Genomic DNA, 141,124 nt, shown 5'->3' with positions numbered 1-141,124 from the left:
CAACACAACACATGATAGCCTTTTCTTTTCTTTTGCCGATTTCCCATTCCATTTTCCCCCTCCATTTTTCCCCCTCTTGCAGAAGCAGGGGGGGGGGGGTCCTGGAGGTCGGTGGGGTGCCAGGACGCCTGGGTCCCTCCTCGCTCCCGGACCCCCCATACCTGTTCTAGGGAGACGCGTGAGACGCGACTGGCGGGGCGGGGGCGGAGAGAACGCCCGCCCCGGACGCCTGGGTCCCTTCTCTCCCTCCCCTCCCTCCTTCCCGGGCGTCCGTCGGGGCGGAGACCGGCGCCTGCCCGCCCCCCCGGCCGGTCCCTCCCTTATAAAGCGCGGCCGGCGCCGAGATAAGCCCAGCTGCGCGCAGCGCTGCGCTCCACTTCCTGCGCCGGCACCGGGAGCTGCCCAGAAACTTCGCCTCTGCTCCAGGTACAGCGACCCCTCCGGCAGGATCGGCCCCCCCCGTCCTGTTTTCCTCCTGGGTGGTCCTTCCCCCCCCTTAGGACACCCCCCCTCCAAAGGATCCCGCCCCCCAGGCACTCCCAGGCCCTTTTGGGTTGGGTAGGTGGGGGCCTTTTCCTGGGCTGAAATATTTCTAGTCCACCAGCCATCCCTGAAGTCTTTTCCTGGTACAGCCAGTCTCTTTCTGGAAGATCAGGTTTTTAATTCTGTTTTAACAACTTATTGTGCTTTGATCTCATTCCCTTCGGGTTGTTGTTGTTGTTGTCGTTTTAGATACAATTTGTTCATTTTATATAACCAAACCAAAACAAACACACATTCAAAAATCCACATCATATATCTTAATTGGCTTCCCTCCTGGTTCCATTATTTTATACTTATTCACGTCCTTATATCTTAATCCAATTTCAAAACCTTGTTCCTGTCGTTACAAGCGACCTTTAGAAGTTCAACTCATGTAAAAGCTATACACAAAGCTTACAGAGTACGCCTTGAAAAAAGTTCCCTTTTTGAAAAGGTTGTTTTTGACCGTAAGTTTTTTTGGGGGTCTCTCTTGGCTTGGGGATTTATTTATTTTTTAAAAAAAGAAGGTTCACAGGTTTGTAATAATAATAATAATTTATTATTTGTACCCCGCCCATCTGGCTGGGTTTCCCCAGCCACTCTGGGCGGCTTCCACAGAGACCAAAAATACACTATAATGTCACACATTAAAAACTTCCCTGAACAGGGCTGCCTTAAGATGTCTTCTGAATGGCAGGTAGTTGTTTATTGCTTTGACATCTGATGGGAGGGTGTTCCACAGGGCGGGCGCCACCACCAAGAAGGCCCTCTGCCTGGTTCCCTGTAACCTCACTTCTCGCAATGAGGGAACCGCCAGGAGGCCCTCGGAGCTGGACCTCAGTGTCCGGGCAGAATGATGGGGGTGGAGACACTCCTTCAGATATACTGGGTAGAGTTAGGAAGGGGGACCTCATGGGTCATCTAGTCCAACCCCCTTTTAATGCCAAATATGGGGTTCAAACCCACAACCCCGAGATTAAACTGATCAAACCTCCTTCCCCCTCCTCAGCTGAGTGCATCTTTTGCCAACATGGCGCCCCTCCCCAGATGTTTTGGACTACAATACCCAATACCCTGACTCAGCTTGGCTCAATTGTTGTGGAACTGCCCCTCCAAAGTTACACCCTGAGCTCCTTGTCAAAACTCCCAATTTTATTGCAGGTTTCCTGCTCGGACCCCAAGCTAGTTGTATTGTATTGGAACCCATATTTTGCTCCGCCTCCTGTCCGAATTAAAAAATATTCCAAACAGAGGGACTGAAAATAGGATTCCTCCAGCCTTACAGAGCTTCAACCTTCGAATTGGTCGGTTGCTTAGATGAATTGTCTTCAAAACTTTGAAATCTTTGAGAAGGGAAAGTCAATTTATTTTGGGGGAAAGGTGATGAGTCAACCTTAAGGGCTCTCTGGGAAGGAAGTCTCACAAAGGAACCCCCCCTCTTGTTATTTTACGGTATTTATACATGCCACTTAATTGATGAAAATCTCTACATGAAATCTCGTAATATGTGCACAAGAAAATGCTGGTAAAATCAAAACTTTACAAATAAGGAGATGTACAATTTGTCCAAAAAAGGAGAAGCCAAAATTGACAGTGTTAAAATGATACAAAGTGTGTGTGTATACATATCTATCTATCTATCTATCTATCTATCTATCTATCTATCTATCTATCTATTGTTTGATGTATTACAGTATTTTAATATTTTGTTGGAAGCCGCCCCGAGTAGTTGGGGAAGCCCAGCCAGATGGGTGGGGTATAAATTATTATTGTTATTGTTATTGTTATTTATAATATAGAATTGTAGGGTCTTCTGGTTCAACCCAGAGCCAAAGAATCTGACAGATGGCTATCCAACCTCTGTTTAAAAACGTCCAATGAAGATTAAAAACCCTCCAGTGTGTAGCTCTATTGAATGCCCTATTCTTATCTTTTCCTTACACACTTGCTTCAATCTTCCCCCTTTCCCTTTGTCGAAATTAAATGGCAAGTTCTCTGGGGCACTGATCCCACCCCTGCATGGGCTCTGAGATTGCCTGTGCAACTTCCAGTCACATATTTGCAACCTTGAGGTCTAGAAACATTTCCCCCCTCTGAAAAAAGAGAGACAACAGCAAAAGAACCAAGCAAGCTTTTCCGGAAGCCTGATTCTGAGGCCCGGACATTGTCGGTGTTTGTGTGAGGAATGCGAAAAGTTCCCTATGAATTTTCAACGGCGTAATGTATTTAGGTTTTCAAATGTTTGCTGCTTGGAGGCCCGAGCCGCAAAAAGTAATTACCTGTCTTGAGATGAAACATGCATGTGTCATAGCGAGGCGTCAAAAAGGGCGGGGGAAATAAATGCATTCAGCTCTTAATCACTGCCTTGACCTCAGCTTCTTCTGGTCTATTCGTAAAAAAGAATCTGCGGAGCAGGGCTGGGAACTCAAGATGTTGTTGGACTCCAACTCCCATCAGCCCCAGACAGGCAGGAGCCAGGGATTATGGGAGTTGTAGTCCAGTAACATTGGGAGGGACCCACAGGCTCCCACACCTTCCTTTAACAACATGTTTAATGCGTCAGAATAGTTGCTTACTCATATGCAAAGGTTCAGAAGAAGGCAAGCAAAACTACTGACTGGACAGAAAGTTTGCAGCGTTTGAGATTTTAGTTTAGAGAAAAGGTCATAGGCAGCGGGATGGAAGTTGATAAAACGAATGATGGGGAGCAAGAGAATAGCGGGAAGTTTTTCCCCATAACAATAGAATATGCGGGCATCTGAGGAACGGGAACATCGACAAAGCCAGGACAGATACAACAAAGTCGTTCACACAGCGCATGGTTTAAACTGTGGAACTCCCTGCCACAGCAGGCAGAGACGGCCACCAAATTAAAGATAAAGGGACCCCTAACCATTAGGTCCAGTCGTGGCCGACTCTGGGGTTGCGGCACTCATCTCGCTTTATTGGCCGAGGGAGCCGGCATACAGCTTCCGGGTCATGTGGCCAGCAGGACTAAGCCGCTTCTGGAGAACCAGAGCAGCGCACAGAAACGCCGTTTACCTTCCCGCCAGAGCGGTACCTATTTATCTACTTGCACTTTGATGTGCTTTCGAACTGCTAGGTTGGCAGGAGCAGGGACCGAGCAACGGGAGCTCACCCCATCGCGGGGATTCGAGCCGCCGACCTTCTGATCGGCAAGTCCTAGGCTCTGTGGTTTAACCCACAGCGCCACCTTCCTCCCACCAAATTAGATGGCTTTAAAAGAGGATTGGAAATATTCAAGGAGGAGGAGAGGGTGATGGATGGCTGTCAACCCTGATGGCTGTTCTGTGCCTCCATGAATAGAAGCAGCAATGTTTCTGGATCCCAGTTGTTGGAAACCGCAGGAGGGGAGAGTCAAGGGCCGTTGGGAGTTTTAGTTCAGTGGCGCCTGGAGGGCAGCGCCTTGAAGATGGCTGCTCAGTGGTGCGTTCATGTGCTCAGACAAACTGGGAAAGCAAAGCCAGCGAGGGAACAAGGCTCCAGGCCCTGCTTCAGAAATCCTGTATGCATCCATGTGCCCAAACCTCTGCGTCTTTCTCCCTCTTCCTTTCTGCGATATGGTGTGTGCACATCTGTCGACATGTTGTTTAGCACTCTGTTCCAGCAACACCTGTAAGCACCTCTCTTTGATATAAAATCGTTTCCTTCTCCTCCCTCCGCCCCTCGACCCGTCCTCGGCCTCCCCCAGAGAGGTGGTCTCGGGCACCAGACTCCCTGTTTTGTTGTTGTTGTTGTTTAGCCATGTCCTCCTCTTTGTGACCCCCTGGACCAGAGCATGCCAGGCCCTCCTGTCTTCCACTGCCTCCCGCAGTTTGGTCAAACTCATGCTGGTCCCTTCGAGAACACTGTCCCACCATCTCGTCTTCTGTCGTCCCCTTCTCCTTGCGCCCTCCATCTTTCCCAACATCAGGGTCTTTTCCAGAGAGTCTTCTCTTCTCATGAGGAGGCCAAAGTCTTGGAGCCTCAGCTTCAGGATCTGTCCTTCCAGTGAGCACTCAGGGCTGATTTCCTTCAGAATGGAGAGGTCTGTTCTTCTTGCAGTCCATGGGACTCTCAAGAGTCTCCTCCAGCACCAGAATTCAAAAGCATCCATTCTTCGGCGATCAGCCTTCTTGATGGTCCAGCTCTCACTTCCATACATCACTACTGGGAAAACCAGAGCTTTAACTATATGGACTTTTGTTGGCAAGGTGATGTCTCTGCTTTTTAAGATGCTGTCTGGGTCTTGAATAACTCAGAGAAGCTATGAGCTATGCCGTGCAGGGCCACCTAAGATGGACAGGTCAGAGTGGAGAGTTTTGACCAAACGTGATCCACCTGGAGCAGGAACTGGCAGGCCACTCCAGTATCCCTGCCAAGAAAACTCCACGGACAAAGACAACTCCCTGTTTAGTAAACCCAAAGTCTCCTGCTGCCTCCACGTCCTTCGGCGTTTGTGGGCAAACAGTCTCTGCTCCTGTTGCCAGCCAGCCGTGGCTGTTTATGGCTACTTGACGTGATGGCTGTGGTCTGACTTCACAGTTGCAGGTAGAGTTGTAGAGTTCAAAGGGACCCCCAAAGGTCATCCATCCCAGCCCCCTTCAAAGCAGGGATCTCAGCTAAAACATCCACGACAGATGGCTGTCCAACCTCTGCGTCAAAACTTCCAAGGAATGAGAATCCGCCTCCTCACAAGGGTGTCTGTTCCACTGTCGAACGGCTCTTGCTGTCAAATTTCTTCCTGCTTCTAGATTCCAGTTGCTGCAGGAGGGAAGAGTTGGCCTCGTGTTCGAATCCTGATTGACGGTTTCCCTTCCGGGCGTGTGGTTGTCCCCTGTGAACAGGACGGTGGGCCACCGGCCTGGTCCCAGCAGGATGTTGTTGCGCTCCGATGCGTACAATTCATTCCTTAAATTCTTCATTCTTTCTTGTTTTAAATTATTTTTATTTGGTTTTTCCAAGTAATGTTTACATTCAAACTCACATACTGTCATACCTCGGGTTACAGCTGTTTCAGGTTGTGTTTCTTCGGCTTCTGGGCTGCCAAAACCTGGAAGTACCAGAACGGGTTACTTCCAGGTTTCGGCAGTTGCGCATGCACAGAAGTGCTAAATCGCGCTTTGCACATGTGCAGAAGCGCCAAATCGCAACCTGCACGTGCGCAGACACAGCGCTGCAGGTTGCGAACGTGCCTCCCGCACAGATCACGTTCGCAACCCGCGTGTCCACTGTATAGATAAAAACAAATGCAAGATTCTTTCAAATCTATAGACTTCCCTCTGCCCTTCCCTGGGTTCCACACTTACCCTTTTCTGCTGCATATTTTACATCATCCAGTTGATTAATTATCCATTACTGTACATCCAAAGTCTTTGTTCTACTGCAAGTGCTATTTGAGTCCTGTTAAAGAGTTCAGTTGTTTACAGTGTTCTTCCAAGTACGATATAATTTCCCCCTATTCTTTATTAAAGTGTTGCCCTTCCTGATTTCTGATATATTTATTTTTTGCGGCCTTTTTTGCTGTCTCTGAATAGTCCAGGCTTCCTCAACCTTGGCCCTCCAGATGTTTTTTGGGACTACAACTCCCATGATCCCTAGCTAGCAGGACCAGTGGTCAGGGATGATGGGAATAGTAGTCTCAAAACATCTGGAAGGTTGAGGTTGAGGAAGCCTGGAATAGCCCATCAGTTTGGTCTGCCATTCCTCTCTGGTAGGGACCTTGGCGTCTTTCAATCACTGGACTCCAAGCATTCTGGCAGCTGACATATTTACCTGGCAGGCAAGACACACAAATGCTTCTTTCGCCAGGTGAAGTCCCTCCTTCGCAACTTTCCTTACATATTTTATGACCACTGCTCTGTAGCAATTGTTGTTACACATTCACCGTATAGATGGGTTTATGAAGCATTTCTGTATCCTTCTGCTGTGCTGAAGAAGAATTCCATGAAACAGTGGTTATATCTGGAATCACTGTTCACCACGTCTGTTTGCGGACCACTTTGGCAGCGTTGGACACCATAAAACAAACCTTTGTGGCTTGTTTTCACCAGATACGATTCTGACCTATTGCTTCTTTCAGAGACTTGTACAGTGGTACCTCAGGTTACATACGCTTCAGGTTACAGACTCCGCTAATCCTGAAATAGTGCTTCAGATTAAGAACTTTGCTTCAGGATGAGAACAGAAATCGTGCTCCGGCGGCAGCAGGAGGCCCCATTAGCTAAAGTGGTGCTTCAGATTAAGAACAGTTTCAGGTTAAGAACAGACCTCCGGAATGAATTAAGTACTTAACCCGAGGTACCACTGTATAGTCTACAAAGATTTTCAGAGACTTAAAAGACTTATATTTATTTGGTTCTACGTTTTCAAGAGACACCTCCCAGAGTACACATTCTGTGACTTTCAGAGATTTATAAGATTTCTGTTCATTTGGTTTTCTAGAGAGTATATATTTTATATTGTTTAATGTTCTGAATAGATTATATAAAGAGATTATATTGACATCGTATTGGTGTACTTGGTCATCCTGTTGCCTTTGGATATGACTGATACTTACCTGGCAGGCGAGACACCTTGATCACAAATGCTTCTTTCGCCAGGTGAAACCCCTCCTTCGCAACGATGCCGGGCACCTGTGACGCCCCGGGGCGGACGCCTGGCCTGGTGACCTTGAACGTCGGCGGCAAGCTCTACAGCACCACCCTAGACACCCTCACCCGTTTCCCGGACTCCATGCTGGGCGCCATGTTCCGTGGCCCCCAGCCGGCCCTCACCGACAGCTGCGGCAACTACTTCATCGACCGCGACGGCAAAGCCTTCCGCCACATCCTCAACTTCCTCCGTTTCGGCCGACTGGACCTGCCCGAGGGCTACGCTGAGCTCTCCCTCCTGCGGGCCGAGGCGGACTTCTACCAGATCCAGCCGCTCCTGGAGGAGCTCCGGCGGGTGGAGGCGGAGCGCTGGCGGCAGAGGAGGAATGCGGTGCTACACGCCGATGTGGATGTGCGGAAGCGCCTGGTGCACTTCAACGTCCGCCGCGGGCCGCAGAACTACGAGCTGAGCTCCAGCTGCCTGCACATCTTCACGGCCAACGTCTTCTGCACCGATAAACACTTCTTGGCGCTTCTGCGGAGGCGGCTGGGCCAATCAGGCGGTGGCGTGGAAGAGGGGCATTCTGGGAAGGGTGTGGGACAATTCTCAAGGAATACAGGCGCTGGCACGGCGAGGGATTCCGTCGTCGGCAGCGGAGATTTCGGAGGGCAGAAGGGGCGGCTGAGCGGTTCGGTGACCGACGGCAAGCTGGGGATTTGGCCGGGCGACTCCACGGACGAAGACGAATCGGACGAGGAGGCGTGGGACTACTCCCCAGTGGGCACCAAGACTTGCCACCACCTTTGCCTGGAGTGGGCGCCGCGCCCAGCCGAACTTCCGGTAGCCGAGTACGCCAAGCAGAGGTTGCAGCCGCTGGCGGTTGGCGGGCGGGAGGTCCGTACGGGCCACGAGTTCCTGGAGGAGGTGCTGAAGGTGGCGCTGGCGCAAGGCTTCCGTGTGGATTCCGTCTTCCCCGACCCGGCGGATATCCTGAACGCCCGCTCTCTGCGGTTCGTCCGGCACTGAGCCTTATGTGACCAAATGCCGGGGGCGGGAAGGGGGAGAGGAGCAGCGGCGCACGAGGATCAGCGCCGTCTTAAAGGAAGATGGAGATGGTAAGAAACTGGAGGGGAATTAATGGAAGAGGAGGGAAGGTTGGTGCTTGTGGAGTTCAGCTTGCAGGGCGAGTTCCATATATATATGTGTGTGTGTGTGTGTGTGTGTGTGTGTGTGTGTGTATACACATTTTTATTGGGACGCGGGTGGCGCTGTGGTGCATTCTTTGATATGTTATTATCACTAATACAGTCAAACCTCGGTTCTCGAACGTCTTCATTTTTGAATGTTTCGGCTCCCAAAAACCCGGAAGAAAATGCTCTGGTTTTTGAACGTTTTTCGGAAGTCGCAAGTCCAACGCAGCTTCTGTTTGAGTGCAAGAAGCTCCTTCAACCAATCGGAAGCCACACCTCGGTTGTCATTCGTTTCAGATTATGTTTGAGTGTACACGCAACTATGACCATTGGGTTCCCTTCCAATTTTACCATTCTGTGATTTCAAGAGGGCCTCCTCTGCTGATCTTAACGCCCAGTAGGGTCTGCAAGGACGGAGGCGGCATTTTACCCCTCCCTACCACCAAACCCGGGACGCGGGTGGCGCTGTGGGTTAAACCACAGAGCCTAGGACTTGCCGATCAGAAGGTCGGTGGTTCGAATCCCTGCAACGGGGTGAGCTCCTGTTACTCAGTCCCTGCTCCTGCCAACCTAGCAGTTCAAAAGCACGTCAAAGTGCAAGTAGATAAATAGGTACCACTCCGGCAAGAAGGTAAACGGCGTTTCCGTGAGCTGCTCTGGTTTGCCAGAAGCGGCTTAGTCATGCTGGCCACATGACCCAGAAGCTGTACGCAGGCTCCCTCGGCCAATAAAGCGAGATGAGTTGGCCATGACTGGACCTAATGGTCAGGGGTCCCTTTACCTTTACCTGTACATTTTTATTAATTTTTAACATATTAACATTCATGCAACAGAACTTCTCATCTTATACAATATTTTTTTTTGGACTTCCGTCAACACCTCTGATGATTTTCCATACTTATCACTTATTATGCATTTCTTAATTCCATATTACCTTTAAATATCTTTAACTAATAATTCTCATTATCTTTTTTGTGTGTGCAATATTTTTAATAATTCTCCTTACAAAACTTCTTGCAATCCTACTAGCGTAATCTGCTCATCACAATCACTTTTCAAGTAGTCCGTAAATTTACTCCAGTCCTCTGAGAATCTCTGGTCCTGCAGGTTTCGAATCCTTCCTGTTAGTTTATCTAAGTCTGCATAGTCCGTCGGTTTCATCCGCTGGGCGAGTTCCATAGCGCTGAACTGTGGAACTCTCATCCGCAGTAAGCAGCGGTGCTTCTGAACGCCACACGAGGGGAGAGTCCTGTGTTCAAATCCTGCTAGCAGGTTTCCCAAGGAGGCATCTGTTGAGAAGAGGATTCTGGGCCAGGTTGGCCATTGCCTGATCCAGCAGGACTTTTCCGATGTTCAGACGCTTGTCAGTCTTCACCCAGCGAAACCAGCGGGTAAAATTCTGTTCTGAACTTTCAGTGGAAAGTCCTGACCTCAAAGTCCTGACAAGTTGCTAATAATAATAATAATATTCCTTATACCCCGCCCATTTGGCTGGGCCTCCCCAGCCACCCTGGGCAATGAGGTGGATTTAAAATCCTAAACCTTATGAAATTATAAACGTACAGTGGAACCTCGGTTTTTGAACTTAATTTGTTCCAGAAGACTGTTCAGCTTCCGAAAAGTTCGGAAACCAAGGATCAATAGGCTGGCTGCAAAGTCAATGGGGGAAAAAAATGAAAAAAACAGCTTTTGGCTTCCAAAAATTGTTCGAAAACGGAAGCATTCACTTCCGGGTTGTTGGCGTTTGGGTTCTGAATTGTTTGACTTCTGAAGCGTTCGACAACCGAGGTTCCACTGTATTTTGTATTTCATAAACTGCCTAGAAGTGTGTTTGTAAAAAGAAAACCACAACAACAACCAATCAGGTGGTGTATAGGTTTTATGAAATAAATTAAAATTCACGAAATAAAATGTACGCACCATTTATTTATTTTTTCCCTAAACAAACCTCAAAGCGGTTTATGAAATGCAAAATGAACTTTTTGCCATTCTCCCCAGTGAACCTGCCTGGATTCTTGAGATTCTTGGGGGATACCCTTTTTTAAGTCTCTCGACCCTCCCAGGGACGTGGGACAGGGCCTTCTCGGTGGTGGCTGCCCCCAAACAACTTTGGAACTCCCTTCCGAGAGAAGAAAGATTTGCTCCCTCCTTGGCCAACTTGAGTCGCGGTCTTGGCGGTGTGTGTGTGAGAAAGGCAAAATATATAAAGAATACTAATTGTTTTTTAAGAACTATCCGTGGTCCCTCTGTGGGTATACCGTATATAATATTTCCTTCCCCTAAATCACAGATGGCCTCTGCAAGGCAGGGTCCTCTCAAGTCTGGGGAAAATATTTCTGAATTTGGACGGCAACATCCCAGTTCCTCAACCTGTGGTGGATGTTTCAGAACAGTTAGACAGGAGAGAGACGGAGGCAGTTTTGGAGAGAAAACTTAAAGAGGCCGTGCTTCAAATCAGTAACTTTCAGCAGGACTTGGATCTGGGTTCAGAGTTCAAAATATCGGCAGTCAAAAGTCAGAGCAGGAAGCCAAGCGTTCTCCCTGCTGAACAATGTTTGCATAAGAATACTGTGGACACTCGGGTTGCGAACGTGATCCATGCAGGATCCACGTTCACAACCTGCAGCGCTGCGTCTACGCATGTGTGGGTTGCGATTTGGGGTTTCTGTGCATGCGCAAAGCATGACTTAGCGCATGTGCGACCGCCGAAACCCATAAGTAACCCGTTCCGGTACTTCCGGGTTTCGGCAGTCCGCAACCTGAAAAAACACAACCTGAAGCGTTTCTAATCCAAGGTATGACTGTAAATATATTTTTTTAAATTAAAAATTGTCCAGTAGCACCTTAAAAGTAAAGGGACCCCTGACCATTAGGTCCAGTCGTTGCCGAATCCGGGGTTGTGGCACTCATCTCGTTTTATTGGCCAAGGGAGCCGGCGTCCAGCTTCCGGGTCCTGTGGCCAGCAGGACTAAGCCGCTTCTGGCGAACCAGAGCAGCGCACGGAAATGCCATTTACCTTCCTGCCGGAGCGGTACCTATTTATCTACTTGCACTTTGATGTGCTTTTGAACTGCTAGGTTGGCAGGAGCAGGGACCGAGCAACGGGAGCTCACCCCGTCGCGGGGATTCGAACCGCCAACCTTTTGATCAGCAAGTCCTAGGCTCTGTGGTTTAGACCACAGCGCCACCCGCGTGCCACCTTAGAGACCAACTAAGTTTGTTCTTGGTACAGTGGTACCTCAGGTTACATACGCTTCAGGTTACAGATTCTGCTAACCCAGAAATAGTGCTTCAGGTTAAGAACTTTGCTTCAGGATGAGAACAGAAATTGTGCTCCAGAGGCACGGCGGCAGCAGGAGGCCCCATTAGCTAAAGTGGTGCTTCAGGTTAAGAACAGTTTCAGGTTAAGAACGGACCTCCAGAACGAATTAAGTACTTAACCCGAGGTACCACTGTATAAGCTTTCGTGTGCATGCACACTTTTTCAGATAGTATAAGGATAGTAAGGGAATGAAAGGAATTATTATTATTATTATTATTTATTTATTTATACATACATACATACATACATACATACATACATACATACATACATACCCTGCCCATTTGGCTGGGTTGGAATGCTCAAAGTGACCTTATACAGAGTCACACCAATTGAGCTCAGTGTTGTTGACACGGGCTGGCATCAATTCCTGTCCAGGGTTTCAGGCAGGGGGTCTCTACTTGGAGATACTGTCAGAGGTTGAATCCGCAGCCTTCTGCATCCCAGGCAGGTGCCCTCTCACTGATCTGCAGCCCGTGCTCTGAGCTGTGCGGAAGACCAGACCAATAATAATAATAATAATAATTTATTTACATCCCACCCTCCCCAGCCGAAGCCGGGCTCAGAGCGGCTAACAACAATAAAAGTAACACAATTTACATAAAATCACAATCAGGTAATTGAAATACATTCTAAAATCTTCTCCAGTAATTTACCCCCTTTTATCTTTCAACGTTGCTTGACACTTCTGACACCACTTGGCTGCAACGCTGTAATGTTTATGAGCATTCCATGCAACCAGGCAGCAAAAACCATCGGGATGTTTGCAGGCCAGCTTCTTTGAGGGAAGGGGAAATTGTCACTCAGGGGAAAAGTGGTTTCACACAGGCCCTAAAGGAAAGGAGGAGTTTTGTAGGGAAGGCCGGGGAGTGAGCAGAGTTCATAGATGGAGGGGAATAATAATAATAATAATAATAATAATAATAATAATAATAATGATGATGATGATGTAGTATTTATATCCTGCCCTCCCCAGCCGAAGCCGGGCTCAGAGTGGCTAACAACAGTAAAAGTAACACAATTCACATAAAATCACAATCATTCTAAAATACATTCTAGAAATGCATTTAGAAATACATTCTAAAATCATTCTCAGGGGAGGAGGTTGGCTGCCAAGGTCAGAGTGTTCTGGGGTTTAAATGAGAGGTGCTGGGGCTCAGCAATATACAGTATATAAAGCCTTCCCTCCCGGTCCCAGCACCTCCCTGAAGAGGGAAAGGAACTTTGGACGTGTGCAGTGGTACCCTTGTTGTTCCTGCTGCCCCGAAAGTGCTCGAGATAATTTTCTGGCTTGTCTCAGAGGCCGGATACCAGGGAGCGCTGACTCAACTGGGCGAGAGTGTTGCTAGGATCTGGGCGTCGCTTCCTCCAAAGTCGGCCAACCTGTCTTTACAAAAGGGAAGGAGGGGGCCGGTCACCTGGGCCCCTCCCAAGCCCAAGGAAGATGAGCTGGTTGTGTTTAGTGGGTTTAGCTGCAAGGATGGGCTGGGGCTTCTGGGAGATAGGGCAGGACTTCCACCTGAATTGTGGTTCCATTATTATTATTATTATTATTATTATTATTATTATTATTATTACAATGGCCCTTCTAGTCCAGCCTCCTGTTCTCAGAGTGGTCAACCAATGGAGGAACTCCCAAGCAGAATTTGAACCCAAGATCCCTCTCCCCTCTTGTGATTCCCCATGACTCATATTCAGAAGCATTTGCTGCCTCCCAAACGAGAGTCCTCTCCTCTGTGAATTTCTCTGATTGTTTTTGAAAGCTGACCATCGCCGCTTCCTGTGGCAGGGAGTTCCACAGGTTTTTCAAACTTGCCTCTTCTCCATAATAATAATAATAATAAATTTATACCCCGCCCACAGGGCCGGATTTAGGTATGATGAGGCCCTAAGTTACTGGAGGTAATGGGGCCCTTTATATGTCCAGATGTCCTTTGTCAACAACAAATTGTCACTATCTTTTTTTGTGTTGGACTATATGCTATATGGTAATTGATGGACCTCATAGGTATCTCAAGCCATTTGCCCCTGTTGCCCTGCAACCAGTCCATGCAGAATGTAGGCACCCTATATATAGAAAGGAGCAAAGCAGTGATATTTTAGGGAGCAGGCTAGCAAGCGGGGCCCATGACTGACATCATAGGAGCCTATACAACACAAAACCCTGTTGCTGTAGGCAGGTTTTATTTTATTTGCTTTTTATCTTATATTTGGGAAATGTACATCCAGGTTTTTTCCTTTTAAAGTTATTGGGGGCCCCCAAGAGAGTGAGGCCCTAAGCTATAGCTTGTTTGTTGTTGTTGTTTAGTCGTGTCCGCCTCTTCGTGACCCCCTGGACCAGAGCACTCCAGGCACTCCTGTCTTCCACTGCCTCCCGCAGTTTGGTCAAACTCATGCTGGCAGCTTCGAGAACACTATCCCACCATCTCGTCCTCTGTCGTCCCCTTCTCCTTGTGCCCTCCATCTTTCCCAACATCAGGGTCTTTTCCAGGGAGTCTTCTCTTCTCATGAGGTGGCCAAGGTCTTGGAGCCTCAGCTTCACGATCTGTCCTTCCAGTGAGCACTCAGGGCTGATTCCCTTCAGAATGGAGAGGTTGGATCTTCTTGCAGTCCATGGGACTCTCAAGAGTCTCCTCCAGCACCAGAATTCAAAAGCATCCATTCTTCAGCGATCAGCCTTCTTGATGGTCCAGCTCTCACTTCCATACATCACTACTGGGAAAACCAGAGCGTTAACTATATGGACCTTTGTCGGCAAGGTGGTGTCTCTGCTTTTTAAGATGCTGTCTAGCCCTGAGTGCTCACTGGAAGGACAGATCCTGAAGCTGAGGCTCCAAGACCTCGACCACCGAAGAGGACACTGAAGAGGACGAGATGGTGGGACAGTGTTCTCGAAGCGACCAGCATGAGTTTGACCAAACTGCGGGAGGCAGTGGAAGACAGGAGGGCCTGGCATGCTTTGGTCCAGGGGGCTGCAAAGAGTCGGACACGACTAAATGACTCAACAACAAACAGGGAAACTGCCTTTCTTCATCGGAGAGTTCCTCCCTCCTCTTGACCGTTTGGGTTGGACCTTTTCCAACCCTTAACAATCTCTGTTTTGAGGCGAGGCAACCAGAACTGTACATGTCTTGTTCCAAACAGGGGGAGAGATGGGTTGAGGTGTGTCAAGGCGAACACTGAGCCATTCTGGCTCTCCTATTGGCGTCTTTAGAACTCGGGTTCGTTGCAGAGTGGTACCTCGGGCAGGCCAGATGTCTGGTGGGGAGGTTGATCTTTGTCTTTCTGTGCTGACAAGCAGGCTATTGTATTATGGGTTGCCTGCTCCCAGAATGGCAGCCTTTGTTATGGGTCTGTGCTGTGGGGAGCTCAGTTCAATGGGGCTCTCAGCAGTCTCTCTCGCTTCTGTTCTGGTTGAGATTTATTTCATTTTGCAACAGCCACGACAACAGATGGAAATTGAAAGGTGAAATGCGTTCCAGCTATAAAATGGGCACACAGAATGAGTATTGTGGTGCGTGGGTTTGAAAAACAAAGCGAAGAATACCCGTGTTGTCCAATTATCAAATTCAGTTAGATGAAAATTGTCAGCCTCAGCTTTGGCTTCCCAGACAGACTACAAATCCTAACATTCCTAGTCAGAGATGATGGGCGTTGTAGTCCAAGGACACCTGGAGACCTGAGAGACAGGCTCCAGTCCTTGCTGAAATCTCAAATTATCTCTATTTTTTTCCTGTTATGATAGCCATATTCCAGAGGGAGTGTTACCAAGTCTCTGAGGCAGATTTGGGACTGTTTTCTGTTGAGTTGCAATTCCTATTTGTGCTGTCCAGGTTGTATATAAGACCATTAATTTTTTTTTTTACAACATATCTACATCGGTGTCATCAAAAAATAGTCAGTAATGTTAATTTTGGGCAGCAATCAATCTTTTTCTTTAGTACAGTGGTACCTCAGGTTAAGTACTTAATTCGTTCCGGAGGTCTGTTCTTAATCTGAAACTGTTCTTAACCTGAAGCAGCACTTTAGCTAATGGAGCCTCCTGCTGCCGCTGGAGCACGATTTCTGTTCTCATCCTGAAGCACAGTTCTTAACCTGAAGCACTATTTCTGGGTTAGCGGAGTCTGTAACCTGAAGCATATGTAACCTGAAGTGTATGTAACCCGAGGTACCACTGTAGTATTGATCATATCTGTCAAAATTAAAGTGATGATATGCGCCAAGTTTATTGTAACCCCTCCAGCAGCAATGGAAGAAAACATTTTTGACTTTTGCAAAGGAGTGCAATAAATACCATCTGTATGGTAATTTCAAGGAGCTTTTCCCTAAGGCAACTGGAAACGGATTTTAAAGCATCGTTATTCCATCCCGCTGTTTTTGGACTACAACTCCCATCATCCCGAGCTAACAGGACCAGTGGTCAGGGATGATGGGAATTGTAGTCCCAAAACAGCTGGAAGGCCAAGTTTGGCCATCACTGAGCTAAATCAACTCTACATCTCTATGATTTCCAAAGTTTAACAGACTCTTTTTTTTTATTCTTCTTCTAGGTTTTTATTAAAGTTTCCTGTGCCTTCGGCTTCCCGCAGCTGAGCTGAATTTCTGGGGTTCTCCGTCCTGCCTCACCTCACCCAAATCTTCCACCTTAGAACCACAGCAACCAAATACCCTGCAAAGGGGAGACTGGGCTGAAAACGGCTGGATGGGTTTCGAAACACACAAGTGCATTTTGGGGAGAGAATCATCGTCATGCAAACAAACATTAACGCTTTTCACTGAGGACACTTTGACGTTAGGGTGAAACGGGCTGTCTCCTGGCTTTAGCAATTGTGTGCCTTTTGGAAAACCCAAAAAGCATTTTTTTTAACACTCACAAAATGGAACCTTTGAGGATTTCTCGGGAAGTCTTAATGATGAAACCGGTTTCAATCTGGTTTGGTTATGCAAGGAGCACTGTGGCTTTTTGAATTTAGACCTGTTGTCTTGTTTCTGACTGCCTTGTAGCTTTTTTTTTTTTTTTAGGCACATAAACACTTCTCAGGTGGTGGGAATGTTGGCCACTGCCTAGGCGAGCTTTTGCCAAACTGGCGGCCTCCGGACTACAACTCCCATCATCCTCAGCGTCGCGTTGGCAGGGCATGATGGGAGTTGTAGTCCCATCGGCAGGCCGCCATGTTGGCAAAGGCTGGTCTAGCAGACTTCCTGGTCGCTAAGTGGGTATAAACTTCACATTTTCCTCTCGCATCATTCCCTCGACACGAAAACATCTGGATAGTTGCTTTTCGAAGCTGTGTTTTGGTGGTGGTAGAGATGCACACACCCTCCTTCAGAAACGGCAGGGGTCTGTTGGAAGAAAAATATTACATTTGCCACGGTGGTTCTCAGCGCACCTGGAGATTCCCCATTATTCTTAGTGCCCTTTGTGTGGTCTGTATTCTCATCAGTTAGAGAGCCAAACATCTGTTTCGGGAAAAGAGTCACTACCATGCTCCTTCCGCCGCTGACGGTGAGCAGGCGTGTCGGCCTCGGAGGTTGACCGCGGTGTTGCAGTACAATAAAGCTTGCTTTTTAATAAAAATATACAGACTTTGGTGAGGATATTTGGTGAGGATATTTGGGGGGTGGGAATGGAGGAAATTGGGAATTCCCAGAAAATGGACATCTTTGTCTGTGGATGTGCGGAGAAGCAAACATAAAAATAAATTCCTGCCGTATCAAGCCATGTATCTCAGCACCCTTGCAGTAGCTTTAGAGCAAAACAACAACAGACCTATGGTTACGTGAAACAAACACACAAGACGTAACAGGCTGTACTTTTGAATAAATAAGGTATACTATTCATAGTATCCAATTGTAGATTTCAATGGAAGTCTCATAAAGTTCAACAAAAAAGGCAGAAGACCCAGTGGATCATTTCATTCTCTAGTTAGTTCATGCCCAAGGTCCATACATGTATAAGTATTTATTCCACCTGTGTGTAACCACTACTATGCTATAAGATCCACTATCCTGTAACATTATATATGAGCCTGTTCTATTGATGAAGCCTAGGATGGTGAAACAAGGCTAATATTCCGGAAATCTTTGTCTTAGACTCTGTGGAACTGTAACAACCCTTCATGTGCATTATTGGACTCTTATGAACAGACAGGTGGAAAAGACACTTATACTTGTATGGACCTTATGCATGAACTCACTAGAAAATGAACTGATCCACTGGGTCTTCTGCTTTTTTCCGTTGAACTTTATGAGACTTCCGTTGAAATCTACAATTTGATACTATGAATAGTATGCCTTATTTATTCAAAAGTGTAGGGACGCGGGTGGTGCTGTGGGTTAAACCACAGAGCCTAGAACTTGCCGATCGGAAGGTTGGCGGTTCGAATCCCCACGACGGTGAGCTCCCATTGCTGGGTCCCTGCTCCTGCCCACCTAGCAGTTCAAAAGCACGTCAAAGTGCAAGTAGATAAATAGGTACCGCTCTGGCGGGAAGGTAAATGGTGTTTCCGTGCACTGCTCTGGTTCACCAGAAGCGGCTTAGTCATGCTGGCCACATGACCCAGAAGCTGGACGCCGGCTCCCTCGGCCAGTAAAGCGAGATGAGTGCTGCAACCCCAGAGTCGGCCATGACTGAACCTAATTGTCAGGGGTCCCTTTACCTTTACCTTACAGCTGGTTACGTCTTGTGTGTTTATTGAGTAGCTTTAGAGCAGGCATAGGCAAGCTCTGGCCTTCCAGGTGTTTTGGAACTACAATTCCCACCATCCCTAGCTAATAGGACCCAGTGGTCAAGGATGATGGGAATTGTAGTCCCAAAAACATCTCGAGGGCCAGAGTTTGCCTATGCCTGCTTTAGAGGTTCCCCCAATGGCCAAGGTTTGGCGCGGTTGACTTGAACGCAGAGCCCCACCCTCATGGATGAAAGGGGACTGGCGGACAAATGAGATGAGAAGACTCCTGTACAGGATCAGGCCAAGGGATTCAGCTAGGCCAACATCCTGGCCCAGTGGGAAGCCCTGCTTCCCCTTCTCTGCCTTCCCAGAAATGCATGTGTTGCTCAATATAGCAGTGTGCCCTCCCCATTTCGCAACCTGCACTTTTTAAAAACGTCTTCAAGTGAAAAGCTGAAACCTCATTGTGAAGGCTCTGCTTATTTATAATCCCACAGCTCTTCCCCGAGCTCATGTGTTTCCTTTTAAGTCCTCTTCACGGGCTCTCCCAGAGGAATGCGGCTGTCCCCTCTCGGGAGCAGTATACAGGGGTCCCTTGGTTCTCAAACGCCTTGGTACCCAAAACAACTTGGAACCCAAACACTGCAAACCCGGTGTTCCGGTTAGTGAACATTTTTCGGAAGCCGAACGTACTCCATTTTGAGTGTTACGCTTTCGATTTGGGTGCCACACTTCCGTTTTGAGTGTTACGCCGACGTCTGCCTGTTTCTGCTATTTATTTTGCATTTTTGTGGCTCTTTTTTTGTTTTTGCGACTATGTGGAACCCAGTTCAACTACTGATTGATTGCTTGTGTGACTGCAGGACATTGTTTATTGCTTTCATGTTATGGATCGATGGTCTCGTTAGAGAGTAAAATTCATGTTCATTTGCTGTTTCAGGGGATTGTTTTTAAAAGTCTGGAACGGATCAATCCATTTCACATTACAGTGGTACCTCATGTTTTACAGGTGCTTCAGGTTATAGACGCTTCAGGTTACAGACTCTGCTAACCCAGAAATAGTACCTCGGGTTAAGAGCTTTGCTTCAGGATGAGAACAGAAATCGCGTGGCGTCAGCGGGAGGCCCAATTAGCTAAAGTGGTACCTCAAGCTAAGAACAATTTCAGGTTAAGAACGGACCTCCAGAACAAATTAAGTTCTTTACCCGAGGTACCACTTTACTTTCTATGGGAAAGCACATCTTGGTTTTGGGATGGATTAAGTTTGAGAACCGAGGTACCACTGTACTGGGCTAGATCATGTCCAGCAAAAGGATATCTCCTCCTGGCCAGCTTTTTGAATTGATGTGTTCTTTATCAGCTGCTTGCAGCTCTGGGAACTGACCGGCAGAGGGAGAAAAATCTCTCTCTCTCTCTCTCTCTGCAGGTCGAAGCACGAAAGAAGCATTACATTAGACTTATTTACAGACCTGCGCCGTCATCGTGTACCTGCTAAACCTGTTCAGGCTCACAACGCCCACACATTCCCCCTCCTCCTCTGTGGATCTATGCGCAAGCTCTGATGTGGCCCATCTTAAACACTCGGCAACAGGCCCCAACACGCACTGCTTAAATATTGAATCTTCAAAGCAGGCTTGTAACGCCGGCACACTTTTAATGCGTAACGCACAGCAAAGCTTCCCTGAGCTGGCTCTGTTTCCTAAGTTGAAGGTGGTGGTGGGGAATGCCCTCCGCACATGCGCAGAGGTACTCTCTTCTTGGCTAGCTACATGGCCTAAGAACCGGTGCCTTGGGTGTTTTGAAGCACGAGATTTGGAGGCTTGAGATGGGGCAGGAGGCTCTGTCGCTCTCCGTGAAATGTTTGTCTTCTGAATCTGACGCAGCGCGGGAATGAAGAGGCTCTCACAATCACATGTTCTCACTCTCCGTCATGCAGTGTTAGAAACTGAGATATGAAAGCTAGGAGCTCAAGGGCGCAACAATGGAATGTCCAGGCGCACTTTAAATAAGGTTACAAAGCTGAAAATGAATGAACTGCAGCTGAAGTATTATAGTGGTACCTTGGTTCTCGAACTTTATCCGTTCCGCAAGTCCGTTCCAAAACCAAAGCGTTCCAAAACCAAGGCACGCTTTCCCATAGAAAGCAATGCAAAACAGGTTAATCTGTTCTAGACTTTTAAAAACAGCCCCTTAAAAAACCCAGCAATTGAACATGAATTTTACTCTCTAACGAGACCATCGATCCATAAAACACAATGTGCTGCAGTCACACAAACAAGCAATCAGGAACTGAACTGGGTTTCCACACAGTCACAAAACAAAAAAGAGCCCCAAAAACAAAAACGCAAAATAAATAGCAAAAACAGACAGACCTCGGTGTAATACTCAAAATGGAAGTGTGGCACTCAAAAGGAGGACATTCAGCTTCTTAAAAAAGGTCACAAACTGAAATACACACTTCTGGGTTTGCAGTTTTTGGGTTCCAAGTTGTTTGAGTACCAAGGCGTTTGAGAACCAAGGGACCACTGTATGTTCATTTTTCACATGTTCTAGTCCTTCCCCTGCTCACCCCCCTAATATTCTTAAGAGGGTCTCTTATCCATTCTTCAGAGAGTGGCTGGAAGTGGGGAGGCAGAAAAAGCTCCTCCTTTCCTTCCACTCTGCAGTTTTAATCTGAAATCTTAGACACAGAACCTTTGATGGAACTGCTGAAAGAGACATGCTGCTTTATAGGGTTGCACTTTAGCCAGAACTGGTTTTCAAGGAGCAAGAGAGTTATTTCAGAATAAGAATAAGAATATTTATTTATATGCCGCACATCTGACTGGAACCCAGCCACTCTTGGTGACTTCCAACAAATTATGAAAAGGTGACATGAGAGTAATTTATAAAATAATGCATGGTGTGCAAAACCGGACAGAGAATTATTTTCTCCTCTTGTGAACACTCCAACTTCTGGACGTCCCAGGAAGCTGAATGTTGTAAGATTCGGGACAGCTAAAAGAAAGTAATTTCCACAGGCTGGTTGGACGCAGAGGCATGGCGGGAGGAAGCAGCTGAGGAACACGCGAAGGAAGAAGGCACAGAACTGGGGGAATTGGTGTGGGATCAGGGCCAGATTTACGTATAAGCTAAACAAGCTATATAGCTTAGGGCCCCACTCTCTTGGGGGCCCCAAAATATTAAAGGAAAAAATAAACAAATGTACATTTCCAAAATATAAGATAAAAAACAAATTAAATAAAACCTACACACAGCAACAGTGTTTTGTGTTGTGTAGGCTCCTATGATGTCAGTCATGGGCCCCGCCTGCTAGCCTGCTCCCTAAAATGTCACTGGTTTGCTCCTTTCTATATAGAGGGTGCCTACATTCTGCATGGGGATGTGGGTGGCGCTGTGGGTTAAACCACAGAGCCTAGGGCTTGCCGATCAGAAGGTTGGCGGTTCAAATCCCCGCGATGGGGTGAGCTCCCGTTGCTCAGTCCCTGCTCCTGCCAACCTAGCAGTTCAAAAGCACGAAGTGCAAGTAGATAAATAGGTACCACTCCGGCGGGAAGGTAAACGGAGTTTCCATGTGCTGCTCTGGTTCGCCAGAAGCGGCTTAGTCATGCTGGCCACATGACCCGGAAAAACTGTATGTCGACAAACGCCGGCTCCCTCGGCCAGTAAAGCGAGATGAGCTTTGCAACCCCAGAATCGTTGGCGACTGGACTTAACTGTCAGGGGTCCTTTACCTTTCATTCTGCATAGACTGGTTGCATGGCAACATGTGCAAATGGCTTGAGATACCTCTGAGGTCCATAAATGACCATATAGCATATATTTGACACCAAAAACAGCGGCAATTTGTTGTTGACAAAGGACAGCTGGACGCAGGGAGGGAACCACCAGAAGGCTCTTGGAGCTGGACCTCAGTGTCCGGGCTGGACGATGGGGATGGAGACGCTCCTTCAGGTATACAGGACCGAGGCCAGAGTTGTCCCTTTATGAAAGGAACCCCCACCCCCGGGACTCTGGAACCGGTTGCCCGGGCGGCAGCTTAGAACCCCAACCCAAAGAACCAAAAGGGTTCTGGAATGTGTTCTGCCAGCCACGCCTACAGCTTTTCTGGTGGGCCCACCGATGGCCCTTTCCAAAGCGTTCTCCACTCCGAGGGCTCTGGGACCTGCCTCCCGGTCGCCCGCGACTCTGGCTCTCCTGCTCCTCATCCTCGCCAGCGAAAGCCCCGAGACGGAGGGGTGCATCCACTGCGGACTCCATTCCAAGAACCTGAAGACCCGCTTTGCCCACCTCTGCGCCCAATACCGAGAGCGTTACAGCCAGGCAAACTGTACCGGTTATCCCTGGGGCAGAGAGTCCTCCCTGGGCTTGGCCTTAGGTAGAGAAAACAGGGCTCTTTGGGGATGTCTGGCAAGGGACAGGATTTATTATTGTTGTTGTTTAGTCGTCATGTCCGCCTCTTCGTGACCCCCTGGACCAGAGCATGCCAGGCACTCCTGTCTTCCACTGCCTCCCGCAGCTTGGTCAAACTCATGCTGGTAGCTTCGAGAACACTGTCCCACCATCTCATCCTCCGTCGTCCCCTTCTCCTAGGGCCCTCCATCTTTCCCAACATCAGGGTCTTTTCCAGGGAGTCTTCTCTTCTCCTGAGGTGGCCAAAATCTTGGAGCCTCAGCTTCAGGATCTGTCCTCCCAGTGAGCATTCAGGGCTGATTTCCTTCAGAATGGAGAGGTTGGATCTTCTTGCAGTCCATGGGACTCTCCAGAGTCTCCTCCAGCACCAGAATTCAAAAGCATCCATTCTTCGGCGATCAGCCTTCTTGATGGTCCAGCTCTCACTTCTATACATCACTACTGGGAAAACCACAGCTTTTACTATACGGACCTTTGTTGGCAAGGGGCTTTTTAAGATGCTGTCTAGGTTTTATTATTAGCAAGTAGTTAACGGCAACGATTAGAACATCACTGTTATTATTTCTGTACACACTGATGGAACATCACTGTTAGTATTTCTGTCTGTATCGTGGAACATCACTATCATTAGTTTTGTATGCATGACCGGAATGCCACTGTTATTATTTCTGTATGCATCCCATTAGCATAGTCGCTTGGATCAATATTATTAGCGGTAATAATAACAATATATATATGGGTGGCAACAGGGGTGGGGCTCCCCCTATATTTCCCTGTGGGCTATTATCTCTTTGGGGGGCAGGTTTCCACATGCTGGTGGTGGGTGGAGCCAGAGGGGGGAAAGGGGGCAGAGCAAGAGATAATAATAATAATAATAATAATAATAATAATAATAATAATAATATGAATTTCTAGGTGGTCTGCATTCCAGTCAGGCAAAAGCCCAGAGGTTTCTACATGCACACAATCACTCGTATATAATGCTGGGTGGTTCGGGACAAACAAATGTGCTTCTCCCTCCATAGCTGACCTGTGGAACTCAATCCCACAAGAAGTAGAGATAGCTGTCAAAAATCAGACAAACTAAGGGGAGATACCACCACAGTTCTTTGGAGTGTTTGCGTTTTTCAGAATCCACTGAAGTGCTTTCGTAAGCTCGTTATTCCTCAGAGCTGGGCTGGACCTCAGTGTCTGGGCAGAACGATGGGGGTGGAGACGCTCCTCCAGGTCTACTGGGCCTTTGAGGCCGTTTAGGGCTTTCAAGGTCAGCCCCAACACTTTGAATTGTGCTCAGAAACATCCTGGGAGCCAATGTAGGTCTTTCAGAACCGGTGTTATGTGGTCTCCCAGTCCCCAGTCCGGCTGCCACATTCTGGATTAGTTGTAGTTTCTGGGTCACCTTCAAAGGTAGCCCCACGTAGAGCGCATTGCAGTAGTCCAAGCAGGAGATAACCAGAGCATGCGCCACTCTGGAGGGCACCAGGTTGGGGGTGGCAGGTGTTGCAGACCCCCGTGGCTCATGTGAGGCTCCCCTTTCTTCCCTCCCACCTGCAGATGACATGTCCCTGGATCTTTTGCTGGAAAAAACGCACCGAGTCTTCCGGGTTATAGGTAAGGAGCAGTTTGGATTGTGCAGATTTCAGAGGGTGGCGCCCTCTTGGGACAATGGGCTTAAAATGAAGGAAGGGGGGGTGAAAACTTTTGCATCAGTCTAGTGAAGCTGCTGTTGGTGGTAGCCGTGGCGCTGTGGGTTAAACCACAGAGCCTAGGGCTTGCCAATCAGAAGGTCGGCGGTTCGAATCCCCGCGAGGGGTGAGCTCCCGTTGCTCAGTCCCTGCTCCTGCCAACCTAGCAGTTCGAAAGCACACCAGTGCAAGTAGATAAATAGGTATCGCTCCGGCGGGAAGGAAAACAACGTTTCTGTGCGCTGCTCTGGTTCGCCAGAAGCGGCTTAGTCCTGCTGGCCACATGACCCGGAAGCTGTACGCTGGCTCCCTTGGCCAATAAAGCAAGATGAGCGCCGCAACCCCAGAGTCGGCCACGACTGGACCTAATGGTCAGGGGTCCCTTTACCTTTAACCTTAGGGAAGCTGCTGTTGGTGGTAGCAGTGGGATTATAATCCTCTCGTCCCTTCTCCCCACCAGAAATAAACCAGAGCCTCGCTGATTTCCCAAAGTTTTGGAACTGGCTTCATGAAGTCAAGATACCAGAGCAGAGCAGGGAAGGTATGTGAAAGGATCTTCAGTCTGAAACCCTGTCTGTATTGGGACCGGCTCTGAAATTTTAAAAATACATCTCAGTCACATAATGTGTCTTAAAAACAGAGTATGCTTCTGGGCATGCGCAAAGTGTGTTTTCCCTCAAACGTGAGGTTTCCCTTATGCTCACGTGCGTGACATCAGGACGTCAAAATATCACACGCATAAAGAATAAGTACATAAATGCTTATTTATACCCCTCCCTCGCTGGCAGGGGAGGACTCACAGCGGCTAACACCAAATACGAATTACAATAAAACGTAATAGAAAAACCACCACCACCACCAAACAGTTAATTAAAATATGGCTTAAAATTCAGCTTAAAATGCAGCCTCATTTTAGTAGTAGCCCATAAATCAAGACCATAAAGGGAGGAAACATCAGATATTCTGGTCCTACATGTCTCAGCAAAAAAGCCAAGGGAAAATTTATATACCAAATCCCATATAAGGGGTTGTCAGATCGAGTCCAAACAAAAGGCCAGGCAGAACAGCTCTGTCTTGCAGGCCCTGCGGAAAGATGTCAAGTCCCGCAGGGCCCTGGTCTCTTGGGACAGAGTGTTCCCCCAAGTCGGGGCCACTACTGAAAAGGCCCTGGCCCTAGTTGAGACCAGTCTAACCGCCTTGTGACCTGGGACCTCCAAGGTGTTGTCATTTGTGGACCTCTCTGCGGGGCGTACCAGGAGAGGCGGTCCCATAGGTACATGGGTCAACCGTCCCTTATTTGGCGGGAAAGGGCTTTAAAGGTCAAAACCAGCACCTTAAATGTGGGGTTTCGCTTATGCTCGCGTGCGCGACAACAGGACGTCACAATATCACACGCATGACATTGACCCCCCCAATGGCCCTTGCAATCTAGCGCCCCCTGCCCCTAACTGTTCCCCTATGAAAAACTTCACCGCACCCCACTGCTGCAGCCCAATTGCTGAAAGGAGAGAGGCTTTGTCGCCATATCGCACCTCTGCTCAGAGATTTGCCGATTTGCTACGGGGTGTTGCTCTCAGTATCTAAAGCCCTTAACAACCTGGGACCGGATTCACCTGTGAGATCGCCTCGCCCCATAAACGCCCCACTTGACCGCTTTGATTGGCAGAACTTTCGCTGTTTCCACACGCTACCTGTTCTGCATTATCTGGGAACTAAATCTTTTGTTGTGGCAGCGCCGACACCTTTGGAACTCCCTGCCACTTGACACCAGGCTGTCCTCCTCTTGGCGCCTGCTAAAACCACTGTCGCTTGGACAAGCCTGCTCAGACATGTAGAACGTGGGTGTATGTTTCAGTCTGCTCTTTAGTTTATTGCCGGTTTTTGGGTTGGTTTTTAAAAAACTGTTTTCACTGATCATTTCATTGTTTTGTTCTCTTTGCAACCTGCTTTGAGGGAATTTTTTTTTTTTAAAAAAAGTGGTGTGTAGATTTTATGAAATGAATGAATGAATGAATCATAATCTCACTCATCTGGGATGAGAGGGAAGAGGGTAATTTTTTCCTCTCAGAATCTGCCCCCTAGGGCATAGGAGAAACAATCTGAATTATGCGTGTGGGTGACTAGAAACAGCACTCCCCAGATTGAAAAGCATCATTCACTCCAGAAACCTCCAGGGTCCCTATCCTGACCTCACAACATAGCTGTCAACCGTCCCTTATTTGGCGGGACAGTTCCTTATCCCAGCGCCGTGTCCTGCTGCTGTCCCTTATTGTTGATGTCCCTTAAATTTCCCGGGTTTCAAAGGAAGCAGCTCCTCTCCCTCCCTCCCTCCCTGCCGGCCAGGGAGGAGGGAGGCTCCAGCTGTGTTGCTTGGCTGCGTTGCTCACCCAATAAGGAGTCTGAGAACGACTGGGGGGTGGAGCTTGCATGCCTTGGGCCAATCAAATCGGCCGCGTTGCCTGGGGACTCGCCTTTGCTCAGCGCTTCCCAGCGGAGAGGGGACGGTGGTTTTCCTTGCTGCATCCCCTTTGCCGGGTTGCTGCGCTGTGGGAACCACCGCTTGAAGCTTCGTTTGGCTGCTGGCTGGGCTTTCTGCCTTTGGGTCGGAGGGGCTCAGAAGTTGAACATACCTGTGCTCTGAAAATCCCTTATTTTGGCTGCTGATCCCTTATTTTTGAGGCTGCTGGTCCCTTATTTTCAAATCTGTAAGTTGACAGCTATGCCTCACATTTTCCAAGGCAGGGACCAGCCCCAGTCCCTGATAGCAGGCTGGAAAAACTAGCTTGCTAGATGACTGAGCGTCTTGCAAGAAATCTCTTTTCTCTTTTCTCTTCCAGCGCTGTGCCCTCCGGCTTGCCGTAAGTTCCGGGGACGGGACGGCAGAACAAGAAATACTGGGATCAAGAGCCCCACCTTTATAAAAGATGGGGAACCCCCCCTCCCTTATTATATCCCTTTTCAGTGATGGCTCCCACCTGGTGGAATGCTCTGTCCCATGAGACTAGGGTCCTTCAGGATTTAACCTCCTTCCGCAGGGCCTGTAAGACAGAGCTATTCCGCCTGGCCTTTAATTCGAATCCAGCCTGATCTTTTATTCCCCTTCCTTCCCTTTTTATGAAGATCACCCGCTCTGAGACCCCACAGCTAATTCTCCCCTGGCCTCCTCACTGGCCCAAGTAGGACCGACTCAGCCAGCTAGCCCCGGGGATTATCTAATTGATTTTTTTTATTGTTATTCATGTTTTTATAATGTATTTTATGCTGCTTTTATAATTAAGTGTTTTAAAGTGTTTTAAATTTGTTGTTAGCCGCCCTGAGCCTGGTTTTTGAACCGGGAAGGGTTGCACAGTGAATAGGAGGCCTGGGTTCGGTCCGTAGCTGTCAATTTACAGATTTGAAAATAAGGGACCAGCAGCCTCGAAAATAAGGGGTCAGCAGCAAAAATAAGGGATTTTCATGCCGCAGGTATGTTTGACTGCTGAGCCCCTCCGAGCCAAAGGCAGAAAGCCCAGCCAGCAGCCAAACGAAGCCTCAAGCGGTGGTTCCCAGAGCGCAGCAACCCGGCAAAGGGGATGCAGCAAGGAAAACCCCCGTCCCCTCTCCGCTGGGAAGCGCTGAGCAAAAGCGAGTCCCCAGGCAACGCGGCCGATTTGATTGGCCCAAGGCATGCAAGCTCCACCCCCCAGTCGTTCTCAGACTCCTTATTGGGTGAGCAACACAGCCAAGCAACACAGTTGGAGCCTCCCTCCTCCCTGGCCGGCAGGGAGGGAGGGAGAGGAGCTGCTTCCTTTGAAACCCGGGAAATTTAAGGGACATCATCAATAAGGGACAGCAGCGGGACACAGCACTGGGATAAGGGACTGTCCCGCAAATAAGGGACGCTTGACAGCTATGGTCCTTCCCCTCCATCAGAGGAGGTAGGGGGTTCTGAGGCCTCTGCCCCGGACCTGACCCCCTTTCCCATTTCCAGAGGGATCAGCCTTGGTGTGGAACTGTACCACTTGCCGGAGAGTAGAGCTGCGCTGCTGGGATATGAAGACCTGTTACCCAGGTGAGGAGCTTCTCTCTCCTTTGCTGCCATAATTAATAATGATAATAATAATATTTATACCCCGCCAGTCTGGCTGGGTTTCCCCAGCCGCTCTGGGTGGTTCCCAACAGAACACTAAAAACAGGGGGGGGAAATCAAACATTAGAAAGCCCCCTGTCTCTTATGCAAACCCTCTGGGTGTGCCATTCCCGCCCCTCCTTGGCCAGTCCTTGCCCCCTCCCTCCCTCCCTCCCCTTTTATCTTCCAGGGTCCACCCTACTTGCCAAGGACTTTGGCAACCTTCCAACTGTACCTATTTTCCAGGGACAGCCCCAGATTGACAGACACCATCCCGGTTTCTGGTTTGATCCCTGTATGTCCTGCTTTCCCTTCGAACCGGGCACAGGGCCTTCTTGGTGGTGGCGCCCTCCCTGTGGAATGCCCTCCCAGCAGATGTCAAGGAAATAAACAACTAGCTGACTTTTAGAAGACATCTGAAGGCAACCCTGTTTACGGAAGCTTTTAGTGTTTGATGTTTTATTCATTATTATTGTTGTTGTTGTTGTTATTTTGGGAGCCACCCAAGACCTTCCTGGTCTCTTCCAAGCACCCCTTCCTCTCCTACCCATTTCTCTCCCTCTTTTTCTCCCCACAGAGGGCGGAGGTCTGGAAAAAATCACCCGGTTAATCTGCTCCATCTCTGGGTCCTGCCTTTTCCTGGGCATCGTCTCTTGCGCTCTCGAGTAAGTGGGGCACCCCATGGAGGAGGTTGGGGGCAAAGGGGGAGGGGCATTGCTGATAAGAGAACCTCAATTAATGGCATAATTGACAGTACAGTGGTGCCTTTGTTCTCAAACTTAATCCGTTCCCGAAGTCCGTTACAAAACTGCCCTGTGGAACTCCCTCCCACCAGGAAATAAAGAACCACCTGACTTTTAGAAGACATCTGAACGCAGCCCTGTTCAGGGAAGCTTTTAATATCTGATGCAATAGTGTATTTTAATATTTTGTTGGAAGCCGTCCAGAGTGGCTGGGAAAGCCCAGCCAGATGGGGGGTATAAATAAATTTTCTTCTTCTTCTTCTTCTTCTTCTTCTTCTTCTTCTTCTTCTTCTTCTTCTTCTTCTTCTTCTTCTTCTTTCGAAAACCAAGATGCAGCTTCTGATTGGTGCAGGCGCCCCAGAAATAATAGCCGACAGCTGCATTGGGTGTTTGGCTTCCGAAAAACGTTTGAAAACCAGAACACTTAACTTCTGGGTTTTTGGTGTTTGGGAACCAACTTACCACTTTATTCGCTGCTGCAATTCTGTCCTGCCTTTCCTCCAAAGAACATGATCCACTTTTGACCCTCACAACGTCCTGGGAGTCAATGTAGGTCTTTCAAGACCGGTGTTATGTGGTCTTGGTGGCCGCTCCCAGTCCCCAGTCTAGCTGCCGCATTCTGGATTAGTTGTAGTTTCCGGGTCACCTTCAAAGGTAGCCCCACGTAGAGCGCATGGCAGTAGTCCAAGCGGGAGATAACCAGAGCATGCACCACTCTGGCCAGTCAGACAGCGGGCAGGGAGGGTGCCAAAATGGTATTGTCACAGCAAAGGAGAGAGGTCTGCCGGCAGTTATGGGTCACAATGGCTCTACAGAATCCACATGTTCTATAGAACCTCCATTCTCAATAGCAGTCTATCTTTGAAGACCAGCTTCCTGGGGAGCGGGAGCAGGGGAGGCCTGGGGCCTCCACAGGCCGGCAAGATATACTGTAAAGATAAAGGTAAAGGGACCCCTGACCATTAGGTCCAGTCGTGGCCGACTCTGGGGTTGCGGCGCTCATCTCGCTTTATTGGCCGAGGGAGCCGGCGTCCAGCTTCCGGGTCATGTGGCCAGCATGACTAAGCCGCTTCTGGCGAACCAGAGCAGCGCACGGAAACGGTGTTTACCTTCCCGCCGGAGCGGGACCTATTTATCTACTTGCCCTGGTGTGCTTTCGAACTGCTAGGTTGGCAGGAGCAGGGACTGAGCAACGGGAGCTCACCCCTTCGTGGGGATTTGAACCGCCGACCTTCTGATCGGCAAGCCCTAGGCTCTGTGGTTTAACCCACAGCGCCACCCGTGTCCCAAGATGTAGTTAGGTTTAAATTTCCGCATCAGAGCAGAAGAATAGAAGAACAGCCTGCTGAATCAGTCCAATGGCCTATCTAGTCCAACATCCTGTCCTCACAGCAGCTGACCAGATGGCCATTAGGGGAACCCCGCAAGCGGGTCCTGAGTTCAAGAGCAGCACTCTCCCCTCCTGTGGTTTCCAGTGTCTGGCATTCAGAAGCATCCCTGCCTCCACCTGCGGAGCGCAGTGAATTTGCCCTGTCCCCTTTTTATTTTATTTTTTTCATTTTTTTAATTAATTTTCCAGAAAATTTTTAAACAAACAAACATACATATATCTCAGCTGTATTTAAACTAAACTTCATAACATTGTGAAGTGACTTCCTCGTATCCCTCGGGTTGGATTTCAGTGTAAATCATTTTAACAGTTTTCCAGTACAGTGGTACCTCGGGTTAAGTACTTAATTCGTTCCAGAGGTCCGTACTTAACCTGAAACTGTTCTTAACCTGAAGCACCACTTTAGCTAATGGGGCCTCCCGCTGCCGCGACGCAATTTCTGTTCTCATCCTGAAGCAAAGTTCTTAAGCCGAGGTACTATTTCTGGGTTAGCGGGGTGTGTAACCTGAAGCGTATGTAACCTGAAACGTATGTAACCCGAGGTACCACTGTACCTAAATTCTTAAAACAATTAACTTATTCACTTAACATCTTTTCCCCCCTTTACATTTCAACTTTAAACATGTTAATTCATCACATTATGCAATTAAATCCTAAGCCTATCTGATACTTGCAGGCACTCCAATTAGTTTAGTTTAACATATGTAAGTAAATAGTCTTTAAATTTCATCCATTCTTCCTGGTAGTCCTCCTTCTGGTTAGGGACTCTTCCATTCAGATCGGCCAGTCCATCACCTTCATCTGCTATTCTTCCATTGTTGGTACTTCTTGTGTTTTCCAATTCTTAGCTAGTAAAATTTGAGCGGCAGTTGTGGCATACAAAAACAGTATAACATCTTTCTGTCCCCTTTTTAAAGCCATCCAGGCTGTTGGCCAATGCTGCCTGCTGTGGCAGGGAGTTCCGCAGTCTAACTGTGTGCCGTGTGAAGACATCCTTCCTTTTCTCTGCCTTGAATCTCCCAGCCAGTGTCTCTGGATGCAACCGTGTGTGTGTGTGTGTTTGTGTGTGTTCTCCACACCTGTTTCGCGACACCAGAAGCGTCACAACACCACACGCACCCGGCATAGTTTCTGAATGAATCACTCTGCAAAGAAACGAAAAGAGAAGGGTGGGGGGAAAGGGAGTCTGTGCAAACCGGTTTCCCCCGATGATGAATATTTTCCTTTCCTCTTTGGCAGGTTTTGGCTCCGCGCGAACACGAGAGAAGAGGAGGGGCCGGGATAGGAAAGGGGAGCAAAATGCTTGCAGGCCCCTCCATAATCTCCTCCTTTGCACATGAAGGGGGGGGGTGTTGTTAAAGAGTCAAAATACGTGAGGCACGAGCTGGAAGAACCGATGCTGGCGACACCCAACATCGTGCAAGCAATGTTCAGGACACAGAGGTCTTGGCTGTGACTGCGTCCCATAAGCACATGTGCAAAATAACTGCACTTTTTAAAAAAATGCTCAGATCTGCATGTAATTCCAAAAAAGCCATTTTTATTCAGTTATATATAGAAAAAAAACAGCACATATTCAGATGCAAACAGGAACACTAGAAAGCGCCGATATTTCCCCTCCTCTCCACTGCTATAACTCCCGAGGTGCAAAATTATCCCATGTTATGAAATGTAGATTTATTTATATTCCAGGTCAATCAGCCACAGGCTGATTAAAAAGGGCCTGGGGTAAGGAAATCAGAAAGTGGAGGTCTAAAAAAAAAAAAAAAGCAAACTCTGTTTGTGTTTAAAACGCCCAATCCATTAAATTATCGCCCGATTTAACGAGTTCCAGATTGAAGCAAATCGGGTTGGGCGGGGGGGAATTTATTTCATTGCCTTTGTTACAAATGTTGTGTCATAAAACCGAACCCTGCCTTGACGAATCTGCCTGGTTTTTGAAATACTTATTCGCGCGTTAACCTGTGGAACTCCCTGCCACAGGAGGACGGCTTTAAATTCATGGAGGAAGAGAAGTCGATTGGTGGCTACTAGCCAATATGCCAATGCTCTGAGAGGGCTTTTGAGGTCGGATCCTGCTCACTGGTTTCCCACGGGCATCTGGTTCCCCCCCCCCCCTGAGAACAGGATGCTGTCCAAGATGGGCCTGATCCAGCAACCTCTTCTATTCTGGAAGAACCAGGTGCACAAATATAGGCTCAAGGGCCTGTTGTCATTCAACGTCTTTATAAATGACATGGACGAAGGAGTTGAGGGGATGCTTGTCAAATTTGCAGATGACACTGTAATAAATGAAAATCTGCCCTTATTCCCTTATAGGGGACACAAGAGCCCTTATAGAGTCCTTTGTAGGTTCTCCATCGGTCAGAGAAAATAACAGAGGCCAACCAGAGAATATTGAGAAGCAAAGCAGCTAGTAAGTTATTGAACTGTTGCAACAAGGTGCCCCCCTCTCGGAGGAGGACCCAGAACCCAGGTGTGTCCGCCCTTATATAGACATTTTAAATTCCCCGCCCTGGAGTCCAAGACCACCCCCAGGCACATCATACCTACATCACAGAAGAGGCGGTCTACAGCAGAAATCTGAGTGCATTGTTTATCTCCTGTCTGGCAGGTTACCTGTTAATGGTCACTTGATTGGATGCCCTGGGGAGCCTGGCCAGTCTTTTGTAATGACAAAAATGCCCTGAGGATACCAGCCTGCCAACGGCTGCCCAGCCAATGCAAGTTCCGGAATGTGCAAAGGGTGTGTCTGAGCATGTGCAAAGGGCTGCTCGCCCGAGCTCGGCTTTTTCCGGGACTCGTGCTCATGCTCTCGGGCTCCTCTGCCGCCCGTTTTTGCAAACCGTTCAGAGCGCATCTGACGCACCGCTGCGCAACCCCAGCCGGCGTTTGGTGCGTGGGCTTTGGGAAACAGCCAGGCGCTTATGGACTGGCACCCGGCGGCTGGTGGAGAGAAAGAGACGCTGTGAGCCTTGCTAGCGCATGGCGGGTGGAAAGGGGGTGTGTGCTGAGATGCTTTGCTGTCAATGCGTTACATAACAGGCCCCAGTTAATTAGTGTTGCCTCCGCCAATTAAATGCTCAATTTACCAATTTGAAAACCCCTGGGGGGGGGGGGGGTTCTGCACTTTCTCAGATGCAAACCGGTGGGTTTTCTGGGTTCCTGTCACATCTAGCCCAACCCCTTCTTCTTCTTCTTCTTCTTCTTCTTCTTCTTCTTCTTCTTCTTCCTCTTCCTCTTCTTCTTCTTCTTCTTCTTCTTCTTCTTCTTCTTCTTCTTCTTCCTCTTCCTCTTCCTATTCCTCCTCCTCCTCCTCCTCCTCTTCCTCTTCCTCTTCTTCTTCTTCTTCTTCTTCCTCTTCCTCTTCCTCTTCTTCTTCTTCTTCTTCTTCTTCTTCTTCTTCTTGTTCTTCTTCTTCTTCTTCTTCCTATTCCTCTTCCTATTCCTCCTCCTCCTCTTCTTCCTCTTCTTCTTCTTCCTCTTCCTCTTCTTCTTCTTCTTCTTCTTCTTCTTCTTCTTCTTCTTCTTCTTCTTCCTATTCCTCCTCCTCCTCCTCCTCTTCCTCTTCCTCTTCTTCTTCTTCTTCTTCTGCGATCCCTCGCAGCCAAGTAAGATTGTCTTCCATGAACATGGTTTTAATAATGAGTCCATAAGTGACTGTGGAGGCCAATTCTGGATCCAAACATCCTTCCACAGTGGGGACATTGGTTTCCGGGCGGGAGTCCATCACGGTGTGGATTTGTTAGGAGCTCATCCTACACTCGAGTAGGACCCTGGTAGAGGCACATGCCTGACTGGCATGTTCTCTCCCTCCTGGCCGATCGTTCGGGAGCTTCAAAAGCTTTCTTCAGCCCGAACATCACAGCGACAGATGCCAACAGACACCGGCACACTTAGGGATCCGCAGAGTCTTCGCAGTTGCGTGACAGACCTCAGCAACTCAGCATTTTGGCTAAACTACTTTATTTTATGGGACGCGGGTGGCGCTGTGGGTTAAACCACAGAGCCTGGGACTTGCTGATCAGAAGGTCGGCAGTTCAAATCCCCGCGACGGAGTCAGCTCCCATTGCTCTGTCCCTGCTCCTGCCAACCTAGCAGTTCTAAAGCACGTCAAAGTGCAAGTAGATAAATAGGTACCACTCTAGTGGAAAGGTAAACGGCGTTTCCTTGCGCTGCTCTGGTTCGCCAGAAGCGGCTTACTCTTGCTGGCCACATGACCTGGAAGCTGTACGCCGGCTCCCTCAGCCAATAAAGCGAGATGAGCGCCGCAACCCCAGAGTCAGCCACGACTGGACCTAATGGTCAGGGGTCCCTTTACCTTTACTTTATTTACATATAAACACACACAGAGCACTGCAACATGACTCCCTCTCTCTCTAGCATCAGACAGCAAAGAGAAAAAGAACAAAGGACAATAGTCCCACTTCAGTGAACACAGGAACACAAACATCCTGTCTCCGTCACTTCCCACTCTGTAGAGTCAAAACATATGTAAAAAACAACAATCCCATGACTGCAATCACGGAGCAGGAATACTAACAGCCTTCCTCTTAGCACATTTCTCCCTTGCGTCCTGAGTTCGAGTGTCTTCAAAGTCCATTTACAGATAGGTAGCCGTGTTGGTCTGCCATAGTGTATCTGAAGAAGTGTGCATGCACACGAAAGCTCATACCAAGAACTAACTTAGTTGGTCTTTAAGGTGCTACTGGAAGGAATTTTTTTTGTTTCAAAGTCCATGACATCGTTGGTAAAGGCTGTTCTCCAACTGCAGCGCTCGCAGGCCAGTGTTTCCCAATTGTTGGTGTTTATACTACATTTTTAAAGATTTGCCTTGAGAGAGTCTTTAAACCTCTTTTGTTGACCACCAGAATAAAGTAGTTGCTTTGGAAGGCGATCATCAGGCATCCACACAACATGACCAGTCCAGCGAAGTTGATGTTGAAGAATCATTGCAAAACAATAATTACCGTGTGTTTAGGGTAGATCAACGTGTCAGTGTCCACTTATCCCCAGTGTAAATATGACATATCGGCAAAAGTCGGAAATTGAAAGATAACTATAGCATGTACACAAAAATCAGTTTCAGGTTTGAAATCAGAACATATAAGAACAGTTGAAAAATCTCATGCAAAAGAAAATGGAAAAAAAAAAAAATGTTCCCCAGTATACTGTGTATCCCAAGGGAATACCTTTTTTTGCATACCTCCAACTGCACATAGATATACATGTCATTTTCAATGCCATACATGTCATGTTCAGTGCTAGATAAGTTACTTACATTTACACTCATATTGTACTACTTTGGCTACGTGTGTAATAAAATATTGAATTCTTGCATTGTGAAAAACAAAGATTGTGGTGAAAAGTGAAAAACATGAATTGCAAAAAAACTAGAGTTTACAAAACAAAACCAACTTCAGATACGAAATCAGCATGTCGAAATTAGGTTGGAACAACTGCAGGTGTCAATGCAACAAAATTTTTGTTCCCCAGTCTTGGCCCCCTTCAAGGTCATATCACTGTAGATATGAATTTCTGGCAGATGGCTGTCTGACCCCTCTTTAAAAACCTCCACCAGGTGTCTGGAGCAGCCGAAAACAAGCTTGCACCCATCTTCCCTGTGTTAACTGACAGCCTTTTGGATATTTGAAGGTGGCATGGAGGAAATCGCAAGCTTGTTGTTTTTCCCTGCTCTGGAGGGCAGGACTCGAACCCGTGGCTTCAAGTTCCAGGGACGGAGGTTCCGAGTGAACATCGATTTATGATTCTATAATTCTTCCAATTAAGATTTCTCTTCTTGCTTCGAAAATTAATCAGGAGGCGGTGGTGGGGTGTTCAAAAGCCTCCCGTGGACTCAAAGGGGGGGGGGGCGCAGGTGACTCGTTTTAATTAAGAAGGGCTCTATTTTTAATCTGCAATCAAAGCCTTTTTATTAGCTCATCACACTGATTAAGCAACAGGGAAGCTTTGAGGTTGTCGCTGCAACGCTTGGGGATGTGTTTATGCCATGGATTATTTTTAAATGCTTTTGAAACACAGAATCTTTATATCTTATTATGATTTATGTGGAAATTGCTCAGTTTGGTTGTGTGTCTTTTTATGTTTTATTTATTGTTTACGGCAACTTTTCTAATAAAGTCTTTTTTCATGTCGTAACTTTTTCACGGTTCGAACTATGGAAAGGAGGCACACAAATAAAATTATGTATGTGTCTATTTTATTTATGGCTGATATTCCACCTTTTTCTTCTTCAAGGAGCTCAAAGTGGCGGGTTCGGTTCTCCCCCTCCTCATTTAATCTCTCTCCCCCACAACAACCCTGTGAGGTAGGCTGGCTTGAGAGGCAGCGAATGGCCCAAGCTCACCTGGTTTATTATTTGTGTTTCATAAAATTTATACACTCCCGGATTGCAAAAACAACCCCGTCATTTAGTCGTGTCCGCCTCTTCGTGACCCCCTGGACCAGAGCACGCCAGGCCCTCCTGTCTTCCACTGCCTCCCGCAGTTTGGTCAAACTCATGCTGGTCGCTTTGAGAACACTGTCCCACCATCTCGTCCTCTGTCGTCCCCTTCTCCTTGTGCCCTCCATCTTTCCCAACATCAGGGTCTTTTCCAGGGAGTCTTCTCTTCTCATGAGGTGGCCAAAGTCTTGGAGCCTCAGCTTCAGGATCTGTCCTTCCAGTGAGCACTCAGGGCTGATTTCCTTCAGAATGGAGAGGTTTGAACTTCTTGCAGTCCATGGGACTCTCAAGAGTCTCCTCCAGTGCCATAATTCAAAAGCATCATTTGAATTCGAAGGGCTTTTGCATAGTCAATGAAGCAGAAGTAGATGTCTTTCTGGAACTCTCTAGCTTTCTCCATAATCCAGCGCATGTTTGCAGTTTGGTCTCTGGTTCCTCTGCCTCTTCTAAATCCAGCTTGCACTTCTGGGATTTCTCGGTCCACATATTGCTTAAGCCTGCCTTGTAGAATTTTAAACATAACCTTGCTAGCATGTGAAATGAGTGCAAATGTGCGGTAGTTGGAGCATTCTTTGGCACTGCCCTTTTATGGGATTGGGATGTAGACTGATCTTCTCCAATCCTCTGGCCACTGCTGAGTTTTCCAAACTTGCTGGCATATTGAGTGTAGCACCTTAACAGCATCATCTTTTAAAATTTTAAATAGTTCAGCTGGAATACCATCACTTCCACTGGCCTTGTTATTAGCAGTCCTTTCTAAGACCCATTTGACTTCACTCTCCAGGATGTCTGGCTCAAGGTCAGCAACCCCACTACCTGGGGTGTACGAGACATCCATATCTTTCTGGTATAATTCCTCTGCGTATTCTTGCCACCTCTTCTTGATGTCTTCTGCTTCTGTTAGGTCCTTACCCTGTTTTTTGCAAATCTCCACCCAGTCTTGTGTCTGGAGCCCCCTTTTAAATGTGGACCCCCTGGGTTTCTCACACTCCCATCAATGCCACCGCTGTCTGCCCCCCCAAAACCCTGTTTTTTGCAAGGATCTCAGTCATCTGCCTCATTACTCACCTTTTACGGCTTCCCAGCTGTTTTCGGAAGTGACTAACATAAAGCTCTGGAGGAAACAGACATATCCCAGTGTGGGCAGCTGGGCCTCCTGTTTAAGAACCTTTTAAAAAATGTAAATAAAAGAAATCCTTTGTCAAGAAATGACAATCCCTTGGAAGGGAAAGCTCTGCAGATTTTTGCTCCGCATTGTGTTTTGCATAATATATTCTGCTATTCCACCGCCCAACATCTCCCGTCCTTCCAGAGGTTATGCAGAGGCTGAACATTCTCTCTCTCTCTCCAGTTCAAATCTCATTTATTCGCCCTTCTCAGACTTGGGAGATCTCACCTGCTTTCTTAGCGTATCTGTTCAAACATAAGGACTAGCCCCTTGGTGCATTTTTAAAAAATAATAATCAGGGAATTGTAGATGGAAGGGACCACGAGGGTCATCCAGTCCAACCCCCGGGAATGCAGGAATCTTTTTCCCTACGTGCATCTCGAACCCAAGACCCTGAGATTAAGAGTCTCATGCTCTCCTATATATTTATTTCTCTGGAAGCTGAATGCTATACTTTACCTGGTGCAAACAAAACCCTGGCCTTTAACTGAAGGAGCGTCTCCACCCCCATCGTTCAGCCGGACACTGAGGTCCAGCTCCGAGGGTCTTCTGGCGGTTCCCTCCCTGCGAGAAGTGAGATTACAGGGAACCAGGCAGAGGGCCTTCTCGGTGGTGGCACCCGCCCTGTGGAACCCCCTCCCACCAGATGTCAAAGAGAACAACAACTACCAAACTTTTAGAAGACACCTGAAGGCAGCCCTGTTTAGGGAAGCTTTTAATGTTTAATAGGTTATTGTATTTTAGTGTTTTGTTGGAAGCCGCCCAGAATGGCTGGGGAAACCCAGCCAGATGGGTGGGATATAATAAATAAATAAATAAATAAATAAATAAATAAATAAATAAATAAATAAATAATAATTATTATTATTATTATTAACCTGAAGCTGTTCTTAACCTGAGGTACCACTTTAGCTAATGGGGCCTCCTGCTACTGCCGCGCAATTTCTGTTCTCATCCTGAAGCAAAGTTCTTAACCCGAGGTACTATTTCTGGGTTAGTGGAGTCTGTAACCTGAAGCGTATGTAACCCAAGGTTGTTGTTGTTGTTTAGTCATTTAGTCGTGTCCGACTCTTTGTGACCCCCTGGACCAGAGCACGCCAGGCCCTCCTGTCTTCCACTGCCTCCCACAGTTTGGTCAAACTCATGTTGGTCGCTTCGAGAACACTGTTCCACCATCTCGTCCTCTGTCGTCCTCTTCTCCTTGTGCCCTCCATCTTTCCCAACATCAGGGTCTTTTCCAGGGAGTCTTCTCTTCTCATGAGGTGGCCAAAGTCTTGGAGCCTCAGCTTCAGGATCTGTCCTTCCAGTGAGCACTCAGGGCTGATTTCCTTCCGAATGGAGAGGTTTGATCTTCTTGCAGTCCATGGGACTCTCAAGAGTCTCCTCCAGCACCAGAATTCAAAAGCATCCATTCTTCAGCGATCCGCCTTCTTGATGGTCCAGCTCTCACTTCCATACATCACTACTGGGAAAACCAGAGCTTTAACTATACGGACCTTTGTTGGCAAGGTGATGTCTCTGCTTTTTAAGATGCTGTCTAGGTTTGCCATCGCCTTTCTCCCAAGAAGCAGGCGTCTTTTAATTTCGTGGCTGCTGTCACCATCTGCAGTGATCATGGAGCCCAAGAAAGTAAAATCTCTCACTGCCTCCATTTCTTCCCCTTCTATTTGCCAGGAGGTGATGGGCCCAGTGGCCATGATCTTCGTTCCACTGTACAATAGCTGTGTAAAGGAGCATTTTGGTTTCCCTGCGCATGTCCCGGTCCTCAAACACTCTGCACTTCCGTCGGGAGAAAGGCGCACTCGCAGGCCTTTTTGCTGAGCCTGTAATCTCACCCAGGGCCTGCCCACTCCAGGATGGAGGCTCCACCTGTTTCTGTCTGCTTCCTTCACACCTGTCCCGCCCCAGGTGAGCTCCCTCCGCCCCAGGGAGGAGCTTCCGACACCCAGCAGACTTGGGACAGCCAGGAGAAGCAGAAAGAAAGAAAGAAAGAACGGACGGAGGAAAGAAAGATCCGGAGAGGAGAGGAAATCGCCACAGGTTCCTTCATCCAGGTGAGTGCCCAAGGGGCGAGGGATTGTGGGGCAGCAGGTAAGATTGCCCCTTTCCTAATGGGGAAACCTTTGCCCCCTTACCTGTCTGACTCTCTTACGCCCCTCCCTTATCTCCGGTTGGTTCTGTCTATCACCTACTTTTTCTTCTTCCTCTTTTTCTCTTGATCTTTCTCTCCATCTCCACCCACGCCGAGTTCTGCACATTCATCTCCCTCCTCCTCCCTGGCTGACCCACTTTATATCAGCTTCCTCCTCGGAGATGGTTTCTTTGACCTTCTTTCCTCCTTATCTCTCTCTCTTAAATTCGAAAGGGACCCTCAGAGGTCATCCATCCCAACCCCACTTCAATGCAGGAATCTCAACACCCAGGAAATCCCCATTCCCAACTTTTTGCTCACCTGAACAGACGGCCGGCTTGCCCCCCGGGGAATAGGAGGAGGATCGTTAATAAGGAAAATTAATGTCTGGGTCTTAATGCAGGAGTTAGACTTCCTGGCATCACTCATGGGTTATTCCTGAGAGCGACACCCCAACTTTGAAGCACCCGGCCGCTGCAGGTTACAAGAGCCCATTTAAGTTGCTATATCATCATCATCCCAAACCCACACACCCCTGGAGACGAAATTTTCTGGGGCGATGGTTGCTCATGTTCCCATTTCACAGACGGAGGGAGGGAACTGAGGCAGGCAGGTAGCAGCATGCAGCAGGCAGGCCAGAATCATGTGTCATAAGCGCAGAGGAAGAGGCTGGTGGATCAGGCCGAGGGGGGAGGCCTGGTTAGCCCAGTATCCTGTTATCGTAGCAGCCAAGCAGACACACACAAGCAAAACATGAGAGCAACATCAGTGCTCTCCCCAGCATTCAGAGCTTAAAACCCAGCCATCACGGCTGGTAGCCATGGCTAGGCTCATCCTCTTTTAGAGAGCTACCCAAGTTGGCTCAACTGGTCTGTGCGTCTGGCTGTTAAGCAGAAGGCTGGTGGTTCGATCCCGCCCAGGGGACAGGATCCCATCATTGCACAGGGTTAGACTAGATGGCCGTTGGGGTCCCAACTCTGCAATTCGATGGTTCTGTGTTTCTAAGAGGGTGGCTGTCTCTTGAGGCAGCGTTTTGCACAGTTTCATAATAATAATAATTTATTATTTATACCCTGCCCATGTGGCTGGGTTTCCCCAGCCACTCTGGGCAGCTTCCAACAGAATATTAAAATACAATAACCTATTAAACATTAAAAGCTTCCCTAAACAGGGCTCCCTTCAGATTTCTTCTAAAAGTCATGTAGTTGTTTATTTCCTTGACATCTGCGGGGAGGGCGTTCCACAGGGTGGGAGCCACCACCGAGAAGGCCCTCTGCCTGGTTCCCTGTAACCTCACTTCTCGCAGGGAGGGAACCGCCAGAAGGCCCTCGGAGCTGGACCTCAGTGTCCGGGCTGGACGATGGGGGTGGAGTCGCTCCTTCAGGTCTACTGGGCCTTTGAGGCCATTTAGGGCTTTCAAGGTCAGCACCAACACTTTGAATTGTGCTCACAAACGTTTAACTTTGAGCAGTGTGAATATAAGGACTTTCTTCCGTGCGATCTGGATTTCCCAGCTTTCCTTGGACAAACCTGCTGGGTTCCAGTACAATGAGAGAGGGAGGAAAAAAAACCCTGCACGATTCTGGTGTGTCTCTGTGACATTCCCTGCAGGATCAGGCCCCTGGCCCATCCAGCATGTTCTTAACAGATCCTTCAGTTTGAAGCCAGCAGTCAGGATCCGTGCACCAGAGCCCTTTATTTAATTCAATCACAGGGATCTCTATAGACTCAAAGCACATTGCCACATGCCTCAAAGAATTCTGGGCAATGTAGTTTAACATCTCACAGAGTTACAGCGCCCAGCAACCCTTAGCAAACTACATTACCCAGAATTCTTTGAGGGTGAAAACTTTAAAGTTACAGCCTCATAATTTGTAACCTAAACTCCTGGGAACATTCCGTAGATTCCTGCATTTCAGGGGGTTGGGCTGGATGACCTTTGGGATCACTTCTAACTTTACAGTTCTGTGAAGATAATCCTACCGTTTGCCCAGATATTCCTTTGACTAAAGAAAGATGAGAGAGAGTTTGGTGCCGGCTCAAGCCTTGCCCTGCAATTCTTCAGCTCCCAGGACTGACGAATGCTTATTCCTTCGATTTAATTTGCATTGCGTTAGTGGGCAGAGCCTCAGACAATAGAAAGAATTAGCGTAACGTTTTGCTAACTGTTTGACGGATCTAATTAACAACGCTTTGGAAGGAAGAAGTCGGCTGTTTGCAAATGCGGTGGGTGGATAGAAAAGAAAGCGGGTGCATTTGCAAAACACTCCAGACCCGAAATTGCAGAACCGTGGAATTGTAGAGTCGGAAGGGGCACCCAGTGTTCATCTAGACCAACCCGCTGCAACGCAGGCATCGCAGCCGAGGAATCCCTGGCCCTCCAACCTCTGCTCAAAAACTTCCGGCGGAGGAGAGTCCAATGTCTTTAACCAAATGCAACCCCCTCCCCAACAAATAACACCCCACTGCCTTGCTTTAAAAGGGGGGGGGAGACTTCATACAATACGTGGCTAAACTATTGCACCTGCAAAAAGAAAGATCAGAGCATTTGGGTTTTTTTCATTTAGGGAGAACTTAGGTGAATAGCGTGAGAGAGTGAATAGAGAAAGGTCTCTCTCCCTTTCTCATAACATGACAAACCGCAGACACCTGAAGGTCTGGACAGATTCAGGACATATAAACGAACTACATCATTCAGTGCATGGTTAAACTGCGGAACTCCCTGCCACAGCAGGCAGGGATGGCCGCCAATTGGATGGCTTTAAAAGAGGACTGGAGAAATTCCTGGAGGAGGAGAGGGCTATTTATGGCTACTAGCTAGGATGGCTGTGACTCCACAGTTGAAGGCTGCAGTGTTTCAGTTGCTGGAAACTGCAGGAAGGGAGAGTGGGTCTTGAGTTCGAATCCTGCTTGTGGGTTTCCCTTTGGGGTACCTGGTTGGCCACTGCGACAACAGGAGGCTGGACTAGATGGGCCATCGGCTTGACCCAGCAGCTGGGCTCTTATGTTCTTATGCTGCTGCAAAATGAATGCGCTCCAATTTTCCTGCATTGCAGCCTTTTTATATACCGTATTTTTTGCTCTATAAGAGTCATTTTTCCCCTCCTAAAAAGTAAGGGGAAATGTGTTTGCGTCTTACGAAGCAAGTGCAGGCTGCGCAGCTATGCCAGAAGCCAGAACAGCAAGAGAGAGCACTGCTTTTACTGCGCAGCAATCCCTCTTGCTGTTCTGGAATTCAGAATACTTTTTTTTTGTTTTCCTCCTCCAAAAACTAGGTGTGTCTTGTGGTCTGGTGCGTCTTATAGAGCGAAAAATACAGTATATCAGGCATGTCCAACAGGTAGATCGCGGGGTGTTCCTGGTAGATCCTGGTTGATCTCTGGTCCCTCAGCGATCTCCTTACAAAAAAGCAAAAAACAATCTTTGTCTCACTAAAAAAAGCTCCACAACGTTGGGTAGATCACTGCCCGTTTTTTTACGACAGGCATAGGCAAACTCGGCCCACCAGATGTTTTGGGACTACAACTCCCATGATCCCTAGCTAACAGGACCAGCGGTCAGGGATGATGGGAACAGTAGTCCCAAAACATCTGCAGGGCTGAGTTTGCTTATGCCTGTTCTACGACAATGGGTAGATCACTGCCAGATTTTTTATACTGTGAGTAGATCACAGTCAATTGGGACATGGACGTCCCTGATATATATATTCATACATTGCCCATCTGTCTGGGTTTTTCCAGCCACTCTGGGCAGCTTCCAACACATATAAAAGCATAATAAAATGTCAAATGTTAAAAGCTTCCCTAAACAGGGCTGCCTTCAGATGTCTTCTAAAAGTCAGGTAGTTATTTCCTTGACTTCTGATGGGAGGGTGTTCCACAGGGCGGGTGCCACCACCGAGAAGGCCCTCTGCCTGGTTCCCTGTAGCTCTGCTTCTCACAAGGAACCAACCCCCAGAAGGCCCTCGGAGCTGGACCTCAGTGTCCGGGCTGGACAATGGGGGTGGAGACGCTCCTTCAGGTCTACTGGGTCTTTGAGGCCGTTTAGGGCTTGAAAGCTCAGCACCAACACTTTGAATTGTGCTCAGAAACGTCCTGGGAGCCAATGCAGATCTCTCAGGACCAGTGTTATGTGGTCTTGGCAGCTGCTCCCAGTCCCCAGTCTGGCTGCCACATTCTGGATTAGTTGCAGTTTCCGGGTCACCTTCCAAGGTAGCCCCACGTAGAGCGCATTGCAGTAGTCCAAGCGGGAGATAACCAGAGCATGCGCCACTCTGGTGAGACAGTCCGCAGGAAGGGAGGGTGTCATCCTGCGCACCAGATGGAGCTGGCAGACAGCTGCCCTGGACACAGAACTGACCTGCGCCTCCATGGACAGCGGTGAGTCCAGAATGACTCCCAGGCTGCAATTTAGGCTCATTCACACGATCATTTGGCCATTACGTTTCCCGGTCACCTTCAAAGGTAGCCCCACGTGGAGCACATGGCAGCAGTCCAAACGAATTGGGACGCCCCCTTTGCCAAGAATGCTTTCGAAACTAGGTAGTGATGAGGGTGAGAAGGGGACAAGAAAGCACCCCTTGGCCAGCTTTGGGCCACTTTTATTACAATAAGGCAGCTAAAATCAGTGAGAGGCAGTGTCATCTAGTGGTTAGAGTGTGGGACAGGGACCTAGCGGGAGAGCCACGTTCGAATCCCGACTTGGCCACGAAGCTGACTTCGGCCCTTCGCTGCCTCTCAGCCTAAACTACCTCACAAAGTTGTTGTTATGTAGGGGAGAAATCATGTATTCTGCCACGGGCTTCTTTGAGATAAAAGGTGTGATTTAAAAACGCAACCAATAAATAAATAAATGATAATGGGAACGGGGTCTGGGCAGCCTGCGGATCTCTGAAGTTTGAGAGAGGTTTTAGCTTTTTGTGACTTTTGGGCGGCCGGCTTACGCTGTGTCGGCCGCCGCGCATCTTGTCAATATTTGCTCACGGTTTGGACTTTGACGTTGCGGCACAGGGTGGGGCCACAGAGGTGCTCCGGACAGGAGCTGGTTCGGACAACAGCAGGAGGGGGTGGGACAAGGAAGAGGGTGGCTAGCAGCTCGGAGGAGAGGAAGAGTCTTTAGAAAGAACCCAGGAGTCCTGCGTCCCCAGAAGACTCTCCAACGCTTCCCCTCTGTACTTCAAAGCCCATTTTAAAAATAATAATTTTCGCTAGCACTGCTTGGTGCCTTTAAGACCCGGGCGGCAGGTGGATGTCCAACAGGTGTTGTTCCTCTACCACCACAACCTCAGCACAGAGGTGCAGAAATGCATTGCAGCGGGTTAGACTAGATGACCCCTAGATTCCCTTCCAGCTCTTTGATCTGTGATTAGAATGCTTCTTTGGCTGAATTTTCCCCTTTGAGGGAACTGGGAAGGGGATAATGCCCACTTTTGGGGGGAACGAGGTTAATTTTGGGGGTCTGTGGAGCTGATTCCATGCACCCCCTCATTTATTTATCGCATTTGGATCCTACTTTTCCCCTCGACCCGGAGAGCTCAAAGTGGCGTGTGTGCTTCTCCTGCCCTTCAAGCGATATCTACAACAACCCTGTCAGGTAGGTTCTAGGCTGAGAGAGGCCCCTGAGGTCCCAGCCAGCGAACTTCGTGAGGAGTGGGGGAGATTCGCACCCAGGTCTCTGCCAGTCCGACACCCTAACCCATGGATAGGCAAACTAAGGCCCGGGGGCTGGATCCGGCCCAATCGCCTTCTCAATCCGGCCCACGGACGGTCTGGGAATCAGCGTGTTTTTGTGTGTATTTCTAAAAAAAATTATTAGTTTTTTTAACATACCATTTCAGTAATTAATCATACTTTTACATCTTAATCAATTTTTTTTGACTTCCATCCGTCCTGTCTGAAAATTTTCCAGTCCAATCTCTTAGAAAGCTTTCCTTACTTTCCCTCTTACATTTCAAACTCTCTATTCTTTTTCTACTTTGTAACACTTCGTATATTTCTCCTTACAAAACTTCTTGTAGCCCTACTAGCGTACTTTGTTGGTTACAATGGCTCTTCAAATAATTCATATACTTCTTCCAGTCTTCTGTGAATCTCTGGTCCCGCAGGTTTTGAATCCTTCCTGTCATTTTGTCCAATTCTGCACAGTCCATTAATTTTGTCTGCCAAATCTGGGAATCAGCGTGTTTTTACATGAGCAGAATATGTCCTTTTATTTAAAATGCATCTCTGGGTTATTTGTGGGGGCTGCCTGGTGTTTTGACATGAGTAGAATGAGTGCTTTTATTTAAAATGAATCTCTGGGTTATTTGTGGGGCATAGGAATTCATTCTTTTTTTTTCTTTTGCAAAATATAGTCCGGCCCCCCACAAGGTCTGAGGGACAGTGGACCGGCCCCCTGCTGAAAAAGTTTGCTGACCCCTACACCTAACCTCTATGCTACTCCCTTCTCTTCTGCTGCCCCCCACTGCCCATTGCTAGGGACCCCTGGCTCCGATAGTAGTGGTGGTAATAATAATAATAATAATAATAATAATAATAATAATAATAATAATAATTTATTTATACCCCGCCCACCTGGCTGGGTTTCCCCAGCCACTCTGGGTGGCTTCCAACAAAACACCAAAATACAATAACCTATTAAACATTAAAAGCTTCCCTAAACAGGGCTGCCTTCAGATGTCTTCTAAAAGTTTGGTAGTTATTTTTCTCTTTGACATCTGATGGGAGGGTGTTCCACAGGGCGGGTGCCACCACCGAGAAGGCCCTCTGCCTGGTTCCCTGTAACTTGGCTTCTCGCAGGGAGGGAACCGCCAGAAGGCCCCTCAGCGCTGGACCTCAGTGTCCGGGCAGAACGATGGGGGTGGAGACGCTCCAACAATAGGTCTACTGGGCCTTTGAGGCCGTTTAGGGCTTTCAAGGTCAGCACCAACACTTTGAATTGTGCTCGGAAACGTACTGGGAGCCAGTGTAGGTCTTTCAAGAGCAGTGTTATATGGTCTCGGCGGCCGCTCCCATTCCCCAGTCTGGCTGCCACATTCTGGATTAACTGTAGTTTCCGGGTCACCTTCAAAGGTAGCCCCATGTAGAGCGCATTGCAGTAGTCCAAGCGGGAGATAACCAGAGCACGCACCACTCTGGCGAGACAGTCCGCGGGCAGATAGGGTCTCATCCTGCGTACCAAATGGAGCTGATAAACAGCTGCCCTGGACACAGATTTGACCTGCGCCTCCATGGACAGCGGTGAGTCCAAAATGACTCCCAGGCTGCGCACCTTGTCCTTCAGGGGCACAGTTACCCCATTCAGGACCAGGCAGTCCTCCACACCGGCCCACCTCCTGTCCCCCAAAAACAGTACTTCTGTCTTGTCAGGATTCAGCCTCAATCTGTTAGCCGCCATCCATAGGACTCAACTCCCTTGCCGCATTGCTTATTTTGGGATGTCTGAACCCGCTGACTCCTCACTTTCTTCTCCAATCCCTCAGGCTGACTCTGACTGTCTCGCCTGCAGATGAGCAAGGCTTTTCTGCCATTCCCGGCTGATCTGGAAACACCCAAGTTAGAAAAAGGAAAGGGAAACCCCCCCAGGGCGAGTCGAGCTTCCCAGGTTCACCCCTCGCCTGCAAGGAACCCAGGAGTCCGGGTGTCTCCCCAGCAGCCTGGGAGGTTGACCCCTCCTGTCTTGCCAGCTGAAATCCTCCCCAAGCAGAAACAGGTTTGGCCAGGTTGAACCGCTCTTGGCAGTTCAGATTCTCTTCCTTCTCTTCACACACGCCGGTAAAGAGGTCAGGCAGCCATCACACAGGTGCAGCTGGTCTTAGGGGCCCTGGGTCGCCGGGTCAGAGGGACCAGTGTTCGGGAACGCAGCCGGGCGGCAAGGGGAAATTTGGCAGGGAGGTGTCGCTTAGTGCAGGCCTAGGCAAACTCAGCCCTCCTGAAGTTTTGGGACTACTGTTCCCATCATCCCTGACCACTGGTCCTGTTAGCTAGGGATCATGGGAGTTGTAGTCTCAAAACATCTGGAGGGCCAAGTCTGCCTATGCCTGGCTTAGCGCTTGCTTCTACACCTGTTGAATTTCTGGCTGCCATTCACCCCGTGGTCGTAGGGCAGGCTTCCTCAAACTCGGCCCTCCAGGTGTTTTGAGACTACAATTCCCATCATCCTTGACCACTGGTCCTGTTAGCTAGGGATCATGGGAGTTGTAGTCCCAAAACATCTGGAGGGCCGAGTTTGAGGAAGCCTGTCCCAGGGGAAAGTGGCGTAGCCGCACAGAAAGGCCTTGTGGAGTTTGCAAAAACTGTTCATGAGAATAAGGATTTTATATTCTGGGATTCGTCAGATGCAATTCCTGTGTTTCCAGGGGGTTGGATTCGAATGATGTCTCTCTTGGAATCTGTAATCCAGCTCTGTAATTATTTGATTTCCACCCCAAAAGAATGAAGGTGGATATTGGCTGCGAGTTTGAATGGCGGCAGTCGGAATTTGCTTTCGATGCAGCTGACCTGAATCTTTAATCCATTCTGCCTAGGGAGGAGGAGTTAACCCAGTGACTCTTTACAGATCAATCAGCTGGATTTAGGCCACAGGCTGAGAGCAAACTCACTGCAGGAAATGATGACTCCAGTGAGTGAGTCAAGCTACGCCCAGTAGGAGGAGGCCCAAATGGATTTTTAAAAACCCAAGGTGACTGACCAGGAAAAAAGACCCTGTGATGAAGGCAAATTCCATGCCAGGAAAATAATTGAAAATTAATCTGCCGATATCGCAAGGGTGGTCGGACTTGAAATACTCTCTACCGTTCTCGTTGCCTCACACCAGAAAGGAGATTGTAGCGTTGGGAAAGGGTTTCATTCCTTCAGGCTTCCTCAGTTCCACCAGGCCGGGCCAGGAGGGCACCAGCCAGTCGATACAAGAACAACTGTCTAGAAATTAGCGTCTGCGTTTTGTTTTTCCTCTTCCCTCCCTGTACCTTTTTCCTTGTGTGCCGTGTCTCTTTTCAGACTGTCTTGTTTCGATTGCGCGTAAGCAGCTCTGAGAGCCTTTTTTGGGCACTAATCTTCTAAATAACCAAACAGTAGGGTACTTTTGCCCATCTTTAAATCGAGATTTTTATTTTTTTGCTAACCACCGGGTCCTGTTTAAAAAACCCACCAGGTGCTGTCATGGCGCCAGACGATGGGACCGACTGGCTGCTCCAGTTGCTGTCCGAAATCCAGCTGGAGCAGTTTTACGGCAAAATCCGCAACGAGCTCCACGTCACCCGTCCGGGACATTTCGATTACGTCAAGCCCGCGGATCTGGAACGCATTGGCATGGGGCGCCCAGGTAGTTCGTGTGTGATGGTGCAACAGAGTTTATTTTGGGGAGGGGGGCGTTTTGCTGAGGCTGCTTGGGGTGGTGATGTCACCGGGGGAAGTCCATGGTGATGTCATGGTGGTAGCACTTGGAGACGGAGGTTAATTGGGAGATGGGAATGAAGGTGGTCTGAACACCTCAGACAGTTCACGGGTAGGCAGACTAAGGCTTTGGGGGCTGGATCCGGCCCAATCGCCTTCTCAATCCGGCTCACGGATGGTCTGGGAATCAGCGTGTTTTTACATGACTAGTAGGTGTGCTTTTATTTTAAATGCATCTCTGGGTTATTTGTGGGGCATAGGAATTCGTTTATTTTTTTCACCCCTTCAAAATACAGTCTGCCCCCCCCCCCACAAGGTCTGGACCGGCCCCCTGCCGAAAAAGTTTGCTGACCCCTGGCTCGGAGTGTCTATGGTAGTTCTGGTTCGCCAGAAGCGGCTTAGTCATGCTGGCCACATGACCCGGAAGTTGTACGCCGGCTCCCTCGGCCAGTAAAGCGAGATGAGCGCCGCAACCCCAGAGTCGGCCACGACTGGACCTAATGGTCAGGGGTCCCTTTACCTTTTTAAGGTGCTACTGGACAATTTATATATATATATTTCGACAGCTACCTATCTGAATCTAGGAAAATCCAGTGACAACCAAAGAAACATTGAAGGATTTCAGTGTAGTACAGCATAGAATAGCATTCATTATTATTTATGAAATGCATTTCTCCGCTTTCCAATGGAACCAGGCAGGGTGGAAAAAAAATCAATGTTTTTTTAAAAAAATAAAAAAATCAGATTTTTTTTTATTTAAACAAAAAATCGTTTAACCACATCAGTTAACAAGCATGGATACATATGCTATAATGTTATTGTTTTAGTTAAATACGTTGTTTAAATTGTTATTAAGGAAATGATTGCTTTTCTCCTTCCAGTAAAGTACAGCAGAAAAGTTGTCCAAATATAAACAATAATTTCATCATTACCTGTCTTTGCATTTCTAACAGTATAACCAAATTAGTAATTTTTGATATAACTGTAAAAACTACTCTGAAAATTGATTATTCCCAAAAACAAAACCTTCCTCTGGTTGTCAATTTTAAGAGGGTCCCAGCAAGGTTGAACCTTTCTGTAAAATGATTTAAATCATGTCTTAGTGACTAGTGATATAAATTGATTTGATTTAAAATCAAATTCACCCTAGCATCAGTTAGGTCAAAAAAGCCAAATTGGTCCCAAGGGTCATAGTTTGCAATAATTTGAGATCAAGATTTCATCCCTCTCCTTTAGGACAGAGACGGTTGGAGGAAGCCTTGAAAAGGAGGAAACCTCAAGGCCAGCGCCCCATGTCCTGGGTCTATAAGGTGCGTACTTTCTGCCTCCCTCGAAGAAACACACAAATATTAGGGTCATGGTCGTAAAATCTGAAGTAAATAGAGTTACGGCCAGTCCAGGGACAAAGATGGCTGCCCCTCCTTCCTGGCAAAACAGGAAGTGTAATTCTCTGCACCACCACTTGAGGGCGCGAAGTGAGATTTGAATGGACATCGGTGTGTCCTTCTTCCTGAAATCTCCTGCCCTGCAAACCGCACATCCGCAGCTGGGTCTCATCGATTAAAAACAAGTTTCTGTTGTAAGGCGGACCTACCCAGTAGGGTGGTTCATAAAAAACATTTTTTTAAAAAAATGCCCGCTCCAAAGGTCTTATCTTACTACACTAGGGATTATATAGCTAAATCTGAAATTTCATGCATATCAGTTAATATCTTGACTCAACAATTTCAATCATTCCTTTAAAAAAAGCTCACTTCATCAAATCTGACCCTCTTTGAAAAAAAATGGGCACCCCTGTTTTAAACGTTGTGATTTTTATCTCAGTCCTGCTAGTGTCTTTAGATGTTTACAATGATGGTCTAAATACTGAATAAATTTACTCCATTCTCTTTTAAATGTTTGGTCGCTCTGGTTTCGGATTTTGCCCGTCGGTGTTGCCAGTTCCGCATAGTCCATCACTTTTGCCTGCCATTTGTGGCATTCCCAAAGCAAAGGAAGGATTAGACTCTGATTAATAACACACAGAGGCTTGACCGGCAAGACTCTTAGGAGGACTGTGTATTAAAATATTTCCTTTCCACCCCTCGGCCCAGGTCGTTTTATTCACGAAAGAACCTTTTACACAGTGTTTGTAAGAACCAATCAGAGCATTTCAAAAACCCCACGTGGGGGCAAAGTTAGGTCAGAAGAAATTCTTTTAACTACAAAGAAACTATTTCCTACTTGAGCAGGCATAGTAGTCCAGCGTAAATAAAATAGGAAGCAATGCTTTTAGGAAACCCAAGCGGTAAATGAGAGGAAGGATGGCAAGGAGATCTTTATCACCTTCCTGTTATTGCAGGAATTTATGTACAAGTTGGGGGAGGGGTTGCCCCTCCAGCAGATATCATGCACATGCAGCCCACTACCAAAACCAGCACAATCGCTTTTGTCGCTTTTGTGATTTGTCCCCACAAAACACTTCATCACTGTTTCTTCAAAGGGCCTTTGCTGCACGATACCAAATGTAAAAATTCACTGATCAATGTATCTCTGTACTGGCTCACTGGGAAAACCTCAGAAATTCATGTAGACAGGTGAGCTCAGCTCCTCAGCAGCCCCTCTGCCTGAGTGATAATCCCTGGCCTCCTGATACCTGGATGCCATTCCAGAAATAACAAACCCAGATACCCAGATGAAGACAAAAGGGTGTGATGGGAAACAGGGAAATGTAATTTTTTTGTTACACTTGATGGGTGTTTGGTGGAGGGCAAGGAGAACCATGGGGCAGGGTCCAGGATGCTCAGATTACGGCCACCAGACCTCCCCTTTCATGATGTATGAGTGATGTAGTTTGGGGGGGGTGTAACACAGGGATTAGCAGCTAATAAAAGTTTGGGTTCTCTTTTGTTCGGGGCTTCCACCTTGTTCCACCTGGTGGCAGGTGGGAGTCCTGTCTCGACAGTCTTCAATCAAGACCAAGCCTCCTGGCTGCTGTTTTGCTCTGGTATTCCTGGCTGCTGCCCTTGTTTTTTGTCCAAGGGAGCCCTCAGATTTCTCCGTTAACACTGTGAAACTATTTCCAGGCCCTAAGATTAACAAAACCAAGGATGGGTACATCAAAGAAACTGCCTATTGTCTTTATGTACTGAGGATGCCTGGTGAAGCAACTGGCCTGTGTTTTTAGAATGCTGATACGTTCCTGTCAGGGTAGAGAAAGCAAATGGCAGAAATGGAGAGGCTTGTGGGATTTAATCAGAAATTATTGTCAATGAATCGAACCCAGTCAACACCATGTTTTCATCGCAGACACAATGGCTTGATGCATATTTTATAATTCCCCATAGTAGAATCATAGAATCATAGAAGAGTTGGAAGAGACCCCAAGGGCCATCGAGTCCAACCCCCTGCCAAGCAGGAAACCCCATCAGAGCACTCCTGACATCTGGTTGTCAAGCCTCTGCTTAAAGACCTCCAAAGAAGGAGACTCCACCACACTCCTGGGCAGCAAATTCCACTGTCGAACAGCTCTTACTGTCAGGAAGTTCTTCCTAATGTTTAGGTGGAATCTTCTTTCTTGTAGTTTGGATCCATTGCTCCGTGTCCGCTTCTCTGGAGCAGCAGAAAACAACCTTTCTCCCTCCCTCCTCTCTGTGACATCCTTTTATATATTTGAACATGGCTATCATATCACCCCTTAACCTCCTCTTCTCCAGGCTAAACATGCCCAGCTCCCTAAGCCATTCCTCATCTGTTCCCCCACACTCTGGACATGGGCACTCCGACATCATTCTTCCGCCGTTGGTAATTCCCTTTCTTATTTCTGACATAGATGTTCACCGGGACGCGGATCCCAGAGAGCGACGAAGCCCCCAGCCCAGCCCAGCCCTGCCCGACCCCCCGGGCCGACGCCGACGCCTCTCTCAAATGCCTTATCAGCCAGTGGGACCTGCGGATCCGGGAGCGGCTGGGCGACGGCTGCTTTGGGGTCGTGCATCGCGCCGAGTGGAGCACACCCGGCGGGGGAGTGGTACGTTTTCATCCCCCCGACTCTAGTTCCTTTGCTTCTCTACCTGTTGGACAGCCGCCCTCTGGACCTGGGACGTTCCCAGTTGCATCTGAGCGTCGTTGCTGGGCTGTTTGCTTGTTTATTTCAGGGGTGGGGGAACCTGTCGAGGGCCGCATCCCATCTATTGGAGGCCGCTTTCAAGGAGTGGGCGGGGCCACAGCCCAAAGGGAGCGGGGCCACCCTTTCCCCCCCTCTCTTTCTTTCCCAACCTTTTCTCTTTTCTGCCCGCCACAAAAAAAAGGACAATTTAAGGTCGTCTAGCGTTACGTTTGGGACAAGGGTGGCGCTGTGGGTTAAACCACAGAGCCTAGGACTTGCCGATCAGAAGGTCGGCGGTTCGAATCCCCACGACGGGGTGAGCTCCCGTTGCTCGGTCCCTGCTCCTGCCAACCTAGCAGTTCGAAAGAACGTCAAAGTGCAAGTAGATAAATAGATACCACTCCAGTGGAAAGGTAAACGGCGTTTCTGTGCGCTGCTCTGGTTCGCCAGAAGCGGCTTAGTCCTGCTGGCCACATGACCCGGAAGCTCCCTCAGGCAATAAAGCGAGATGAGCGCCGCAACCCCAGAGTCGGCCACGACTGGACCTAACGGTCAGGGGTCCCTTTACCTTTACTAGAGTTACGTTATATCCTGCCCTTCCTCCAGAGGAAACCCCAAGCAAGCCCATTCCATCCTCGCGACAACCCTGTTGGGTAGGGATGCACAAGAGGTTGTGATTTGCCTGTGCGAGCTTCATGGCTGAGTAGGGATTTGAACCCAAGCCTGAGCCTGGCCGTGTTAAGCATCAGAGTTGCCAGATAGAAAGACCTTTGGCCTGACACAGCGTGGTCAGAATCCTTCCTTTTCTATCCACCCAATAGGGAAAGGTAAAGGGACCCCTGACCATTAGGTCCAGTCATGGCCGACTCTGGGGTTGCGGCCCTCATCTCGCTTTACTGGCCGAGGGAGCCCGTGTACAGATTCCGGGTCATGTGGCCAGCATGACGAAGCCGCTTCTGGAGAACCAGAGCAGGGCACGGAAATGCCATTTACCTTCCCGCCGGAGTGGTACCTATTTATCTACTTGCACTTTGACGTGCTTTTGAACTGCTAGGTTGGCAGGAGCAGGGACCGAGCAACGGGAGCTCACCCCGTCGTGGGGATTCGAACCGCCGACCTTCTGATCGGCAGGTCCTAGGCTCTGTGGTTTAACCCACAGCGCCACCCACGTCCCCCACTCAACGAATAGCTGTCAGTAATAGACAGCTTAGTGGAGCCTCCAGATCTAGTAGCAGTCTACCGTGCAATATCAGACCCTGGTCAAAAATGGCAGGAAAGAGCTGTAGGTGTCATGATACCATTGACAGCGGACTCTCCTCCTCTGTGAATCTGCCAAAACCTCTTTTAAAGGCACCCACGTTCATGGGCGTCACTGCCTCTTGTGGCAGGGAGTTCCACAGTTTATGCGCAAAGAAGGTCTTCCTTTTATCCACCCTGAATCTTTTCATTGGGTGTCCTAGGGTTACGAGAGAGGGAGGAAAACTTTCCCCTATCCTCTTGCCATGCATAATGCGGTAAATTTCCACTCTTTCACTTTTTGGTTGCCTTTTCTCAAACGCTTTCCAAATTCCAGAATATTGTTGCTGTTGTTATATTTATTAAATTCCTGTATGTGGTACCTTGGTTCTCAAACTTGATCCGTTCCAGAAGTCTGTTCCAAAACCAAAACATGTTCCAAAACCAAGGTGCACTTTCCCATAGAAAGTAACGCAAAGAGGATTAATCTGTTCCAGACTTTTAAAAACAACCCCTTAAAAAACAGCAATTTAACATGAATTTTACTATCAAAACAACCCTGTAAAAACAGCAATTTAACACAAATTTTACTATCTAATGAGATCATTGATCCATAAAATGAACGCAATAATGAATGTACTGTACTATAAAAGAAATAAGACAGTGTTGTAGATGATAAAAGTTTAATTTTTTCCCTTATCTGCACTAATGATAGTCATTGTTTGAATGGTTTTTTTTATTCATTTCCGCAGTCACACAATCAATCAATCAATCTATCTATCTATCAGTAGCTGAACTGGGTTCCACACAGTCACAAAAAAAAACAAATTAACCGAAAAAGCCTCAAAAACAAAAACACAAAATAAATAGCAAAAACAAAAGCGCCAAACTTAACCCAGAGGTCCGTTCGAATTCTGAAACGTTCAAAAACCAAGGCGCGGCTTCTGATTGGTGCTGGCGCCCCGGAAACAATAGCCGACAGCCGTATCGGACATTCGGCTTCCAAAAAACGTTCGAAATCCAGAACACTTACTTCCGGGTTTTCGGCGTTTGGGAACTAAGGTACCACTGTATCACCTTTCATCCGACGATCACAGGGGTGATTTACAATTCAAAAAAATCCTCTTGCAGGCAAGGTGACCAGAACTCTACTGCTTTCTACTGGGTGATTTTTTTATCTGACCCCTTTTCCTCCTTCCCCAGAAACCCGTCGCTGTCAAATCCCTGCGCTCCGACGTCTCCTGCGACCCGGGCGCCCTGATCGATTTCCTCAACGAGGTCAACGCCATGTGCTGCCTGAACCACCCAAACCTTCTGCGCCTCCATGGGGTGGTCCTAACTCAGCCCCTCAAGATGGTAAAGATTTGAGACTTCATGTTGTTGTTGTTTAGTCGTGTCCGCCTCTTCGTCACCCCCTGGACCAGAGCACGCCAGGCCCTCCTGTCTTCCACTGCCTCCTGCAGTTGGGTCAAACTCATGCTGGTAGCTTCAAGAACACTGTCCAACCATCTCGTCCTCATAGAATCATAGAATCCTAGAGTTGGAAGAGACCACAAGGGCCATCGAGTCCAACCCCCTGCCAAGCAGGAAACCCCATCAGAGCACTCCTGACATATGGTTGTCAAGCCTCTGCTTAAAGACCTCCAAAGAAGGAGACTCCACCACACTCCTGGGCAGCAAATTCCACTGTCAAACAGCTCTTACTGTCAGGAAGTTCTTCCTAATGTTTAGGTGGAATCTTCTTTCTTGTAGTTTGGATCCATTGCTCCGTGTCCGCTTCTCTGGAGCAGCAGAAAACAACCTTTCTCCCTCCTCTCTGTGACATCCTTTTATATATTTGAACATGGCTATCATATTACCCCTTAACCTCCTCTTCTCCAGGCTAAACATGCCCAGCTCCCTTAGCCGTTCCTCATAAGGCATCGTTTCCAGGCCTTTGACCATTTTGGTTGCCCTCCTCTGGACACGTTCCAGTTTGCCAGTGTCCTTCTTGAACTGTGGTGCCCAGAACTGGACACAGTACTCCAGGTGAGGTCTGACCAGAGCAGAATACAGTGGCACTATTACTTCCCTTGATCTAGATGCTATACTCCTATTGATGCAGCCCAGAATTGCATTGGCTTTTTTAGCTTCCGCGTCACACTGTTGGCTCATGTCAAGTTTGTGGTCAACCAAGACTCCTAGATCCTTTTCACATGTACTGCTCTCAAGCCAGGTGTCACCCATCTTGTATTTGTGCATCTCATTTTTTTTGCCCAAGTGCAATACTTTACATTTCTCCCTGTTAAAATTAATCTTGTTTGTTTTGGCCCAGTTCTCTAATCTGTCAAGGTCGTTTTGAAGTGTGATCCTGTCCTCTGGGGTGTTAGCCACCCCTCCCAGTTTGGTGTCATCTGTCGTCCCCTTCTCCTTGGGCCCTCCATCTTTCCCAACATCAGGGTCTTTTCCAGGGAGTCTTCTCTTCTTCTCATGAGGAGGCCAAAGTCTTGGAGCCTCAGCTTCAGGATCTGTCCTTCCAGTGAGCACTCAGGGCTAATTTCCTCCAGAATAGATCGGTTTGATCTTCTTGCAGTCCATGGGACTCTCCAGAGTCTCCTCCAGCACCAGAATTCAAAAGCATCCATTCTCCAGCGATCAGCCTTCTTTATGGTCCAGCTCCCACTTCCATACATAATAATATTTCTTTTATTTGTACCCCACCCATCTGGCTGGGTCTCCCCAGCCACTCTGGGCGGCTTCCAACAAAGATTAAAAATGCATTAAAATATCACACATATGAAAACTTCCCTGAACAGGGCTGCCTTCAGATACAAAGGACGTCACATGCAAAGGAAGTATCTCCCAGCCCAGGAGCAAACAGTGAGTTGTCAACTGGCTGGACCAAACATTCCCCTGCATGTCCACTCTAGGAAAACAAGGAATGTTGTACTTGACTGCTCCTTAGGTATCACATCCCACAGTTCCCGCGTTGCAGAGGGTTGGTCTAGATAGCTGCTGGAGGGCCCCTTCCAACGCGGTGGGCTCTTTTTAATCCAGCCCTGCCTCTCTGTCTCCCTGCAGGTGACGGAGCTGGCCGCCCTGGGTGCCCTCTATGACCGCCTCCGGCCCCCCTTCCCTCTCCACCAGCTCTGGAGCTACGCCCTGCAAGTCGCCCAAGGCATGTCGTACCTCGAATCCAAGCTCTTTGTCCACCGCGACCTGGCCGCTCGCAACATCCTCCTGGCCTCCGAGGAGACGGTCAAGATCGGCGACTTTGGGCTCATGAGGCCGCTGTCCAGCAAGAGCGATCGCTACATCATGTCTGCGCACCGGCGCATACCGTTCGCCTGGTAGGAATTTTTGAACCCATATATATATACCCACCCTGGGGCAAGGGGATACGAGCCACATTCCCACAACAGTTCTTTCTTTCAAAAATTATTATTATTATTATTATTATAATAAAATAATTTATTATTTGTACCCCGCCCATCTAGCTGGGTTTCCCCAGCCACTCTGGGCGGCTTCCACAGAAACCAAAAATACACTAAAATATCACAGATTAAAAACTTCCCTGAACAGGGCTGCCTTAAGATGTCTTCTGAATGTCAGGTAGTTATTTATCGCTTTGACATCTGATGGGAGGGCGTTCCACAGGGCAGGCGCCACCACCGAGAAGGCCATCTGCCTGGTTCCCTGTAACCTCACTTCTTGCAATGAGGGAACCGCCAGAAGGCCCTCGGAGCTGGACCTCCGTGTCTGGGCAGAACGATGGGGGTGGAGACGCTCCTTCAGGTCTACTGGGCCTTTGAGACCGTTTAGGGCTTTAAAGGTCAACACCAGCACTTTGAATTGTGCTCGGAAATTAAGATCTGAATAGAACGTTTTCAGAATGCAATTCGAACCCAGGTCCCAGTCCTCTGCTCTAACCACTGCACCGCGCTGCCTGCACTTTGCTATGGGGTGTTCTGATTGGCTCTCCCTCTCCTCCTCCGCCTCCTCAGGTGCGCCCCAGAGAGCCTGCGCATGGGGGTCTTCACCAGCGCCTCCGACGTGTGGATGTTCGGCGTCACCCTCTGGGAAATGTTCTCCTACTGCGAAGAACCTTGGATGGGATATTCTGGACGGCAGGTAATAATAATAATAATAATAATAATAATAATAATAATAATAATAATGGTTTTGGTTTAAGAACGGACTTCCAGAACGGATTAAATTTGTAAACTGAGGTACCACTGTACTGTTTTTAGAATTTTTTTCAGAATATTTTGATTTGTTTTAAAACATTTTTGCTTTTCTGTGGTATATCTATTTGCTGGTAAATCTTTTTTCCCCAAGCTCCTTGGGAAGGAACGTTGATAAATAATAATAATAGTAATAATAATAATAATAATAATAATAATAATAATAATAATAATAATAAATTTATTTATACTGTGCCCATCTGGCTGGGTTTCCCCAGCCACTCTGAGGAATACAATAACCTATTAAACACTAAAATACAATAACCTATTAAACATTAAAAGCTTCCTTAAACAGGGCTGCCTACAGATGTCTGGTAGTTGTTTTTCTCTTTGACATCTGGTGGGAAGGAGTTCCACAGGGCAGGCGCCACCACCGAGAAGGCCCTCTGCCTGGTTCCCTGTAACCTCACTTCTCGCAGTGAGGGAACCGCCAGAAGGCCCTCGGAGCTGGACCTCAGTGTCCTGGCATGCAGTGGAGACGCTCATTCAGGTCTACTGGGCCTTTGAGGCCGTTTGGGGCTTTCAAGGTCAGCAGCAACACTTTGAGTTGTGTTGTAACAATCTCTGCACACAAACTGCCTGGCCGGCAGCTTCTTGTGGGCATAAGCACAGAATAGTGGACACATGACCCGGAAGCTGTAAATTTTATTGTTTTTGTCCATAGTTTTTCCCATCTCTCAAAGTCAATGTTATGTCCCAAATCCTGAGCCCATTTTATCATAACACTTTTAACCTCCTCGTCAGAACCGGCCTCTTTTAACCCTCGAGAAACCGTGTCCCTCCTTAACCTCATTCTTCGCCTGTGACTCCCAGGCTTGTGCAGACAATCGGGGTCAGGAGATTATTGTGACCCCAGATGCCCTCTTGTGATTCAAGTCTCATTCATCTGTGAACTTTTGCAGTAGAGCCTCGGGGAAGACCCAGTTTCTTTAACCACACACCCTGTCACGCGCAACATATGCAATGTTATGATAAGTGCAATGGCCTAATTTACAGGGTGGGGTTTGATTCTTTCCATCGCCCTGAAAAAAGAAAGGACAGGAGGAATATAAACCGGCCACAGAAATGGAACAAAATTTGCATGTACGTTTTATTTCTTTATTGCACTTCTAGACCTCAGCAATAAAAGATTCTGTGAGAGGATTTGCCCCAGCAAATTATTTGTCAAAATTGTTGTTGTTGTTTAGTGGTTTAGTTGTGTCCGACTCTTCGTGACCCCCTGGACCAGAGCACGCCAGGCACTCCTGTCTTCCACTGCCTCCCGCAGTTTGGTCAAACTCATGCTGGTCCCTTCGAGAACACTGTCCCACCATCTCGTCCTCTGTTGTCCCCTTCTCCTTGGGCCCTCCATCTTTCCCAACATCAGGGTCTTTTCCAGGGAGTCTTCTCTTCTCTTCTCAGGAGGTGGCCAAAGTCTTGGAGCCTCAGCTTCAGGATCTGTCCTTCCAGTGAGCACTCAGGGCTGATTTCCTTCAGAATGGAGAGGTTGGATCTTCTTGCAGTCCATGGGACTCTCCAGAGTCTCCTCCAGCACCAGAACTCAAAAGCATCCATTCTTCAGCGATCAGCCTTCTTTATGGTCCAGCTCTCACTTCCATACATCACTACTGGGAAAACCAGAGCTTTAACTATACGGACCTTTGTCGGCAAGGTGGTGTCTCTGCTTTTTAAGATGCTGTCTTGTCCTGAGTGCTCACTGGAAGGACAGATCCTGAAGCGGAGGCTCCAAGACTTTGGCCACCTCATGAGAAGAGAAGACTCCCTGGAAAAGACCCCGATGTTGGGAAAGATGGAGGGCACAAGGAGAAGGGGATGACGGAGGACAAGATGGTTGGACAGTGTTCTTGAAGCTACCAGCATGAGTTTGACCAAACTGGGGGAGGCAGTGGAAGACAGGAGTGCCTGGTGTGCTCTGGTCCAGGGGGCCACGAAGAGGTGGACACGACTAAACAACAACAACAAAACGATGACACCTAACTCCTTCTTCACATGAGACATCTGTCTATGGATCCTTCGCCGCTACCATGAGTTAAAAGGGACCCCACGCGGTCATCTAGCCCAACCCCGTGCAATTCAGAAGGGTTCAAGTATTCTGAGCGGCTCCCAGATTTTCTTAACGGGAATCTAACGTCTGAGATTTTTAGTTGCCTGCACGATGAATTACCACAGCCTTTTCCCAACCTGGTGCCTGCCAGATGTTTGGGGCTCCACCTCCTATAAGCCAGCGCGCTGCCAGTTCTTATTTTGACTGGCAGAAGAGGGATATGCGCTGCTGCAAGATAACCGCTTCCGCATTCAGTGATGTGGACTGTGGTTTGCGAAAGATGCCGCTGAAACAAATCTGCAGGCTTCGTGACGTCAGAGGACTCTGAGACCGTGCATGTAGAAAATTGCTGATTTTTATAAATGTGTGCGACTGTAGCAAGACGGAGATCCAAATGTTTGTAATTTTAATTTTAAAGGGCAAGAAACAAGGCCGGTGGATGATCATGAAAGTGTAGATGGTTTGAATGCATCCCCAGAGATTAAAATCTATAGTATGCCCTATATCCAGTGGGTTTTTGTTCTGGGGGGACGCAGTAGTACGCATACCCCTAAACATTTTGTGAATCTTTGTACTTTTGTCCATTGACATTTCCCCTTTTTGAACTATAAAATGGTGATTTTCTTGAGTCAAAATGAGAGTACCCCTAAACATTTTTTAGGGAAAAAGTCACTAGCTATATCTATTGCCCAATGTTTCATACAGCCTTTGAGAAGCTCATCTTTTGTTTCCCAATCTAATAACAAATTGTACATTTTAGATAAAAGTTTTTTTCTTTATAATTTGTTTTAGAGTTCTTTACGATTTGACTGTGTGGTTTTTTTATGTTTTTATACCGTCGTTCCCTCTGTGAGATGTGAATATTATAATTTTCTGCTGCCTGGCTACGCAACATAACCTGAGTGCTTTAATGGAAGTTTTACGTCTGGTGCAAATGTAGAGAAACGGCGACCTAAATACTGTCGTTTCCCATCCATTCCTCCCCGACCAGATCATGATGAAGATTGACAGGGAAGGCCGGCGATTGGAACGCCCCGACGACTGCCCCCGAGAAATCCACGCCCTGGCGATGAAATGTTGGGCCCACAACCCAGAGGACAGACCCCGCTTCCGGGAGATTGTCAGCCTTCTCCAAGAGGTGAGAGAAGGGAAACCGTCGGCGGCTGGGCTCACCTGGGTGCGATTTTCTCCCGTAAAAAATAAGGCTTTAATAATAATAATAATAATAATAATAATAATAATTTTTTTATACCCCGCCCTTCCCGGTTCAGAAAGCCGGGCTCAGGGCGGCTCGCAACAAATTTAAAACACTTAATTGATGCAACAAAAAACAGCATAAAATACAGTATAAAATGTGAATAATAATAAATTCAGAATTCAAAAATCAACTTGGGGGGAAGTCCATCCGATAAACATTAGATGATCACCAGAGCTAGCTGGCTAAATTAGTGCTATTTGGGCCAGCGAGGAGACCAGCTGTGGGATCCCAGAGCAGGTGATCTTCATAAAAGGGGAGGGGGAGGGAAGGAAGAGGAATAAAAGATCAGGCTAAATTGAAAGCCAGGTGGAATAGCTCTGTCTTACAGGCCCTGCGGAAGGAAGTTAAATCCTGCAGGGCCCTGGTCTAATGCCACAGCATTCCACTAGGTCGGAGCCATCACTGAAAAGGCCCTGGCCCTGGGGGAGGATAATCTGACTTCGTCAGGGCCCTCTAAACTATGATTATTCATGGACCTTAAGGTCCTCTGCGGGGCAGACCAGGAGAGGCAGTCCCGTAAATACAAGGACCTTAAGCCACAAAGGGCTTTAAAGGTCAAGACCAGCACTTTAAACCTGACCCTGTACTCCACTGGGAGCCAGTGTGGCTGGAAAATCACTGGGTGAATATGCTCCCATGGCAGGGACCCCGTGAGGAGCCTCGCTGCAGCATTCTGCACCCGCTGGAGTTTCTGGGACAGCTTCAAGGGCAGGCCCACGTAGAGCGAATTACAGTAGCCAAGCCTGGAGGTGACTGTTGCATGGGTCCCAAAATGGGCAGCAGCCCCCCCTGGGGCCGTGGGATTACCTGGCTGGGGAAGGGCCCTAAGAGGCAAGGGGGTGGCACGTGGCAGAGCATCTGAATCTCAGGGTTGTGGGTTCGAGCCTTGTGCTTGGCAAAAGATTCCTGCATTTCAGGGGGTTGGGCTAGATGACCCTCAGGGTCCCCTGGGCATCGTCTCCACCGTCCTGTCTCTCCCTCCAACGCAGCTCCGTCCCAAGGAAGTGAAGGCGTCCCAGGATCTGAACGAACCCGGCTGGCTGCGTCTGGAGGCAAACGATGGCATCACGGTGATCGAAGGCAGGTGAGTCCAGGACGCCTGGGTCCCCTTCGGAAGCGGGGCGTTGGGGCCCGAGGAAACCCTTTTCTAAAGACTCCTTGCTGCGACCACGGCAGTTCCCTCCTTGTGTCGTGACCTAGCTTTGGTGTTGTTGATTTTTCAAGTATCTAGTCCTCAGTCTGTACCTCCCTCTGGCAGTTATCTGCCTTCGTTGATCCTTTCGTTCTCCGTATAAGCTTTATTGCTAATGGCTTCTCCCTCCCTCCCTCCTTTCCTCCCTTCTCCCCATCTCTCCCTTCCTTTCTTTCTTTCTTTCTTTCTTTCTTTCTTTCTTTCTTTCTTTCTCTCTCTCTCTTTCTCCATCCATCCATCAAGAGAGGCTACTGTATTATGTTTGACGTTTAATGTTTGATGTTTAATCGTGTTTTTAATATTCTGTTTGGAGCCACCCAGAGTGGCTGGAGAAGCCCAGCCAGATGGGAGGGGTATAAATAATAAATTATTATTATTATTATTATTATTATTATTATTATTATTATTATTATTATTACCCCGGTCTTCTGGCTGGGTTTCCCCAGCCACTCTGGGCAGCTTCTAACAGGATATTAAAATACAATAATCTATTAAACATCAAAAGCTTCCCTGAACAGGGCTGCCTTCAGATGTCTTCTAAATGTCTGGTAGTTGTTTATCTCTTTGACATCTGATGGGAGGGTGTTCCACAGGGCGGGTGCCACTACCGAGAAGGCCCTCTGCCTGGTTCCCTGTAACCTCACTTCTCACAATGAGGGAACCGCCAGAAGGCCCTCGGCGCAGGATCTCAGTGTCCGGGCTGAACGATGGGGGTGGAGACGCTCCTTCAGGTCTACTGGGCCTTTGAGGCCATTTGGGGCTTTCAAGGTCAGCACCAACACTTTGAATTGTGCTCAGAAACGTACTGGGAGCCAGTGTAGGTGTTTCCAGACCGGTGTTATATGGTCCCGGCAGCCGCTCCCAGTCCCCAGTCTGGCTGCCGCATTCTGGATTAGTTGTAGTTTCCGGATCACCTTCAAAGGTAGCCCCACGTAAAGCGCATGGCAGTAGTCCAAGCAAGAGATAACCAGAGCATGCACCACTCTGGAGAGACAGACTGCGGGCAGGGAGGGTCTCATCCTGCGCACCAGATGGAGCTGGGAGACAGCTGCCCTGGACACAGAACTGACGTGCGCTATGGTCTCCCTTCACTGTCGGAGCCAGTGCTGCTACCGAAAGCCAGTTGCTGGAAACCGCAGGAGAGGAGAGTGGCTCTTGAGTTCGAATCCTGCTTGTGGATTTCCCATTGGGCCACTGTGAGAAAAGGAGACTAGGTTTGATAGGCCATTGGCCTGATCCTGCGGACTCATGTTCTGCGGTGGTTGGTGAAGCGTCGGGTGGGGCAGGGATTGATCTCTCTCACCCACACCCTCTCTCTCTTCCAGCCCCGATTCCTCGACGTGGCGAGGCCAGAACAGGCGGACCCTGAGGGTGGGGATCTTCCCGTCGTCCATAGCAAAGCCGGAGGACGAAGCGCCCCCTGCTGGCACGCCGCAGATCAGCCTCCCGATCCGCAGCTCCTTCGTGCACCTAGGACACGGGGACATCGACCCCGAGCGCGGATGGGGCGCTCCGGACCGGATAGAGGAGTACGTCGTCATCGGGATGGGGGTGGGAATGGAGAACGGTCTTCTTTAGTGTAAGGTTACCAGACGTCCCCGTTTCCTGGGGACAGTCCCCAGATTTACAAAACAGTCCCCTGACAAATGGGGACGCGGGTGGCGCTGTGGGTTAAACCACAGAGCCTAGGGCTTGCCGATCAGAAGGTCGGCGGTTCGAATCCCCATGACAGGGTGAGCTCCCGTTGCTCGGTCCCTGCTCCTGCCAACCTAGCAGTTCGAAAGCACGTCAAAGTGCAAGTAGATAAATAGGTACCACTCCGGCGGGAAGGTAAACGGCGTTTCCGTGCGCTGCTCTGGTTTGCCAGAAGCGGCTTAGTCCTGCTGGCCACATGACCCAGAAGCTGGACGCTGGCTCCCTCGGCCAATAAAGTGAGATGAGCGCCGCAACCCCAGAGTCGGCCACGACTGGACCTAATGGTCAGGGGTCCCTTTACCTTTACTCCTGACAAAATCAATTGAAGTTGAAAAGTGTCCCCGGATTCATTGAAAAAAATCTGGTAACCTTACTCTAGCGCACATGTGTGCTTGCAGGTAAAAAGGTCAGGGACCCCTGGACGGTTAAGTCCAGTCAAAGGCAACTCTGGGGTTGCGGCGCTCATCTCGCTTTCAGGCTGAAGGAGCCGGCGTTTGTCCGCAGACAGCTTTCTGGGTCATGTGGCCGGCAGAACTAAACAGCTTCTAGCACAACGGAACACTGTGACGGAAACCAGAGCGCATGGAAATACTATTTACCTTCCTATTTACCTACCGTATTTTTTGCACCATAAGATGCACCAGACCATAAGACGCACCTAGTTTTTGGAGGAGGAAAACAAGAAAAAAAATATTCTGAATCCCAGAAGCCAGAACAGCAAGAGGGATCGCTGCGCAGTGAAAGCAGCAATCCCTCTTGCTGTTCTGGCTTCTGGGATAGCTGCGCAGCCTGCATTCGCTCCATAAGACGCACACGCATTTCCCCTTACTTTTTAGGAGGGGAAAAGTGAGGAGTCTTATAGAGCAAAAAATACGGTAGTTTTTAGAGGGAGAATGTAAGGACAAAAATATTCTTTAAAGGGAGCGCTGAGCAGAACCTCCTGTCTGCATTCACTCCATAAGACGCACACACAATTCCCCTTACTTTTTAGGAGGGGAAAAGTGCGTCTTATAGAGCGAAAAATAAGTACTTGCACTGGTGTGCTAGGTGGGCAGGAGCTGGGACTGAGCAACGGGGGTTCGCCCCGTCACAGGGATTCGAACCGCCGACCTTCTGATTGGCAAGCCCAAGAGGCTCGGTGGTTTAGACCACAGTGCCACCCGCACACAGAGGGAGTCATGCACAGGGACCCTGCAGGTTTACATGTGCTGCCCCCTGGTAGTCGGGGGTGAGACTGACCCCAACCGCCTTCAACTGCATTGCGATGCAGTTTGCAAGGAATAAAAGAAGCAATTAATTGGCAGTTGAAACCAATAAGCTCCTGGCAACAATGTTTTTAGAAAAGGAAATGTTCTGAGCTGCTTCGGCAGGAACTTCTAAAAGTTGCAGGTGCAAAAGGATCGGCGGCTTGGGATTCCACGTTCGCCGGAAGGCCGGTCCGGGGAGTAGCTATTAGTAAAGCTGTGCAATTATTATTATCATCCTTATTTTAAATATATGTAATTAGAGGGTTGTTTGTTTTCTACCCTAGGAAGAAACCGAAAGCGCGGGCGGTTAATGCCAACCCCCAGAATCGAACTGGAGGCAAGCAGCTGTTGCAGTTGAGTCGTGAGTGTCTGCTTCATCCGCCTTTAATCTTTTATTATTATTATTATTATTATTATTATTATTATTATTATTAGTGCTCCAACAACTTAAGTCGCTCTGAGAGAAGTTGTTGGAGCTGTCAGATCCTAGCCGCTCCAGCATCATTGCAGACAGTTACGGCTTGCCACCAACTGCTCCAACGCACACCCACTGGCTCCAGGCACCACCAGGACTCACCAGCTCCCTGCTGAGATGCTGTCAGTCGTTTTGCACTCTGCACTTGCTCAGAAACACTGGGCCCATAACCTGTCAGTGTTTGTAAAAAGCAAAAAAAAGAAGGAAAGGGTTCTGACCTCCCTTTGTCTCCTCAGCCTGGTCCTCAGACCCTTGTCAGCATAAAAGAGTCCAGAAGAATATCCTTGCAGAGTTTTATTCTTAAAAGTCTTTGTGCAAAACACAACTGAATAACTATACACACCAGCACTAACCAACCAACCCAACCTCCAGCCTCAGCAACAAACTAACATTTCTCACTTATATATACAACTTGGTGCAGAACACTGAGTCATGCTGACCCAGCTTTATTCGCATTAAAGAAACAGTGGCCATTTTAGCCGTGACAGGAGCACCATTTGAATGGCAATGCCCATTATCTTGAGGGGGGGCCCTCAAATATTTTATGGGGGGGAGCGATGACACCTCGGCCCTTAGGTGTCGGCTTCTATTCCAGTGACCACCCTTGCAAGATTTGCCACTCAATGGCTTTGTGAGGGAGTCCTGGCCCTGGACTCAGTGCCGGATTTAGGTATAAGCTAAAGAAGTTATAGCTCAGGGCCCCACTCTCTTGGGGGCCCCCAAAAAAATTTAAAGGGAAAAAACCTAGATGTACATTTCCAAAATATAAGATAAAAAACAAATAAAATAAAACCTACTGACAGCAACAGTGTTTTGTGTTGTATAGGCTCCTAGGATGTAAGTTATGGACCCCACCTGCTCGTCTGCTCCCTAAAATATCACGGGTTTGCTCCTTTCTATATATAGGGTGCCGACATTCTGCATGGACTGGTTGCACGGCAACATGCGCAAATGGCTTGAGATACCTATTAGGTCCATAAATGACCATAGAGCATATATTCAACACACAAAAAACAGGGACAATTTGTTGTTGACAAAGGGCAGCTGGACATAGAAAGGGACCCATTACCTTCAGTGGCTTAGGGTTTCATCAAACCTAAATCCGGCCCAGGTTTACTTCCCGATTGGAGTGAGACTGAGTTGAGAAATAAGACTAAGAGCACATATCGATACAGGAATGTATTAGATAAAATGTAAAGAAATGTACAATAATAAGAGTACATTCATTTGTAAAAAAAGAAATATACAACGGGATAGACAGGAAGTCTAGTTTGTTATTATGTACAGTGGTACCTCGGGTTAAGTACTTAATTCGTTCTGGAGGTCCGTTCTTAACCCGAAACTGTTCTTAACCTGAAGCACCACTTTAGTTAATGGGGCCTCCTGCTGCCGCTGTGCAGCCGCCGCATGATTTCTGTTCTCATCCTGAAGCAAAGTTCTTAACCCGAGGTAATATTTCTGGGTTAGCGGAGTCTGTAACCTGAAGCGTATTTAACCCGAGGTACCACTGTATATGATTTTTTGGAGGGGATTTGTTTTTGTTTTTTCTCTTTGTTCTTCTTTTTTCTTTTTGTTTCATTTTCTTTCTAGGTATATAAAATTTGTATATAATTTTGGTATACATGTTTGGAAATTATATTACAGTAAGTCCTGTGACGTTTACCGATGTAATATAAGAATGTTAACAAATAAATAAAATGCAAATCCCAATTCTCTCCAAAAAAATATGCAGTGCCATGCTTCTCTCATCCCTGCTTCTTTCTGGTCTTCCTGCCAGGTCTCTCCAAGAGCCTGGAGTCCCTTTCGGACTTCAGCGTCCTGCGCACCAAAACCCGGCTGCCCGCGTTCAAACCGGACCCTCCTGGTATCCCTCCCCAACAGCGCCGTTTCAGCGATCTGCCAGGACCTCCGGCACAGCAGCTGGAGCCACGGGGGCGGAAGCCTTTGTCCCGCTTGCCCAATCCGGCCCTGCCCTCCTGGGCCCTGCCCAAGCCCGAGGGCCCTCCTCCGGGGGCCAGGGAGAAGGAGCAACGGCCGCCCAGACCCCCACCTCCGAAAGGGGCGCTGCCCCTAGCCCCGTCTGCAGGGCAAAGGCCAACCCTGGCGGAGATCGAGAAGAAGATCAAAGAGGTGAGGGCACGGATTTGACCAAACGATGCCAAAGGCAGCAGCAGGGAATCCTAGAAATGTAATAATAATAATACTACTAATAGTAATAATTTATTATTTATACCCCGCCCATCTGGCTGGGTTTCCCCAGCCACTCTGGGCGGCTTCCACAAAGACCAAAAAGACACTAAGACGTCACACATTAAAAAACTTCCCTGAACTTAAGATGTCTTCTGAATGTCAGGTAGTTGTTTATCTCTTTGACATCTGGTGGGAGGGCGTTCCACAGGGTGGGCGCCACCACCGAAAAGGCCCTCTGCCTGGTTCACTGTAGCTTTGCTTCTCGCAATGAGGGAACCGCCAGAAGGCCCTCGGAGCTGGACCTCAGTGTCCGGGCAGAACGATGGGGGTGGAGACGCTCCTTCAGGTATACTGGGCCTTTGAGGCCGTTTAGGCTTGAAAGGTCAGCACCAACACTTTGAATTGTGCTCAGAAACGTACTGGGAGCCAATGCAGTTCTCTCAGGACCGGTGTTATATGGTCTCGGCGGCCACTCCCAGTCACCTGTCTGGCTGCCGCATTCTGGATTAATTGCAGTTTCCGGGTCACCTTCAAAGGTAGCCCCACGTAGAGCGCATTGCAGTAGTCCAAGCGGGAGATAACCAGAGCATGCGCCACTCTGGTGAGACAGTCTGCAGGCAGGGAGGGTCTCATCCTGTGTACCAGATGGAGCTGGCAGACAGCTGCCCTGGACACAAAATTGACCTGCGCCTCCATGGACAGCGGTGAGTCCAGAATGACTCCCCGGCTGCGCAACTGGTCCTTCAGGGGCACAGTTGCCCCATTCAGGACCAGGGAATCCTCCACACCTGCCCGCCTCCTGTCCCCCCAAAACAGTACTTCTGTTTTGTCAGGATTCAACCTCAATCTGTTAGCCGCCATCCATCCTCCAACGACTCCAGGCGCTCACACAGGACCTTCACTGGTTCTGATTTGAAAGAGAGGTAGAGCTGTGGAGTTTATAAGGGTCCCCGAGGGTCATCCAGTCTAATCCCCTGCAATGCAGGGATTCTTTGCCCAGTGCGACACTCAAACCCAGGACCCTGAGATTCAGAGGATTGTGCTCGACCGAATGAGCTGTCCCCGGAAGGGGGAGAGAATCCCATCGCTATTCGAATGGCAAAGCAAACTCTGCGAGTTTGTAGAAATGGCAAAATGGGTGGCAATCATTAGAGGCCTCTCGAATCAGAGAAAAATTAGAGAGTGGGATGGAGTGAAAAAATACAGTTCCGGAAGTGAAATATTGATAAAGAATGTGTAAAACGTGCAGGGCTAAGCAAGGAAATAATAATAGAATCAATTGAATAATTATTAAATTGTAACAACACAACAAGATGGGAGAAGTAAAATATTGGGATCACACATGGGTGAAGGGGAGTGGGGGGTATATGGGAACCTATAATATCATTTATAATATCATTTGTTAATTGCGTTGTATTTACATACAACAAAGGGAAGCCTAGAGCAATGAGATATATTTTAATTTAGGTAATCTATGTAATAGGCTTATTTTAGAAAATGAATATGGATTTTGAATTTGATGTTTGTAATTTTTTTTTGGTTTTGAAATTATTATTTTTTTAGAAAAATGAAAGAAAAAAGAATGAGCTATCCCAGAAATTGCTTTTGGTTGAGGCTGAGTGTCGCATTTACTTCTGGAAGATGGGAGGGACAATAAATAAATAAATATGGTTGTTCCGATTTACATCCTATGCCCTTTTAAAATGTGTTTTTTTTGTGGGGGGGAGGGGACTATTGGGGGGTTGTTTTTATTTTTATTCTGTATTTTGTGGTTTTATATCTTGATTTTATTCCGAGATCCCTGGGTATACAGCGTTATATAAATTCAATTAAAAATAATAATAACAATTCATAATGATGATGTTGATGATAATGGAAAGGTAGGGGGCCGCCATGGTTCATAGGAAAGAGTAATAGAATTCTATGCATGGTATCGTGGAATCGCAGCGCTGGGCCACCCAAAGGTCATTCAGCCCAACCCCCTTGCAGGAACCAATAATGGTTCCTCGGCCCAGGTCGTTTTATTCACAAAAGAATGGGTGCGGCTATGATTGGACCACCGGATAGCTCAGTTGCTTAGAGCGTGCTGCTGATAACGCCAAGGTTGCAGGTTCAATCACCATACGGGACAGCTCCATATTCTTCCGTTGCAGGGGGGTTGGACTGGATGATCCTCAAGGTCCCCCTCCAGCCCTACAAGTCTATGATTCGAATCTTTCCCCCTCCCTGACGCCTTGCTCGCACCCGGTTGCAGGTTTGGAGGTCGCCCTGGGAATATTTTGCCTTTGACTCTGGCTGTTTGCCTCCACAGGTAGAAGACAAGGTCCATGGCGCCACGACGGAGGAATGCCACGAGGCCCTGAGGGCGAGCGGTTGGGATGTTCAGAAAGCCAGCCAGTTGCTAAAGGTGAGAGGCCCGGTTCTCCAGCGGCGCCCTGGCCCCCGTTCCGCGCAGAGACGGGGCTCTCGCTCGGCCTTCCCCAGATATCCCTCATCAGACCCCAGCAGCTGATGTAACACTAAAACTGGGTGTTGCGTTCCCAGGGCAAGGAAGGATTGGACTCTGATTAATAAAATACCCATGAGACTTGACCACCAGGGAGGAGTGCGTATTATAATAATAATCCTCTCCACCCCTCGGCCCAGGTCGTTTTATTCACAAAAGAACTTTTTACACAGTGTTCGTAAGAACCAATCAGATTTCCTCTGAGCATTTAAAAAAAAAAACCACATGGGACAAAGTTAGATCAGAAGAAATCCTGTTAACTACAAAGACTACTGTTTCCTACTTGAGCATATATGGGGGGAGATTGTGTAGATTTGGAAACGCTGGCAGCATCAAGGTAAATCCAGCAGTGTAAATAGGTTTTGGTGGAAGTAATAATGGAAGACAGAATGGTTTAGTTTTTTGTAAAATAAGCAGGGATTTGTGATATGCAAAATGAACCATGGAAAGAGAAGAAGAGAAGAGATTTTGGGGTCTCAGCTCTCCTTCTTCGCTGGATGTTTTAAAGCAGGAGATCCTTTAAGCTGCAATTTCCATGTCGCAGTGGGTTGCGCTGTTGTTGTTGTTTAGTCGTTTAGTCGTGTCCGCCTCTTCGTGACCCCCAGGACCAGAACACGCCAGGCCCTCCTGTCTTCCACTGCCTCCCGCAGTTCAGTCAAACTCATGCTGGTAGCTTCAAGAACACTGTCCCACCATCTCGTCCTCTGTCGTCCCCTTCTCCTTGCGCCCTCCATCTTTCTCAACATCAGGTTCTTTTCCAGGGAGTCTTCTCTTCTCATGAGGTGGCCAAAGTCTTGGAGCCTCAGCTTCAGGATCTGTCCTTCCAGGGAGCACTCAGGGCTGATTTCCTTCAGAATGGAGAGGTTGGATCTTCTTGCAGTCCATGGGACTCTCCAGAGTCTCCTCCAGACCAGAATTCAAAAGCATCAATTATTCTGTGATCAGCCTTCTTTATAGTCCATATGCATATGTAATTCAGAGTAAATAAAATAGGAAACGAGGGGGAATGCTTTTAGGAAACTCTGGAGGTCCTAAACAGCAATAAACAGGAGAGGAAGGATGGGTAGCATTTACCATCTCTTTGTGAAGTCTCTTCCTGGCCCTAAGATTAACAAAACTAACAATAGCTACATCAAAGAAGCTACCTATCATCTTTATGGCCCAGGATGCCTGGCGAACCAACCGGGAACTGGTCTGTGTCCTAGAATGCTTATACGTGCCTGTCAGGCATAGAGAAAGCAAATGGCAGAGGTGGGATTCAATCAGAAACTATTGTCAATGAATCAAACCCGGTCAATGCAATGCTTTCATCACAGACACAAATGGCTTGCTTCATTTTTCATAATTCCTCATAGCAATCCCATCTGATCACTACATCGGGGCAACATCCAAAGAGGCTGAATGTTGGAAGGATCAGGGCTGATAAAAGGGAGCCTGTGGAACTCCCTGCCTCAGGAAGCAGCAACGACGGCCGCCAACTTGGACGGCTTTAAAAGAGGATCGGACAGATTCATGGAGGACACGAGGACAACGCTCTGTCTCCGCAGCCATGCTTCCGAGTCCCTGTTGCCAAAGTTGGCGGTTGTTACTTCCTCTTGTGGCAGTGAGTTTCGCAGTTTAATTGCGTTCTGTCCTGAACGTTCCAAGGTTCAGTTTTAGTGGCTGGCACCAAGAGGGAGAAAAAGTCCACTTTCGCCATAGTTTTATATCCCTCTCTCCCGTCTCCTCTTTCTCGCCGTCCCTCTCCACTGAAAAAACCCCAAACGCTGCGACGTTTCTAAGAAACTGAAGCCCAGCATGGGATTCCCGGTGCTCCTTTTGCAATCAAAACCGTGTGCCTTCTGCCAAGTTGGAATCACAGAGTTGGAAGTTACCCCCGAAGGTCATTTTTGAAACAAGAAGAGAAATCCTAATTAGAAGAATTATAGAGTTGGAAGGGAGGCAGTGGTCATCTAGTCCAACCCGCCGCAATGCAGGAATCTCAGCTAAAGCATCTGTGATAAATGGCCACCCAACCTTTGTTTAAAAGCCTTCAAGGAAGGAGAGTTCACAACTTTCCAAGCAGTGCCGAATTTACATATAAGTTAAACAAGCTATAGCTCAGGGCGCCACTCTCTTGGGGCCCCCCAAAAAAATTTAAAGGAAAAAAAAAACTGGGTGTACATTTCCAAAATATAGGATAAAAACCCCAAATCAAATAAAACCCATGTAAGTCATAGATAGGCCAACTAAGGCCCGGGGGCTGGATCCGGCCCAATCGCCTTCTCAATCCGGCCCACAGATAGTCCAGGAATCAGTGTGTTTTTACATGAGTAGAATGTGTCCTTTTATTTAAAATGCATCTCTGGGTTATTTGTGGGGCATAGGAATTCGTTCATTTCCTCCCCCTAAAATATAGTCCGGCCACCCACAAGGTCTGAGGGACACTGGACCGGCCCCCTGCCGAAAAGGTCTGCTGACCCCTGATGTAAGTCATGGGCCCCGCCTGCTCGCCTGCCCCCTAAAATATCACAGGTTTTCTCCTTTCTATATATAGGGTGCCTACATTCTGCATGGACTGGTTGCATGGCAACATGCGCAAATGGATTGAGATAACTATGAGGTCCATAAATGACCATAGAGCATATATTTGACCCAAAAAACACCAACAATTTGTTGTTGACAAAGGACAGCTGGACATAGAAAGGGCCCCATTACCTTCAGTATCTTAGGGCCTCATCAAACCTAAATCCGGCCCTGCTCCCAAGGAAGACCTTTCCACTGCTGAACAGCTCTTGTTGTTGAGTAGTTTAGTCGTGTCCGCCTCTTCGTGACCCCATGGACCAGAGCACGCCAGGCCCTCCTGTCTTCCACTGCCTCCCGCAGTTTGGTCAAACTCATGCTGGTCACTTCGAGAACACTGTCCCACCATCTCGTCCTCCGTCGTCCCCTTCTCCTTGTGCCCTCCATCTCTCCCAACATCAGGGTCTTTTCCAGGGAGTCTTCTCTTCTCATGAGGTGGCCAAAGTCTTGGAGCCTCAGCTTCAGGATCTGTCCTTCCAGTGAGCACTCAGGGCTCATTGACTTCCGAAAGGAGAGGTTTGATCTTCTTGCAGTCCATGGGACTCTCAAGAGTCTCCTCCAGCACCAGAATTCAAAAGCATCCATTCTTCAGCGACCAGCCTTCTTGATGGTCCAGCTCTCACTTCCATACATCACTATGAACAGCTCTTACTATCAGGAAATTCTTCCTGCTCTTGAGTCGCAATCTCCTTTCCTGTTCCTGTTCCTATTATTCTTTCCTTATTATCCTTCTACCATTCATTTATTTATTTTGTGAAATTTATATGCTGCTTGATTGTAGAGAAAAGGATAGAAGAACCAAAGTGATCACTAAGGGAAATCAACAGCAGCATTGTAAGACTGTTGGAAGGTTAAAAGTAACAATAGGCTAAAAAAATATTAAAACTTTCTAAGCATCTAAGCTTTCTTGAACCAAAAATGTTTTTAGCAGGTGCCGAGAAGAGCACAGCCAATTCCATGCCTGGTGTCAAGAGGCGGAGAGTTCCACAGTTGTGCACTATAAGAACGATTTCTTGCAAATGTGGAACGGGTATTTCATAGAATTGTAGGACACCAAAGGTCATCCAGTCCAACCCCCTGCCATGGGAAAATCCTGCCCACAGCCATCCTTGGGTGGATTCGAACCACCAACCTTCTGCTTAACAGACCGATGCATCAACCCCTTGCGCTGAGTGTCAGTTCTGCACATCAGAAGAGGCCCAATGGGCATATATGGCGATCTCTTATAGCTGCCCCCAGAAACCCTTTCCGGTCTCGGGTCCCTCTGACGTGGTCTCCTTCTGTTCCACAGGTGAACCAGCTCTTCCACCTGAGCTCTCATTCCCGGGAAGAGTGCCGGTGGATCTTGGAGAAACATCGCTGGAACCTGGCCATGGCCTCTCGCTATGTGCTCAGCCGGGGGCTGCGGACCTGACCTGCGTTTTGCGAAAGACAACGGGAGGGTGTGAAATTCTTCAGAGACAGAACAAAAAGGCACCTCCGTTTGACGTCTTCCAAGAGGCAAAGCTCGTTGTAAACGCAAAGTGAGGCCAACGCATCTCCCTTAGGTGGCGAATCTTTGCTGACCTGCCATGGGGCTTTGGGTGGGATTCTGCGAGACCTCCGGGAATCCTGCCCCTGGCTCTCATGCAGCTTCCACAAACCTGGTGCCCTCAGCAGAACTCAGAAGTGCAAGGGGCCTTCATGCGAGTCCTAGAAGGGCCTGCTGGATCCGACCCATGGCCACCCAGTTCAGCATCTTGTTCTCCCAGTGGCCAACCAGTTGCCCCACTGGGAAGCCTGCCAGCAAGATCACACCTAGGCCCTTTCTCAGATGTCGCAGTAATAATACAGTCGTACCTCAGAAGTCGAGCGGAATCTGTTCCAGAAGTCTGTTTGACTTCCAAAATGTTTGGAAACCAAGGCACAGCTTCGGATTGGCTGCAGGAAGCTCCTGCAGCCAATCAGAAGCTGCATTGGACGTTCAGGTTCCAAAGAACGTTTGCAAACCGGAACACTCGCTTCTGGGTTTGCGGCTTATGGGAGCCAAAACGTCTGAGTCCCAAGGTGTTCAGGATCCGAGGTACGGCTGTACAGATAAAACCAATAAATATGGAAAGAGAAAGGAGAAAAACGACGACAACAATAATTTGTTAGATCTACTATTTTCTGTGCAAATGATTTGGGGTGCTCCAATGTTTCCGTTCCAGTTGGCTTAGATTTCGTTGAAGTTCCGTCATACGTCACATAACTTGCCCTCTGTGCTCTCGAAACCAGGCCCGTCTTACCCATAGAGGCTAGTGGCGCAAGGCGCCAGGGCGCCAAGTTCTGGAGGGCGCCAGGCGAGAGTCCGGGGAACACCAAACGAGTGCGCTTTGTGAGCGAGGGTGCGTGCGCCACTCCCGCCGGCTCGGTTTTTCCCTTTTTAGTCTGCAGGTGCAGAATTCTGTGGGGCACCAGAAGGCTAAAAGGGAAAAAAACCGAGCCGACACCCATCAGGAGTGGCACATGTGCTCTCACTCGCTTGGCGCAGGCCCGTTTGCTCAGTGTGCTGCCTTCCGTGGTGCCACGTCCAGCGTCGCGTCCAGCCTCCGCCTCTTCCCCACCGGAGGTGCCGCTGCCCGCCTCCTCCAGCCCCCCAAAAAGGTCAACTCTGGGAAAGGCGGCGATAGAGGGATCTTTGCACCAGTGCTGGATATGTTTAAGACGGCCCTGCTCAAAACTGAAGCACCTTCCTGTTCCTAAATCCTTAACTTTGGAGCGTAAAGAACAACTCCCCCTTCTCCAGAATGACCCACCCTATTAATCGGCCCCAATCAGCCCAAAGGGTGAGATGATTTATTCTCAGTAGCTAAAATTGCTCCCCTTGCCTCCAGATCACAACACCTCCGCTAGGGCTCCCCCACTGGCCTCATCCGAATGACGCTGGACCTGGTGCAAGGCAGCTAACCATGTTGGAGAACGGCTGCTCTAACTCATCCATTTTGTCTACTTTGTGGCGGGGTTGGACTAGATGACCCTCGGTCACTCAGCAAGGAGATTGTAAGCTGCTTTGAGACTCCTTGTTGTTGTTGTTTAGTCTTGTCCGCCTCTTCGTGACCCCCTGGACCAGAGCATGCCAGGCACTCCTGTCTTCCACTGCCTCCCGCAGTTTGGTCAAACTCATGCTGGTTGCTTCGAGAACACTGTCCCACCATCTTGTCCTCCGTCGTCCCCTTCTCCTTGGGCCCTCCATCTTTCCCAACATCAGTGTCTTTTCCAGGGAGTCTTCTCTTCTCATGAGGTGGCCAAAGTCTTGGAGCCTCAGCTTCAGGATCTGTCCTTCCAGTGAGCACTCAGAGTTGATTTCCTTCCGAATGGAGAGGTTTGATCTTCTTGCAGTCCATGGGACTCTCAAGAGTCTCCTCCAGCACCAGAATTCAAAAGCATCCATTCTTCGGCCATCAGCCTTCTTGATGGTCCAGCTCTCACTTCCATAGATCAGTACTGGGAAAACCAGAGCTTTAACTATACGAACCTTTGTTGGCAAGGTGATGTCTCTGTTTTTTAAGATGCTGTCTAGGTTGTCATTGCTTTTCTCCCAAGAAGCAGGCGTCTTTTTGAGACTCCTTAGGGTAGTGATAAAGCGGGATATCAAATCCAAACTCCTCCCTCCTTCCCTCTGCATTTGAATTTGCAACGCTGCGCACATTTCCCCCAACACAACAGATATTACCTCTAAGTCAGTGGTTCCCAAACTTCCCCTTCTCCCTACGGACCACTTGGAAATTGCTGAGGGCCTCGGCGAAGCCTTCAGTCGTCCTTTCTGCCTCTTGTAGGAATCGCAATGCACTGTTCTGGATGATGTATGGTTTTTAATTGTATTTTTATTGCTTTGTTTATGTCTTACACTGTGCTTTGCGGCGTTGCAATTTAAGTTCCGCAGCGACACAGTCTTTCTCGCTGCTTCCCCTCGCTGTCTTTTGGGCTGATAATTCTCTCCATTCACGTGGCCGCTCCCTCTGAGTAAACCCATTTGGACCGCGCTGCTAACGTTCTGCTTTTGCAGGGAGGAGCAGACCCAACAGAGGATCCGTCCTTCCAGTCCAAAATGATAGAGGAGTCCGACAGACAGCAGTTATCAGATTACATATTCCCCTTTCCACACTTTTCCGTCTATCCTGAAGGTGTATAACGTGTGTGTCGCATTTGTAAATATGGTGTAAATGAGTGAATAAATGAGATACTGTGTAAATATTGCCACACAGGTAGTTCATGTGTGATGGTGCAACAGGGTTTATTTTTTTGGGGGGGGGGGGGAGCGTTTTGCTGAGGCTGCTTGGGGTGGTGATGTCACCGGGGGAAGTCCATGGTGATGTCATGGTGGTAACACTTGGAGACGGAGGTTAATTGGGAGACGGGAATGAAGGGAGTCTGAACACCTCAGACAGTTCACGGGAAGGCAACCTAAGGCCCGGGGGCCGGATCCGGCCCAATCGCCTTATCAATCCATTCCATGGACAGTCCAGGAATCAGCGTGTTTTTACATGAGTAGAATGTGTCCTTTTATTTAAAATGCATCTCTGGGTTATTTGTGGGGCATAGGAATTCGTTTATTTCCCCCCCAAAAAATATAGTCCAGCCCCCCATATGGTCTGAGCCCATGGCTGAAAAAGGTTGCTGACCCCTGGGCTATTATTTCGCTTTGAACACTTGCGTTTATTTGACGCATGAGAAATCCAACTTGGAAACACTGATGTGGAGGGTTTTTTTTGGAGGGGTGTTTTACAAATGAGGGGGGGCAGCGCCACACATGCATGCACCAAGTCAATGTGGTTTAAAACTGGAGGTCTTAGTAGGCCACAAGCTTGATGCGAGTCCACAGTGTGTCGCAGCAGCAAAAAAAAGGCTACTGCAATTCTAGACTGTATCAATAGCCGTCTTGTGTCCAGACCAAGGGAAGTTATGGTACTGCTCTGTTCTGCCTTGGCCAGACCACCCCTGTATACAGTGGCACCTTGGTTCTCAAACTTAATCCGTTCCAGAAGTCCGTTCCAAAACCAAAGCGTTCCTAAACCAAGGCGTGCTTTCCCATAGAAAGCAATGCAAAACGAATTCATCCATTCCAGACTTTTAAAAACAACCCCTAAAACAGCAATTTAACATGAAGTTTACACCCTAACGTGACGCGGGTGGCGCTGTGGGTTAAACCACAGGACTTGCCGATCAGAAGGTCGGCGGTTTGAATCCCTGCAACGGGGAGAGCTCCCGTTGCTCAGTCCCTGCTCCTGCCCACTTAGCAGTTCAAAAGCACCTCAAAGTGCAAGTACTGTAGATAAATAGGTACCGCTCTGGCGGGAAGGTAAACGGTGTTTCCGTGCGCTGCTCTGGCTCGCCAGAAGCGGCTCAGTCATGCTGGCCACATGACCCGGAAGCTGTAGGCCAGCTCCTTCGGCCAGTAAAGCGAGATGAGCGCCGCAACCCCAGAGTCGTCCGCGACTGGACCTAAGGGTCAGGGTTCCCTTTACCTTTACCTTACTCCCTAACAATACCATTGATGCATCAAATGAAAGCAATAAACAATGTACTGCAGTCGCACAATCAATCAGTAGCTGAACTGGGTTCCACGGTGCCACAAAAACAAAAACACAAAATAAATAGCAAAAGCAGGCAGACATCAGTGTAACACTCAAAACGGAAGCGCAGCACTCGATACGGAGAACGTTCAGCTTCTGAAAAAAGTTTGCAAACCGGAACATTTACTTCCGGGTTTGCGGCGTTTGGGTTCCAAGTTGTTTGAGTCCCAAGGCGTTTGAGAACCAAGGGACCACTGTACTGTGTCCAGTTCTGGGTACCAGAGTTTAAGGAGGATGTTCACAAGCTGGAATGTGTGCAGAGGGCGAGCAAGATGATGAAGGGTCTGGGAAGCAAGCCTGATGAGGAACGGTCGAAGGAGTTGGGGATGTTTAGACTGGAGAAGAGAATGAGAAGAGAGATGATAGCCATCTTCAAATATCCGAAGGGCCATCACCGAGAAGGTGGAGCAAGCTACTTTTCTCCTGCTCTAGAATAGGACCTTGAACCCATGGATTCCAGTTACGAGAAAGGAGATTGCGATTCTAAGATTCTATGATGCTATGTTCTTAATACTTAAATTGATGCATCAATTTTTCCATCAACACTTAGAATCATAGAATCCTAGAGTTGGAAGAGACCACAAGGGCCATCGAGTCCAACCCCCTGCCAAGCAGGAAACACCATCAGAGCACTCCTGACATATGGTTGTCAAGCCTCTGCTTAAAGACCTCCAAAGAAGGAGACTCCACCACACTCCTGGGCAGCAAATTCCACTGTCAAACAGCTCTTACTGTCAGGAAGTTCTTCCTCATGTTTAGGTGGAATCTTCTTTCTTGTAGTTTGGATCCATTGCTCCGTGTCCGCTTCTCTGGAGCAGCAGAAAACAACCTTTCTCCCTCCTCTATGTGACATCCTTTTATATATTTGAACATGGCTATCATATCACCCCTTAACCTCCTCTTCTCCAGGCTAAACATGCCCAGCTCCCTTAGCCATTCCTCATAAGGCATCGTTTCTAGGCCTTTGACCATTTGGGTTGCCCTCCTCTGGACAGGTTCCAGTTTGTCAGTGTCCTTCTTGCACTGTGGTGCCCAGAACTGGACACAGTACTCCAGGTGAGGTCTGACCAGAGCAGAATACAGTGGCACTATTACTTCCCTTGATCTAGATGCAATACTCCTATTGATGCAGCCCAGAATTGCATTGGCTTTTTTAGCTGCCGCGTCACACTGTTGGCTCATGTCAACTTCCAATGCTTCTTCTAATAGACTTCCAAAGCAATAACAAAACATCACAGAAGCTGCAGAGTTGAGCTTTTGGGAGGTGGCACTCCCAGAAGCACACTGCAATCTCTTTGTGTTTCTTCCCCAACCACCACCACGACGTTCTCCTCCTCATCCACCTGTCAGTGCTGATTTCCCAAGTCCAAGCCTGACGCTCTAACCACTACACCCCACTGCCTTCCTAGGGTCCTTCTGCTCTGGGGCAGCTCTATAAATTAAGTAGGTAAATTGATACAGGGAAACCAAAATGTCCCTTAGAGAAGGCTCTGAATATTTTCCCCGAAGCTTGAATTTGTTTTATTCTGCACTGTTTCATTCGATGAAAACCGCTTTGATATTCTTTCGTTAAAATATAACGCAGTGTGGAATTGAAATGAACAGTAATGATAACAAATTCCACTGAGGGAGAAAAAAAAAGATTTGTAGACCTTTCATTGTGGTGACCTGCAAGCCAGGTTTAAGGTAATTAGCTTTTATAGTTGCGTTTCGAACAGAGCTCTGGGGGAGATGAAATCGCAGGGGGTTGGACTGGATGATAATAAATTAATAATAATAATAATAATAATAATAATAATACCCCACCCATTTGGCTGAGTTTCCAGAGCCACTCTGGGCGGCTCCCAATCGAGTGTTAAAAACAATACAGCATTAAATATTAAAAACTTTTAAGAGGGCTGCCTTCAGATGCCTTTTAAAGATAAGATAGCTGCTTATTTCCTTCACATCTGAAGGGAGGGCGTTCCACAGGGCGGGCGCCACCACCGAGAAGGCCCTCTGTCTGGTTCCCTGTGACCTCACTTCTTGCAGGGAGGGAACCGCCAGAAGGCCCTCAGCACTGGACCTCAGTTTCCGGGCAGAACGATGGGGGTGGAGACGCTCCTTCAGGTCTACTGGGTCTTTGAGGCCGTTCAGGGCTTTCAAGGTCAGCACCAACACTTTGAATTGTGCTCGGAAACATACTGGGAGCCAGTGTAGGTTTTCAAGACCAATGTTATATGGTCTCAGCGGCCGCTCCCAGTCCCTAGTCTAGCTGCCGCATTCTAGATTAGTTGCAGTTTCCGGGTGATCTTCAACCCCACATAGAGCCCATAGCAGGAGTCCAAGCGAGAGATAACCAGAGCATGCGCCACTCTGGTGAGACAGTCTGCGGGCAGGGAGGGTTTCATTCTGCGTACCGGATGGAGCTGGTAAACAGCTGCCCTGGACACAGAATTGACCTGCGCCTCCATGGACAGCGGTGAGTCCAGAATGGCTCCCAGGCTGCGCACCTGGTCCTTCAGGGGCACAGCTGCCCCATTCAGGACCAGGGAGTCCTCCACACCTCCCCGCCTCCTGTCCCCCAGAAACAGTACTTCAACCTCAATCCATTAGCTGCCATCCATCCTCCAACCGCCTCCAGACACTCACACAGGACCTTCACTGCCTTTACTGGTTCAGATTTGAAAGAGAGGTAGAACTGGGTGTCATCCACATACTGGATGACCCTTGAGTCGAGGCGTCGGGAGAAAAGTTACAAGGCGACGCAACGGACTGCAGAACAACTACATACATTTATTCTTTGGTTTGCTGCGGAGGAACAGAAGGTACGGTCAAGGAAACAAGGCACTCGCCTCTCTTGCATCCCCCCCGAAGGAACCGCTCCTTCTACAATCCCGTTCGCCTGTCCGGCTCAACACCAGCTCTGAAGACGCCAGCCATGGCCAGGTCGATGAGACGCGAGCCAAGTTGTCCAGCTGTTTCCTTCGGCCAGCAGCCAATTGTCCTGTCGCTCGCCTCGACCTCTCTGAAGTTTTGACGGTGGCTGGATTTCGTCACGTGCAACCCGCCAACATCGTGCAAATCGCCTCTCGCTCCTTCACAGCCTCCGTCCTCGTGAACCGCCGCTGTCAACTCGAAAGGCTTCGACTTTTACCCTCTTTGTTTTCTTTTGGGGCGGTGGAGGGGTGAGGAGGGTCTAAAATACCCCCCTCCGTTTCCTCTCCCTATTCCCCCTCCGGTGACCCAAACCCACCGCAAGACACCAGAGGTGTAAACATTTAAATATATATATATATATATATATATATATAAAACACAAAGAACGTTAAGTGATATTATGCAAGCGTTGGGTTTCCTCGGCGTACGGGGAGGTGCTGCTGCAAACCCGACGTTAGAGGGGAACAACAACAACCCCCCTATCCCTTTTTTATTTTTTTAAAAAAAGGATAGACAGGGGCGTTCCCAAGTTTAGTGGTTAAGGCAATGTGGCGTGGATGACCAGTGTGCAGATCTGTGAAGTGGTTTGATATCTCGGTCGGAGACCAGAGGCTTTCTGGGCAGAAGCCCAGAAGAGATTAAATGGGGATGAGGGCCTAGTTCTGACAGTGAACCCCCCCAGAAGAAAAAAATGTGCAAGGGAGGTTTGGGAAGGAGATGAATGATCCAACATCCATGCTCTCTTGCGCTTTCTCATGGCCCAACAACAAAGTCTGCTTTCTTAAAGTCATTTTCTCCAACATTATACCTTCCATCTCTCTCTCTCTCTCTCTCTCTCTCTCTCACACACACACACACACACACACACACACACACACACTCAGGCTCTGTGCCACTCATTCAGTTAAGAGCACACTGCGCCACTGCACAATGGGTATTTTGAGGCGCCCACAACAATATTTCAAATTTTCCTAATGTGCCCTCGGGTCTAAAGAACACTGGGGACTCCTGCCCTAAACCAACGAAGGCTAGTTTCAAAACCAAACACCGAGCGAAAACAACCAGAAATGGAGCAAAACTCGGGACTGCGGCCCTCGCTCACCTTGCGCATCATGTGTCTCAGAAATGGGGCGCAAAACTCGCGCAGCAGCAACTGGGGAACTCACTCCCACAGGGACGGCCACCAACCCAGACAACTCTAAAAGAGGATTTGACACCCTCATGGAAGAGGCAAAGGCTATCTGGTCACAACAGCTATGCCTCCGCGGTCGGAGGCAGCCATGCGCCTGAATATCCGTTGCTGGAATCCACAGGTGGGGAAAGGGCTCGTGTTCGAATCCTGATGGTGGTTCTCCATAATGGGCATCCGGTTGGCCGCTGTGAGAACGGGGTGCTGAGACAGACGGATCCTGACCCAGCGGGCTCTTAACTTTTTATTGAATGTTTACGACCTGGCTACAGCTCATCATTGCGACGCCTGGAATCTCCCAAGCCCAATATCACCTCTTTTTTCACTATTGAAAAAGGCCGGCTAATGCTTTTTCGTGCATCCGAGTGTCGTTGCTGGTTTCTGTGTTTCCAGAAAGGAACATCTCATTTCTCTTGAGCCTGCGCCCTCCCTTCCTATTGTCTCAGCCGGGAGTTTGAAACTTGACCCTGCAGCCTCTGTAAGCAACCTTAATTAAATCCAGCTCTCTGCCGTTGCAGAAATGAGACGCCGGCCTGATGGAAGAGACCTGAGAGGCTCCAAGCCTCGCTCCCCACATTTTAAGGCTCGGTGCTCCGAAAATGGCAGAAAAACGTGTGCACAGCAACAGCCGTAGCAATAGCCGCCTCTTTGCATTCAAGGATGGCCTACTCCCTCGGAGGCCCATTCACTTTAGGCACCTCAAAGCGCAGGGATTAAAACCACAGGCTTTGGTCCCAATCCAGACCCTGCCAAAGAAAACACCGATTCAGCCCCACACACGGCCTTCGCAAGACACCCAAACCTTTTGCCAGAGATCATAAGCACCTAAAAGCCTCTTGCTGGGCCAGATCTGTCTAGCCAGAATCCTGGTCTCACCACGGCCAACCAGACGCCCACCATGAGAAGCCCCAAAGCAGGATCAGACCGCAAAGGCCGCTCTCCCCTCGTGTGGCTTCAGAAACAGGTATGTAGAAGCAATGCTGTGTGAATTTGCCTAATGTTTTCTGAAGCCATTTAGGTTAGCGGCCATACCACTTCCTGTGGCAATGAGTTCCACAGGTTAACGATGCGCCGCGGGAAGGAGGACTTGGGGTTGGGCTGGATGACCCTCGGGTGCCCCTTTAAACCGTACAAGTCTGTGATCTCTGTGGGGTTGGGGGCCTTGTGCAGAAAGCAATACCCTTGGTTGCCCAAATCTTCCTCAAGCTGTTTCGGAAACAAGTCACTCCAGAGCAGGAACCTAGGACGTTTTAAATTTTTCCCTCGTTTTTCCTTCCATGTGGATTTGAACAGTGTGAGGGGCCACGAGCCTAACTCAGGGACACTATTGTCGCTCTTCCTTTCGCAAACATGCAAACACACACACACACACACACACACACACACACACACACACACACACAACCCGCTGCCCCGCTGTCATGTCAGAACTGGGAAAAGGGTCCATTGAGAAAAGAGGAAATCCCGGTTTTGAGAAGGTTCTAGCTTGTGATCACCGAACTCCTCTGTCCGACTTCCCCCGTCTTCTCAAAAAACATGAAATCCTGCAGAGAGAGGAGAGGAAAAACCAACGGTAAAGTAACGTAACTTATTTATCCATCTACAAATTCATTTTAATATTTTAATGTTTCAATATTTTAATGTTGTATTTTAATTTTGTTTTTAAGTTGTAATCATTCAACTTGTTTTTATTATTGCTTGTAAGCCGCCCTCAGCCCGGCCTTGGCTGGGGAGGGCGGGGTATAAATAAAAATTATTATTATTATTATTATTATTATTATTATTATTATTATTATTATTACAATGGTGCGATTTATTGTCGGTGGGTTTTATGTTCTGCAGACAGACACCCCCCCCCAACCCAGGTAGATCAGCTCCCCGCCAGATGTTTCGGACCACCATATTTTTTGCCCTGTAAGACGCACCTGACCATAAGATGCACCTAGTTTTAAGAGGGGGAATGCAAGGGGGAAAATATTATTTAAAGGGAGCGCTGAGCAGAGCCTGTATGCATCTCCAAGCAGGGAGAAGGGCAGCCCGTCCTTAAAGGGAGCGCGGCTCTTGGGGGCTTTTCCGAGAGGTGGGGGAAGGGACAGAGGGGCTAAGCCAGAAGCCAGAACAGCAAGAGGGAGGGCTGTGCAGCAATCCCTCTCGCTGTTCTGGCTTCTGGGATAGCTGCGCAGCCTGCATTCGCTCCATAAGACGCACACACATTTCCCCTTACTTTTTAGGAGGGTAAAAGGTGCGTCTTATAGAGTGAAAAATACATTGGCACCCCCAGATGCTATGGCCGAGTTGTGATCCAAAACAGCTGGAAGGAGTGGCTGGGGAAGCCCAGCCAGATGGGCAGGGTATAAATAATAAATTATTATTTTTATCATTATTAGGCAGCTGATTGTTGAAGCACCACTTTAGCTAATAGGCCCTCCCGCCACCACCGCCGCACAGAGTCCTGGGCTCTGTGGTTTAACCCACAGCGCCACCCGCATCCCTTGCAAATAGCTTTAGATACCTATTAAAAAGGTAAAGGTAAAGAATCCCTGACAGTTAAGTCCAGTCGCAGACGACTCTGGGGTTGCGGCACTCATCTCACTTTACTGGCCGAGGGAGCCGGCGTTTGTCCACAGTTTTTCCAGGTCATGTGGCCAGCATGACTAAGCCGCTTCTGGCAAACCAGAGCAGCGCACGGAAACGCCGTTTACCTTCCCGCCGGAGCGGTACCTATTGATCTACTTGCACTTTGAGGTGCTTTCGAACTGCTAGGTTGGCAGGAGCAGGGACCTCGCAATGGGAGCTCACCCTGTTGCGGGGATTCGAACCGCCAACCTTCTGATCGGCAAGTCCTAGGCTCTGTGGTTTAACCCACAGCGCTACCCGCATCCCTTTTTTTAAATGTCTACTTTGTTATATTTGTAATTATGTAAGCCACCTTTTCGTGTTGTATGCCGGCTTGAGCATTCTTTTAACTGCGGAAAGGCGGTGTGCAATTAAAAGGATGACGATGATGGAACTCACAATGAGAAAACACGCTCCCAAAAGCACCGCCTTGATCTTGACGTCGAGATCCATGGGAAACTGGATGCCAAAGTTGTCTGTGTCGGTGAAGACCTCCTTGAGGAGTCCACTCCACTGCTTGCTGATCCGCCCGACACCTCGCGATTCGTCGCGGGTCTTCACCTGCAGGAAAGTACGGAGAGGTGCAGTCAGCAACGCAAGCCGTGACATCAGAGGCTCACGCCCCAACACAGGAAGTGACCTCATAAGCCACCCCGCCGTCCATTCAAAGGAAGTGACCTCACACACCAGCTTCGGAAGCCACTTTCTGTTCCACCCTGGACAGGAACCGACGACTCCAGCTTTGCTTTGGATCAGGGTGGATAAAAATCAATGATTTTTTAAAAAAATAAATTTTGAAAAAACCGATTTTTTTAATTTAAAATGGATTTTTTAAAAAAATTTAATCGGATTTTTAAAATAAAATGCTTTTGGAGGAAAAATCTTTCTAAAGATAGTTTTCTGTTTAAGTTACATTATAGTCCAAAGGCTATTCATCAGGAAATAAGGATTTGTTTTGAGGTTTTCATGTGTGCTAATACTCAGTCTAAGTTTATGTGTGTATATAAAAGTTTAACTACATCAAACATGTATACTATAATGTTATTGCTTTAGTTAAATAAATTGTTTAAATTGTTATCAAGGAATTGATTATTTTTCTCCTTCCAACAAAGTACAGCAGAAAAGTTGTCCAAATATAAAGTTAACTCATTAAACCTCGCAATAATTTCATAATTATCTGTCTATGTACAGTGGTACCTCGGGTTAAGAACTTAATTCGTTCCAGAGGTCTGTTCTTAACCTGAAACAGTTCTTAATCTGAAGCACCACTTTAGCTAATAGGGCCTCCCGCCGCCGCGCGATTTCTGTTCTCATCCTGAAGCAAAGTTCTTAACCTGAAGCATTATTTCTGGGTTAGCGGAGTCTGTAACCTGAAGCATCTGTAACCCGAGTTACCACTGTAAATCTAAATCAAATAAGTGTTGGAAATGTGAAGAGAAAGACAGTTCCTTTTATCATATGTGGTGGTCCTGCGATAAGGTTAAGGCTTACTGGGAAATGATATGCAACAAAATGAAAAAGATTTTTCAAAATAACGTATGGAAAGAAAACAACCAGAAGCTTCTCTTTTGGGAATTATAGGGACAGAACTACCTACCTACACACACACACACACACACACACACACCGAGATTTACATTGTTGGCAAAGGGCACTTTGCACATGCTCAGAAGCTGTGCATCCTCTGGAAAAGAAAGACGTGGTGGGGCGAGCAAGAAGATTTGGCTCGTACATTCGAATAGTGCATAGCTGTCAACGTTTCTCTTTTTTTAAGGGAAATTCCCTTATTCCGAATAGGATTCCTCTCAAGAAAAGGGAAAAGTTAACAGCTATGAAATAGTGAGCATCCTTATGAACGATTGCCCAAAATTTAAGTACAGCTCGAAATACCATTTGCTCTTGAGTAGACCGTGAGGTGTGATGTACAGTGGTACCTTGGGTTACATACGCTTCAGGTTACAGACTCCACTAACCCAGAAATAGTGTTCCAGGTTAAGAACTGCTTCAGGATGAGAACAGAAATCGGGCTCCAGCGGCAGCGGGAGGCTCCATTCGCTAAAGTGGTGCTTCAGGTTAAGAACAGTTTCCGGTTAAGTACGGACCTCCGGAACGAATTAAGTACTTAACCTGAGGTACCACTGTACACATTTTGGCCAGTTTGTGTGAAGCTTCGCCACTTCTTCAGCCTCTGTGGCTAACCGTGGCAACCAATATGGTTGGCAACCAATATGGCAGCCTTGCGGGACGTCACTTGCTGTCATGGCTGCCACCTCACAGCTGATTTATCTGTTGGGTACCATATCAAACTATGGTCTGAAGCTCAACATCAAAAAAACGAAGATCGTGGCCACTGGTCCCATCACCTCCTGGCAAATAGAAGGGGAAGAAATGGAGGCAGTGACAGATTTTACTTTCTTGGGCTCCATGATCACTGCAGATGGTGACAGCAGTCACGAAATTAAAAGACGCCTGCTCCTTGGGAGAAAGGCGATGGCAAACCTAGACAGCGTCTTAGAAAGCAGAGACAGCACCTTGCCAACAAAGGTCAGTATAGTTAAAGCTCTGGTTTTCCCACTAGTGATGTATGGAAGTGAGAGCTGGACCATCAAGAAGGCTGATTGCCGAAGAATGGATGCTTTTGAATTCTGGTGCTGAAGGAGACTCTGGAGAGTCCCATGGACTGCAAGAAGATCAGACCTCTCCATTGGGAAGGAAATCAGCCCTGAGTGCTCACTGGAAGGACAGATCCTGAAGCTGAGGCTCCAAGACTTTGGCCACCTCATGAGAAGAGAAGACTCCCTGGAAAAGACCCTGATGTTGGGAAAGATGGAGGGCACAAGGAGAAAGGGACGATGGAGGACGAGATGGTTGGACAGTGTTCTCGAAGCTACCAGCATGAGTTTGACCAAACTGCGGGAGGCAGTGGAAGACAGGAGGGCCTGGCGTGCTCTGGTCCAGGGGGTCACGAAGAGGCGGACACCACTAAACGACTAAACAACAACAACAACAACACCATATCAAACGGCCCTTCGCCAACAATGTAAATCTCGGGATGTGTGTTTGTGTGTGTGTGTGTGTGTGTAGAAGTCTCCCAAACTGCCGTTCGCTCCCATGAGCACCTCAAAGTTGACGTCCCCGCCACAGCTGCAGGCGAAGCAAGGGCCCAGAACGCGAAGCACGGTCTCCTTCTCAACGTTCTGGATGGAGAACTTGGGGTTGAAGGGGTGCCACGTCTGAACCACGTACCCGATGGTGGTGCCCGGTGGGCACTGAACCTCCAGCTGTGGGCAGAAGAGAACAGTTTTGCGTGTTAAATTGCTGTTTTAGGGGTTGTTTTCCAAAGTCTGGAACGGATCAATCCGTTTTGCATTACAGTCACACCTCGGGTTGAATACGCTTCGAGTTGAGCGCGTTAGAGTTGCGCTCCGCGGCAACCCGGAAGTAACGGAGCACATTACTTCCGGGTTTCGCCGCCTGCGCATGCGCAGACGCTCAAAATGGCGACACGCGCATGCGCAGAAGCGGTGAAGAGAGACGCATGCGTGCGCAGACGTGCTGTCGCTAGTTACGTTTGCTTCTAGATGCGAACGGGGCTCCGGAACAGATCCCGTTCGTATCTAGAGGTACCACTGTACTTTCTACGGGTAATTGAGTGCCTTGGTTTTGGAACGCTTTGGTTTCGGAACAGACTCCCGGAACGGATTACCGTATTTTTTGCTCCATAAGAGGCACTTTTTCCCTCCTAAAAAGTAAGGGGAAATGTGTGTGCGTCTTCCGGAGTGAATGCAGGGGGGAAAGCCCCCAAAAGCCGCACACACGCTCCACGCAGCTCTTGCAGGCTTTTCCCCAAGAGAGAAGGGACTGACGAGGCAGCGATTCTTCAAACAGCTCTTGTTTATTCACAGGCCAGAACAGAACTGAACTGAAGAGTTCAGTCAGCCTGCTAATATAGAGCTCCACTACAACGTGACTGTAACAATATTCTAAAACTATCCAATCCCTGAACGTTACTTTCGATCCCTTATTTGCATAACTATCTACAGTACCCCCCTGCTGGCCCTGGGTGCAGTGGCGTAGCGTGGGTTGTCAGCACCCGGGGCAAGGCAAGTAATTTGTGCCCCCTAACCCGTAGATTTTAGCAGGGAGCAGAGAGCTGCGAGTGCGAGTGCGCCCCCCCCAGATGTTGCGCCCGGTCCAGCCGGCCCCCCTGCACCCCCCACGCTACGCCACTGCCAGGGTGAGAACTTCAGTACAAAACATCCCCACCTCCCGCAAAAGCCATGTGCTCTTTAAAGGGCGCACAGCTTCTGCGGACTTTTCTACAAGGTGGGGGAATTCCCCCAGCTCACAGAAAAGCCCGCAGGAGCCGCACACCCTTTAAAGAGTGCATGGATCTTGCTGGCTTTTGCGGGAGGTGGGGGAAGGGACAGAGGGCAGCCCCTCAGTCCCTTATCCCCACCTCCCGGAAGAGCCCCCAAGAGCCGCACTCCCGTTCACTAGCCGCGTGGAGCATATGTGGGGCTCTTGGGGGCTTTTCTCCCAAGGAGGGAGAAGGCAGCCCGTCAGGGAAAAGCCTGTAAGCGCCGCACACATGCTCCACGCGACTCGTGAAAGGGAGCGCTGAGCGGAGCCTGGGATGCATACAGGCTCTGCTCAGCGCTCCCTTTAAAGAATATTTTTTCCCTTGCATTCCCCTTCTAAAAACTAGGTGCGTCTAATGGTCAGGTGCGTCTTACGGGGCAAAAAATATGGTGCGTTTGAGAACCAAGGTACCACTGGACTCGCCTTTTCCCCAAACCAAAAAGTCCCAAACATTGCAAACTCGTAAGCGAGTCCCTCCCTCCTTTTGATCATTTTGGCCTTTTCTGAACCCTTCCCAACTCTTTTAACAACATCCTCCTAATTCTTAATTCTAAATTATATTCCGGAAACTTGGAAGATCCTGAGGGGCCAAAAAAAGTGGTTGTATCAGAAGCAAAAATACTTGTTTGGATGAATTGGAAGAGTCGCAAAAAGATTCCACTGTGCAGATGGATTGATAACATGGACAGATTAGCTACGTATGAAAGAATTGCTTGTCGGCGCAAAATAAGAATGGAGAAATACGAAGAAATTTGGAATGAATATCAAAGTGACAAGGTGGAAAACAGTGGGAAATAGAGGAGGGAGAGAGTGGTGATATTCAGGCATAGGGATATTAAAGGTAAAGGTAAAGGGACCCCTGACCATTAGGTCCAGTCATGGCCGACTCTGGGGTTGTGGCGCTCATCTCGCTTTACTGGCTGAGGGAGCCGGCGCACAGCTTCCGGGTCATGTGGCCAGCATGACTAAGCCACTTCTGGCAAACCAGAGCAGCGCACAAAAACGCTGTTTACCTTCCTGCCGGAGTGGTACCTATTTATCTACTTGCACTTTGACGTGCTTTTGAACTGCTAGGTTGGCAGGAGCAGGGACCGAGCAATGGGAGCTCACCCCGTCACGGGATTCGAACCACCGACCTTCTGATCGGCAAGTCCTAGGCCCAGTGGTTTAACCCACAATGCCACTCGTGTCCCATAGGGATATTACTGCATCTTAAAAAAAATTAAACAAAAAACAATATAGTGGATGCACGGGTTGCGATCGTGATCCGTGCAGGATGCACATTCGCAACCCGCAGCGGCACGTCTGCGCACATGCGGGTTGCGATTCAACGCTTCTGCGTATGCGCGACTGCCGAAACCCGGAAGTAACCCATTCTGGTACTTCCGGGTTTTGGCGGTCTGTAACCCGAAAAACGAAACCTGAAGCGTATGTAACCCGAGGTATGACTGTATCTGGCCACACATGGCATGGACCGAGAGGCGCACTGCTCACCTCCTGAAGGCAACAAGGGAACCAGCAGCTGACGCATTTCAGGGGGCGCACCATGCGCAGGACCTCCCGTCCCGCCGGGTCGTCCAGCCGCATGGAAAAGCGCCGCAGGGATCCGCAACAGTTCCGCGTGCAGCAGTCGTTCTGCTCTTGGGCGTGGAAGATGTGCTGGCCCAGGCTGTTGCGCACTTCGTACTTGTTGTTGCCTTCAAAGCCTATGAACGCTGGGGAGGGAAAGAGGGGGGAGAAAGGGCGTCACTTACGGTGATGCGACAGGCCGGCGGACTCATGCGCCACCATCGACGGCCTTCCACGGCAACCTCTTGTCTTTTTTATACGCTTTTCAGATCTATACATTTTCACTGATTTTACAATCATTTCGACACTTTCAAACCTGACTTCCTTCCCCCTCTTTCTGCAGTTCCAAAGTGGTTTCCAGATAAGATAAGAAGATGATCAATAAGAAAAATTAATGGAAATGATTTGAGACTTTTGGAAAGCTGAAACAGCAACAAAGATTAAAATTCACACCAGCATTTCTAAGCAACTGGGTAGGTTTGAACATTTTTAGCAGGTGTCGAAAAGAGCATGGCGTAGGTGCCTTTCTGATATCAAGTGGCAGGGAGTTCCAAGGCTCACTAATGAGCTTCGTGGCCAAGTGGGGACATCTGAATTAAAACATCTGAATGAAACCACCACAGCACCCAAATCTCAAACTAGAGGGCAGGCCCTCTGGACATAAGCTTCAAAAACAAAAATTTGGTCCAGATGTAGGAAACAGGGCACATCTCCTGGTGGACTCTGAGCACCAACATCTCCGCCATTTGTCTCTCACCTTCCACGAGCTCCACTTTCTGGTGTATCAAAATTTGGTCAACCTGAGGAGACAGAGGCCACAAAAATCAGTAATAATAATAATTGTGTGTCTCTCCCCCCCCCTCAAAAAAAGGGGGGGAAAGAAATAAACCACAACATAGACCTTAGCCACATGCATTTAAAGCACTGTGATGCCAGTTTCAGCCATCATGGCTTCCCCAAAAAGATAGTCTGGGAGTTATAGTTTGTTGAGGCGCCCTCATTCCCCTCAGAGAGCTAGAATTCCCAGAGTTCCCTGGGAAGAAAAATGGAAGACGGTATCACTCTGGGACCTGTAGTTGTGCGAAGGGGAACAGGGAGGTCTTCCACCAACACCAACACCCCCAACAAAACTATAGCTCCCAGATGTTTACGGGGGAAGCCGTGTCTGTTTAAAGAGGTATCCTAGCGATTTAAATATATGCATTTCTAAGCCTGAAAAGATGGACTCCCTTGTCATTTCTGAACCCGGACACTCCCCGGTTTAGAGACACGGTTCAGCTCAGCCTACCTCACCTGGCAGCTTTCAACAGGGGCCACACCTGAGGCTCCACCTTCAAGAGCAGGTGTGACCTGTTTGTGTAGTGGTCATGTAGGATTGCTATGAGGAATTATGAAAAATGAAGTGAGCGATTGTGTCCACGGTGAAAGCATCGCTTTGACTGGGTTTGGGTCATGGACATGCCACAAGCATCTCTGCCTCATTTTCTCTATGCCTGACAGTCATGTGTAATAATAATAATAATAATAATAATTTATTATTTATATCCCGCCCATCTGGCTGGGTTTCCCCAGCAACTCTGGGCGGCTTCCAACAAAGTATTAAAATACTGTACAGTAGTCAGTTAAACATTAAAAGCTTCCCTAAAGAGGGCTGCTCACAGATGTCTTCTAAAAGTCTGGTAGTTGTTTATTTCCTTGACATCTGAAGGGAGGGCATTCCACAGGGTGGGCGCCACCACCGAGAAGGCCCTCTGCCTGGTTCCCTGCAACTTCACTTCTCACAGGGAGGGAACTGCCAGAAGGCCCTCGGAGCTGGACCTCAGTGTCTGGGATGAACGATGGAGGTGGAGATGCTCCTTCAGGTCTACTGGGCCTTTGAGGGTGTTTAGGGCTTTCAAGGTCAGCACCAACACTTTGAATTGTGCTCGGAAACATACTGGGAGCCAATGCAGATCTCTCAGGACCAGTGTTATGCCGTCCCGGCGGCCGCTCCCAGTCCCCAGTCTGGCTGCTGCGTTCAGGATTAGTTGTAGTTTCCCGGTCACCTTCAAAGGTAGCCCCATGTAGAGCGCATTGCAGTAATCCAAGCGGGAGATAACCAGAGCATGCACCACTCTGGTGAGACAGTCTGCGGGCAGGGAAGGTCTCATCCTGTATCCCAGATGGAGCAGGCAGACAGCCGCCCTGGAGACAGAATTAACTTGCACCTGTGTAAAGCATTCTAACACAGACTATACGCTGATCTCCGCCAGCAATTTCTAGATCAACTCTGTATCCCCAAATGGAAACCAGAGTCGGAGGTCATACATTTCCTATTACTGGGGAACGATCAGGAGCTCACCACGTTAGTGGCTAAATATCTCTATTTGGTTTTTTGTCGTCGAAATACGCCGCAGACGCCTGATCTCCCTGGAGACCAAGAGATGTGGCGATAGACTGCTCTGCCTCCTTTTTTGGGGGGGAAGTGGCGAATCTGTATTGATTCGTTTTGGATGCGATGCCAATAAAAGGTTTGAAATCAAAAGTAATCTCTGGGTCGTGGGTTCGAGGAAAAGACCACCGAGACCTGAGCGTAGCCACCGATAGCCCTCTCCTCCACCTCAACGAATTTGTCCCATCCTCTTTCAAAGCCGTCCCTGTCTCCTGTGGCGGGTAGTTCCACAGGTTAACGGCGAACTAAGCAGAAGAAGGGCGTTAGCTGTCCCTCTCAAGCTGCTTGAGATCCTTTCGGCCGGGGAAGCCGGAGGAGGAACGCAGGGAGGAGCGCGCGGCCCGACGGCCAGGATACGGACCCTTACCTGCGCCAGGTACTCAAGGCCGGGCGGGATGTTGCTGGCCACGGGCAGGTAGGGAGTGATGCCCGTGTGGGGGTCCGGAGCTTGGTGGTGGTGGGGCGTCGCGGCGTGATCCCGAAAGGCACGAGGAGGCGGCTGGGGGGGGATTATTTGCCCTGTGGCGGGGCTGCCGGCTGGATAGACGCTGAACCCAGGGCTCGGCGCCGTGGGGACAGGGTGAGGTTGGTGTACGGGATATGGGGGAGATGCAGTGGGATATCCGGGCTGTGGAACGTGGTACCCTATGGGATGGGGGAGAGAGAGAGAGAGAGAGATTGTTTAAAACTCATCTACACCCGCAAACCCTTTAAAAAAATAAACATTACTGTGCCTTTAAGAAACAAGTGTTACTTTGTTGTTGTTTTATAATTCTCATTAAATTTTCTGTTTTACAAATTAGGGTATTCATTTAAACCAGGCTTCCTCAACCTCGGCCCTCCAGATATTTTCGGGACTACAACTCCCATCATCCCTAGCTAGCAGGACCAGTGGTCAGGGACGATGGGAATTGTAGTCTCAAAACATCTGGAGGGCTGAGGTTGAGGAAGCCTGGTTTAAATGAATATCCTGATTCGTAAAACAGAAAATTTAGTAAGAATTATCAAACAATTGTAGCCTTTCAGCTAGGAATCCCAGAACTGTGGTCCAGGAAGCGATCGCCCATGTCCAACAGGTAGATCGCGATCTACCGGGAGATCACTGGAGATCTGTGGTGGATCACTGGTAGATCACTGGCTCCCCGCAAAGAAGCTCTACAACTTTGGCCTCCCTAAAAAAAAATCTCAACATTTTTACCCTGCACCCCAAAGAAAAGTGGTAAAAAAAAAAACTCAACAACTTTGACCTGAACCCCTAAAAAACAGGGCTTTCCTTCCTGGACTCCAAAAAGGGGAATAGATCACTGCCAGTTTTTAACTCTGTGAGTAGATCACAGTCTTTTTGGAGTTGGCCACCCCTAGTGCAACCCGCTGTGAGACGGAAATTGCAGCTTAAAGGATCCCCTGCTTTAAAATCTCTTCTCTTTTTCTCTTTCCATGGTTCATTTTGCAAATCACAAATCCCTGCTTATTTTACAAAAAACTAAACCGTTCCGTCTTCCATTATTACTTCCACCAAAACTTATTTACACTGCTGGATTTATCTTGACGCTGCCAGGGTTTTCAAACCTACACAATCTCCCCCCCATATATCCAATAAACATTATTATTAAAGGTTATTTATGTACTGCGGCCCGTGTTTTGTTAGCCCCAAAATGGAAAACGAGCGAGGTCCCAGCCAAAGAAGAACGGCAACTTAAACTGATGGAATATGCGCAGCTTGCGGAGCTAACGTATAGAATATGAGAACAAGAAGAACATACATTTAAAGAAGATTGGAAAACGTTTATTGAATCTATGGGAAATATATTAATGCTGGCAGCATTAAGATAAATCCAACAGTGCAAATAAGTTTTGGTGGATGCAATAATGAAATACTGAATGGTATATGTCAGGGGCTCAGGAGCAGAGGCACAGGGGAGAGAGGAAATGGAGAGCGAAGGGGAAGAATCGGAGGGCAGCGTAGGGGAGTATGAAAGTAGCCCGAGAGATTCCATGAGCTTCTCCAGCGATTCAGAAGATTCCCAGAGGGGGGCGCCGATGGCCAGGGCAAGGGGGGTCCCAGGGGGGACACACCAGAAGCAAGGGGCCAGCGGGCACTCCCAAAGCAGCAGCGGGAGATGAGGACCAGCTCCTCCACCAGAGCGTAGTGGGGGGGAAGAGTCCCATGCATCAGGGCCAGCTTCTCCTCCAGCAGGGAGAGAAGATGAATCAGGGCTGGCCACGCCTCTGTTGGAGAGTGAGGGAACGGAGGGGAGGTCAGGTCCAGCTAGCCTCTCCGAAGGGGGAAGCAGTGACAGGAGCAGTGTAACAGTCAGGAGGAAGGTTGCCGGCTGGGCGCGCGCGCCAAGTTCAAATGTACAGGCGCTCGGCACAGCAGGAAACCCGGATTGGGAACCAGGTCCTAAAGCCCGCCGGAGGGAGGGGGAAGACTCAGGGGACTCAGCGTCAGAAGAGTCTAGAAAGGGGGAGACCCCAGCGGACAGGCGGGCCCAGAGGAGGAAAGAGCAAAGGAAGAGGTGGAGCAAGGCTAGAGTCTTAAACTGGTGTCTGGGGGGAGGAGATTCCGACGGAGCTTCAGCGGTCTAGAGTTTGAGACGTAGAGCTGCGCGCCGCAGCTTTGAAATCGAAACTGAACTTCAATAAAGACTTTTGTATATAACAACGAACTGGCGTTGGTCCTTTGTGAGCTGGGACCTCGGGCAGCTCTGACAGTATACCTTTTGTCTCTACTTTTTTTTTTTGCCCCCCCCCCTACTTTTTAAAGCAGAGACATCACCTTGCCAACAAAGGTCCGTAAAACCAGTAAAAGCTCTGGTTTTCCCAGTAGTGAAGTATGGAAGTGAGAGGTAGACCATAAAGAAGGCTGATCGCCAAAGAATGGATGCTTTTGAATTCTGGTGCTGGAGGAGACTCTTGAGAGTCCCATGGACTGCAAGAAAATCAAACCTCTCCATTCTTGAGGAAATCAGCCCTGAGTGCTCACTGGAAGGACAGATCCTGAAGCTGAGGCTCCAAGACTTTGCCCGCCTCATGAGAAGAGAAGACTCCCTGGAAAAGACCCTGATGTTGGGAAAGATGGAGGGCCCAAGGAGAAGGGGACAACAGAGGACGAGATGGTGGGACAGTGTTCTCGAAGCTACCAGCATGAGTCTGACCAAACTGCGGGAGGCAGTGGAAGACAGGAGGGCCTGGCGTGCTCTGGTCCAGGGGGTCAGGAAGAGGCGGATATGACTAAACGACTAAACAACAACAACAATAGTTTTTGTCAAATATGCAGGGATTTGTGATAGGTAAAATGAACCATGGAAAGAGAGGAAGGGAAGTCACTGATATCTTTAAATTGTAAAACAGAAAATTTAATAAAAATTATATAAAAAGAAAGAAATACAGAATGGGAAAAATGGAGAGGTGTAAAAAACCACAAAACCACAGCACCTCAGTGTCCCCCTTAAACCAACCAAAAATAAATAAATATTCCTGCAGAAAGATGCGTATTATAAAAAGCAAACCATAGCTGTGTCTATAAGAATAATATTCTAAGCTCCACAGTTTGGTGATACCATTATTAGTCAACCTGAGAAGCCACAAAAAAGGGGGCAAGCTTTAGAATTCCCCAGATAATTTATGCAGAACTTGAAAGCACAGTTCTGTGACTTTTTCGTTTTCCCTTATTTATTTTTTTTAAAAGGTCTTTAAACGGCTTGCAACTTCCTAGCTGAAACTGCGGGTTCCAGGTCTGACGGGAGGTGAGCTGGGGAGGTGGCAAAAGGAAAGGTTTTTCGGGAGCTCCTGAAAGAGCGATTGGAGGAGTTGACACATGTTAGGAGGAGGAAATACACAGGGAGAAAGAAATGGCAGGGAGGAGAAAGCTGAAAACAAAGAAAAAGGAAATTACAAATGGAAAGCAGGGAGGAGTCATGGCCAGGGAGGAAGTGAGAGCAAGTCATGAGCTTAAAATATTTTTCTTTAATAAAAAGGAGCGTTCAGGATGCTATTGGTGTTCTTTGGGCAGCTATTTTAGGGTGGAGGGCAAAGTCCTGTGGGGGCACCTGCGTCGTCCCGCCCAGGACTGGATTTAGGTTTGATGTGGCCCTAAGCCAGAGGTCAGCAAACTTTTTTGTCCCTCAAACCACTGTCCCTCAAACCTTGTGGGGGGCCGGACTGTATTTTGAGGGGGGGGGGAGAATGAATTCCTGTGCCCCAGAAATAACCCAGAGATGCATTTTAAATAAAAGGACACATTCTACTCATGTAAAAACACGCTGATTCCCAGACCATCCGCGGGCCGGATTGAGAAGGCGACTGGGCCGGATCTGGTCCCCGGGCCTTAGTTTGCCTACCCATGCCCTAAGCTACTGAAGGTAATAGGGCCTTTTCTATGTCCAGCTGTCCTTTGTCAACAACAAATTGTCCCTGTTTTTTGTGTTGAATATATGCTATATGGTCATTGATGGACCTCATAGGTATCTCAAGCCATTTGCCCCTGTTGCTGCACAACCAGTCCATGCAGAATGCAGGCACCCTATATATAGAAAGGAGCAAACCAGGGATATTTTAGGGAGAAGGCGAACAGGTGGGGTCCATGACTTACATTTTTGGAGCCGACACAACCCAAAACACTGCTGTAGCTAGGTTTTATTTTATTCCCTTTAAATTTTTTAGTAAAGGTAAAGGTACCCCTGCCCGTACGGGCCAGTCTTGACAGACTCTAGGGTTGTGCGCCCATCTCACTTAAGAGGCCGGGGACCAGCGCTGTCCGGAGACACTTCCGGGTCACATGGCCAGCGTGACAAAGCTGCATCTGGCGAACCAGCGCAGCACACGGAAATGCCGTTTACCTACCCGCTGGTAAGCGGTCCCTATTTATCTACTTGCACCCGGGGGTGCTTAAATTTTGGGGGGGCCCCCATAGAGTGGGGCCCTAAACTATAGCTTGTTTAAAGATAAAGGGACCCCTGACCATTATGTCCAGTCGCGGACGGCTCTGGGGTTGCGACGCTCATCTCGCTTTATTGGCCGAGGGAGCTGGAGTACAGCTTCCGGGTCCTGTGGCCAGCAGGACTAAGCCGCTTCTGGCGAACCAGAGCAGCGCACAGAAATGCTGTTTACCTTCCCTCCGGAGCGGTACCTATTTATCTACTTGCACTGGTGTGCTTTCGAACTGCTAGGTAGGCAGGAGCAGGGACCTCGCAATGGGAGCTCACCCCGTTGTGGGGATTCGAACTGCCAACCTTCTGATCGGCAAGTCCTAGGCTCTGTGGTTTAACCCACAGCGCCACCCGCGTCCCTACCCTATATATGGAGCAAACCAGTAATATTTTAAGGAGCAGGCAAGCAGGCGGGGCCCATGACTTACATCTAGGAGCCTACACAACACAAAACACTATTTTATTTGTTTTTTATGTTATATTTTGGAAATGTACATCCAGGGTTTTTCCCCCCCTTTAATTTTTTTTGGCTGCCCCAAAGAGAGGTGGCCCCTAAACTATAGCTTGTTTAGCTTATGCCGAAATCCGGCACTGAGAAGGCGACTTGCAGGCGTCTCAGGTAAGTTAAAATAGCCCGGGGGGAGCAGACAGTGACGCAGCCCCCCTGCGCCCAAATCCTGCCCAGCTACATTCCAGCTATGCCCCGTCACAATAGGCCTTGCCCTGCCCCAGGGAAAGGGGTGGCAAACATCGCAGCTGACTTGGGTGGGGCTGTAGCGCCGCCTCCTTTCATGCCCCAATGCCCCTGTCTGCAGCAAAGTTCCTCCTCTCCGGTTTCTCTTCAAATCCCTCTTTTCTTTTCTCTTCCTCGCCCACTGAACTGGTAAGTGCTTCCTGGATCAGGCCGGACAGCCCAGCATTCAGTTACCCCAGGGAGCTAAGCAAATGCCTCTTCTGGGAAACCCGCAAGCAGGATTCGAACACAAGACCCGCTCTCCCCTCCTGTAACTGGCTTTCGGAAGCATTTACAGCCTCCAACTGCAAAGGCAGAATACAGCCATCCTGGCTAGTAGCCATCGATAGCCCTTTCCTCCTCCATGAATTGATTTAATTTTCTTTTATAGCCATCCTAGTTAGTGAACATTGGTGTCTCATGTGGCAAGGAGTTCCACAGTTCCCTCTGCATGAACTTCATTTCCTCTGCCCCAAATCTTCCAACATTCAGCGGATTGATTGTGAGACTGCGGAAATGGATAAAATCCCCCCCATCCAAACAAGGACTATCATCAGCGCAGGGAAGAATTATTTTTTTAAAAAATTATCATCTACAATACTGTCTTATTTATTTTATAGTACAGTACATTGATTATTAGCGGGACGCGTGTGGCGCTGTGGGTTAAACTACAGAGCCTAGGACTTGCTGATCAGAAGGTCGGCGGTTCGAATCCCCACGACGGGGTGAGCTCCCGTTGCTCGGTCCCTGCTCCTGCCCACCTAGCAGTTCGGAAGCACCTCAAAGTGCAAGTAGATAAATAGGTACAGCTCTGGCGGGAAGGTAAACGGCGTTTCCGTGCGCTGCTCTGGTTCGCCAGAAGCGGCTTAGTCCTGCTGGCCACATGACCCGGAAGCTGTACGCCGGCTCCCTCGGCCAATAAAGCAAGATGAGCGCCACAACCCCAGAGTTGGCCACGACTGGACCTAATGGTCAGGGGTCCCTTTACCTTTTTACATTGATTATTGCTTTCATTTTACGGATCAATGGTCTCATTAGAGAGTAAAATTCATGTTAAATTGCTGTTTTAGGGGTTGTTTTTAAAGCCTGGAGTGGATTAATTTGTTTTGCGTGACTTTCTATGGGTAATTGAGTGCCTTGGTTTTGGAACGGACTTCCGGAACGGGTTAAGTTTGAGCACCAAGGGACCACTGTACAAAGACTGTCACAGAATTGGCTTAAAGACCGAAAGGGCAAAGATGATTAAGACGGGCGAGGAGAGATAGAACACGCCATTTGCATATTGTAAGAATCAGCATTTGGCAACCTTGACGCTCCTTGGAGAAGCAGCCAAGACTGCAGATTCAGAGGTGATTTTTGGTTTGAGTTGGACGGGACACCCCAAAGGACATCTATCCCAACCCTCATCTGGTCCCATTTTGGAACGCAAGACGTCGCCACCTTACATCTTATTTCAATATATTTAAACCCCACAACAAACCTGCGAGGTGGGCTAGGCAGGGACCGGATCCTGAGGTCAGCCAGAGATCCCCGAGGGAGGATTCGAACCCTGCTCCCCCAGGTCCTGATTGGACACACTAAACCCCTACACCACCCTGGCTTTCGCAGACTGTAGGAGCGTAAGAAGGGCCTACTGTATGAGGCCAAGGGCCCTTCTAGTCCAACAACCTGTTCCCACAGTGGCCAACCCTTATAGGAAAACCTCCATCAGGATTCGAACACAAGACCGACACTGTGTTTACCAGCAACTGGCATTCAGAAGCACTCCTGCACTCTGAACCAGACCACGGATCCAGCCCTGGGGTGTGTGGAATCTGGATCTGGCCCAAAGGTGAGCTGAGGTCATGTGACCCATTTGAACTGTCAGCTGATTGTCAGGGTTTGAGCTGTAATCACATGAGACCCTGGGGCCCAGCTGGCTCCTCCCCCCTTGAGGCCATATGTCAATCAGACTTGATGCCCCCCCCAGAAGTTGTGGGGCTACAGCACTCCGCACCGCCAGGGGAGGGCACCAGGTTGGGGAAGGGTGGTCTCCCCTAACTGGCAACGGGTGTCTCAAGCATTTTGGACAAAGGGGCCTTTCCCGAACCCTGCCTGCAAAAAGCAGGTGTTCCGTCACCGAGCTCAGCGAATTAAATATTGCAAGTTAATTGTCGGAGGGGAAATGTGTGTCTGTTTGTGGAAATAATGGCAGCCTGCCCACCAAACAAACCGCTAAGCCAAAAGATCAGACTGACTTAAAAAAACACACCTTTTTTATCCATTTTTGGAGAAGAAGGGGGGTATGGATGAGGCTGGATCGCTCAGGCGGTTGAGCCTGAACCTCTTAACCTCAGGGTCGTGGGTTCGAATCCTACCCTAGGCAAAAGATTGCAGGGAATTGGACTATATATATATATATATATGTATGTACGTATGTATGTATGTATGTAAAGGGACCCCTGACCATTAGGTCCAGTCGTGACCGACTCTGGGGTTGCGGCGCTCATCTCGCTTTACTGGCCGAGGGAGCCGGCGTACAGCTTCCGGGTCATGTGGCCAGCAGGACTAAGCCGCTTGTGGCGAACCAGAGCAGTGCACGGAAACGCCGTTTACCTTCCCGCCGGATCGGTACCTATTTATCTACTTGCACTTTGACGTGCTTTTGAACTGCTAGGTTGGCAGGAGCAGGGACCGAGCAATGGGAGCTCACCCCGTGGCGGGGATTCGAACCGCCGACCTTCTGATCGGCAAGTCCTAGGCTCTGTGGTTTAACCCACAGCACCACCCACATCCACACACACACACACACACACACACACACACACACATATACACAGTGGTACCTTGGAAGTCGAACAGAATCCATTCCGGAAGTCCGTTCGACTTCCAAAATGTTCAGAAACCAAGGCACGGCTTCTGATTGGCTGCAGGAAGCTCCTGCAGCCAATCGGAAGCTGTGTTGGACGTTCAGGTTCCAAAGAACGTTCGCAAACCAGAACAATCACTTCCGGGTTTGCGGTGTTCAGGAGCCAAAGCGTTCAAGTGGCAAGGCGTTCGGCTTCCAAGACACAACTGTGTGTGTTTAATTTATACCCCACGCTTGTTATCCTTGCCAACTCAACAGGTGAAACTCGGAAAATTAGAATATCGTGGAAAAGTTCGTTTATTTCGGTAATCCAATTTAAAAGGTGAAACTAATATATGAGATAGACTCATGACATGCAAAGCGAGATACGTCAAGGCTTTATTTGTTATAATTGTGGTGATTATGGCGCATAGCTGATGAAAACCCCAAATTAACAATCTCAGAAAATTAGAATATTGTGAAAAGGTGCAATAGCTATTTGATACATAACACCTGCAATGGGTTCATCACAATTATAAGAAATAAAGGCGTGACGTATTTCGCTTTGCATGTCATGAGTCTATCTCATATATCAGTTTCACCTTTTAAGTTGAATTACTGAAATAAATGAACTTTTCCACGATATTCTAATTTTTCTTGCAATATTAAAGATATGTAATCACTAAATGGGATTAAATAAATAAATAAGAAAATGTACGATGAGAAAAGTTAGGAAACATGATTTTGACTGTGATATGGTTTTATGAAATAATGATATTGGAAACTGCTATATATAATTACTAAGAAATTCAGATGGAAGAGATTTGAGGAAGTCAAGTAATATGTCTATGAAGATGGATTTTAATTCATTAACTAACTTTTAGTTTATGTGGTGATTTGATGTATTTTATGTTTTATATTCTTTTTTCCCCTTTTCGTTTTATTCTTTTTTATTATTAACTCTTTCTTTTGTTATGTCTTTGCATGAAAAATAATAAATATTATTGTGATATTCTAATTTTTCGAGTTTCACCTGCACAATTCTATGAGAAAGAGAGTGAGATCGAAGTAGTATTAAACAGATACACAATAATCTTCAGCGTTGCGTTCCGATTTTTGTGCGTGCGGACGATGTAATCGAGGCGGGATCCCGGAAGCAAGTTATCGACCGCCTAGCTACGAGGCCAGTTTACGCAAAGATATCAGACGCATCCAAGCTTTTTGGCTGTGCAACTGCTTGCGTCGTGCAAAATCAAGTGGGTTATCGGAGGCCAATATATAGATTTCCCGAGGGCTGAAATCCACTTTGCATCCTCTGAATAGAGCGAGTTTGCAAAACAGCTGGGTTGGATTTAACTTTAAATACACTCCCCTCACGTAAGGACTCCTGCCTGCCCAAAATATACGTGCAAGTTGCTACTTATGTGGGGAACGGCGCCTTCGTTTCCTCCGTAATTTAGCAACGTAATTAAAAAGCAAGGTAAGGCAGGGATGAGAGGCCAGACCAGACCTGGAGCCGCCATTTTTGTATCCTTCTGGAGAGGGGTGTGGGGTGAATGACGACCCCGCTTCCGGTGCCTTTGTGATCAGCGGCGGCGACTGCCTTCCATTTGGACGTCCCTGCAAGGAAATAGCAAGAGAAAGGGATTATTTTGGGACAGAAGCATATTGGTCGCTAGCACAGTAAACAGATCTGTAAAATATTAGGCGGCCTCGGCTGTTTGGGTGGAGGCAGGGAGACAATGAGAAAAAATAGATGGTTTTTCAGAGAAGGAGGTGAATATTAGCCCAAAACGTCTCAAATAAGCCTGAACAGAGCACAGGGCGTTTGGATTTTTAAAAATCACCTTTTTTTGCAGTACAGTGGTACCTCGGGTTAAGTACTTAATTCATTCCGGAGGTCCGGTCTTAACCTGAAACTGTTCTTAACCTGAAGCACGACTTTAGCTAATGGAGCCTCCCGCTGCTGCCACGCCGCCAGAGCACGATTTCTGTTCTCATCCTGAAGCAAAGTTCTTAACCCGAGGTACTATTTCTGGGTTAGCGGAGTCTGTAACCTGAAGTGTCTGTAACCTGAAGTGTCTGTAACCCGAGGTACCACTGTACAAGGTTATGGAATACAGTGGTGCCTTGGGATACATACGCTTCAGGTTACAGACTCCGCTAACCCAAAAATATTACCTCGGGTTAAGAACTTTGCTTCGGGATAAGAACAGAAATCGTGCTCCAGCGGTGCGGCGGCAGCTGGAGGCCCCATTAGCTAAAGTGGTGTCTCAGGTTAAGAACAGTTTCAGGTTAAGAACGGACCTCCGGAACGAATTAAGTACTTAACCCGAGGTACCACTGTATGCAGAAATAGCCAAGCTAACAGCAAAAATTCGACATCAGGGTGACAAAACATATCAAAAAGAATGGGGGAAATTTATGTTATATATAAAGACGATGTGAAATAGGGAAACCAGTAGAACTGAAATAAACCACGAGTAAACACAAGAAATTTACTGGATAATAATAATAAAATGAATTAAAAATGTACATTAGGACTATTGTTGAACAATATTTGTAAATGAATATAGACAGACAACAAGAATTGTATATATAGAAAGGTTTATTTGTTTTCAGACATTTTATGGGGGGGAAATGGAAGAATAACAATTATATATAAAACGGACAGAGACAACGCGAAAAGTTAAAGACGGCATAAAAAAGCCGGAAGGAGGAAGAAGGGAAATCAGCTCAGGAGAGAAAGAACAAATGTGAAATATAATGTATGTGTATGTATAGGTAAAGGTAAAGGGACCCCTGACCATTAGGTCCAGTCGTGGCCGACTCTGGGGTTGCGGCGCTCATCTCGCTTTACTGGCCGAGGGAGCCGGCGTACAGCTTCCGGGTCACGTGGCCAGCAGGACTAAGCCGCTTCTGGCGAACCAGAGCAGTGCACGGAAATGCCGTTTACCTTCCCGCTGGAGTGGTACCTATTGATATACTTGAACTTTGACGTGCTTTCGAACTGCTAGGTGGGCAGGAGCAGGGACCGAACAACGGGAGCTCACCCCGTTGCAGGGATTTGAACTGCCTACCATCAAATTGGCAAGCCCAAGAGGCTCAGTGGTTTAGACCACAGCGCCACCTGCGTCCCCATGCAGAATGTAGGCACCCTATATATAGAAAGGAGCAAACCAGTGATATTTTAGGGAGCAGGCAAGCTGGCAGGGCCCATGACTTACATCCTTGGAGCCTACACAACACAAAACACTGTTGTACTTGCACTTTGATGTGCTTTTGAACTGCTAGGTTGGCAGGAGCAGGGACCGAGCAATGGGAGCTCACCCCGTCGCAGGGATTCGAACCGTCGACTTCTAATCGGCAAGTCCTAGGCTCTGTGGTTTAACCCACAGCACCACCCGCGTCCCGACGCAGATCTTAAAAGGGGGTTAATGAGAAATAACCGCTTTGTGATGTGTGATACTGAATTTTGCCGCCCGCTTTTCAAAATCTGCACCCATACGGACGTCTCACTTATCCTTGTATACCTGAGCTTTGTCATTTGGAGAGATGTGACTCTCTGTTGCTGCAGCGAAGCAAAGAGGGCTATTCTCCTAGATTCAAACAAACACACACAGCCTCCTCGCCGACTGGCACAAAAGCGGGTAAACCTAGTTGGCACAGAGGTACCCCTTTTGGCCGCCCTCTCTTGCTCTTTGCATTCATTCTTCATCACAATGCAGACCTGGGGCCTGTCTCCAGGAAGCCAAACAAAAGGTATTTGCAAAAAACAACAACAGGAAAACAAAAAGGGAGACACACAATTGCCACCTCTCTCATTGGCAAGGCTCCTGAGCTTTTGAACAGCTAGCAGGCAAGCAGAAATCAACGGGTGTGCGGAATTCCTGGCTGCGGCAGGCAAGAAATGCTTCACCGGTGGAACTGCGCAGTTTTTAAACACACAAGAAAACACAGAAGCTTTGGGTGGCAATTCGCACACGTACAACCCGTGCCGAAACGTGCAGAGAATCAAATTCACACAATCACAATGGTGTCAAAAACACCAAAGAAGAGGAATTAAGTGTACAAAGTTCTCACTTCCTCTCTGACCGGGTCAGGATTTCTTTAGCAGCGATTCCTGCCACTAAATGGGGTTGGGATAGATGTCCTTTGGGGTGTCCCTTTCCACTCTGAAATTCTGTGGCGCACCAGAGTACAGAAACCTGCACACACACACACACACACACACACACACCCCAGTCTCCCAAGCCCACCCAGAAGTGAAAACACATGATAGCCATCAACACAGAGACACAAAGTGTCACAGAACACAAATCGTGTCCCCAGAGGGAATTGGGAAACAAACAGTTTAAAAGTCACCAGACCCTCCGGCCCAAATGTCAGAGGCCACACACAGATTTGTGCAACCCTGCAAGGCGTTGCGTGCAAACACACACACAAACACACAAGTCTCAAGGAGAGTCAAACTCAGAAGCCTCCAGGCGTTACTCACTTCATGCCCGTCCCTGAGTCGCGCTTTCCAGAAATGGCGCCCACTCCTCTTGCCTAAGCAAGGGACACATGATCCAAGTGAAACTGGATCTCCGCTTTCCCACCCCCCCTCCTCAAGCCCACACAGACTCATCATGGGGAGGGCAGGAGCAGCAGCAGCAGAGGCAATCCCCGACTCCTTGCCAGGCCTCTGAGCCGAACTTTCAGCCTCCAAACCCTCCTGCCCTCTCCGAAGAACCCAGGAGTCCTGACACACACACACACACCCATGGTCCTCCTCACCCAAGAATTCTGCCTCCCCATCGATCTCTCGCCGTGCGAAAACAAAGTCTGCCTTGATCTTCCTTCTGCACTCAAGCGGCTTGGGGGAGGAAGAAAACAAAGCCTTGCGAAAAACCACATGACAGCAGCTACCCTCTTAAAAATAGAGGGGTTTGGGGCAAGCTCCTCTCACTGGCAAACCAACAGCTCAGAGTCTTCGCCCTGCCCCAAAATTGGGTGGCACTCAGGGTTTTGGGTGTATATTTTTTTTTTGTTCCAAAACAGGGATTGTTGCTGGAGGGGGGGTGTGTTGGACGATTTGGGCCTCCTGTTTCCAGGCGGCGCTTCCAAACTCCGCAGACCGCGTGGGATCCAGTCAGCTCTCCCTGAAAATCCCAGTGACCTTTGGGTGTGCCTGGATGTCTGCGCTGGGTTCTGGGTTGAGAAGGGAGAGGCCGGGTTTCCCCGCGGAAAGGTGGAGGCGGCTTTCCAGCAAACCCAAGCAGCTGGCAAGAGAGCCTGTTTTCCACTCCCTTAAGATAAAAAAACACCCCAAGATTCGCCAAGAGAATATTTTCTCACCCTTGAGAGAAGCCACAAAATCCCCGGCTTTTCGCCCACTTGCAAAAGCCACCCAGGAATCCTGTATCTTTCAGAGTCCGCAGCCCAGATGCTCTCTAATCAACCCCTTCCTCTCCCTCCTGGCAAAGCTCAAACACACATAAAATCGTGTAGAGTCGGGAGGGACCCAGGGTCATCTAGCCCAACCCCCGGCAATGCAGGAATCTTTTTGCCCCGTGTAGGACTCGAACCCAAGACCGGGAGAGTCTCGTGCTCTACATGCCGTATCCCATCCCCTGCTTCATTCCCCCTGGTATATTTGCGTCCACTGACAGCACCGAGGCAGCACCACGGGAATTTATTTATTAATTGCATTAATTCGCACTCTTTTCCTTCAAGGAAATTGAGGGGGAGTACGTGGTTCTCCCCCTCTTCCATCCCCACAACAATCCTGAGTGGTAGGATAGGCAGCAACTGGCCCAAGTTCAGCAAACGAGCTTCAGGGCCGAGGCAGGATTCGAACCCGGCTCTCTCCCAGGTCCCAGTCCGACATACGAACCATAATACACTCCCTCTAACCAGTGTTCAGATTGTAACTTCCTAGAGAGCAGAGACCTCTCTCTAAATCACTTTCCACACTACAGCACACAGATAAAACAAAAGCCCTTCTTCGTGCGGCATATAAACTTCGGAACTCCCTGCCACAGGATGGACACCAAACTGGATGGTTTTAAAAGAGGATTAGACAGGCTCATGCAGGAGAAAGCTATTGTTGGCTACTAGCCAGGATGGTTGTGTTCTGCCTCCACAGTCAGAGGCAGCGATGTTTCTGAATCCCAGGTGCTAGAAGCCACAGGAAGGGAGAGTGGCTCCTGTGTTCGAATCCTGATTGCTGCTTTCCCATTGGGGGCATCTGTTTGGCCACCGCGAAGGCAGGATGCTGGACTAGGTGGGCCACTGGCCTCATCCAGCAGGCTCTCCTTATAGAATCACAGAATTGTAGCGTTGGAAGGGGCCCCCAAAGGCCATCTAGTCCAGCCCCCTGCATTGCTGGAATCTTTTGCCCAACGCGCGACTCGAACCCACTACCCCGAGATTAGGAGTCTCATGCTCTACTGACTGAGCTATCACGATGCTTAAACTCCTTTCCAACTCTACAATTCTATGACTAGAGCAGCGGTTCTCAACCTGTGAGTTCCCAGATGTTGTTGGACTACAACTCCCATCATCCCTGAGCTCTGGCCTGGCTAGCTAGGGGTTATAGGAGTTGTAGTTCAACATCTGGGGACCCACAGGTTGAGAAAGGCTGGACTAGAGCCTAAGGAGAGGCTGTTAGATCAGGCCAAAGCGGCTCATTATATTATTATTATTATTATTATTATTATTATTATTATTAATTATTATTATTTGTATACTGCCCTATACCTGCAGATCTCAGGTTGGTTCCCAACAAAAATTACAATCTAGAAGACACAGAATACACAATAAAAACAAAGACAACCCAATCATGCAGCCAGCCAAAACCAGCAAGCGGAACCCGGGCGCACTCTCCCTCCCTAGCGCAGGCTTCTGGGTGTCGCAGAACTCGCACTCAAGGCCGGGGAATCGAAAACTGTGCAGGAGGAGCGAGAACAAAGGCAAGGGCTGGACAGGAAACCTGGAAGCATTTTGTAGAGCCTTCCGAGAACCTTGGAAACATAATTCTGCATTGTTTTGCAAGGCAACCACCACCTGGCTGCAAGGCGTCTCTCAGGCTGGGTGCAGAGAGAGAGAGAGAGAGAGAGAGAGAAGGGAGATTGTTGGGTTAAGGGAAAGGAGGAAAATCAGGAAGGATGTTGGGAGAGGAGGGGAGGCTCCCTCCCTGCGGGGGGGGGGGGCGAAACAACAACAGCAAAATTAAAACCATCTGGTTTCTCTCCTCCCAGAACTGCCAACCTGGCGCCCCCCAGCTGCTGAGGACGCTGGGGTGGGCGCCAGGATGGCCAAGGCTGCGCCGAAGAGGCAGCAAAGGAGATGGGGAGGAAGGGCCCGCGCCCCAAACCCAACCCTCCTCTCTCCAAAGAAACTTCTTTGCCTTCTTCTTCTTCCTCCTCCCATCTTTTCCCCCCCGGGCAAGACTGGGGGGGGGGACTTTCCCTCTTTGCAAAACAACATCCCCGCTGTCCACATTCACACGAGAAAGAGGAGGAGAAAGAAAAGACCCCCCCCCGGCAATTGCAAATCTGGCCTGAACTGAGAGCCCCCCCCCCCAAATCTCTCACCGGGAACAGAAAGAAACCAAGCGCGCAAAGGATGGGGATACCCATCTTTTATTTTCCTGGCCATCTCAGCTGGTTTCCCAAACAGCCCCCTGGTGTGGGGGGGGGGTAGAGGAGGGAGGGGGAGACAAGGCCAAGGACCCCCCCACCCCCATGGCTTCTCTCCCTCCCCCCCCCCACATTATTTGGGCCTCCCCCTCGCCTCCCCGGCTCCTTCTCTCCATTCCGCGTTACCTTCACGCCCTGGAGCCAGCAAAGAAAGTGGCGGAGGGAGGGAGGTGGAGAGAGAGAGAAGAGAAAGAGAGGAAAAGGATGGACTGAGGGAAGGAGGGAGGGCAGGGCGAGGCAGGGGCCGCCCCCTCGCCCTCCCATCGCCGGCAGCAGCCCTGGAGCGGCGCCGCGACCGGAGAGAGAAGGGAGAGAGAGAGAAAAAGGAGCGATGCGCGCCGGTCGTGTAAACGCGGCGTGTCCGGGCTTGCTCTTTCGCTTCGAGGGATGGGAGGGGAAGGAGAAAGCTTAGGGGCTTTAACCCGGGTTAATGGTCTCGGCCAACCCGGCGCCCTCCAGCTGGTGGGCTTTTTGTGGAGTCCTGGCGGGCGAGAGGGAGAGACGCGCGTCTTGCGCGGCTGTTTGTTTGGACGCACCGCCACGCGAGAACGCGGCCCCGCTGCTGCCTGGTAGGAGGGAACTTGCCTTTTGGACACCGACTTCACGCCTGTTTCCACGACGCCTTGGGGAAAGCACTTCTGCGCCGCCCGATTGGGAGGGTTCACACGTGACGTCTAGCCCAAGCGCAAGCATCCCCGCTTTGTGTTTTTGCAAAAATCGGTGCGCAATGATGGCCCTTCCTGGCTGTTGCCAGGTCATGCTCTAGTCCCTGCAGCACCTGACCTAGAATCAAAGAATTGTAGGATCAGAAGGGACCACCAGGGTCATCTAGTCCAACCCCCTGAATAGACCCCGCCCCCTTTCCCCTCCAGATTTAATCTCAAGACCAGGTACGGCTCCAAACCCCACTGATCTCAAGCGCTCAGGCTTCCCCCAGCCTGCCTCAGCTAAAACAGCCCTCTGCAAGTCTCTTTTTATTATTACATGTTTTTAATAACATTTTCTTAAGTAACAATAGGACACACAGAGTCTCGCTTTTCAAGTCAAACAAATCTGTTGCATTCCGAGTGAGACGTTACAATTACAGGCAATATGGGGTTGTGTGGGAGAAAAGGAGGCAGTAAAATTTCATTCTTCTGTATGGTGTGTCAGCAAAGTCTTTGTGTCAGCATCACATAAACCAGTACTTATTTTTGCTGGCGGTGCAAGAGCCCACAGGGCCCAGGGTGTGGTTGGTTGCAGTGTGTTGTGTTTGTGTGTTTCTCAGACCATGTGCAGAGTGACTTCACCACTAGAGCTACTACAATTGGCCCTTCCAGGATTGTGGGGCAGAGTTCCTGTGTAGGCCCATTCTCTCCAAAAAAACTTTCCTTTGAGGGTGGAGATCTTCCCGCCCCCAAGTCAACCTAAGGCTTCGCTGTTCTGAGAAAACTTCCCTCTATTACCTCCTTTTTTTACTTTCTTGGGCTCCATGATCACTGCAGATGGTGACAGCAGTCATGAAATTAAAAGACGCCTGCTTCTTGGGAGGAAAGCAATGACAAACCTAGACAGCATCTTAAAAAGCAGAGACATCACCTTGCCGACAAAGGTCTGTATAGTTCAAGCTCTGGTTTTCCCAGTAGTGATGTATGGAAGTGAGAGCTGGACCATTAAGAAGGCTGATCGCTGAAGAATTTATGCTTTTGAATTCTGGTGCTGGAGGAGACTCTTGAGAGTCCCATGGACTGCAAGAAGATCCAACCTCTCCATTCGGAAGGAAATCAGCCCTGAGTGCTCACTGGAAGGACAGATCCTGAAGCTGAGGCTCCAAGACTTTGGCCACCTCCTGAGAAGAGAAGACTCCCTGGAAAAGACCCTGATGCTGGGAAAGATGGAAGGTGCAAGGAGAAGGGGGCGACAGAGGACGAGATGGTGGGACAGTGTTCTCGAAGCTACCAGCATGAGTTTGACCAACCTGCGGGAGGCAGTGGAAGACAGGAGTGCCTGGCGTGCTCTGGTCCAGGGGGTCACGAAGAGGCGGACACCACTAAACGACTCAACAACAACAACAGCAACATAATCTCCTCCCTACCCCTCCAGAGGAATTTAAAACACCACCGCTTATTTTTAGGCTCTGAGGCAGGAATAACTTCTCAAACTTTATTCCGCCCTGCTGCAAAAGCCCCTGAAACGAGGGGAAGGGGGTTTATTTTGGGAGGAGGGAAAACACGGCCCCCACCTACAGCCCATAGCAAAAAAAATGAAAACCCCACAAGTCAAACCCCAATGGTTTGGCAATGAAAACCACCCTGAAACCAGGGTACATAAATAGAAAAACAAAGTCCCACCTCCCCTGGCCTGCCCGTTTGAAACCAATTTCAACGTTTTCCCTTCCTAGGTGGTTCACCCCACAGAGTGTGGGGCCCACTGTTCTCTCAATGTTGTCTCAAGTTCATCACCAGAAGCGTTCCTGAGCATTCCTCAGCCCCTGATGATTCCCTGCATGGCCCTTTCAGTGGTGGCACCAAAGCCATGAAATTACCATCTTGTCCTGACTCGTAACCACCCCCTCACCTGCCAGTTTTTTAAAAATTATGAACAGGTCAATGATGGATCGGGCCCAAGGTACCATCTTCTAGACCAGCATCTGTTCTTACAGCGGCCAACCAGGTGCCCATGATCCATTCCCGCTCCTGTGTCTTCCAGAAACTGGCGTTCAGATGCATCGCTAAATCCTAACTGCAGAGGCAGAGCAGAAACATCCTGGCTAGTGGCCATCGATAGCAGCCTCTCCGTCGTGAATTTGCCCTGTCCCCTTTTTAAAGCCATCCAGGTTCTTGGCCATCGCTGCCTCCTGTGGCAAACCAGAGCAGCGCACGGAAATGCCGTTTACCTTCCCGCCAGAGCGGTACCTCTTTATCTACTTGCACTTTGACGTGCTTTTGAACTGCTAGTTTGGCAGCAGCAGGGACTGAGCAACGGGAGCTCAGCCCGTCACGGGGATTCAAGCCACCGACCTTCCGATCGGCAAGCCCTAGGCTCAGTGGTTTAATCCACAGCGCCACTCGCGTCCCTATGTAACCTGAGGTACCACTGTATAAAAGCATATATTTTTTAAAATAATAATAATGATGGTGAAATAAATGCCATTCTGGGCGGCTTCCAACAAAGTATTAAAATACAGTGGACTGTTAAACATTAAAAGCTTCCCTAAACAGGGCTGCCTTCAGATGTTTTCTAAAAGTCTGGTAGTTGTTTATTTCCTTGACATCTGGTGGGAGGACGTTCCACAGGGCGGGTGCCACCACCGAGAAGGCCCTCTGCCTGGTTCCCTGTAACTTGGCTTCTCACAGCGAGGGAACCGCCAGAAGGCCCTCGGAGCTGGACCTCAGTGTCCGGGCTGGACGATGGGGGTGGAGATTGAGCTGGCAGACAGCTGCCCTGGACACAGAACTGACCTGCGCCTCCATGGACAGCGGTGAGTCCAGAATGACTCCCAGGCTGCACACCTGGTCCTTCAGGGGCACAGTTGCTCCATTCAGGACCAGGGAGTCCTCCACACCTGCCCACCGCCTGTCCCCCCGAAACAGTACTTGTTTTGTCAGGATTCAGCCTCAATCTGTTAACCTAGGGCTCCCCACCTGCTTTGGACTACAACTCCCAACCAGCCCAGCCAGGTTGCCTGAAACACCCTTTAGCCCTTCTTTTGTCTCTCAAAAGCAGGGCTAAGTCATGACTGATGGGAGTTGTAGTCTAGCAACCTCGGGAGGGAGGCGGAGACGCACTGGAATGCTTTGTGCTTCCTGTTCTTAGCTTACGCATGACATCTAACATATAGCCACGATTTACCACGGAATAAATTTATTCACAGAAAAAAGGTGCATGGGTTTTTTAAAAAAGGTAAATCACTTTCATCATTTATTAAGTTAAAAAACACCAATTGAAAAGCACCGATCGGACATTGCATTCTGAGGCCTCCATCGCAAACTCAAATCTGGTTGCAATTATTTTTGGGGGGGAAAGGATCTTGGCTTTTTAAGAAGGGATTCGGCATTCGGGGAGTTCCAAGACGCAGGACAGAGACGTGTTTGGGGTGGGCTGAAGACCTCAAGGGATCCCACTGACATTTGGAAATCTCTCTTCTCCTAGGGCTCCCTTCTGGCTAGCCTATGGGGGGAGTGAGGGGCAGGGCTGATTGCCCTGCAGATGGGGGCCACATGGGGACAGAACGAGTTGTCAAGGGGCCATGGCGATCCAGCCGAGGATGAGGAGGGAACCACCATAAGGGGCCGCCTTGGTCAGGATCGGGTCCCCTGTCACGGCGTGGTAATACAGGGCACCAGCGAACATCCCCATGCCCAGAGACAAGATGCTGCCGGCCTGGGAGGAACAAAAGGTGCAAGTTAGAATCACTGAATGAATGAATGTTTATTTGCGTCAGCCATTGGCCGCAGCAATAAAACAAGAATACGATATACAAAGAAGAGAAATAAAAAGGTTTTATTTCAGGGGGTCAGACTAGATGAGATTTGGGGTCCCCTCCCAACTCTGAGGTTAGTACCAGTACCTAGAATGGGGCCGGGCTGTGCATGTCCTGCCGTAAGAGATGATGGGAACAGCTTTTTCCAGCATGGCATCCACCAAACATTGGACTACAACTCCCATCATCCACACCCAACGGTTACCCCAACCTCCCCTGCCTTGCGGGACAGCTTTAGAATAGAATAGAATAGAATAGAATAGAATAGAATAGAATAGAATAGAATAGAATAGAATAGAATAGAATAGAATTTATTATTTATACCCCACCCATCTGGCTGGGTTTCCCCAGCCACTCTGAGTGGTTTCCAACAACGTATTAAAAAACAGTGGTTTGTTAAACATTAAAAGCTTCCCTAAAGAGGGCTGCCTTCAGATGTCTTCTAAAAGTCTGGTAGTTGTTTATTTCCTTGACATCTGATGGGAGGGCGTTCCACAGGGCGGGTGCCACCACTGAGAAGGCCCTCTGCCTGGTTCCCTGTAACTTGGATTCTTGCAGGGAGGGAACCGCCAGAAGGCCCTCGGAGCTGGACCTCAGTGTCCGGGCTGAATGATGGGGGTGGAGACGCTCCTTCAGGTATACAGGGCCTTTGAGGCCGTTTAGGGCTTTCAAGGTCAGCACCAACACTTTGAATTGTGCTCGGAAATGTCCTGGGAGCCAACGTAGGTCTTTCTGGACTGGTGTTATATGGTCTCGGCGGCCGCTCCCAGTCCCCAGTCTGGCTCCCGCATTCTGGATTAGTTGTAGTTTCCGGGTCACCTTCAAAGGTATCCCCACGTAGAGCGCATGGCAGTAGTCCAAGCGGGAGATAACCAGAGCATGCGCCACTCTGGCTAGACAGTCTGCGGGCAGGGAGGGTCTCATCCTGCGTACCAGGTGGAGCTGGTAAACAGCCGCCCTGGACACAGAGCTGACCTGCGCCTTTAGGAGAAGATATGGCTCAGGAAGAAACCCTACACAAATTTGGAGGCGCTTGGTTGGCAGCTTGTAACCCCCCCCCAAAAAACCCCAGCCAATTCTAAGTCGTGGATCCTTACCATCATGGGATAGCGGCAGTGGGGCACAGCTAGGAGGGCCAGGCTGTGAAGGAAGTGGTATTTGTTGGCCGTCTCGTACAGCTACAAAAGAAGGTTGAGGACAGTGATTCAACAGAAACAGGCCATCCCTGTTGTCGTTGGAGGCTCACAACTCCCATCAGCCCCTGCAAGTGTGATTGTCGTTGCAGCCCAGCAATTTCTGGAGTCACAGGTTCCCCATCTCTGTACTTCAGCCATTTTGCTTCCTCCCCACCAGACGTTGGACTACAACGCCCATCATCCACTGCAAGCTAAGGAAATGGTCGTGGATAATGGGCTTTGTAGTCTTTTCGGTGCCTTCCTTTTTCAACAAGGGGAGATCTGCTTCCCAGACTGCCTCTGTATTGGATTTTCTTTTTAAAAAGTCTTTATTGAACATATTCCACAGATTTATACATCAATATACTATATTACAATTTATATCCCATCCCATGCTGGGGGGAAAAATGTGAAAATACAAGAAAATTAAAACAACAAAAAAAGACCTAGACTTCTGACTGTTCTCAAAAAACCTAAATCACACTTGTTATATTTTACACAGTATTATATTATTTCCTTAAATCTTTTTAATAAAGAAACAAAAAGAAAAAAGGTTAAATAGAAACATTTGTTTTAAATGTAGTATCTATACATTGTATTGTATACATGTTTTAAATACATTATCTATACATCTGTACTGGATCTGAAAGTGTTTCAAATTGTTTCTATGCGTGGAACTGTTTTTAGGAACGTTTTCATTTTAAATTGTGTCATTGTTTTTTTCCTATGTGGAATTAAAGCCGCTGCTTTTATTGCTGGTGTTTTTCTCTGGGAAATACAGCTTTGAGATTATTTCGCGGGGAAAAAACTGCAAATTGAATTGGACAAGCGTGGCTACATCTTGGGGGCCTCGGGTTGGAAAAAAATGCTTGCGTAGACGACCCATCGTTCAAGTAAGAGGAGCGTCTTACGAAGGTGAATTCAGGAATGCTGGTTCGTGATCTCACTGAGAACAGACAGCTCCATACACCTGCGCCATCCCAATCTCCTTTCCGCAAAGAACACAGGCATCCGGGTTCCCTCCCAGCCCCTTCCCAGGACTGGAGCCCAGCTGGAGATGGGTGCTGGGGGGGGGGGGCGAGTAGCAGCCATAATTCATCTTAAGGACATAAGAGAAATCAGCAGGATCAGGCCAAGAAGGTCCCATCTAGTCCAGCATCCTGGTCTCACAGCGGCCGTTATCAGAATCCCACAAGCAGGATTCGAACACAAGATCCCCTCTCTCCCCTCCAGTGGTTTCCAGGAACTGGAATTCAGAAGCATCCCTGCCTCCGACCACGGAGACCCCAGAATAGCCACGAACAGTCCTCTTCTCCTTCATGAATTTGTCCTAACCTCTCTTAAAGCGGGAAGGAGTTCCACAGGTTAATAATAATAATAATAATAATAATTTATTTATACCCCACCCATCTGGCTGGGTTTCCCCAGCCACTCTGGGCAGCTTCCAACAAAGACAAAAAATACACTAAGATGTCACACATAAAAACTTCACTGAACAGGGCTGCCTTCAGATGTCTTCAGAATGTCAGGTAGTTGTTGTTCTCTTTGACATGTGGTGGGAGGGAATTCCACAGGGTGGGTGCCACCACCGAGAAGGCCCTCTGCCTGGTTCCCTGTAATCTCGGAGCTGGACCTTAGTGTCCGGGCAGAATGATGGGGGTGGAGATGCTCCTTCAGGATCTACTGGGCCTTTGAGGCCGTTTAGGGCTTTAAAGGTCAGCGTCAACACTTTGAATTGTGCTTGGAAACGTCCTGGGAGCCAATGTAGGTCTTTCAAGACCGTGTTATGTGGTCTCAGGGACCACCCCCAGTCCCCAGTCTAGCTGCCGCATTCTGGATTAGTTGTAGTTTCCGGGTCACCTTCAAAGGTAGCCCCACGTAGAGCACATTGCAGTAGTCCAAGCGGGAGATAACCAGAGCATGCGCCACTCTGGTGAGACAGTCTCCGGGCAGGGAGGGCCTCATCCTGTGTACCAGATGGAGCTGGCAGACAGCTGCCCTGGACACAGAACTGACCTGCGCCTCCATGGACAGCGGTGAGTCCAGAATGACTCCCAGGCTGTGCCCCTGGTCCTTCAGGGGCACAGTTGCCCCATTCAGGACCAGGGAGTCCCCCACACTTGCCCGCCTCACGTACTTCTGTCTTGTCAGGATTCAACCTCAATCTGTTAGCCGCCATCCATCCTCCAACCGCCTCCAGACACTCACACAGGACCTTCACCGCCTCTGATTTGAAAGAGAGGTAGAGCTGGGTTTCATGTGCTGGATGAAGGACTTTCTTTTATTGGTACTGAATTCTTGAATTATTATTATTATTATTATTATTATTATTATTATTATTATTATTATTATTATTTCTTAAATCTGCCAGTCGCTTTAAGCCAAAGAACACCTCCCAACGTTCACCTTCACAAGTTCTAGGGTTAGGAGAGGGAGGGAGGGAAAATAATTATCTGTCAACTTTCTCCATGCCAGGCATAATTTTATAAACTTCCGTCAATTTTTTCAAACTTCTTCCTTCCATCTAGTTAAGAATGCACAAACTCATTTCCCATCTATCACACCCAATAGTGCCTCTTCTTCCACTAACCTGCCCCACTTCATTCCCCCCCGGGGGGTGGGTGAAAATTTGAACCCCCCTGGGAAGGGTTTCTCTCTCCACCCACAAACTATGACAACCAGCGGTTCCGGTTTAACTGGCTCAGCCGAAGGGACTGGGAAGGGAAGGAGGAAGTGAAGGTAAGTGTGGTGTAGTGGTTAGAGTATTGGACTCTGAGCTTGGGAGAGTCCAGGGTTTGAATCTCCACTCAGCCACAAAGATGTGACCTTGGGGGCCAGCCACTGCTTCTCAGCCTAGCCTACCTCAGAGGGTTGTTCTGGGAATAAGATGGGGCAAGACGCGAACCATGTACACCTCACTGTGGGCTCCTTGGGATACTGTTAAGGATGCTTTTGAATTCTGGTGCTGGAGGAGACTCTGGAGAGTCCCATGGACTGCAAGAAGATCCAACCGATTTATTCTGGAGGAAATCAGCCCTGAGTGCTCACTGGAAGGACAGATCCTGAAGCCAAGGCTCCAAGACTTGGGCCACCTCATGAGAAGAGAAGACTCCCTGGAAAAGACCCTGATGTTGGGAAAGATGGAGGGCGCAAGGAGAAGGGGACGACGGAGGACGAGATGGTGGGACAGTGTTCTCGAAGCTACCAGCATGAGTTTGACCAAACTGCGGGAGGCAGTGGAAGACAGGAGAGCCTGGCGTGCTCTGGTCCAGGGGGCCACAAAGAGGTGGGCACAACTAAACGACTAAACAACAACAGTTATGGAAATTACCGGGGGGTAGGCACATCTTTAAAGTTGTTAAATGTTACAAATATTATGCATAAATGTATCTTTTCGACTTGAAGTTACCTAGCTTTAACAATCATATAAAATCAACTCCTTTGCCAGTTTCCTCCATTCCAAAGCTATTTTCTTCTTGAAAGGGACTCCAGGAAGTGCCCAGAGGTGACAACTGCTGAGCTGATTGTTGGCCAAGGAAAGCCTAATCCCATCACCAGACTTGCCAAGGGGCCAGACATGCCAAGGAAGTTCTCTTGTACTTTGGGTGGTGGGACTTCAGAGGGGTTTGCCTCTGCTCATCTTATACCCAGGTCTTGCCCTGCCATGTCTGCTTATGCTAATCTTGCACCAAGGACTTGTCTGGATGTGTTTGCCAAGGTTAAACTAGTGTAACCCCTGTCTACCCCTCCCCTTTGATGACATGTCAGTGATGCAGCAATGATGCTGTATGAACTGTATTCTGGGATATGGTGGAAAAGTTTTAAAAGTCCTTGTCACCCCATCCTCGGGGTTCAAAATTCCTCTTTGAACCTGTTGTGTGATAAACTTTGGTCTACGGCTATTTGCTCCAGTTGGTGGCTGGACTCCTTCCTTTGTTCAGCAAGGACCTGCAGGCTCTTCCCAACCAGCTGGGGGACTGAGCAGCCTCGCACCTAGATTCTTCTGTAACAGATAAAGGTAAAGGGACCCCTGACCATTAGGTCCAGTCGTGGCCGACTCTGGGGTTGCAGCGCTCATCTCGCTTTACTGGCCAAGGGAGCCGGCGTACAGCTTCCGGGTCATGTGGCCAGCAGGACTAAGCCGCTTCTGGCGAACCAGAGCAGCGCACAGAAACGCCGTTTACCTTCCTGCTGGAGTGGTACCTATTTATCTACTTGCACTTTCAGGTGCTTTCGAACTGCTAGGTTGGCAGGAGCAGGGACCGAGCAACGGGAGCTCACCCCGTTGCGGGGATTCGAACCACCGACCTTCTGATTGGCAAGTCCTAGGCTCTGTGTTTTAACCCACAGCGCCACCCACGTAACAGATACAAATGCAATAAATAGAATCACAGAAGTGTGGAGTTGGAAGGTGCCATGAGGGTCATCTAGTCTAGTGCAACCCCCCGCAACGAAGGAATCATTTGCCCAACGTGGTGTTCAAACTCACAACCCTAAGATTAAGAGTTTCGTGCTCTACTGACTGAGCCAAATAAAAGCGTTTACCTCTTTCAAGTAGTCATCTCGGTCACTGCGACGGAAATCTGGGAGGAGGAGGGCGGGGAAGAGAGAGAGAGAGGGGGGAGTTAGCAGAAACTGCACAGGAGATAAACTGGGGGAAAGGGGTGGGTCATCAACGCCTCCCCAACGGCTGCAAAATTTGATAAGGTGGAGGAAAAGTCTCCAGGCTCTGAGCTTGGAACACAAACAGGGGAGGCGAACCAGAGGGACCCAATGCACCCGGGGAAATTCTCAGCCGAAACAAGCCAAAACCCTGACTTGATATTTAAGTGGACTTTGGAACTTCCTGCCTTCACTATACAGTGGTACCTCAGGTTAAGTACTTAATTCGTTTCGGAGATCCGTTCTTAACCTGAAGCACCACTTTAGCTAATGGGGCCTCCTGCTGCCTCAGCGCCGCTGGAGCACAATTTCTGTTCTCATCCTGAAGCAAAGTTCTTAACCTGAAGCACTATTTCTGGGTTAGCGGTGTCTGTAACCTGAAGCGTATGTAACCTGAAGCGTATGTAACCCGAGGTACCACTGTAATATTTTCAGTGCCTGTCTAAAAACATTATTCCTTAGACAAGCCCATGCAGATATTTAGAAAGCTGATGGTGCAGGTTTTTGGCCTGTTGTAACTTAACGTTTCAAAAGCCTTCAGTTACTGCTCATTTTTCTTGCTGGTCAGTTTATTGTGTTACTATTAGTAGCAGCTTTGAGTGGTTTGGTCGGTTGATTTCATTTTGCAACCAAGGGGCACATAAATGTTATGAAATAAAACAAATCCAACCGCGGCTTCCGCTGCAGAACCTCCTGGTGGTTTAATAGCAATTTGCTGGTTTAATAAGGGGGCTGGGTGGGTGGGTGGGGCAGCTGGCAAACCCCAGGGGCATCTTGCAATAACCAGCCCCCAAGGTAATAAAGGGACCGCAAACCTTATATGCAAAAACAGACCACACCTCACTTAACTTTGCACTGACAGCCCCATTTCAAGGCTCGCCCCCCGCACCTCAGTTGCAACCTCATTTTTTTACGATACGATAATCTTTATTGTCATTGTCCCATACAGAACAACGAAATTGAAAAATCTACATCAGATATTCAAAAACCAACAAGCCTGCTATCCCAGCCTGGTTAGCCCCTAAAAATTCTGATACCCCATAAGTGAATACAATATACTCCCATAGAGATTACCTTAAGGTAAAGGGGCCCCTGACCATTAGGTCCAGTCGTGGCCGACTCTGGGGTTGCGGCGCTCATCTCGCTTTATTGGCCGAGGGAGCCGGCGTACAGCTTCCGGGTCATGTGGCCAGCATGACTAAGCTGCTTCTGGCGAACCAGAGCAGCGCACGGAAACGCCGTTTACCTTCCCGCCGGAGCAGTACCTCTTTATCTACTTGCACTTTGATGTGCTTTCGAACTGCTAGGTTGGCAGGAGCTGGGACTGAGCAACAGGAGCTCAGCCCGTCGAGGGGATGTGAACCACCGACCTTCGAATCGGCAAGTCCTAGGCTCAGTGGTTTAACCCACAGCACCACTACCTTACGCTGTGTTTCAAACCAAAATCACATTTGGATAGAAAGCATTTCTCAGGCGGCTAGTCCTAGTCTTTATAACCCTGGACCTTCTTCCAGAAGGCAGAAGCTGAAAGAGATCATTTCCGGGGTGCGCACTGTCCTGCGCTATCTCTGCAGCTTTCTTACGGCACCTGGAAGAATAGAACTGATCCAAGGTGGGAAGAGGGCACCCAGTGGCGTAGCGTGGGGGGTGCAGGAGGGGCCGGCCGCACCGGGTGCAACATCTGGGGGTTAGGGTTAGGGTGCGCAAATCCACGGGTTAGGGGGCGCAAATCCACAGGTTAGGGGGCGTAAATCCACGGGTTAGGGGGCGTAAATTACTTGCCTTGCCCCGGGTGCTGACAACCCACGCTACGCCACTGAGTGCACCCAATTACAGTGGTACCTCGGGTTACATACGCTTCAGGTTACAGATGCTTCAGTTTACAGACTCCACTAACCCAGAAATATTACCTCGGGTTAAGAACTTTGCTTCAGGACAGAACAGAAATCGGGCTCCGGCGGCGCGGGAGGCCTCATTAACTAAAGTGGTGCTTCAGGTTAAGAACAGTTTCAGGTTAAGAACAGACCTCCAGAACGAATTAAATACTTAACCCGAGGTACCACTGTATTCTCTCAGCAGTATTTGGGAGCTGCCCACAAATACCGTCGGGGGATCGAGGCCAGGATTGCACCCCCTCTTCTCCAGCCCCGGCACCCGCCTGTCCTCACCGTGAGCCCCGTAGGCGGCCGCCCCGACGGCCGCAGCCCCGCTCAGCGCTCCGAGCCGTCGGAAAAACGCCCCGGCGCCCGCGACCATTGCGATCCCGGACGTGAAAATGTATCAACTTCGTTTCCGACTCCTGGCGCGTTTTATCCAATCAGCGCCCTGGGCGGCTCGTTAGTATGCAGCCCCCGCCCCCGCAGAACGCCGCGCCTCAGCCAATCGGCGTTTCCCAGCCCTTCCTTCCGCATCAGCCAAAATTCGGAAAGGGTTGGCCAATGGCGTGAGGCGTCCCGGATTAGAACGCGGGTGCGTCCAATGAGAAGCGCGGTTCCTCCTTCTCCCTGCCTCTCTTCTCCAGTTCCATTCTCCTGATAGGTTGCCTCCGGGAAGTCCATCTCAGCACGTCAACCAATCAGGGGGCGCCTGGTAGGAACGCGCTTGCAGCAGCGCAGCTTAAAGAGGAAGGAAAATTCAAGTGTGCGCTGCTCTTAGGATGCATACGGTAAGCACGTGACAAATAGGAAAAGTTGGCTGCGCGTTAAAAATCCTACCAACCTTCATCCCATCTTTTTGGAAGGAAGAAATGGTTCGTGCTCCTTGCTTAGAATATTTACGGCACCCCAAGTGTCTCCACAGCGCCGCCTGGTGGAGGAAAAGAGATTCCCATGTGGTTTCTCCTTTAAAGCCATTGCCTCCTTCCTGCTGCCTCTTCCATCATAAAGAGGCATTGTCTGCTTCAGCGTTCCCCAACCTGGCGCCCTCCAGATGTTGCCGACTGCAGCTCCCACCAGTAGTCCAAAATATCTGGAGGGCGCCAGGTGTTTTTTTAATTATTATTTCAAACAAAAGCAAAAAAAAAAAATCAAATAATTCTCAAAGCACTCGTTGGTCCTTTAATTATTTTTCATCATCAAGACTAGGATTTCTCTCCTCGCTCCCCCAACCCAATTTTTCATTTTTTTTGCAAGCGTCGACCACCAGAGGGCGGCAAAGGCGCGACCATTCAGCGCATGGCGACAGCATCGGGTTTTTAATGCTGGATTTTGGGGTGGATGCCATCCGCATTGCTGGCTTAGCAATGCCACAAATTAATTTTTTTTAAAAAAAAAAACCTTGCCCGGTTAATTGCACGAACGTCGATCGAAGAATCAATCGCTTTACTCGTGCATTAAAAAAATGAACACGAGTGTAACAGGTTTGGGTTTTTTTAAAAATTTTGGAAGACGTTTTCCGTGAATGATAGAGGGGGAAACCCTCGTTTATAAAGCGACCTGCAGTTTTAGCAGATATTCAGGGTTTAAAAGCGTTTACATCCCCAATTTAGGGACGTTTTTAATGACTGATGTTTTAATGTGCTTTTAATCTTTTGTTGGAAGCCGCCTAGAGTGGCTGGGGAAACCCAGCTAGATGGGTGGGGTATAATTATTATTATTATTAATTAAGGATTGGCCGGACCTCACAATAAGACCGCAATCCCATTTCCATATGTGATCAGATCCAGATGTTTGCTTTGAACCAGGATCCCATATGTTCTAAAATTCTCTCTCTCCCATTGCAATTTTCCTCCAGATATTTGGACTACAACTCCCATCAGTTCCCATTGTGCTGATGGGAGTTGTAGTCCAAAACACCTGGAAGGCGCCAGCTTGCTGAAGGCCCCTCTAAGCCGCTTTCCCCAGGTCCCCAGGTGCTGCCGGACTACAACTCCCATCGTCCATGACAATTGACTGAGCTGCCTCAGGATGATGGGAGTTGTTGTCTGAAACATCCGGAGGGCGCCAGGTTCATAACGAAGGCTGTCTTTGTGGGAGGTGTTCTGAAGGCAGATCTTCAAGACACATGAAATAAAAAAGGGCATCGGAGCATGCGCCGAGCGGGATTTGAGAAGGGGGGGCACCCCTCCTTCTTGCCGCTATCCGATCACGCCACCTTCGGTCCCGTGATATCCCGTGTTGCTCATCGGAGGAAGGTGGCAAGGAAGGGTTCAGTGTAAATTGCATTCACCATCAACACCTCCTCCTCCTCCGCTCTCTCCCCCAAATAGCTCGTTCTGGGGTTCTTGTTTTTTAACATAGGGATGCGGGTGGTGCTGTGGGTTAAACCACAGAACCTAGGACTTGCTGATCAGAAGGTCTGCGGTTCGAATCTCCGCAATGACGGGGTGAGCTCCCATTGCTCGGTCCCTGCTCCTGCCAACCTAGCAGTTCAAAAGCATGCCAGTGCAAGTAGATCAATAGGTACCACTCCGGCGGGAAGGTAAACGGCGTTTCCGTGCACTGCTCTGGTTCGCCAGAAGCGGCTTACTCCTGCTGGCCACATGACCCGGAAGCTGTACGCCGGCTCCCTCAGCCAATAAAGCGAGATGAGCACCGCAACCCCAGAGTTGGCCACGACTGGACCTAATGGTTAGGGGTCCCTTTACCTTTATACAGTGGTACCTCGGTTTAAGTACTTAATTCGTTCCGGAGGTCCGTTCTTAACCTGAAACTGTTCTTAACCTGAAGCACCACTTTAGCCTCCTGCTGCTGCTGCCGGAGCACAATTTCTGTTCTTATCCTGAAGCAAAGTTCTTAACCTGAAGCACTATTTCTGGGTTAGCAGAGTGTGTAACCTGAAGCGTATGTAACCCGAGGTACCACTGTATATAACACACACACACACTTTTGTTCTGTAAGTGGTAGAATCCCAAGACCCAGCCTCCCTCCTGCCTCTCCAAAGAAACCTAGCAAAAGGGAGAGCAATAGATCTTCCTTCGGCCATTGCCACTGCTGCTGGAGTACAGGGTCAGGTTGTAAGGTTAGACCGTGGGTAGGCAATCTAAGGCCCAGGGGCCGGATCCGGCCCCATTGCCTTCTCAATCCGGCCCACGGACGGTCCAGGAATCAGCGTGTTTTTACATGAGCAGAATGTGTCTTTTTAATCAAAACACATAGAATCATATAATCCTAGAGTTGGAAGAGACCCCAAGGGCCATCGAGTCCAACCCCCTGCCAAGCAGGAAACCCCATCAGAGCACTCCTGACATATGGCTGTCAAGCCTCTGCTTAAAGACCTCCAGAGAAGGAGACTCCACCACACTCCTGGGCAGCAAATTCCACTGTCAAACAGCTCTTACTGTCAGGAAGTTCTTCCGAATGTTTAGGTGGAATCTTCTTTCTTGTAGTTTGGATCCATTGCTCCGTGTCCGCTTCTCTGGAGCAGCAGAAAACAACCTTTCTCCCTCCTCTCTGTGACATCCTTTTATATATTTGAACATGGCTATCATATCACCCCTTAACCTCCTCTTCTCCAGGCTAAACATGCCCAGCTCCCTTAGCCGTTCCTCATAAGGCATCGTTTCCAGGCCTTTGACCATTTTGGTTGCCCTCCTCTGGACACGTTCCAGTTTGTCAGTGTCCTTCTTGAACTGTGGTGCCCAGAACTGGACACAGTACTCCAGGTGAGGTCTGACCAGAGCAGAATACAGTGGCACATCTCTGGGTTATTTGTGCGGCATAGGAATTCGTTCATATTTTCCCCAAAAAATATAATCTGGCCCCCCACAAGGTCTGAGGGACAGCGGACCGGCCCCCGGCTGAAGAGATGGGTTAGACTGAGAGATGCTCTACCCTTGAGTTATGGCCTTTTCTCCCCGATGATTTGGGGTGGTGCTGGTCTCTGGGCAGAGAAGGCCGTTCCCTGGGTGAGCCTCAGCCCGGACACCTGGGTCCTTTCCCCAGCCAAGAGGCAGGAGTCGGGCTCCAAGCGACCGCCCTGTGCTGAGAGGAAGCGAAGCAGCTTTTAATCTGCCACTGCCAGCGTATAAATTATCCATGCCTGTCACCGGAGAATATAAATGAACAGGGAAGGAGGCGACTCAGAAACCCCACAAGGCACCTCCGGCTGCCGCAGGTTACGGAGCAGGAATGTTAAACGCCTGGCTGGAGCCGCAGTTCGCCCGGGCTCAGCCCCAAAACCTATTTTTAGCCCAAATCGTCCCATAACGCCCCCCTCCCCACTTGTAGCACATGGTTGCTGACATTTCTTTTTTGCCAGTGGGCTGCGTGGCGAGGGCCTCTGAGCATGCACAGAGTGGCTCTTGCTCAGCACTCACCTGGCCTCATATATATATACACACACACACACACACACACACACACACACTCACAGTGGTACCTCGGTTTAAGTACTTAATTCGTTCCGGAGGTCCGGTCTTAACCTGAAACTGTTCTTAACCTGAAGCACCACTTTAGCTAATGGGGCCTCCCGCTGCCGTCACACGATTTCTGTTCTCATCCTGAAGCAAAGTTCTTAACCTGAAGCACTATTTCTGGGTTAGCGGAGCCTGTAACCTGAAGCATATGTAACCTGAGGTACCACTGTATATATATATATCTGCACATATATATCTGCAGGTATATATATATATCTGCATACATGCATACATACATATATATATCTGCATATATATATATATATATCTGTCTATCTATATATGCATTATATATATATATATATATATGCATGCCTTGGTGAAGATTTGACATTTTCATCCCCCCAAAAGTTTTTGATTTGAGTTTCTACTGAAATGAGGCTGCATTTTCATGTTGCATTTTAATCTCATTTATAAGTTGTATTTTAATCAATTGTTTTTATAGCTGGTGTTAGCCGCCCTGAGCCCAGTCTTGGCAGGGGAGGGTGGGGTATAAATAAAAATTATTATTATTATTATTATTATTATTATTATTATTATTATTATTATTATTTAGAGGGGGAAAGATCTCTGCGATGGGGAGCCTCAACTTCCTTCCTCCAGGCCAACATATCACAATTTAGGAAAGTAGAGAGGAAGAACCGTTTGTTTGTTTGTTTGTTGTGTCTATATCCCATCTTTTCCCCTCCGAGGAGCTCAAAGTGGAGTGTACATGGTTCTTCCCTTCTTCCAATAATCCCCACAAAATCCCTGTGGGGCAGGTGAGGCCTAGAAAGGGGATTTGAACTCAGAGCCGAGTCCGGCGCTCTAACCACTGCACCTCACCACCGGCTCCCGCACTACACTCCGAAACTAGCTTGAGGCCCCTCCGGAACTAGCAGAGAGTTCAATTGGTAGGCTCTTCTGATCTCAGGGTCTCGGGTTTGAAACCCGCATTGGGCATAAAACTGGGGGTTGGGCTAGACTATGGGTAGGCAAACTGAGGCCCGGGGGCCAGATCCGGCCCAATCTGGCCCGCGGACAGTCTGGGAATCAGCGTGTTTTTACATGAGTTGAATGTGCCCTTTTATTTAAAATGCATCTCTGGGTTATTTGTGGGGCACAGGAATTCGTTCGTTTTTTATTTTATTTTTCAAAATGTAGTCTGGCCCCCCCACAAGGTCTGAAAAAGTTTGCTGACCCCTAGGCTAGACGGCCCTTCTGGCTCCTTAGCGGTGCTAAGGGGAGGAGGCAGGGCTCCTGAGCATGTACAGAGTGCCTTTGAGCAAGGAAGCCTGGCTGAAGGTGGTCCCCTCTCACACTGCTTGCTGGATTTCTGGATTCTTGGGGGGGGGGGAATATTCTTCGTCGGGCTCTGGAGTCTGGCAGAACCCACCCCGGGCGTTGGGTGCTGAACCCCAATATAATAATAATAATAATAATAATAATAATAATAATAATAATATTTATACCCCGCCCATCTGGCTGGGTTTCCCCAGCCGCTCTGGGCGGCTTCCAACAAAACACTAAAATACAATAACCCCCCCCAAAACAAACATTCCCCCCCTCATCCCAGGTCCAGGAACCCTAGCTGTCAACGTTTCCCTATTTTTTAAGGGAAAGTCCTTTATTCCGAATAGGATTCCTCGCAAGGAAGGGGAAAAGTTGACAGCTAGAGACGCCCCCCCCCGTTTTCTCCGTCCATCAGCCTCTCATCTGTCTCCCCCCCCTAAAAAAAATCCCCTTCCTCCCCTTTGCATCCTTTTGAAAGGGGGGGGGGCAACCAGTCAGGCGTTGCCATGACATCCCTGCGCCATCACAGCCGCCCCCTTCTCCCCCCCCCATCCATCCCTCCCTCTCTCTCTGCGACATAGTTGGGGGGGGGGTTAGAGAGAGAGAGAGGGAGAGGAGGTCTATTTTTAGCAGCCCTGAGCGCAGAGCCAGAATGCAAAAGAGGCAGAGGGGGAGCGCCCCCCCTTCCCACGTGACGCTGACACGCGTCGCCTCCTCGTCTCCTCCACGCGCACCTCCCCTCCTTTTCCAACCTCGATTGGTCCATGCGTGACTTGGGAAAAGGATTCCCCCCTCCCGGCAAAAAAAAAAATGACGGGGGGGGGGCCTTTTCTGAACTGAACCACCCCTATTTTCCAGAAGTGCCGACCTCTCCGTTTAAGCCCCTTAAATAAAAGAATTGGGAGGGGGGCAGAGAACCCCGCTTTGCATGCACGTCTTGCTCATCGATTTTTTTTGGGGGGGTGGCAGGCCCCGTGGGCAGAGGCAGGGGGGTGCAGGAGGGACAAATGCCCCCCCAAACTAAGTAAATAAATAGAAATAGTTAACTAACTAATTGCATCACAGATATCTCGGTTGTGCCCCCCCCCATAGATCCTGGCTAAGCCCGTGCCAGGCCCCCTTAAAATAATATTTTATTTGGGGGAGGGGGTCGAAGGGATCTCGGGCCCCTAGGCGTTGGCTCCCCTGGTGCTGCTTAATAATAATAATAATATTTTTTATTTATACCCCGCCCTCCCCTGCCAAGGCCAGGCTCAGGGTGGCTTAAGGGTTGAGGGGGTTTTTTTCGGGGGGGGGGGGAGAGAGAAAGATTTATGGGTGCATGCTTGGAGCAAGGGAGGAGCAGAGAGAATATATGTTTTTGAGGGGGTTTTTTGGGGGGTGAAATTAACAGGCAAAAGACCAGGAGGGTTCTATTTTTCGGTGGCAGAACACCTGCTTGGCATGTAGAAGGACCCAAGTTCAGCTCCCTGCCCCCCCATGGCATCTCCAGTTGGGCTGGGAGAGATTTCCTTGCCCAAAATTCTTCAGCGCTGCTGCCAGTCCGTGTGGACAATATTGGCTACGTGAACTCACGAGAAGGCTCCTGTTTATCGGGAGTCATGAGAACTAGAACAGCTCAGCGGCAGAGCAGCTGCTCAGCTTGCAGAAGGAAGTCAGTTTCGGTCCCCAACGTCATGTGCAGGTGGCGCTGGGAAGAGACCCTGAGTCTAAAGCCTTGGAGAGTCGCTGCTGCCGGCCTGTGTAGGCAACGCTGCGCTAGGTGGGGCCCAAATGGTCTGTCTCACTGCCTATGTTCCCTTACCTTTCCAGTCCCGAATTGGCCACTGTGATCCATGCGACGGTCACCTCCAGACTGGATTATTGTAACTCGCTCTACGTGGGGCTGCCCTTGAGACTGACCCAGAAACTCCAGTGGGTGCAGAATGCTGCGGCGAGACTCCTTACGGGGTCCTCACCATGGGATCACATTCATCCAGTGCTTTATTTACCAGTTGCACTGGCTCCCGGTGGAGTACAGGATCAGGTTCAAGGTGCTGGTTTTAACCTTTAAAGCCCTATACGGCCTAGGACCCTCGTACCTACGGGACCGCCTCTCCTGGTATGTCCCACGGAGGACCTTAAGGTCCACAAATGACAACATTTTGGAGGTCCCAAGTTGCAAGGAGGTTAGACTGGTCTCAACTAGGTCCAGGGCCTTTTCAGTACTGGCCCCGAATTGGTGGAATGCTCTGTCCCAAGAGACCAGGGCCCTGCGGGGCTTGACAGAGCATTTCAGCCTGGCCTTTGGTTTGGACTCAGTCTGACCCTTATGTTTCCCTCCCCTTATGGTTTTGATGAGGTTGCATTTTACCGGCTGCACTGGCTCCCGGTGGAGTACAGGATCAGGTTTAAGGTGCTGGTTTTGACATTTAAAGCCCTATATGGCCTAGGACCCTCCTACCTACGGGACCGCCTCTCCTGGTTTGTCCCACAGAGGAACTTACGGTCTTCAAACAAAAACATCTTGGAGGTCCCAGGCCACAGGGAGGTTAGGCTGGCCTCGACCAGAGGCAGGGCCTTTTCGGTTGTGGCCCCGATCTGGTGGAACGCTCTGTCCCAAGAGACTAGGGCCCTGCGGGACTTGACATCTTTCCGCAGGGCCTGCAAGACGGAGCTGTTCCACCAGGCCTTTGGCCAGGGCACAGCCTGACCCCCTCCCTCAGCAATCTTCGCGGAGCTCTGGCCCAATGGTTGCCATCAACGTGATTTGAATTACTTTTATAATGAAATGATTTTAGAATGTTGTACTATTTTATTGTTGTTAGCCACCCTGAGCCTGGCTTTGGCTGGGGAGGGCGGGATATAGATAAAATTTATTATTATTATTATTATTATTATTATTATTATTATTATTAGGAGCACAACAGCTGCTCAGCTTGCAGAAGGAAGCCAGTTTTGGTCCCCAACGGCATGCGCAGGTGGTGCTGGGAAGAGACCCCGAGTCTAAAGCCTTGGAGAGTCGCTGCTGCCGGCCTTTGTAGGCAATGCTGCGCTAGGTGGGGCTCACTGCCTATGTTTACAGGGGGAAGGGGCATAGGTCAGGGGTGGGGTGGGTGCTTGGCTTGCAGAAGGCTCGATCCCGGGCAACAGCTGGGAAAGACCAGCAGATGTTGGGTTGCCATTCTCTAGGTATGATCCCTGTGTTTCTGGGGTTGGGCTAGATGACCGCTGGGGGTCCCTTTCTGTACAATCCTCTGACCCTGTGACCTTGCGAGGTGTGGTGTGAACTCTCCTTCCAGGGAGGTTTTTAGACAAGCCGTCTGCTGGGGGAATTTTCTTTTTTGGTGATTTTCCTGCACTTCAAAGGGGTTGGAATCCTGAGGTTGAATCCTGACAAGACAGATGTACTGTTTTGGGGGGATAGGAGGTGGGCAGGTGTGGAGGACTGCCTGGTCCTGAATGGGGTAACTGTGCCCCCGAAGGACCAGGTGTGCAGCCTGGGAGTCATTCTGGACTCACCGCTGTCCATGGAGGCGCAGGTCAGTTCTGTGTCCAGGGCAGCTGTCTACCAGCTCCATCTCGTATGCAGGATGAGACCCTCCCTGCCCGCAGACTGTCTCGCCAGAGTGGTGCATGCTCTGGTTATCTCCCGCTTGGACTACTGCAATGCGCTCTATGTGGGGCTACCTTTGAAGGTCACCCGGAAACTGCAACTAATCCAGAATGCGGCAGCCAGACTGGGGACTGGGGGCAGCTGCCGAGACCACATAACACCAGTCCTGAAAGACCTCCATTGGCTCCCTGGACGTTTCCGAGCACAATTCAAAGTGTTGGTGCTGACCTTGAAAGCCCTAAACGGCCTCAAAGGCCCAGTAGACCTGAAGGAGCATCTCCACCCCCATCGTTCTGCCCAGACACTGAGGTCCAGCTCTGAGGGCCTTCTGGCGGTTCCCTCATTGCAAGAAGTTACAGGGAACCAGGCGGAGGGCCTTCTCGGTGGTGGCGCCCTCCCTGTGGAATGCCCTCCCAGCAGATGTGAAGGAAATAAGCAGCTATCTTATCTTTAAAAGACACCTGAAGGCAGCCCTGTTTAGGGAAGTTTTTAATGCTGTATTGTTTTTAACATTTGATTGGGAGCTGCCCAGAGTGGCTGGGGAAACTCAGCCAGATGGGTGGGGTATAAATAAATTATTATTATTATTATTATTATTATTATTATTATTAGACTGGATGACCTTTGGGGATCCCGTGACTTGCAAGGGAGAAAGGGAGGGAGGCGAAGAAGAAGACAGGAGAGAAAGCGGAGGGTGGATGAGGAGGAGAGGCAATTAAGGCGAGATGGATGTAGAGCTTAGAGAGGGGAAATGGCTTGGGATGGAGAGGGAGGAAGGGGGCTGCCCCATAGCGCTGCCAAGCACGCCCCCCTCCCCGCCTCCCGCCCTCTTCCAGGCCCTTCTCCTCGCCTGCCCCCTCCAAAATCCTCCGCAGTGTCCCCCTCTGGGTTCCCCTGCGACGAAGCCACTGTTCTGCACCGCTTGCAAAAAATATATAGGTCACGTCGCTTTTGTGCCGCTGCAATGGGGGGCGGGGGGCGAAGCTGCAGGACCTATTGGCTTGGGCTGCGCAATCCCACTCCCTGCCCCCGCCAAATCTCCCTAGAGATATCTTCTTCTTCTCACCCTCCTTCTGCCTCGGCCCGGATGCCCTGCAGAGGTTTCGGGGTCACAGCTCTCAAAGCAGCGGATCTTTTTAAGCTGCAGTTTCCGTGCTGCGCTAGTTGATCCCTAGGGGATCCCTTCCTAGGCCACGGTTCTGGGGTTCCAACTGAAAGGCCTAACGGGAGAGGAGAGGGGCCTGCGGGCGGCCGGGAGCTGTAGCCCCACACATGCGGAGGGCACCGGGTTGGGGAAGGTCGCAAGCCCCATGGCGCCCCCTGTTGGAGAGACCAGGCTTGCTCCCTGCCCTCCATTTTCCCCCTGCAGGTTTCCGGAGGGCAGTCCTGGTATGCTTGCCCCATAATACCCTACCCTTTGGAACTCCCTGCCACTTGATGTACATTTTCGGAAGGATTTTTGCTCAGGCGAGATGTGCAGAACGTCGGCGTGTACATTTCAACCTGCTTTCCATTTCTTGCTGATTTTAGCCTTTTTCGAGCGTTCCAAAGAGTTGGCTTTCACCTGCTTTGCAAACCGCTTTGGGGTTGTTCTTCCTTTTAGATAAGGAAAGTAAAAATTGGCCAGTGTGAAAATTTTATGAAATGCGCTGAATTAAATAATGCCGGGGCTTCAAAGCACTTTGGAAATCCGAACAGGAGGAGAGCTGCAGCAATGGCTCTGCAGGGAATCTGTGGGGCAGAAAATGTGGGGCAGAAAGAAGTATTCGTGATCCAGATTCAGGGAGGTATGCCCGTAGTAAGGAGTTTCAGTGTGAAGGGAGCGCTGCGCATTTGGGGTGGGGTTGAGGAGTGAGGAAATAGGGGCCTGGGAAGGAGCCCTGACCCGTCACGTTCCTGCATTTCTGGGGGTCAGACTAGATGGCCTTTGGGGGGTCCCTTCTGACCGCGATTCTGTGTGCTGCCTCCAAAGTTTGCTCTCAAAGCCGATTTGGGCAAAGGAAGTTCTATTACTCTCCGTGCCGGGAAGAATCCAATTAAAATGAGCCACGGGGCGTCTTTGAACAGCGGGCTCGGCTGATGGTGTCCAGATTTCTCCCCCTGCCTCTGGTCCCTGTGGAGATGGCTAGCTGATGGCCAGGGAGTGAGGAGGAGGACCTGCAGGCCACGTCGCATAAGGGAGGATTTGAACCCGGCACCTTATGGGGAAGGGCCGTCGTCGCTCAGTGCTGGGACACCGGCTTGGAGTGCAGAAGGTCCAATCTCTAGGTAGGGCCTGAAATCCTGGAGGGCCGCTGCTGCCAGTCAGTGTGTGCCTTCCGGATGGACCCCAGTGGTCTAACTCGCTTCCTAACTGGGGATTGAACCCCGACATTCTGCATTCGTAGCATGTGTCCTCGTCCCCTGCTTTGGGGCAAGAGCTCCTCCAGACGGGGGCAACCCCACCCACCCAGAAGGCACCGGGGTGGATGAGGCACAGGGCACATCCAGGCCATAGCTGTCAACTTACAGATTTGAAAATAAGCGACCAGCAGCCTCGAAAATAAGTGATCAGCAGCCAAAATAAGGGATTTTCCGGGCACAGGTATGTTCAACTTCTGAGCTAAAGGCAGAAAGCCCAGCCAGCAGCCAAACGAAGCCTCAAGCGGTGGTTCCCACAGCGCAGCAACCCGGCAAAGGGGACGCAGCAAGGAAAACCACCGTCCCCTCTCCGCTGGGAAGCGCTGAGCAAAGGCGAGTCCCCAGGCAAGGCGGCCGATTTGATTGGCACAAGGCATGCAAGCTCCACCCCCCAGTCGTTCTCAGACTCCTTATTGGGTGAGCAACGCAGCCAAGCAACCCAGTTGGAGCCTCCCTCCTCCCTGGCCGGCAGGGAGGGAGGGAGAGGAGCTGCTTCCTTTGAAACCCGGGAAATTTAAGGGACATCATCAGTAAGGGTCAGCAGCGGGACACAGCGCTGGGATAAGGGACTGTCCCGCCAAATAAGGGACGGTTGACAGCTATGATCCAGGCAGCAAGCCAATAGGATGCATCCTGGCTGTGGCTCTTGTATTGCAGGGGGCTGGGATGGATGACCACATGGGGATCCTTAGAACGCGACAGTTCTGTGTTAGGCCAGGTTAGTCTGCCTGGCCCGGCAGCACCTCGACTTGGGCCGATGATGGCGCTCCAGGGCTTCCTGCGGAAAGGGGGGCGGCTCTCTTCTATGATGTGCTTCCAGATCCTTTTAACTGAAGCTAGCCAGGATGAGATCTGGGATCCAGCCGGATACAAGGGAGGCGATAGCATCTGCTACCTTTGGCCGCTGCCGCACAAGGCCTATTTGTAGGGCACATGGTGCAAGGCAAAGCATCCTGGGAAGGGGTAGCCATTTTCAAACCGGCCTTATGCCATTTGGAGCCCTCCAGTTGTTTAGGACTACAGTTCCCATCAGCCCCTGCCAATTCCATCTGTTTTGGACTCCAACTCCCATCAGCCCCTGCCAATTCCATCTGTTTTGGACTCCAACTCCCATCAGCCCCTGCCAGCTCCGGCTCTTTGGGACTCCAACTCCCATCAGCCCCTGCCAATTCCATCTGTTTTGGACTCCAACTCCCATCAGCCCCTGCCAATTCCATCTGTTTTCGACTCCAACTCCCATCAGCCCCTGCCAGCTCCCGCTGTTTGGGACTCCAACTCCCATCAGCCCCTGACAATTCCATCTGTTTTGGACTCCAACTCCCATCAGCCCCTGCTAGCTCCCGCTGTTTGGGACTCCAACTCCCATCAGCCCCTGACAATTCCAGCTGTTTTGGACTCCAACTCCCATCAGCCCCTGCCAGCTCCGGCTGTTTGGGACTACAACTCCCAGCACGATGGGATTTGTAGTCCAAGGCAGCCTGCCAGCCCCAGGTTACAGAAGGCTCTTTCCAAGGGTGAAGCCCCGGGGTCTTGTCCCCCCCCCAGCAACCCGCCGCAGCCCCCCAAGAGCTCAAGAAGCACACCCAGCAGCTAAATCATTTTTTTTATATATTTACAATATCATTTTCCATTTCTTGCAAGGTTTAAAAATGTGTACAGCATCTCAGCTCGGACCCCCGCCTCCCCCCAAATTGCACCCCAAGTCCCTCTTCTCTCGGAGGCTGGAAGGGGGGGGCGTGCAACCCACCCCAGAGGCGTTTCGACCCACCAGCTGTGTCTCGATCGTAACAAACCGATGAAATTAAAAAAATAAAGAAAAGAGGAAGAAGAAGAAGAAGAAGAGCACCACCTTGGGATTTGTGTTTTTGATTTCAATCGCGCCCTCTTCCATGATAAATGGTCCTTTTCTGGGGTGGGCGACGAGAGTCCGCAAGTTCGGGGAGGGGGCCCAGATTTCAGCCGTGGGTGTTTGTGGCCCCCGAGTGCAGGAAAGAATTCACTTTTTTTCTGCTAAACCCCCAAATCAACCCTTTCCTGGCCCAAAACCTAAAGTCTCATAAAAATAGATTTCTCTCCAGTTCGCAAGTGGGGGAACAATGGCGGCGGAAGGGGAGGCCGACCCTCCTTCTCGTGCCGCCTGAGGCGAGGTTCCTGGCAGCCATTTTGGGTCGCGGCGCATGGCGGTGGGAAGGCGGCCATCTTGAACGGGCCACAAGGACGGGGCAGCGGCCATCTTGAAATGTCGGAAGGGGGCGGAAAGAACGGCGGCCGTCGTCATCATAGCAAGAATAAATCCTCTGAGTTGGGTTTGCACCGGCCTGCGAAGCTGACGGACGGAGGCTGCGCTTGATTTTTTTTAGAAAACGAGGTTACCCGGGCGGCCATCTTGAACGGCAGGACGGAGCCGCCCCCAAGGAGGCCACGTCGGTTGGCTTTCGGAAAGCAAAGAGGGCCGCCTTGGATTTGGCAAACGGGAAGGAGGACGGTGTCGGAAATAAACGGAGGGGAGGCCTTGCGCGGTAACCTTTCGGTTTTGGAGCTGCCGCCGTAGTTGTTGTCCCTCAGGCGGCCATGTTGGGTCAGCGGAGAACGTCTGGGCTGCCATCTTGGACCTCCAAACAAAATGGCCTGTGCTTTTCTCCACCGGCGGATGGATCCGGGATATTGCAATTGGCGCTTTTGGGGTGCGCAGGGGTGGAAAGGACAAAGGGGCGAGGGGTTTTTTTGGGGGGGGGTTGGCATTTGGCAACAGTGTAAGGCGCTGACATCTTTCTTTCCAGAGGTGCGTTCGCACCCCACGTTGGAACTTCATTCCGTTCCTTGGCACAGACTTTATTTTTTTTGTTCACAGGAGTCCCAGGAAACTCGGTATTTGCAAAAAAACCAAGAGAACAGCCCCCCAAACAAACAAACAAACCACCCCGAAAAAAATATGCTCCCCACCCCCATCCAAGTTTGCTGAGTTTGGCACAGATTTCGCTTTTATTCCCTGCCACCCTCCCGCCCCCATCTATTTAATCATTTTAAATTTTTGTTTTTGTTCATATTTTTTTTTTACAAAATAATTGTTTTCCTTTTTTAAAAAAATGGAGATATCTATATATATATTTATTTATATTTATAATAAACTTCTTTTATTCTTTTCTTTTTTTAAAAAAAGGAAACCAACTCGGAACATCGGCAAGTTAAGATGGAGTCTTCAGAATGGCTTAAGGACCAAAACCGCCCTCCCCCTCCCCGCGACCGGCCTTTATCCGCTCCCCTTCGTCTTTCCTCTTTCGTCGTCGGAATATTCCGGAAACAATAATGGTCTCCCCCCCCACACACACCCCAACCATGAGAATGAACGGCAGAGGCACGAGAACCGAGGAAGGCAGCAGTGGGGAAGGGAGAGAGAAAAGGGGGTGGGGTGGGGAGGGAAAAAACGAAAGCCAAACACCCACCCAAGAACAATGTGCTTCTGAAAGCAAAAATATCACATTTCCCTTTCATGCATTGCAGGGGGTTAGACTGGATGACCTTTGGGGGTCCCAAGTCTACAATCCTATTCTTCTACGATCCCCCATCTTACTGGAGCCAGCAAGTACAAGGTCGCTCTAGAAGGAGCGTACTACAGCCGAGCAGAGGGCGAGGAATCTCCCTGGGGATCCCAGGAGATCACTGGAAGTGCGTGTGGGTGCATAGATGGGTCCATATTGCACAGCGGGGATGGGAGACGGAAGTTGGGAACGAACGATCGCCGGGTCAGGGGGTGGCGGTGGCACGCCCTTTAGACTTCGCCCCTGCCTGCCCCCATCTGAGAAAGAGACCCCGGCCCTCCCTTCCCCTTCAACCTACACGACCCGGCCCCCAAGCAAAGAGAAAAAGGCACACACAGAAAAGGAGCGCCTTCGGAGGAAACAATAGCTGGCTCATGCAAGCTAGCCAAGCTGCGTATTACGGGGAGAGAGGCACGGGGGGAAGAAGGCTCAGTTCTGCGGAGGTGGGCATTGATCAGGGGCAGGGTTTGATGGACAGGCGGAGCTTATGCAGGACAAACGGGGTGGATTTGGCCCACCGGATGAGGCCAACGGCCCATCCTCGCAGTGGCCAACCGGATGCGAGCAGAAAGCGTTCTCCTGGTTTCTGGAAACATCTCTGCCTCCGGTGGCAGGGAGTTCCATAGTCTAACTCGGCACAAAGAAGGACATTCGACTTGGTTTCCTGTGCTGGAGCTTCTCTCTTGAAGGGTGCTGTTTCCTGGCCTCACCCTGCTATCCCACCTGCCCCTTGGGTCGGTTGCCAACCCAGACGTAACTAGAGAGATGAAATCCAAAACTTTATTTCGCCCCAAGAGGAGATATGTCGGATCCCGCCCGCGTCATGCATAGAAAACCCATCACAACTGCCTTGTCTCTCGAATGAGGAGCCTGCGTCGCAAGGGGTTGGGCTAGATGACTTTGGGGTTCCCTTCCAGCTGTCCAATTCTGTCAACCGGAGTAGTCGCCGTCCGTTAGGAAAAGGCTGCAAGTCGCTAACAAAAGCACACTCAGCACTTTTTGCCAAACGACGTTCTTTGGAGGGGGAGAAGCGTAACTTTTAAACCTGTTTCACACCAATTTAAATTTGCAGCTCTCGATGGACCAAGCTGGGGCTTAGCGTCGTTCATTCCTTCACTGGCAACCGCGCCTGTTTTTTTAACTTGCTGGATGTTTCACAGAAAAAGGAAATGGGGAGGGTGAGTGGGCTGGCGTTCCCCGACGCCAAAAACGTCCTGCGGCTTGTGCGAAACAAAACAAAATTGCACTTGCAAAACAGCAACCCACAGATCCTGGAATAAAGACCCACCTGGAAGCACCCACTTTGCAGAAATTTTATGCAGAGAAACAGGGTGATTCTGGGTGACCTGTTTCTTGCGCCTTGGTGCCAATTTATTTACGGAGGAACTGTTTGCAAGGAAATTGGATGGCATTGCGTCAAAGCAAGGACCCATCCTTTAATTTCCCATCATCCACACATTGTTCACTGGAAACGACTGTCGTCCCAAACTCCCCACCCTGCTAAAAACCAGAGTTTCCCTGTCTTTCAAAAATCCAGAAAGGACACCTCTTTAATAGCGCTCCTTATAAGCTTTCTGCGATTTACCGTATTTTTCGCTCTATAAGATGCACCAGACCACAAGACGCACCTAGTTTTTGGAGGAGGAAAACGAGAAAAAAAATATTCTGAATCTCAGAAGCCAGAACAGCAAGAGGGATCGCTGCGCAGTGAAAGAATGGCTTCTGGGATACCTGCGCAGCCTGCATTCGCTCCATAAGACGCACACACATTTCCCTTTACTTTTTAGGAGGGAAAAAGTGAGTCTTATACAGCAAAAAATACGGTATTTATTTTTTAAAAACGGGCATTTTTGATGCTGAACAGCTACAGGGGAGAGGTTGCTTAAACAGCAAATTGTGTGAAACAGAAAGAATGGACAGGTTAAAAACTCACACCTGAATGTAGGCTGCTCGGGTACGCACCTCCAGGGACAAATCGATCGCATAAAATGTGGATTTTGCGGGCTTCACCCACACTTTTGTTTGACCCATATTTTGATCGCACTGTATCCTGACTGATCAGGTTCGAGGGCTTTCCCGCTGTTCCACGGCTGTGCTTTGCGGACATCTGATCTTGCCCTCTGAACCGGATCTTATCAGATGTGCGGAAAATCCAAGCATGGTTTTGCTTAAGCGAGCGTCAGTTCCTCTGCGGGTGCGATCGGATCTTCGCACAGCGCGGCTGCAGAGAGCCTCTCAGGACCCGGGAGAATTAACCGGTAGACGATACAATCAAAGCATGGGTCAAGAAAAAGGGTGGGT

At 49.0% G+C, this 141,124-nt stretch overlaps 5 protein-coding genes across 7 annotated transcripts; 3 read left to right on the top strand and 2 right to left on the bottom strand.

The window, feature by feature from the left end:
• The first annotated feature begins 323 nt into the window (after positions 1-323).
• Positions 324-17,206, top strand: KCTD11 (potassium channel tetramerization domain containing 11). The gene is made up of 3 exons (XM_083707045.1): positions 324-426; positions 7,125-8,231; positions 16,179-17,206. Exon 2 carries the CDS (start codon positions 7,147-7,149, stop codon positions 8,140-8,142), a length of 996 nt encoding a protein of 331 aa, XP_083563171.1. The 5' UTR covers positions 324-426; positions 7,125-7,146; the 3' UTR covers positions 8,143-8,231; positions 16,179-17,206.
• Positions 17,207-22,218: 5,012 nt separating this feature from the next.
• On the top strand, positions 22,219-32,559 carry TMEM95 (transmembrane protein 95). The gene is made up of 7 exons (XM_083707179.1): positions 22,219-22,677; positions 24,267-24,323; positions 24,858-24,938; positions 27,235-27,255; positions 28,368-28,448; positions 29,083-29,170; positions 31,878-32,559. The coding sequence occupies exons 1-7, from the start codon at positions 22,422-22,424 to the stop codon at positions 31,921-31,923; spliced, it is 630 nt and encodes a 209-aa protein (XP_083563305.1). The 5' UTR covers positions 22,219-22,421; the 3' UTR covers positions 31,924-32,559.
• A 7,618-nt stretch (positions 32,560-40,177) lies between these two features.
• Positions 40,178-77,504, top strand: TNK1 (tyrosine kinase non receptor 1). Its single transcript, XM_083706719.1, has 14 exons — positions 40,178-40,323; positions 49,551-49,721; positions 51,029-51,102; positions 53,604-53,801; positions 56,319-56,471; positions 58,176-58,444; positions 59,099-59,225; positions 62,374-62,520; positions 63,630-63,724; positions 65,158-65,361; positions 67,059-67,135; positions 69,027-69,379; positions 71,751-71,846; positions 75,799-77,504. Exons 2-14 carry the CDS (start codon positions 49,559-49,561, stop codon positions 75,919-75,921), a joined length of 2,079 nt encoding a protein of 692 aa, XP_083562845.1. The 5' UTR covers positions 40,178-40,323; positions 49,551-49,558; the 3' UTR covers positions 75,922-77,504.
• Positions 77,505-82,856: 5,352 nt separating this feature from the next.
• PLSCR3 (phospholipid scramblase 3) lies at positions 82,857-111,706 on the bottom strand. 3 transcript variants are annotated; one of them, XM_083707075.1, is made up of 9 exons: positions 108,442-108,910; positions 108,177-108,229; positions 105,189-105,298; positions 95,555-95,832; positions 93,514-93,556; positions 92,682-92,902; positions 89,945-90,106; positions 87,225-87,386; positions 82,857-85,753 (listed from the first exon to the last, which is right to left on the bottom strand). In XM_083707075.1, exons 3-9 carry the CDS (start codon positions 105,199-105,201, stop codon positions 85,691-85,693), a joined length of 942 nt encoding a protein of 313 aa, XP_083563201.1. In that variant the 5' UTR covers positions 105,202-105,298; positions 108,177-108,229; positions 108,442-108,910; the 3' UTR covers positions 82,857-85,690. The 3 variants fall into 3 exon arrangements, with proteins under 3 accessions (XP_083563201.1, XP_083563200.1, XP_083563202.1); XM_083707074.1 differs by lacking the exons at positions 108,177-108,229; positions 108,442-108,910 and adding an exon at positions 111,490-111,706; XM_083707076.1 differs by lacking the exon at positions 108,177-108,229 and having other exon boundaries at positions 108,458-108,911.
• A 3,487-nt stretch (positions 111,707-115,193) lies between these two features.
• TMEM256 (transmembrane protein 256) lies at positions 115,194-124,016 on the bottom strand. The gene is made up of 4 exons (XM_083707263.1): positions 123,831-124,016; positions 121,546-121,583; positions 116,923-117,003; positions 115,194-115,725 (listed from the first exon to the last, which is right to left on the bottom strand). The coding sequence occupies exons 1-4, from the start codon at positions 123,916-123,918 to the stop codon at positions 115,582-115,584; spliced, it is 351 nt and encodes a 116-aa protein (XP_083563389.1). The 5' UTR covers positions 123,919-124,016; the 3' UTR covers positions 115,194-115,581.
• Positions 124,017-141,124: the final 17,108 nt, after the last annotated feature.

The sequence above is a fragment of the Podarcis gaigeae genome, assembly GCF_964106915.1.
Source record: "Podarcis gaigeae genome assembly, chromosome: 13".
Taxonomy (NCBI): domain Eukaryota; kingdom Metazoa; phylum Chordata; class Lepidosauria; order Squamata; family Lacertidae; genus Podarcis; species Podarcis gaigeae.
The sequence above is the reverse complement of the archived record's forward strand: the minus strand, read 5'-3'. Positions and strand labels throughout refer to the sequence as shown.

Excerpts from the sequence above, each read along its gene's own strand:
- TNK1 (XM_083706719.1), top strand. The coding sequence starts at position 49,559 with ATGGCGCCAGACGATGGGACCGACTGGCTGCTCCAGTTGCTGTCCGAA. Across the intron at positions 51,103-53,603 it reads CCATGTCCTGGGTCTATAAG|ATGTTCACCGGGACGCGGAT; the intron begins GTGCGTACTTTC and ends TTTCTGACATAG. Across the intron at positions 71,847-75,798 it reads AAGCCAGCCAGTTGCTAAAG|GTGAACCAGCTCTTCCACCT; the intron begins GTGAGAGGCCCG and ends TCTGTTCCACAG.
- TMEM256 (XM_083707263.1), bottom strand. The coding sequence starts at position 123,918 with ATGGTCGCGGGCGCCGGGGCGTTTTTCCGACGGCTCGGAGCGCTGAGC. Across the intron at positions 117,004-121,545 it reads GAGATGACTACTTGAAAGAG|CTGTACGAGACGGCCAACAA; the intron begins GTAAACGCTTTT and ends CTTCTTTTGTAG. Across the intron at positions 115,726-116,922 it reads ACTGCCGCTATCCCATGATG|GCCGGCAGCATCTTGTCTCT; the intron begins GTAAGGATCCAC and ends TGTTCCTCCCAG.
- KCTD11 (XM_083707045.1), top strand. The coding sequence starts at position 7,147 with ATGCCGGGCACCTGTGACGCCCCGGGGCGGACGCCTGGCCTGGTGACC.
- PLSCR3 (XM_083707074.1), bottom strand. Across the intron at positions 90,107-92,681 it reads TCCCTTGTTGCCTTCAGGAG|CTGGAGGTTCAGTGCCCACC; the intron begins GTGAGCAGTGCG and ends TTCTGCCCACAG. Across the intron at positions 85,754-87,224 it reads TGGGAGCGTGTTTTCTCATT|GATTTCATGTTTTTTGAGAA; the intron begins GTGAGTTCCATC and ends CTCTCTCTGCAG.
- TMEM95 (XM_083707179.1), top strand. The coding sequence starts at position 22,422 with ATGGCCCTTTCCAAAGCGTTCTCCACTCCGAGGGCTCTGGGACCTGCC. Across the intron at positions 22,678-24,266 it reads CTCCCTGGGCTTGGCCTTAG|ATGACATGTCCCTGGATCTT; the intron begins GTAGAGAAAACA and ends TCCCACCTGCAG. Across the intron at positions 27,256-28,367 it reads GCTGTGCCCTCCGGCTTGCC|AGGGATCAGCCTTGGTGTGG; the intron begins GTAAGTTCCGGG and ends TCCCATTTCCAG.